General features: G+C 48.5%; 1 protein-coding gene across 4 annotated transcripts; it reads right to left on the bottom strand.

The window, feature by feature from the left end:
• Nucleotides 1–16,208: 16,208 nt before the first annotated feature.
• Nucleotides 16,209–104,306, bottom strand: CPLX2 (complexin 2). Of its 4 annotated transcripts, XM_033180124.1 has the most exons (6): nucleotides 42,926–42,937; nucleotides 33,503–33,509; nucleotides 31,593–31,599; nucleotides 21,445–21,563; nucleotides 21,133–21,308; nucleotides 16,209–20,373 (listed from the first exon to the last, which is right to left on the bottom strand). In XM_033180124.1, exons 4-6 carry the CDS (start codon nucleotides 21,473–21,475, stop codon nucleotides 20,176–20,178), a joined length of 405 nt encoding a protein of 134 aa, XP_033036015.1. In that variant the 5' UTR covers nucleotides 21,476–21,563; nucleotides 31,593–31,599; nucleotides 33,503–33,509; nucleotides 42,926–42,937; the 3' UTR covers nucleotides 16,209–20,175. The 4 variants fall into 4 exon arrangements, with proteins under 4 accessions (XP_033036015.1, XP_033036013.1, XP_033036012.1 ...); XM_033180122.1 differs by lacking the exons at nucleotides 31,593–31,599; nucleotides 33,503–33,509; nucleotides 42,926–42,937 and adding exons at nucleotides 91,393–91,472; nucleotides 103,837–104,306; XM_033180121.1 differs by lacking the exons at nucleotides 31,593–31,599; nucleotides 33,503–33,509; nucleotides 42,926–42,937 and adding an exon at nucleotides 28,540–28,883.
• Between the last annotated feature and the right edge of the window lie 38,919 nt (nucleotides 104,307–143,225).

The raw sequence follows: 143,225 nt of genomic DNA on the forward strand, positions 1-143,225 counted from the left end.
CCTGGAAACGTGGGTTTCTCTGCACAAAGGGTCTGGAACCCCTAAGGACTGGGTTTGTCTCTCTGACGTTCCCTGGGGCAAGACCCCCAGGATTTTCAGTCTATGTCAAAACATCTTTCTCTTTTGGCTTAAGCTGTTGATCTCTCAAAGCCCCACCAGACAGTCACTGTCTTTTGGCCCATGGGTTCTGGAAACCTGGTTTTCTTGAATGACTTCTTGGCTGCAGATCCCTTGCTCGGTCAGTCCTGGGCAGTGAACCCTTGCCCCTGACCCCAAGACTGGGTCCAGGTGGACCATGAGGCCACCTCTGACTCTAATTTGCCTCGAAATCATTCCTCCGTCTGGCTTCCTCCATTCACTACACAGTATTAGCATCTACTTTTGCTGGCCCCAGCGTGAGGCCTCGGTGGTGGTGTCTGAGCCTCTCCGCGGTGAAGGATGGATGACTGAGGACTGGGCCACAGAGTGCTCCATGGGATGAGGCAGCAGGGAGCTGGGGGGCTGAGGAGGAGCCAGCTGCAGCCTGAGCCGGCAGTCCCTGGGTCTGTCTGGCTCTCAGGGGTGCTCTCTTTGGGCTGCAAATGTTTGAAAACATTTATCTACATTACCATTTCTGTACTATTTCATTAAATCTACTATGACACTGATTGCAAGGTAAGCCTCTATTTTACCTACCACCAAGAAAATAAAGCTCACAAACTCTGACATCCAGCAATTGTAAGATGGCCTCCAATTTCAGTGATTTTAATATGTGAAAATATGTACTGCTTCGTATTGGTGAAATACAGTAATTATCAGCATTTAAACATTGGGGAAACAGCATGTCAGTTTCTCAAAAAGTTAAAAATAGAAATACCATATGAGGCAGCATTCCACTTCTGGGGATATACCCAAAAGAGTTAAACGCAGGGACTTGGCCAGGCACAGTGGCTCACGCCTATAATCCCAGCACTTTGGGAGGCCAAAGCGGGTGGATCGCTTGAGGTCAGGAGCTTGAGACCAGCCTGGCCAACATGGTGAAACCCTGTCTCTACTAAAAACACAAAAATTAGCCGGGTGTGGTGGTGCATGCCTGTAATCCCAGCAACTCAGGAGGTTGAGGCAGGAGAAATCACCTGAACCAGGGAGGCAGAGGTTGCAGTGAGCCGAGATTGCACCACTGCACTCCAGCCTGGGAGACAGTGAGACTCTCACAAATAAATAAATAAATAATAAAATAAAAGCAGGGACTCGAAGAGACGTTTGTCCACCCAGGTTCGCAGCAGCACTATTCACAATAGTGAGAGCATAGAAGCAACCCAGGGGTCCATGACAGACACCAAACGTGCACATACACACGTGGAGGATGACTCCGCCTTGGGAAGGAGGAAAATCCTGGCACGTGCTACAGCCTGGATGGAACTTGAGGACATGACGCTGTGTGAAACAAGCCAGACAGAAAAGGACGAATACTGTATGACTCCATTTGCATGAGGTAGTTGGAGGAGTCAGAATCACAAAGACAGAAGGCAGGGCCAGGTGTGGTGGCTCACGCCTGTAATCCCAGCACTTTGGGAGGCAGAGGCGGGCATATCATGAGGTAAGGAGTTCGAGATCAGCCTGACCAACATGGTGTGAAACCCTGTCTCTACTAAAAATAAAAAAAATCAGCCGGGTATGGTGGTGCGTGCCTGTAATCCCAGCTACTCAGGCTGAGGCAGGAGAATTGCTTGAACCCAAGAGGGAGAGGGTGCAGTGAGCCAAGATCACACCACTGCACTCCAGCCTGGACGACAGAGTGAGACTATTTAAAAAAAAAAAAAAAAAAGAACGCCAGGCGCAGTGGCTCACGCCTGTAATCCCAACACTTTGGGAGGCCAAGGTGGGCAGATCACGAGGTCAGGAGACAAGACCATCCTGGCTAACATGGTGAAACCCCGTCTCTACTGAAAATACAAAAACAAAATTAGCCGGGTGTGGTGGTGGGCGCTTGGGAGGATGGCATGAACCTGGGAGGCGGAGCTTGCAGTGAGCCGAGATCGTGCCACTGCACCCCAGCCTGGGAGATAGAGGGAGACTCCATCTCAAAAAAAAGAAAAGAAAAGAAAAAGAAAGCAGAAAGGTGAGTGCCAGGGGCTGAGGTGAGGGGTGAGTGGGGAGCTGGTGCTTAAGGGCACATGGCTTTGGCTTAACAAGATGAAAAGAGTTCTGGAGAGTGATAGTGGTGAGGGCTGCACAACAGTGTGAATGTACTTAATGCCCCTGAAGTGTACACTTAAGAATGGGTAAGATGGGAAATGTTATTGATGTGGATTTTACCACAATAAAAAATAATGAGAAGACGTGTTTTTAAAAATCCAGCTATTTCACATTAAGCTCCTGTATTCTGGTTTCTTCTGAGTAATTGTAAACTCCAGCCACACAGGGCCTGCGTCTCTGCACAGCGTTAGTCAGCTGGAGGGGAGTGGGGCTTTCCTCTTCTGTTATCTACAAATTTTAATGTTTATATCAAATAAATAATACATCTTAGGATTCAACAATCAAAACAATATACAACAGTATAGAATGAAATCTCCAACTCCTACACCTGCCACCATTCACTGGTCTCAACCCCCCCACCACAGAGAAACCCTTATTTGAGTTTCTTGTGCATCTTTTCAGGAGTTTTTTTTTTTTTAATGCAGGTACAAATAAATATGAATAAATAAATATTCCCTCAACTGTCTTTCATTTATAATAGGCTCTGTCTTTGCTTTGATCATTTAATGATGCGTTTGGAAGAGATTTCCAAATCCGTAGACAGAAGCTGGCCCTTCAGAAGGGCTGGCTTCTCCATTAAGGGGAGCCTCCCCACACCAGGCTTCTTTGAGTGCCTAGTAGGTTCCTGGGGGCATTCGAATTCAGCCTCTCTTATATGTCCTGGGGCATTCTTAAAGGGCGGGGATGCAGGCTGGGGCTGAGAGGGCAGAATTAATGGAAGGAGGGACTTTTGAATTTCTCTTGGTGGTTGGCATGTGCGTACATGCTTCCATCTGGCATAAAGGCTCTTAGGTAGGGGAAGGGCACACAGCCCGAGGAGCCTGCCTGAGAGGCAGGATGCAGAGTTTACGTAAACAAGGTCCAGAGAGTTCATAGTTTTGTGGAGGAGACAGCAAAATGAGGCAAAATGGACAATTATAAGACCAGAATGGAGGGTATGATCTTGGGTAAGTTAATTAAACTCTTCTTTTTTTTTTCTTTTTGAGATGGATTCTCACTCTATTGCCCAGGCTGGAGTGCAGTGGCATGATCTCGGCTCACTGCAACCTCCACCTCCTGGGTTCAGGTGCTTCTCCTGCCTCAGCCTCTTGAGTAGCTGGGATTACAGGTGCACACCACCAGGCTAATTTTTTCTATTTTTTGGTAGAGACGGGGTTTCACCATGTTGGTCAGGCTGGTCTCGAACTCCTGACCTCAAGAGATCCACCCGCCTCGGCCTCCCAAAGTGCTGGGCTTACAGTCATGAGCCACTGTCCCTGGCCAGTTAATTAAACTCTTTACGTTTCTGATGCCTCATTTGCAAAACTGTGATATTTTAGTCCCTACCTTTCAGGGTTATTGTGCTGATTAAATGCAACAACACAACGCCTGGCATATAGTAAGCATTCGTTCTATGCGGGGGCGTGGCAGAGAGAATCTGACTGCTTGGAGGTGATGCTGAGTGGGGTTTTGAAGGCCAAGTAGGAGTTTGCAAAGTGGAGAAGCTGGAGTAGTGCATTCCCTCGAAGGAAATAATGTTGGATCTCCTGGCTTGCTTTCAGGTATTAACCCTATATTATATTAACCCTAGAGGATGTAACTGAATCTCACACAGGTCAGAACAAAATGAGCACTCCTGTTCCCAAGACTCACTCCTGCTGCAACTCTGGCATTCGGAGACCCAAACACGCACCTGCCACCAGCGCTCAGCTCTGCTCTCCCCTGTGTGAACGTTCTTCCCAGGTGGGCCCTCCCTAGAAGGTGGCAGGAGGAACACTGGCAGCTCCAGGCCTGTGTTTAGCCATTTAGCCAGAGGAGAGGGGAGGGGAGGACTGGGAAGGGGAGAGGGGGGGGGGCAGCTGCTTTCCCAGTGGTTCTCGTGAGCGCTTCAGATGCGGTTCTTACTGGTCATAGCTGCTTCATGGGATCATCCTTGAACCCGTCCTGGTTCACCTTTGAAGTTGGCCAGGCGAGCCAGAACAGCGGTTGAGAGTAGAGAAGGGTGGTCCCTCAAAATAATATTGGGGTTCTGCTCTTAGAAGAAGGAGAGATGGCCAGCATGCTCAGCCGGTGTCCTTCACAGAACCCCAGAGGAGTTTGCAGCCTGGTCTGCAGGAGACAGAGCTGCCCAGTGATCTCCTTTGAACCTGGGCTGAGAAAAGCACCAGGCTCTTGAGCTGGGGGAGGTGGGGAAGGGCCCACAACCCGGAGGAACCCGCCTGAGAGGCAGAATGACCATCCTGACGGTGGAAAGCCGTGTCGGGGAACAGGCATGGTTGCGGCGAGCTGCTCAGACAGGGCGAGAAGCATTCGTGTCTCCTCCCCACACTGTCCTGATTGTGATCTGGAGGAAGGATGTGTGACAGAAGGATCTGAGCTTCCACAACTCACAGGCTTGCCAACTCTGCCTGACAAAGTCCTCCAGGGATTAGCAGTGATTAAGTAAGAGGAAAAAAGGGGTTTTAGAAATTAGTACCAACCCCTGGAGGGACAAAACCAGCCTAGGGGAAGCCAGAGAGGTGAGCTTAGCCCCCATGGCATCTGCTGACCCTTTTGTGTAGAGAAACCTGTGTTTCCAGGGCAACCACCACTTCCTGATTGGACACCTCACCTTGCCAAGGAGTGCAATTGGAAACATTCTGGCATATAATTTATTGCAAACATTCTGTGAACCAGGCCCTGTGTCAGTGCTGTGCATACATGGTCCCCTTCCAGCCCGTCTGCGTGAGCGGATATTGCTCCCATTTCGCAGATGAGGAAACTGAGCTTCTAGGAAGCTAGGAGACTTCCACCGCGGTCACACACTGGAAGGTAGAGAAGCCAGATTCCCCCCAGTCCATGTGACATACAAGCACCATTTCTTCCACCCTGGGACCCCTTTTCTGCTGGAGGCCAGAGACCCAGTTGCAGCTTGCAGCACCCCAGAAACATAGCAGGTGCGTGGTGCACGTGTTTCCCACAGTTACTCAGCAAATATTCTGAGGACACTGGAACAGGAGGCACAGAGGGAGACTTCACTATCGGGCCTGAGTCTCCTGCCTCCCTTTCTCTTCTAAAGCAATTTGGGTCCCCATTGCTTCAGAGGGGAGGAGGTGGGAGGTTTAGGAGAGAGCTGGGAGGGGTAGAATAGGCAGGGAGAGGTGGGCAGGGGCTAAGGGCCCAGATGAGGCAGGAGGCAGGGAGGTAGCTGCATTAGCCTGTCCCCAGGGGACTTGGCAGCCAGTTATTAAATACTCCCTACGTTGAAGAGCTTGGTGGGAAGGAAAAACCACCTGTGGGAGTTGTGTGTGGAGGGGGTGGGGCCTGGCTCTGCCCGGACGAGGAAACCCCTTGGTCTCATTTGACTGGGGGAGGGCTGATACTGGGGCTTCTCCAGGGCCTGCACCTGTCACCATGGCTACCCCCTGGCAGCAAAGATGTCTTGGGCATCCTTGGATGCAGGCAGGGAGTTGGATCAATGTCAGAGCTGGTCCCCAGGGCCCCTCTGAGGGCCACCCCCATCTTGAGGCCTCCTTGGCTTCCATGGTGGGGGCCGGGAGTTCCCTGGGACCCTCACGGTCCGCCTTGTCTGTCTCTGAGAATCCTGCCATTTCTATTTGCAGTTTTGGGTCCTCTTCCTGCTCCCATATTGCAGACCATAGCATTTTCCCTTGTTCCATGTGGAAAGACATCTGTTAGGTGGCTCAGTTCCCCTGGCCTCCTCTCTCCCCCTTACCATGCGCTCCCTGGCCATCAGTGGTGACTCGAATTCCTGTCTACAGCTCAGATCTGTCTGCTGAGCAGCTGCCTCCAGGATGTCTCTTGGGGTGCTTTCGGGCTCTACAGACTCCTGCATTCTCATCCCCTCAAATCTGCTCTGCCTCTGTGGCACCTGTCTTGTGGAAGAGCACTAGTCCAGGCCAGAAAACTGGACTCATCTTCGACTCTGTTGCTTTCCTGACCCCCCGCAGGGAAGTCAGCTCTCCAGTGTCTCCCTCCGCTGCTTTCCCCACAGCCCTAGACCTCACACCTTCCCTTCCCTGATGGACCATTTCAGTCTTCATTTTGGTTCCACTGCATCCCCCTGCAGCCCTTTGCACCCTCCAGTTCCCACAGTGGGGGGCGGCTCCCCCAATCTCGGAGCCTCTGCCCCTGTAGCTCTTTCTGCCTGGGTTGCCTGCCCCCCACCCCCATCCCCTGGCTTTTGGTTTTTAATCTTAGCTAACTGGAGAGTCAGCTCAGCTTCTGCCTCCTCTAGGAAATGCCCCCAGCAGGTTTGGGTGTCTCTACCCTGGGCTCCGGCAGCATCCTGCACGGTCCTGTATTACAGCACTGAGCATGCTGTGTCAGAGTCTACTGCGTATCTGGCGCCTGCCCCAGCTGACTGCCAGAGCCTGGAGGGTTGGCGTTGGGGGCCATGTTTATCTCACTGTTCCTGGCATCCAGCTCAGAGTCAGGCCTGTGCTTAGTGCTGATCCAGGGCCTCAGGGGGAGTGTTTATTCACCACCCTGTTGAGTACCAATATCGTATCAATTTCCTGTTGCTGCTGTAACAAACACAGTGCCTGAAACAACACAGTTATTCTCTTAGAGTTCTGGAAGTCAGAAATCTGACCAGACTCAAATCTCACTGGGCTAACATCAAGGTGTGGGCGGGGCTGTGTTCCGGGAGTCTGTTTCCTTGCCTTTTCCGGCTTCTAGAGGCCGCCCACTTTCCTCGGCTCGTGGACCCTTTCTCTTTAAAGCTGGAAATATTGGGCTGTGTCCTCCTCACACTGCCACCACCCTGACTGTCTCTTCTACCTCCTTCTTCCACCTTTAAGGACATTGGTGTTTACATTGCACCCAATCAGATAATCCAGGATAATCTACTCTTTTAAGATCAGATGAATTAGAAACCTTAATTGCATCTGCAGCATTCATTCCTCTTTGCTGCATAAGATAAGAACATATTCACAGATTCCAGGCATTAGGATGTGGACATCTTTGTGGGAGTAGGGGGCGTTGTTCTGCCTGCCACAATGGGGAGGACCCTGGAGAAGACAGAGCCCTGTCGGGGGAGGAACCATACCCCATGGAGCTCCAGGAGTGGGGAGAAACCAAGGGCAAAAGAATGGTTGAGATCTGAGAGCGGGACAGTTTGATGTAGGGAAGCACCGTTCTGGGAGAGCCAGAAAGAGCTTGCCTTCGATATTGGTCAGACCTGCACACGACAGAGACCCAACCCAGATGGCTTTAAGTACAAGGGGATTTTATTGACTCATGGAACTAGAAAAGCCAGGAGGGAGGGAACTCTTCCAGGTATGGGTTGGTGGATGTTCAGATGATGCCCCCACAATTCCATTTCTCTTCATGGCACATGTTTCCTCCTCATCCGGGATTGGCTTCATCCCCAGCCCACGTGAGATGACAGTGAGGGAGGTGGCACTTGTGCCTCCCAGTGCCCAGCTTTGAGTGCACTGGGGAGGAGGAACTTCGGTCTCAGCACATTTCCCGGACCCACCTTGCCCAGTTGGGTGCTGAGTCTGGCTCCCAACCAATCACAGGACCAGGGGAGGACTTGCCGAAGATTGGATTGGATTTCACGCAAATCATGGCGTAGAGAATAGAGGAGGAGTGGGTTCCCAGAGGAAATTCTGAGCGCTGTTTTACCAGATGGGTGATACCCCCTACTCTGTCCTAGGGAGGCAGGAGAGGGAACACTGGGCTGAGAGGCGACCTGGGTTCCATTTCTGGTTTAGCTGCTGATTTGCTGCGTGACCTTGAACAAGTTACTTACGAACTTCTCTGGGCATCACTGTAAAGCAAGGGGGTGAGTTGGATGCTCTCTAAGGGCCCTTCCAGCTTCAAAAACCTTACCACTCAGAGGCTTTTCCCATCTGTTTAGCCCATCTGTTTTCTTGTGCCTGTAGACACCAGTAGTAAAAATCCTTAGAAAACCCGGTGGGTTTTCTGTAGGGAAGGTTGTGGAGAGTAGAGCTAAGTTTGGGATTGGCAGCAGGGCTAGACAGGCACTAGGGAGCTTTGTTCTCTGCATGTGGTGCTGCTGGGAGGCAAGACCTAGGTTCATGGGAGAATTTGGGGCCCAAGCAAATGGTCAGAGACTATCACAACCTCAGGCTGGGTCTGCCACTAGGGCTAAGCCTCACTCTGTGCTTGGCGTCAAGACTGAGTGTGTGGCCAGGGTTGGGGGTACCGTGTGAGTTGGGGTCACTGTGTGGCTGAGGTGGAGACTCAGTCTAGGCCTGGGGTGAGGGATCAGAATCTGTTCAGCAGTAGGAAGGGCAAGTTGGTATATGGGGGACTCAGGTGTCATTCAAAAGCCACTTTGGCCACACATGACTTCTTAAGTGCTTATTATTATTATTTTGAGATGGAGTCTTGCTCTGTCACCAAGGCTGGAGTGCAGTGGCTCAATCTCAGCTCACTTGAAACAATTCTTCTGCCTTAGCCTCCCAAGTAGCTGGGATTACAGGTGTGCACCACCACGCCTGGCTAATTTTTGTATTTTTAGTAGAGAGTGGGTTTCACCATGTTGGCCAGGCTGGTCTTGGACTCCTCAGGTGATCTGCTGGCCTTGGCCTCCCAAAGTGCTGGGATTACAGGCGTGAGCCACTGTGCCTGGCTGGCTTTACTATTATTTAACAGCTTATAGATTTTACTTATTCTCTTGTTTCTTGGCCACTGCCTTTGTCTATGCAGAGTCTATGCAGGCAATGACTTTGTTCTTGGTGGCATTACCAGCCCTTAGAACAGAGCTCAGCCATTGTAGGTACTCAATAAATAACTGTTGAGTGACTAAATGAGTCATGCTGAGTACAAGCATCCAGGGGTGGCAGTGCTATATGCCTTAGACTAGCGGTTCCCTGACTTTGCTGCCCATCAGAACCACCTAGAGAGCTCTTAATTAAAAACCCCAATGCCTGGGTGGCTGAGGCAAGAGGATCATTTGAGGCTAGGAGTTCAAGACCAGCCTGGGCAACACAACAAGGCCTCGTCTCTTAAAACAATAATTAGCTGGGTTTGATGGTGTATGCCTGGAGTCCCAGCTGCTAGGGAGACTGAGGCAAGAGGATTGCTTGAGCCCAAGAGATCAAGGCTGCACTGAGCTATGATTGCACCATGGGGCATTCCAGCCTCGGTGACAGAGTGAGACCCTGTCTCAAACAAATAAACAAACAAACTGAAAAGCACCTCCGTGCCCAGGATGCACCCCATACCGATTGAATCAGATTGTTAGGAGGCCAGGGCCAGGCTTCAGTATATTTTGGAGCTGCCCCAGGCTAGTCTGCTCTGCTGCAAAGTTTTAGAGCCACTGCATCAGACCACGTAAAGTGCAGGAGGGGACATGCTACTGCAGAGGACACACATGGCAGCCCCACAGGTGCAGGAGGGAGGAGGGAGACCAGAGCTGTGCTGCAGCGAGGCTGGGGTTCTGGGCATTAGGATGGAGACTTTGTGTCCTAGATCTCTATCACATTCTCCAGACACCCGCCACGGAGGTGATTACTCTGCTATCACAGAATGGATTTTGGCCACAAGTCAAGAAGAGCTCTTGCTTCCCAGCTAAACGATGGCAAATCAATTTGAGGTCTTGGCTGGAGCAGCTGATTAGGGCTGGCAGCTGGGGAGGCTCTGGCAGGCAGAGCCAAGGCAAGGCTCAGCTAGGCCTTGGAGAAGGTGGCTGGCAGGAGCTGGGGGCCAGCGTTGGGGTCCAAGAGCCCAGCCTTCTCTTGAAGGGCGGGGGAAGTCTAGGTGGGTGACTGTCCGGGTTTGGGGTGCAAGTTCTGTTTATTTAGAATAGTAATATTAACAGTTTTAGTCATCACTTTTTGAGAACTTTCCTTGTGCTGGGTACTTTAACACGTTTTTGCCACGACTGGGCAGTGCAAGTTGTATCTCTCTTTACGGAGGCCCTGAGACATGAGACAATGTGATCAAGGTCAAATGAAGCCTGACTTGGAACCACGTTCCAAGTGTTTTCTCATGATAGGCCGCTTGCTATGTGTTGGTTTGCATGTCCGGACTACAGGCTCTGGTGACCATGTCAGATGTGGGTCTGAAAGGCAGTACTTAGCCTGGGTTTGGCCCTGAGGAGGCCCTTGGGAGGAAGGCACTTGCTGATGGCAGAAAGGAATGAGGAGATGTTTTCTCAATGGATGGATGTATGAAGGAGTGTTTGTTAACTAGGGGCTGAAGAAAGAGCTGCAGGTGTGCTGAGGTCTGCATTGTGAGGTAGACAACCTGCAAGGCGGGGGGCAGGTGGGGGCACTCCCTGGGGAGCCTCCCCACCAGTATTCGTGCCCTGTGTCGCATCCTCTCACATGGAATCACAGCTGGTTGGTGTGGCTAATAGAATACTACAGAAGGCTTGGTATGTGTCTGAGGCTAGGTCATGAAAGACATTGCAGCTTCCACCTTGCTCTCTTGGATTACTCACTCTGGGGGAGGCTAGCTGCCATATTGCGAGGATGCTAAAGAAGTTCCTCTTTAAAGAAGCTCTGGAAAAGAGGCCTTCTGCCAATAGCCAGCACCAGCTGCCAGTCCTGTGACAGAGCCACCTTGGAGGTGGATCCTCCAGCCCAGTCAAGCCTTCAGATGAGACTGCAGCACTGGCTGACATCTTGATTGCAGCTTCATGACAGACACCAATCCAGAACTACTTAGGCCACTCCAGAATTCCTGACCCACAGAAATGGACAGAAAATAAATGTGTATTGCTTGAAGCCACTAAGTTTTAGGGTGATTTATTTATTTATTTATTTATTTATTTTTATAGAAATATGGTCTCACTCTGTTGCCCAGGTTGGAGTGCAGTGGCATGATCATAGCTCACTGCAGCTCAGCCTCCTGAAGCAATGCTCCCACCTCAGCCTCCTGAGTAACTAGGACTGCAGGTGTGCACCACCACACTCAACTAATATTTTGGGGTAATTTATTATGCAGTAACAGGTAACTACTGCACATTGCTAAGTTTCTTTCGAGCTAAAAATTCAAGAGTGCTTCCTGAAGGAGTCAGTTCTTCCCTCTGTCCCCTAACTCACTTTAGCCCTTGCCTCTCACCTGTCTTGTTACGTGAAAAGACAAAAGACAGATTTGTTTTTTAAATCAGGCTTCCCAGTTTACTATTTGGATGACTGGAGGATTTTTATCATAACAAATTATTCTCCTTATCATTTTCATTTATTCTCCCTCCTTTCCTTTCCTCCTCTAATTGCTTTTCTTCATCAGTCTTGCTATAGTAATAGTAGCATTTAGTAGCAATGGCTGTCTTTTTGTTTTGTTTTGTTTTGTTTTTGAGATGGAGTTTTACTCTTGTCGCCCAGCCTGGAGTGCAGTGGTGTGATCTCGGCTCACTGCAACCTCTACCTTCTGGGTTCAAGCTATTCTCCTGCCTCAGCCTCCCAAGTAGCTGGGATTACAGGCATGTGCCACCACGCCTGGATAATTTTGTATTTTTAGTAGAGACAGGGTTTCGCCATGTTGTGCAGGCTGGTCTCGAACTCCTGACCTCAGGTGATCCACCTGCCTCAGCCTCCCAAAGTGCTAAGATTACAGGTGTGAGCCACCACGCTCAGTCACTGTCATTTTTTAGGTACCTGGTATGTGCCTGGCACTGTGCTAGGGTATCTGTGGGCATTATTTAATTCCCTCAATGACCCTGGTGGTAATGGTGGGCATTAGTATATATAGTAATTTTTATTATGTATTATTAGGTATGTATTATAATACATAATAATTTTTAAAAATAGATAAAACCCAGGTTCAGGGCTGTTGAGGCACTTGCCCAGGGTCAGATGGAAGGAATCAGGATTGAAAGCCAGGTTTGTCTAAGTGCAAAGCCTGTGCCCATTCTCATTTCATGCTTTTACCTATGAGCCTCAGCTTTCTCATATGTAAAGCAGGGAGAATACTGACTTCACAGATTCCTGTCAGGATGAGGAGAGCAGGAGGCTTTAAAGCAATCAGCCCCCGTTTGTGGCATACAGCAGATGGTTGGTAAGGGGTCCCTTGCCCTGCCTTTTTCTCCCCCTTCTTACGTACTTTGACATGGGCTGTCTTGACCCTCATGCAGACAGGGCCATGCCAAGTGCCTCTCACAATGAGAGCAGCCTGGAGTTGATGTGGCCAAGAGCTGAAGACCCCTGGTCCTGCCCCAGGATAGAGTGGATGCCCTGGGTCTGGAGCCCACGGAGACGGTGACACCAGCTCTGACCCACCCACTGAGTCTGTGCAATGTGCTGGCTCTGTGCTCCCATGGGGAAGTGCCCTGCCTGAGCTCACGCAGAGGGGAAGGGCTGGAGCCTGCATTCATACGCAGGCCAGTGCCTGTGGAGAGGCTGGGTGTGTAGTGTCGTCTCCAGCTGGAGAATCCCAGCTGAGAAAACGTTGTCCTCAGGGGGTATCGCATCATCTCTCAGATCAGGCAAGAAACCCCAATTAATTACAAGTGCTAAGTGAGTGGTCTGGAAGCAGGATTTTGCAGTCAATTAAAGAGATGCTGGAGGAGGCTTCATTAACCCCCTGCTTCCTGGCAGCTTTTGGTTTAGGAGAAAGAGGGGAGCTGTCTGCCTAGAACGAGCTTCCCAACACTGAGGGAATGTAAGCAGGAGCATGCCCTCTGCCTAAGGTGGCACAGGAGGTTTTCCTGAATTGCATGGGAGGATGGATTTGACTTGAAATCCCCTTCCCATCCCAGGTTTCTTGATTTCCTATGCTTTGATCCTGTAGTGAAGTCAATAGTCAAGACATGGCTACACTTTGGGGTTCACCTTCCTCACAGCCCCAGATGATCTTCCTCAATTTGCACATCTGATCAGATCATACCTCTGCTCTGTACCCTTCAGTGACTTCCCATTGTCTGCAGGTAGAGTCCAAGCTCCACCTCCTGGCACCCGAGTTGAAGTCCCTGGCCTCTCAGCTTTTCACAGAGACCTCAATGAATTCACACAGATACCCTCTGTTTCTCCCTCCCCCACTCCCACTGCTCAGGTTAAACTACTTTTGTCTGCTCCGTGCCTTTGTTCATGCCAGTCCCTCTCCTGGATGTGCCCTCCTTCTCCACCAGGCTGATTCCTCCTCATTGAAGACTCATCTCAGATGTAAACCCCTCCAGGGAGCCTGCACCATGATCCCAGGTTCACCGGTGGCACTGCTCATGCTGTGGTGGGCAGCTGTTCTGTTTCTCCATTATCTCCTCCTTCAGCACGTAGGTTCCTGGAGGGAGGGCTGTGTGATTGGTATTCTTGGTGTCTAGCACATGGTAGAAGCCCAGTGAATACTCATTTTACCGGAGAGGATTAAGACTCTTAGGAGAAGACATTCAGGACTGAAAATGAGAGGATACTGGCATTTACTGACCTTATGATCCACTGAGCAGAGAGGAGAGGGAAGCCAAGGGTAAGTATCCAAGTGTCCCAGGCTGGGTTGTTTCTGAAGGTGGGCCCTGGGTCTTAGGAGGACAGTGCCCGGGGTGCTGGGCAGAGCACACAGATAGACTCCCAGGGAAGTCACAAGCCCTTTTGTTCTCTTTCTCTCTAGTCTCCACCCTTGGAAGGCCCTCAGAGCGCAGCCTGGGAGCTCTGGGAATGACCTTAGTCTTGCAGAGGCTCCAGGAGAGCCTGCCACTGGCCGCTGCTCCGGCTCTGAGACATTTCCTCTGCTACCTGGGACACTGTGGCTGAAGAGGTTTGGAGCTCTGGCTCCTCCAAGGCCCTGCTCTACTCTAGTGCTTTGTAGGAAAGGGGAAGTTTGCCTCAGTCTCTACAGTGGGCAGCCTCTAAGATGCCCCCAGTAATCCCCTGTCCTGGTATTCACACCCTGTGTAGTCCCCTGCCTGTGAGTGTGGGTGAGTCCTGTGACTTATCTCTAGTCAATAGAAGATGGCAAGGGTGACAGGGGGGTCACCTCCATGGTTAGCTTATATAACAACATGGCTTACATCTTGCTAGCAGACTCTCTCTGTTGCCTTTTTGGCTTGCATGCTTTGGTGAAGCAAGCTGCCCTATTGTAAGCAGCCCCCGTGGAGAGGCCCACATGGCAAGGGCCAGGGGATGGCCTCCAGCCAACAGTCAGCCAAGAGCTGAAGCCCCCAATCCAACAGGAACAGAAGCCTGCCAATAATCACGTGAGCTTGGAAGTGAGTTGTGAACAGCTGAGCCTTCTGATGAGACCCCAGCCCTGGCCTGCACCTTGACTGCAGCCCTGTGAGAGGTCCTGAAGCAGAGGACTCTGCTAAGCTGTGCCGGGACTCCTGACCCACAGAAATGGAGAAAATACACATGTGTTGTTTTAAGCCGCTAAGTTTGTAATAATTTGTTATGTAGCCATCCATCACTAGCACAGCCTCCCATTGCACACTGAGCTCCCTCTGACTCAGAGTCCAGGGACGCTGCTACCCACAGTGCACTAAGCCAGGGGTATGGGCAGATCTGGGAGAACAGGCAGGAGGGTGATGTCAGGACATAGTAGGTGGGGGATCGTGGTCTGCACCCCTCCCCACATTGCCTAGTAAGTACAAAGAGCCAAAAGAAGAGTGACTGTGGCTGTCATGTGGAAGGTGCAGAGATTGATATCTTGGGCCCTGAATCAGCACTGGGGTCCCTGGCAACACACTGTGGGCCAGACCCTATGCTGGGTGCTGGGGAGGGATCAGAGCACAGGCCAGCCCTGCCTTTATAAAGCTTCCAAGTTAGTGAGGGAGACAGGTGCAGCGACATCTCTTTCAACAGAATTTGCAAAGCTCCATTCACTGAATGCTTGCCATGTGGTGCTCATAGCATGTGCAGGACCCCATTTACTCTTCACAACAAGTGTAGAGATTGGAGCAATGCTTATCATCCCATTTCACTTATAAGCAAACACTCAGAGGGGTTAAGTGGCTTGTTCAAGATCACTCTGCTGGGTGACAGAGCCGTAAACACATCCAGCGCTGTCTGAACACTCAGACATGATGCCCTGTGGCTGCGAGTGCAATGAGAGCCTCTGCTCTGGTCAGGGGGACGGGCTGGGTCAGGGTGGGCTTCAGAGAGGAAGTGATGTTTGAGTTGGAGCTTGAGGGAGCTCCAAGCTCCCGGGAGCACCAGGGAGGGTAAGGGCACCATCTATCTCAGGCACTGGGGACAGAATATGCAAATGCCAAGAAGACGGTATGGATGGGGGACTGGGGCACTTGGAGCACAGAGGTGGGTGTGGGTTCTGATCAGCAGGTTGAGGCCACATCACACAGGGCCATTTGGACAATTTGGATGTTATCCTATAGGCAGATGCCTTCCTATTGGCCTTTGGAGGGCTCTGGGCAGGGAGTGACATAGTGAAGTCTGCATTTTGGATGCGCCTTGCAGGCAGGGGCAGGGTGGCGGGAGAGGGTGCATGGAAGGAGAGGGGTGGGGGCTGGGAGACCATTGTGTGGCTATGGGAAGGGCCCAGCCAAGCTGAGAGGAGTGGGACCTAACTTAAGGCAGGGTATTAGGGTGAGGGTAAGGGCGGAGGGCGTTCCAGAATGGTCCTGACTCCTCACCAAGGCATGGGAAGTGGCTGTGTCCAGGAGGAATGCTGAGTGGTGTCCTTTCTTTGGGACCCCAGCCTCCTGCACGTGGCCTGCGGGGAGCAGGTCTCCCTCAGTGTTCGGGGAATGAATGAGGACAGGCCGCTGCCCACTGTGTGACTTGGCAGCATTCTCAGGAAGCAGCACCCTGAGGGTCCTGGGGGAAAGGGTGGTCAGGGATGTTGTGTGTAGGGGGTCCACAGGGACCACTCAGCCCCTGGGGCTGAAGAATTGATTCTGGAAGGCAGGGAGGCAGAGAGATCCTGGAACCCTGAGCCCATTCCCAACTCTGGCTGCGGTTGATTTCTGGAGTCCTTTCCATGGGGTCCTGGCTAGAAGTCAGGGTAAAACTGAAGATTTTCTGGGGCCTCTTGAGCTTTGTGGGTTGCCTCCGCCCTGGTGAGTCGGTGCCCCTGTTTGTCCCTGGTGGTGCCGATGGACAGAAGAGGACAGAGAGACAGAGAGCTGCTGTACAAGGTCTTTTTCTTTGTTGTCATGGTTGATTTTGTACATCTCAGCATTTGCATCATACAAAGGAGGGAGCAACAGCCATGGCTTTTGGTCAGGTTCAGGGGGGCTGAGGGGGTGCTCCTCCCCTCCCCCCAGGCACTGACACATTGAAAGGAAGCAGAGCAACAATGACACAGCACAAATGTAGGAAAGGGGTTCCCCCGCGCTAGCAGGATGGTCGATCTCACCTGGGTCTCACCAGGACTCCCCGCTCCCACCCAGGGCCAGCACGAGCACCTCCCATTCTCTCCCCAGTGAAGAGCGTGGGGTGACAGGAGTGGGACTGGAGCAGGGGACATTTGGTGGGAGGCATGTCCTCAGGCCTGGGAGCCCAGGCTGACCTCAGCCTCCCTGTGTGGTCAGGGGCCTGTGGAACCCTAGAGGATGGAGCAGGTGGCCAGCGGGGATGGGCAACCCTGCCAGCTGGGTGCTGGGCTCTTGGGGCTGGGGCCCACCGCACTGCACTCTAGCCACAAGGCTGTGGGCTGGCTGCTTTGCCCACCAGCTGTCCCCTGACAGGGGCTCTGGGCTGCAGTACTGCTGTCTCTTTTTCGTTCTCTCTCTCACACACCTGGGATGGCGTCTCCACTTCCTGATTCCATCTGGAGGAGTACCCCGCACAGCCTTGCTGTTAAGGACACCTTTTGGGAGCTTCTGGATTTGGAGGGGAGGATGTCCATGTTTGGAGATCCTGACCCGTCCTGACCCGTCGCCGGTGCCCAGCCCAGGGCGATCTGCAGCTGCCTTTTTCCTTCTCTCTGGCAGCGCCTCCCAGGCACGGGAGCCTGGGCCCTTCCCCAAGAGCACACACGCTCACCTCACCTGGTGCACGCTCCCTTGCACCTCATTCTTTTTTCACCCATCTACAAATGATTGCTCCTTCCTATTTTCCTATCTGGGGGTCCTCTCCCTTGTGTGTGCTGAATTCTGGGGCCACTCCTCCCCTAAATGTGTTGCATGCACACTGCCCCATTTATCTGTGCACACTCATTCCTCTCCCACCCAGTGGGTCACGCACACTTCACCTCCCAGGGGATCCTGTGAGGAGCCCACCCCTGCTAGAGCAACTCTCACGTATTCTATGCACTACGTGTGCCACACAGACATGCTCTCTGGGCCACACATTAGCTGCTCTCCACAGCCAGGTCTGCGTCAGTAATAACAGTCATTGTGTTCCCCTGGGCCTAAGAGTGATCACTTGGCAGTAGTTGGAGCCAGGTGTGTGCCAGGCAGAAATTTTCCCCCATACTCACCCCCAGGAAACCGCAAGTCCTGCTGTCCCAGAGCAGATAGAGGGGTCTGGGACATGGACCCAGACTAAACCAGCCATCCTGGAGGGCAGGCATCAGGGTGGGCCTGAAAGCCCTGATCCCTCTCTGGGAATACAGAGGGACTGCACTGTGGAGACCACCAGGGCAGCCCTCTGAGGGTCTGGGGTCCCTCCAGCCCACCTGGAATATCTGGTTTGACTGGGTTCTCTTGCTCATCTGAAGTGCCCTGCGCCTTGGTCTCTGCTACCTATCTGGTCCTCTCTGTGTCCTGGCATCACCATCGAGGTTTGAAGGTCCCTGTCAACTGGCGGAGGGGCACCTCTGAACACTTGTGTCCAAGCAGGGCTCACACACAGGGACTGGGGAGGCCTGGGGCCCCTGGACTGGGCCCTGCTTGTCTCTGGCCCAGGACCCCAGGATTCTTGAGAATGACCATCCTGCCCAGGATAACAGACACAAAGAGACAAGCAGACAACAGGGGTGCGAGGTGGCTCCCCATCACAGACACAGGCACAGACACAGGCCCCCGGGGGGCTGGACACAGGGGCACAAGGAGGGGGCGGGGGTGCAGGGAGGAAGGTAAGTCCAGGGAGCTGGAGCTGCCGAGGCCCTGCTCCCCAAGGAAGGGACAGACCAGGGGACTTTTCTGGTTCCCTAAACATATGGATTGTTTTGTCTCGTGTTTAAAGTATTGCAGTCTAACTGATATGGCTTTACCTATTGGAAACGGACAGAGAAGACACATGTCTGTCTCTGAAATAAAAGCAGAATCCACTAAAATGGAAAACCTGCAGAATGCAAACTGGGGCCAAAGGGAACAGGGGCTTCAGGGGCAGGCAAGTCGCCCCCTCCCTGGCCCCTGCTTTTGGGATAGGCCCTGGCGGGGGCCCAGCATGGCTTCCTGGGGCACTGCCTAGGTCTGTCGCAGTGGGATTCTGAGGACCTCAGGCAGGAACCCCCCAAGGGTGGGAGGCCAAGGACAAGGTCTCCTATTGGAAGTGGCCAACTGTGACCAGTGGTCTCAGGGCTGGGAGGGGACATCTTACTCACATTCTTTCTCCCCAAGCACACATCCATGCACGTAACTGTCTTTTCAGACCCCCAAACATGCACACACAAGCCTTCAAATATCTCTCAATTCTCTCAAACACACACTTCTACAACACCTAACACAAACCCATCACTCTCAATACACACGCTATTTTGAAAACACATTCTTACACAAGCTAACATATACAGCCTCTAAACACGAGATGGATAGCACAGACACATGACACAATTTCAACCCAAATACACCACCTCAATCAATCACACATACACAAGGCTAACACACAATCTGTAACACATAGATATAACAACTACAACACACACAATCTCAAGACACACACACGCTCTAACCCTACACATACGCATATGATCTCTGAACACGCAATCTCTGATGCAGTCTCTGCCACACACTATCATGCATGCATGGATACAGTTTCCTCCCTCATTGGACCCCTCTTCCCTCACCATCCCCACACAACTGACTGAGCAGAAAGCTGTGATAATTTGAGTGGGGGACAAATGCCAGTCCCAGACATGCCAGAGGAGAGTTTGTCCTTGGCCAGTGAGATGAATGGATGGTGCCTTCTGTCAAGTGGGGATTGGCTTCTCACCAAAGGCTTGGGGCTTTGGCCAGGAAGGGTCCTCCTGAGGACCATGGGGCCCTGGAAGCGCATGGACAGGACAGGGTGGGGAGAGGGTTGGATAAGAATGGGGGCAGCTTGGCCACACCGATGAGGGTGTTCCCCACGGCACAGACCATCGCTGCCCGATGGCTCCAAGTGTTTTCTGGGGGCCTGGGCAGCCCCTTGGCTGAGCAAGCTGGGCCCAGCCTGGCAGTGGGGGCCCAGGACCTAAGTGGGGTGGGGGTGAGGAACAAGGGGCTTCCCTACCTGGGGCTCCTCCACAGATGAGCTAAAGTCCACAAAGGATCCATTTGGAGGGACCAGCTTGGCAGGGGCCATGTCTCTCCAGGTGGGGGCTGGAGAAGGGGGTGCCCCTGGGCTGGGTGTCACCAAGGAGATGGAAGAAGGAGAGCCCCAGCCTCCTGCCCAGATCCCAGCATGGCCAGACCCGGGGTCTCTCAGCCTGGGCCTTCCCGGGACAGGCTTCCCCTGACTCCCTTCCTCAGAGCCAGGCCACTCAGTGCCCCTGCCCTGACCTGGGGGCCCACTGAGGGTTGGAGGCTAAAGGTCAGCATGCTGGGCAGGGCTGGAATGTGTCATTACTTTGGCTGACTGGGGACAGTGGTCCTCCTGGCAGTGGGGAGCATGAAGGAACGTATAGGGGTCACCACACTAGCACGACCTTAGGCTTCCTGAGGGGGCTCCCAGTGCCTTTGGCCCTGGGTTCAGCGCCCCCCCCACCCCTGCTGGGGAAAGACTGTCTTCCCTTTTTCAAGCTACTTGGGAGTGGGGTGCAGGTGGATACCCTGGAATGAAGGGAGGTGTGAGGGAGAGCTGAGGGGGAGAAGCCCCTGGCTGGGGAAGGGGGGCAGAGGCCAACTGAGGTTTTCCCCTTCAGAATTGAGACTTAACCTAATAAAAAGAAAAGAAAGAACCAAAAAGAAGTAGTAACAGGTGGAGTGGGCTGGGGCAGGAGGCCTGGTTACTTCTTGAACATGTCCTGCAGCGGCCCCGGCAGGTATTTGAGCACCGTGTCCAGGATGCTCTCCTCTTCCTCCTCCTCCTCGTCCCCGCAGCCCGCAGGGATGGCCTTCTTGGGCCGGGTCAGGCTCCCCTCGCAGGGCTGTTCGAGGGCCGCTTTCTCCTCTGCTTCCTTCTCCTCCTTCTTCTTCAGCCCATACTGGGGAGGGGGAGGGCAGAGACGCGCATGAAGCGGGGTGGGCAAGGAGACAGCAGGAGTCTCACGATCATGCAGCACTGGCCGAGGTGGCCAGGAGTACTTCCCGAGCCTCAGTTCTGTCATCCGTAAAGTGGGCATAAGGGGTCTTCCCTGTAGGACGGTGCCTGGTCCTCAGTGCGAGAGACCATGCGTGGGGTTTCCTCTAAAATTAACGTCTGCCCATGAGAACTTCCTGCTGTGCTGAAATCCCCAAAGATCTGAACACGGGGCGTTTGCTCATATATTTTGAGCCAAATTTGGTGACGAATCTGACTTGAACCAATGGAAGACTACTTCTAGCCTTTATTTATTGCACAGCACTAACAGACATGCACTGGACTGTCTGGAGTAGGGTGGCAGCCCCAGACCCGCTGGGAGTGACACCTAACAGCACAAGGTGCTTAGGACACTGTGGTATTTTTCGAACATTCCCCAATTCAGAACTGCACTCATTTTTGGTCCCAAGGGTATGCAGTACTAAATGGTGGACCGTAGGGTCCACCCTCTTGGAGTACCTACTACGCGCATTCTCTTAATCCCCAAAAGGATCCCTTGAGGGAGGTGTCCTTGTGACACCCATTTTGCTGATGAGAAGAGTGAGGCTCAGGGAGAGCTAGGGCGAAGGTGAGAGCTGGGATCCAGGGGAGGCCGGGCAGGGACTTTCGCTGAACCGGTTTTACCCGCTAGTGGCCCTCCCCAGGGCGGGCGGGCAGAGCTGACCTTATCTCGGATCTGCTGCCGGACCTTCTCCCGCTCCGCCTCCATGCGCGCGTGCTTGGCCTTGCGCTCCTCCTCCTGCTGCCGCAGGGCCTCCTGCCGCTCCTCCTCCTTCTTCTGCGCGTCCGGGTCCTTCTCCTCTTCTCCCCCCAGCATCTTCCCCATGTCCTTGGTGGCCCCTACGAGGAAGGGGTGGGAGGGAGAGGGCGGGGTCAGCCAGGGATCAGGGCTGGGGAGAGAGGGGCTGGGCGGGCCGAGCCCCCTCCCACAAGGGTCGGACCCGCTGAGGACGCGCGGTGGGGCGCTGGACCTCACCTCCAAGGGCCTGCTTCATGACGAAGTCCATGCCGCCGGCTCTGGTTAGCGTGCCTTAGCCCACGGCAGAATTTGCATGCAGCGCTCCTGGCTGGCCTGGCTCGGGAAGACGTGACAACCTGCAAAAGAGAATTGGGAGTCAGATGGGAGAGGCCTCTGCGCAGGCAGGGTGGTGGAGCTAGACAGACAGCAGCCTCACCCTGGTTCAGACACCAGGCACCCATCACTCAGGTCAAGACCCAATGCCCTGCTAGAGGAAAAAGGAGAGGGAAGAGAGCGATTTACTGGGCAGACAGGTAGGTGCTGCCAAATGGCTTTTTGAAAGCGGTTTGGTCCCTATTTTAAACCCTTCATCTTGACCCTATTGTTCAGATTTGATTGAAGCCAGGAGCATTGGAAAGAGCTGTGAACTTGGAGTCAGGCAGATCTGGGTTCCAATGCTACCATCATTTCCTTATTTGCCATGGAAACTTCAGCAAGGCCCTAACCTGCTCAAGTCCCCAGTTTCCTCCTCTCTCAGAGAGAAATGGCAATGCCACCTTTCCCCGGGGTCTGGCGGAGATTGGAGGGGGCCCAGCCTGGGCCACTGGATCAGCCCATCAAAAGACCAGCCCGTGTTACTGCCGCAGCCAATCGGAGGCAGCTGAGCAAATGAGGGCAGCCAGCTTGGATAAACAGATCCCGACTTTGAAAATCAGACAAATGGAAAATAAGTTATTTTTATTGTAGTGTACATGTAATTTTTATGTTTTATAGCTTAATATCGATTTTTATTTTGAATTTCACATGGGAGTGCTGGAGACATAACCTTCTGGGGGCTTAGGGCTTTTAAACTACCTAGCATAGGCCTTGCAGGCACTTGGCAGACATTAGTACCCTACCCCTCTTCCTAAATCACCGACTTTCGGTTTTTATTATACTTTTTATTGTTCTGTTTTTGCCTCAGAAGTGTTCTCCAAATAAAATCTTAATGGGAATCTCAATATGCAAAATATGTGAAAGTGGAACTCTTCCAATGGTAGACGTGGGGGAGGAAGAGCCTTCCCCCTTGGCCTCCTTACCATCTTCACCCCACATCCCTGAGAAGCTGAACCCTAGTGCTCTAACTTGAGAGTTTCTTTGTATTTTAACCATTCAGTTCCACTGGTTCTTTAATAGACACAGATCTGTTTTCAAGTGTAGAGGGGACATCTGTGAGCTATCCAAAGTGTGAAGTAGCTTCATGGCAAGCGGAGGCCAGGCCTGTTCCCCAAGGCCTTTTGTCCCACACAGCCTTGCAAGGAAGAAAAAAGGTTCCTGGGAAAGGGTGGCAGATATTGCAACCTTGTTGGATTCAAGGCTGGATATTGCAACCTGGCTGAGTTCCGGGTCACTGGTTGTTCTTTGATAGATTTTCTTCATTTCTCTCAAGATGAGAAGTCATATCGGTAGACTGAGATTATTTCATGATATGGGGCCCAAGAGCGTATCTACGTGATCAGGCCATCTCATCTGATAGGTTGTTCTGGGAAGAGAAAGTCATTATGTAGCAGAAAAAAAAAAGAAAGCAAAACAAAAAACCCAGGGGCTTTGGCATCAGACACACCTGGTTCAAAATCCAGGCAGCTATACTTACTGGCTGTGGGTCCCTGGGCAAGCTTCAGTTTGCTCCCTGCAAAATGGGGGAGTATTAAGGCCACCCTAGAATGGATGTTTGAAGGAGAATGAATGATACCAGTCAAGTGCCTGGGGTGTTGCAGGAGCTCATAAAATGTCAGCCGTTGCCGACTACATATTTGTGGAACAAGCCAAAAAGGAACAGGCTTTTCATGCTTTCTAAGAAATGCAAGAGAACCCACCTGCCTAACCCCAAATTCTGAGTTTGAAGGTTGCTCAGCTCAGTCAAGATGTTTTCGCTTGATTTAATACATTGTGAAAAAACTTCATTTCTAAGAACAGGAAATTAACAATTTAATAATCAAGTGATTTCAGGAACTCTTGGGTTCCTACTCTGTGTTTACATAGAGCTCAAGGAATTACCAGGTGGCAGTGGGAGATGCAGGGCTCTAATTTGAGATGTTCCAAATTGGTGGGCAGGGCACCCAGGCTTTAGTTGCACCCTCATCCCTAACTTGCTGGGTGATTCTGACGTGTCTGTCTCCTGGAGCAGATGATCTTCCAGGCCCTTTCTCCTGTGCCTCTGTTGGAGCAGTCTGCAGCATTTGAACTGCTGACAACCCCACTGTACCCCCAAACCTCCTTCTCTCTTGGTTCTGTGACTCAGTTCTTTCCTGTCCCTGCTTCCCCTGTTTCCTCTCCTCTCCTCTTTTCTTCTCTTCCTTTGCGTTTTCTGACTCCTCTTATTCCTCCTGTCTCTTATATAAGCTTTTTCCCCATAACTCTGACCTCAGCCCCTGCCTCTTTTTTCTTTCTAACCTTTCCCTGGGAGAACTTATGCATTCTAGGGGTTTTAATGACCACTGAAACTGATGACACCTAGACCTATATATTGACTCATCCAGCAAGTATTAATTGAGCACCTACTTTATGCCAGTCAATGTGTTAGGCACTGGGGATTTACAGGAAACAGGACAGACAAAGCCTTGACCTCATGCAGATTACATTCTGAGGTATGTATGTGTGTATGTGAGTGTGGGTGTACATGCATACATGTGTAGGGAAATAGGCAATACATAAGTAAAAAAACACATTTACCTTCTCCTGGATACCCTTTCCTGGATGTCTGTGGGCACCACTCAAACTCAACATGCCATTTCTGTATCACCGAACTGTCACCTTCTCCAGCCACCTCTGCTTGCAGGCATGCATTAATCAGACATTGTTTACCACTGCCACCCCTCCCCCAGTTTACAAAGTACCTCTGCTCACCACTGAGTCTTCTCAATGCTTACATTCCTGTGGCTCTAATAGCTCTTCTTCAGCATGCTGGGATTCTTTATCTGAAATTTCCAACTGTGCCCAAAAATCATGCTGCCCAATCCCAGGATGAACCTCCGAGCTGTTAAGCAGTCTCCCGTTCACTCTGTCTACACTCTCCTAACGAATTCTCCTTTTCTCAAGGCCTAAACTACTACTGCCTTCTCCCTCTCAGCAGGTGACTTTCCCCCACTTCAAGGGCCAAAGTATAAGGGGTATGAGCTCTGAGGTTAGGCATGCCTGACTCACATCTTGAATCTGCTGCTTTTTAAGCTGTGCAATAGTAATTGACCTAGCTTCACTGATACTTGATCTTCTCTATAAAATGAGAATTATAATGCCACTTTGAAATTTTAGAAATACTCTATGGGATGTGTTTGCACATGCTGGGTGCTCAGTAAATGGTGGTTGTAATAATCAAAACAATTAATGTCAGTGAGTGGGAGCTTCAGTAACCTCCCTTCCTTCTAGCTCCTGAGGAAGAAGCCGTCTTCTGGCTGAAGCCAATTCATTCACCTGTGCCCTGGATTCCCTCTCTTTATACCTCATCACTCCCTCTTCCTCACATCTTCCATCTCCTCTCCACAGGTTGCTTTTATCCCCTCCCTTCTTTAACTCCTTCCCTATATTCTGTGTTTCCCTTAATCTCACCCCTCTCACTTTGTGACGAAGTGGTTTCAACTTGGTATCTCCACGTCTTCACCTCCCAGTCAAGCCCTACCTCTCTGTGAGACCAGAGCTCTGCTGCCTCTGCAGGAACCCTGAAACTGCCATAATCAGTCGCCACAGGCCTTCCCATTGTCAGATCCAAGAGGGTCTTCACAGCCGTCCTCCTCCTCCTCCATCCCTCTGCTGCATCACATGCTGCTGCTGACTCCCTCCCCCCCACCTTTTCCAGCTTTCTGGAATCTCCTCCTGAATTCCATGACACAGCATTCTTGTGGTGTTCATCCTACTTTTCAGATAGGTCTTCTCTCTCTTCTTTGCTGACTCCTTTCCTTTCCCTTAAAGTGAAGATGTTCTCCAAATGAACTCTCCCTTCCTGCCTCTCCTGCTCCTCTGTCTCCCTTGGGAATCTCATCTACCCCTTTTGGTTTAGTGCACTTCTTTAGCCACAGATGCCTCCCTCTCTCTGCCTTCCCTCCCCCAAACCTGCGCATTTAACTCTCTGTTGGATGTTGTCACATGGAGAATCTCAAATTCTGTCTGTCCAAAGATCAGTCTCATCCTGGCTTTCCCCACACACCCATCTTTTTCTCTAGTGTGGCTTGTCCCAATCACCTCAACGAAAACTCTAGAGACAGCAAATTCCTCATTCATTCATTCATTCATTCACTCACTCACTTGCTCATACTACAAATATTCCTTGAGTATCTACTTTCTGCCAGACATTGTTCTGGGTGCTGGGGCTGTGGCAGGGAACAAGGGAGTCCCAGCAGTGGTCTCACAACAGTCAGCTGGGCTAGGGAGGTAGAAGCTGAATAGCAGATCACACAAGGAATTGGTGAGTAAGATTGGGATGGGGGTGCCGAGGGAGAATTCCAGGGAGAAGTCCAGATGCTGTGGCTTTGCAATGCTGCCTGCATCCCCACCCTCCATTCTCTGACTGCTGCTAATGCCTTGGTTCAGGACCTAGAGATTCTGGATTTATCCATAACCTCTAACTCTCTCTCCCCCAGCTCTCATCCAGCCTCCACATGGCCGTCCAATTAATCTTCCTAAAGGGCAGATTTGCTCATTCACACACACCCTGCAATGGCTCCCCATGGCCTTGTTAAACTGAAGCGAGTCCTTGTGCTGACCTTCAAGGCCTGCACAGTCTAGCACCCATCTGTCTTCCTTGCTGCTGGTGTGCCACCTCTTGTACAGGGCTCTGCTTCTTGCACAGGGCTTTGCTTCTTGCACAGGGCTCCACTTCAGCACGTAGTATTTCCCAACAGATACTCTTTCTGAAAATGCCTGGGCATTTGTGCATGCTATTCCCACAGCCTTGGAACCTCTTACCCTCATCTCTGCCAGTTCACATCCTGGCTCCATCACTTACTAAGTAACCTTGAGCAAATGACTCAATGTTTTCTCATCTGTGAAATGGAGACAACAACACCTATTCCCAAGGCTTGTAGTGAGCATTGAATGAAGTGATGCAAATAGAGTGCTTAGCCCAGTGTTGGCACAGAGTAGGTACATATTATCTAACATCATTGCAGTCATCATTATCATCAGCAGCAGCATTAATTTCCGAAGATCCCTCTCAAATAGCACTCCTTCCATGCAATTTCCCGGATCTCCTTGGCAAGATGTGAGGGCATCTTCCCCTTTGGAGACCTGTGGCACTTTCTGGGGCAGTATTGCTCGCCTCCAGTACGTGCTCTCTTTGTCTGTTTTTCCCTTCCTGGTCACTCTGAGCTCCTCTCAGGACAGGACCAGTATTTTGTTTCATTTCTCCTGTCCCCAGAATTGGCTACATCTCCTGGTACATGGTAGATCCTGAGGACATGTGCGCTGGGTTGAATTTAACGTGTCAACGAGTGCATGAGGGTGTGTGCGTTGGAAGTATGACCCCGTGTGTGCAACTCTGGACTTAGACATCGTATGAGTGCGTGCGTGTGTGCAGGAGTGTGTGTGGATGTTTTGCCATATGCCTGCGGGAGTGCTGAGGTCCAGCAGGTTGCCAACAGTTGAGGATTTTGACGGGGCCGCCAGGAGGCGCTCCTTAGCGGTTCTGCGGGAAGTCTTGGTCTATCCCTGCGCGGGAAGGGGGTGGGGGTGGAGGTGGGGGTGGGAGTGGGTGGGGGACGCTGCACTGGGGGAGGGGAGGCGGGGGGCGGGGAGGGATGCTGCTGTAGGGCCAGGTTTCCCTGCCTTCAGTGCGCTGGGGACCCAGGGCGCGCCTTCAGCTTCCTTGCCCTCTCCGACTCCCTCCGAGCCCGTCCCAGCCCAAGCACCGGCTCAGGCTCGACCATCAGAGCCCCTGGAGGTTTTCGGGACTGGGCCCCGCCATCTGACAAGCCGACTCGGGCACCTGCAATGGTTGTCCTTATGGCTGTTTTTCTGTTTTTATGGCTCAAGTCTGGGCTATATTCACCGCAACTCAATTCAACACTCATTTGCTTGTGGCAGGGGACTGTACGCCAAAGGCAGTGGCAGAGACAGGGGACGTCATTCCACCTCCTCCCCCCGCCCCGTCCCCACCCCGTGGCCCGGGATGGGAGAAGCATGGGGGAGGGGAGGGGCAGCGGAGGATGGGAGGAGGTAGGAAGCCGGCCCCGGCTGAAAAGCGGAAGTGGCCAGGGGTTCCCGTTTCCCCGCCAGAAGAGAGGACAGGAACCCCGGCGCCCCTCTATCGGACCCCCGCGGAGACCTATACCCCCAGCAACTCTGCCTTGGAGCTCCCAGTGGGCCACAGAGAGCGCCCCTTCCCCCAACACACATAGCTCCAACCCCAAGACCCGGCCCGGTTTCAAACTTTGCTGGGGGAGGGGGCAGATTGAGGCCGACGAGAGCGAGAGCACAGAAGGGGTCGTTCCCGAAGACTCCAGGCGCCGGACGTACGCTGCCCAAGCCGCTTCTCCTCCCGGAAAGGGACAAATAGTCCCCTTGGTCCCCTATCCCCAGTCGACGTTTACGTTCTCCTCCCCTCCACCTGCGGTCTGTCCGCCCCCTTGCCGCCGCCCTCTGACTCACTCCGGGAGCACGAACTGTACCCCTCGGGGGCGACTCCCTCCTCCTGGGCGAAGCGTGCTCCGGCGGGCTTCGGGTTAAGCACAGCCAGAAGTAGCTTAGATCGACGTCCCCCACCCCCGCGAGCTCAAAGTTGTTCTCTGGGTTCAGACTTGAGTCTCCGCCGCGGCCGGGGCGGTCCTGGCTCCAGGACCCCGGCCATTCGGGCTCTACCCGGAGTCTCCGGCTAGGGCCCACGCCTCCCCTTAGTTCGCAGCCAGCCGCCGGCTCGCGGCCCCTCGCAGGGAGCTGTCCTTTCAGCACCATGGAGAGTGCGTCCGGGAGTGTCCCCTCTACCGCCTCTGAGTCCCCATCCAGCGCCCAGGCAGCCTTGGGGAGCTGTCCCCCCGAAAGCCGTGCTCCCCAGATTCCCGAGTTGCCCCAAGGCCTCGAGGCGAGAACCGGGACCCTGTTGCCCACAGCCCGGCTCCGCCCTCCCGGCCCTCGGCCAGCACCGACCTGGCGGTCCCTGCAACCGTCTGAGCCACTGCAGGGCTCCGGCCCGACTCCACGAGGTGGTTCCTTCTGCTATTCCAGCTCCCGCCGCCGCGTGCAACTCCGCCAGGCGAGCTGGGGCCGCGGCTTCTGCCGCGGGCGGCTGCCGAAGGCGCCCTCCAATCACGCCCCTCAGCCGGGCCCTGACGTTCTACCGCTCCCCTTCCAGATGGGAAATTCAAATCTCTCTCTCTCTCTCTCTCTCTCTCTCTCTCTCTCTCTCTCTCTCTCTCTCTCTCCCCTCTCTCTCCCTCCCCCCCTGTCTTTCTCTCCTCTCTCTCTCTCCCCTGTCTCTCTCTCCTCACTCTCTCTCTCTCCCTTCCTCCCTCCTCCGTCGTCTCTTCCTTCTCTCCCTCTCTCCCTCCCTCCCGTCTCCTTCTCCCCCCATTCCTCCCCCTCTTTTCTCGCTCCCCTCTCCTCTCTCCTCCACCTTACACTGTTCTCCTCCCCCTCGCAGACGCCCCTGCCGTCTCGCTGCAGCCAGACATCCTGGCCACAGCTCCAGGCCACAAGCTTGCTGCTCCTGAGGAGTGGTGGGGGCAGGGGATGGAGGAGGGGCTCTTTAAAGCAGAGCTCAAAGTTCGCCTCCTTGGGAAGCCCTCTTTGGTTTCTCCAGGCAGAGTGGTCGCACTTCTTGGGGTTCCTGCGGCTCCTAGACAAGCCCTTGCCTCAGCGACTCTCATTCCACCTCTTGGCTTGTCTCTTGCCTGTGAGCAGCTCCAGGACTGGACCTTGGCCGGATGATCTTTACAGCCGCGCCCCTCCCCAGCACAGTGCCCAGCCACAGGAGCACTCAGGAAACACTGATGGAGGGTGTGGGCAAGACCCTCGCAGTGGGTCAGCACCCAGTGAGAGAAGACTGATGCAAAACTGCAGTGGACCTTAGGCAAGCCACTCACTAATCCCTTTGAGATCTGATATCCTGTGAAGAATAAGGACTCCTCTGGCAAAATTTATTCTAGAAGGCCATTTCTTTTCCTCCTATGCCCAAGAAAGTAAAAGGACTTCCAAGAGGCACGACAACATCTGCTACCATCCCCAGCTTTTCCTCTTCCCCTGGCACTCATGTTTTTTGTTTTATTACTTTCTCTTAATGAGCCTCTTTATTCTGCCTGCCATCTTTCGGCTCCCAATTGCTCCCTTTAATCAGGCCCGATGTGTAGGAAAATGGTTTCAGAGAGGAGGGGCTTTGCACAAGGCCTTTGAAAGATCTGCAGGAGTTTCTACATCTGTCAGGGTATGTCAGACTGGAGATGGCTTCTCCTTCTAAGGGGATGGCCTCCTTCCAAGGAAGGGGCAACAAGAGTTGCAGAAATGTGATTTCGTTCCAATGACGGGGAGCTTATCCCTTCACACACGATCACAGCAAAGGCCTTATTCGTTCTAATGAGGGGGAGCTTATCCCTTCACACACGATCACAGCCAAGGCCTTAAAGCAGGAACCCCCCCCACCCCCACCCCGCCGACAAGTCAGAGGCCACTGGTGAACCTGGCCACTGGTGAACAAGAGGCCTTGTCACCTGGAGAATCACCTTCTGAAGCCTATGTCTGTTCTCCCCTTACAGGCTTGGGTAAAGAAGGCCCCTCCTTTAGGGCTGAGTTCCATGTTTAGCACTGTGTTGGGCCGTCAGCATAGAATGCTTATTCTTTATTTTTCTTCCCTTTCCTAAGGCAGATACTAAGAGGGGGATGGCAGTGGCAGGGAGGCTCTTTGATTAGAGTTACTTAGACTTTCCACTAACGCCTGAGGGGAGTTCTGGGCAGGGAGATCTGACATCATGTCATTTCGAGTGCACAGTCCTCCTCATCACCTCTTTCTTCATGTGCTTCAAGAACATGCTTAGTAAATGGGACCTGGCTGCCAGCACTCTGGTTACAACTGAGGTTTTTCCACAACTGGTATTGCTTTTGACATGGACACAACTGAACTGGGCTACAAATCCAGTTGAGGTTTAGGGAAAATACTGAGCTCAGTTCTGGACACCACACTTTAAGATGGACTTTGACAAACTTGAGTATGTCAAGCTCGAGAAGGGGCTAGTCTGGTGGTGGGCACCTGGAAAACAGGTCAAATGAGGGCAGGTTGAAGGATTTGAGGATCTTTCACCTGGGAGAAAGAACACTGAGGGGGCATTAACCCTTGAAGGGCTGGCAAGTCCTGCTTAATTTATAATTCCCCCGCTTAGTAACGTGCCTGGCAAAGTAGGTGCTAAGGAAGTGCTTGAATGGATGAATAACTGTTGCAGGGGAAGAGTAGTACTATTGCTTTTTCTATTGCTGGCGATAGAATTAGGGCAATGGGGGAAAGGTAAAGGAAGCAGGCAGAAGCTCTGAGAGGAAGAACCTGCTCTCCATAGGAGCTGTCCAGCCATAGCATGGACTGCCCCATGTGGGGTTATGGGTTCCCTACATCTGGAAGATGGCACGTGGGTGGGAGGCTGGTCCAGCTGATGGCTAAAGCTCCCTTTGAGCCCAAGCATCTCTGAGTCTATAGAAATCTGCCTAAGCTGACATGAACTGTGTCTCACTGCAGAAAATCTTACTGGTGAATAGGAAGACAGCTCAGCCACATTTTGGTGACTTCATTTTATTGAGCAATAAGGGGTAAATCATGATACTTTAGCCATTAAAGAAAGGTGATGAAGAGATGAGTACCTGCTCCCTATTCAGTGTTACCAGCCTTGACATGCTTCCCAAATGACCTACTATTATTGAAAAAGTTGCTGAATATCATAAGCATTTCCTAATGATTAAAATACTACTACTAATAGTGAATATTTGAGCTTTCATTACGTCTCAGGTGTTAACTTTGGTGCTTTATATAATTTACATGTTCTCATTTAATTTACGCAAGCGCTTATGTTCAAGATGGGAAAGTTGAGGCCCAGGGAGATAAAATGAATCTTTGGCAGAGCCAGCATTCCAGACCAGGCTTGCCTGACACTGAGTTCTGTGGTCCTTCCAGCACATGGGGCTGTTTCTCTCCTGACACATCCCACAGCCTATGGAAATGTAACTTTTGCTCTGCAGATATTTTTTTTACATTGGCATTTATAGTCTTCCCTGTTCTCCAGTTTCTCACTGAAAGAAAAAAAAAAACTGCCAGGAAATCACACCCAGATCAGGGTCCTCATGTCATGTGGGTTGCCAGCATTTCCTTCATCTCCTGCATCTCTAATCCAGCGGGAGTGCAAACACGCCTAGCCGCAGGTTCTTGCCGAGCCTGCTCTGTAGACAGCTTCTAAGAGTCACCTGGTAAAATATAGATGTGGCTCTGCTTCAGGTGACTTATCCTGGCTGGAGCTGAATTTCCACTTTTATTTATGAGCCCTGGGGGCAGGAGGAGGGGCTCAGATTTGAAGAGATTTGTAAGATGTTATGTATATGCCTTGAATGTTCAGTAGGAAGCCAATCAAGAGAGCTAATGTTAGTACTTTGTGTGAGGATCGAGGAACAATGTGTGAGGAATGACAACTGTCACAGACCATAAATGTGGTGATCAGCGAGAGAGCTTGCATAAGGCTCTCGTCCAAAGGTCAGCCCATTTCTTCCCTGCAATTGCCTCAGCCCAGAGGGCATCCTGGATGCCATGTGGGAGGTGAGGGGGTGTCTAGGAAATGCCAGGCACCAGCTCTGATCTGGAGCTTGCTGGCTGGTCCTGAGCTTGCTGGGAGTTATGTTGGTGGGTGCAGGGAGACATTCAAATGCTCCAGACACTGGCTTCACATCCTGTCATTCTAGCGTGAGCCTGAAGGGGCAGAGTTGGTCTTGGTTTGGGAGGTTGGCCATGTGCCCAAGGAAACAGAACTGCGGGGGTGGTACACAGAGAAGGGCTCTAGGCCACTTTGCTCATCTGATGAGTGCCTTCCCTCTTGTCACTGACAATGGCTGGGTGCCATCAGTGTGAGGGTCCCAGTGTACCTCCTTCAACATGGAATGGCATGGTGTGAAGGCAAACCCATAAGTGTGCAATGGTGTATTTGAGTGCCCAGCAGTGTGGGACTGTGCAGATGGGAGAGTGGTAGCACTCAGGTGCAGTGACACAGGCACTGTGTGTCATCATTAATGTGTGGCAGGGCAGGCGTGGGTCTGTGACTCTCAGTGTGTGCTGGTGTTTCCCTCCCGATGGGATGTGACTCCTGTGTCAGTGTGTTGTTGGTGTGTGATGGTATAGACCTACATGGAGTGTTGTTAGAGTAGAAGAAATCAATGGCATTGTTTGGGCATTTGGCTGTAAGGCAAGAGTACTACCTAGAGCTGTGCAGATTGTGTACTGCACAACCACAGAGGGCACCATTTACATAGACTGTGCCAGACACAAAGGCTCTGGGGACATATCACCATTTCTGTATATTGGTGTATGTCTAAGTGTTGCTGTCAACCAGGAATGCTCCAGGTGATAGGGTGTTACCATCAGTATGAAATGGTGTAGTCCTGTGTAACCATCAGTGGTAAGGTTGCAGATATGAGTGTCCTACAGTGGGCTGGAACATGTGTCACTGCGATTGTGTAGGGCAGTAAGGGTGTGTGTGTACAGCCAGGAGTGTGTCATTACCACTGGGCAGGTAGGCAGGCAAAATGCATCACAGATAGTGACTGACCCCTCCTTATCTATTCTGCCCCCACCAGAGACACCCTCATTAATTCAACTTGCTGGCTCCTATCCCACCTGGGAAACTGCAGAAGCCCCGGCACCCTTCATTCTTATTTTATTTTTTTTAGATACAGAGTCTTGTTCTGTTGCCCAGGCTGGAGTGCAGTGGTACAATCATAGCTCACTGCAGCCCTGAAGTCCTGAGTTCAAGTGATCCGTCTCAGCCTCTTCAGTAGCTGGGACTACATGGGTGCACCACCAAGCCTGCTGATTTTTATTTTTTATTTTCTATGGAGACAAGTTCTCACTATGTTGCCCAGGCTAGTCTTGAACTCCTGGCCTCAAGCAATCTTGTCTTAGCCTCCCAAAGCTCTGGGATTGCAGGCAGGAGCCATGGTACCTGGATTCATTCTTCACTTTTCTCAGAAAGAGGGTACCAGGCTCAACATATGAACTCTGACTCATTGGTGGTGCATGGAGTCCATGTGGAAATTCCCTGGGTGAGCCCCTCCCTATCCCAAAGCCCGGCCCCTAACTCAGAGCCTCTCTCTCAGCCCAGCATCTGCCCAGCTGCTCCTCAGAGGTCCTCTGCCAGCCTTCATCCCATCCCACCCTCCCAGATTCAGGCACTCATTAGCATGTCAAAGCAGTTGTCTCCCAACCCACACTGTACCCCTGGATATGCCCACATGGTTAGCTCCCCTCATCCTGTACTTCCCTGAAACCTTGCATTTTCATGTCTGCACACCAGTCTGCAGTCTCCTTGCCCCCATCCTATCAAAGGAAGAATATTTTGCTAATAAGTATTTCCTCTCTTGCCTCTGGTTCTTTTTCCAGCTCTCATTTATGACTTCTGTCTCCTCTCCTCTCACTATTTGAGATGTGTTTGGACATCCCCGTGCATCAAGAACTTCTCTGATGGCCTGTCCCTAGAGTCAGCCAATGACCCCAGACAAGCATCCTCATTTCTGAGTTTCAGCTCTGGACCTGCCCAGGCACAATCAGTGGAGCATCAGAGTTTGCTTTCCATGCTCTTGAGAGGGTCCCCTTCCTGAGTGTCTGTCCACCCTCAGGATGCTTGGTCCCTTTCCCTCGCCACCTGCGAAACCCATGCTCAGAAAGACAGTTTTTACACGTTAGAATCTTCTCCTTAGCCACAGGGAAATAGAATAACAGAGTTGCAGGATACCAGAATCATGCAAAAGACCATTTTAGAATCACATTTAGAATCACAGAATTATAGGCTCCCTACAACACTATATGTCAAAGAGTAGCCCACTCCTACTCAGAACCACTGGAGTGGGGGACTTGTTAAAAAATTGCAGATTATTGTGCTTCATCCCACATGGCGCAAACCAAAATCTCTGACACAGAAGCCCAGGAATTTGCATCTTTTGCCCAGCTCCGCAACTGTTTCTGACACATCGACTGGTTGAAAAACCCTTGCCCTGGGTCAATAGAGTCAGAGAATCATAAGATCCTGGATCCTCATCTTACAGGAAAACTGGATCATGGAACCATAGAATATTTTAGGATTCATGGAAGCTTCAAATCAACCAGTTATACATATTTACTCACAACTTTAGAATCTTAAATTCTATGAATCTCAGTGTCAAGAATTGTGAAGTTGGAAGTGACCCTGGAGTGTGATTTTGTTCTCGTTCTAGGAGGAATTTTTAGTTTCCAGCCTTCCTGTTCCTTTTGGAATGGAAAGCTTTTTCCCTTGTCCCTTGAACGACTGCCTCTATGGTGTCGCCTACATTTGTGAAGATAGATGTTCTTTCCATCTTGCAGTCGGCAGAACCCCTGCATTTATGGAGTAAGTGAGCTTTCTGGAAATGACTTCTACTTTCCATTTAGAACCAGCACACTCTGGCCCACAAAACAGATCTTGCTTGTTGATAAAAATGAATTCAAAAAGACATTATTCCTGTTTTGTTAAAGCAAGGATATTGGTGGAACATGGACAACAGAGGTTAATAAGCTTATGGGGCCTCTGGTTGAGGAAATGAAAGAGAGAGAGAGTGCCAAGGGGCAGTGGAATGCTACTGGAGATTAATAGACGTGTGTGTGTGTGTGTGTGTGTGTGTGTGTGCATGCGTGTGCGTATGTGGTTGGGGGAGGGTTGGATGAAGGGAGGCAATGAAACATACATTAAAAAAATCAGTGATGAAAAGATAACTTTCTGGTCATCTAACCCAGTGTCCTCAATTTACAGATGGGGAAACAGAGGGTAAGAAAGGGGAAAGGACTTTCTCAAGGTCGCATAACAAGTTAATGAAACTTCTCACTCTAGGTAAGTATTCTTTTTTAAGTATAACTCAGCACCCAGCTCCACATGTCCTAAACACCTCCAGTGTGCCAAGCATTGCTTTAGGGACGTTACGGATGCCAACCCTTTAAGCTGTCTGACAACCCTATGTAGCAGGCATTTTTCACTCACTCATTCTCTTATCTAACATATACAGAGGTCCTGCAGCACCCCAGAAGTTCTCCCAGGCAAAGGTGTACCAGAAGTTTCAGAGTTTCTCTCCCCCACTTTGTTCCACAGTGAGAGATGCAAATGCTTCACTGAGAGCTAACACACGGACCAGTTCACACTCTCCAGATCCTTTCAGATCCGAGACTCTGTGATTCGAAGCACTCAGAAGCAAGCGGGAGACAGATGCCCGCAAACAGTCAATGACCATACAACATGTTAAATGCTGTCTTAGTGAAGAGGGAGCTCTGAGGAGGAGAATCAAACACACACAGCTTGCAAGCCAGATGGAATTGGAGGCTTAAAGCAGGGAAGGGGCAGGGGTGGCTGGCACCCCCTGCTCCTGAGGCATGAAAGCTCTGGGGCCATCCAAGTCATCTCAGAGGTTTCATGGTGGTGGAAGCCATGGGCACTGGCCATGTAAAGACAGGGAGTTAAATCTCACTAATCCTCCGCCCCTTCCCGTGTGACCCTAGTGTGTGGCTTTGCCCTGAGACTGTGTCCCCACTGGTGAAACGGGGGAGTGATTTCTACCTCCCAGGGTGGTTGTGTGGCTCTAATCAAACAGTGCTTAGGAAACAGTAGCATAGCCTCAGCAAGTATTAATTCCCTCTTTCTCTCCAACACCCAGGCAAGGCATAGCATTCTCTTCTGGAGTTCAGGGCAGAGTGACCACTAGACAAAACCTCCTTTTATGGTCCGCTTGGTCAGAGAACTCCACCTCATAATCTCCCTGCATGTATTTAAGTTGGAATGAGAAAGAAAGAAATTTAAAGCTTAGAGGAAAATGGGGGAGATGGTTCTTCTTTTTACCCCTTTTCTTGGCTCCCTCCCTTCCTCCCCTGCGTACGAGGGCCTAGGATATTTGGGTCCCCCAAAATGGGAACTGTGTGAAGAAAGTCCAGAAGGGACTTAGACTTCAGGCCCAACAAGAGGAGGAATTTTCCACCCACAAATTTAAAAATGGCTGCTCTGGGCCCCTCAACCTCCAGTTGTTTCTTCCTGGCAGAAAACCAAAATGAAACAAAACCCCCTTTTATTTGGCAAACAAGCAAAGGATTGGGGAAGTCTTGGGAAGATGAAGCCAGGGAAAAGCTTAAAGGGCAGAAGAGGAAGGGATTTTCAACAACTGAGCCTCTCATGGGGAAAGATGATTCATAATCTTTATCTGATTTAATCCCCAGGCCCTTGCCTCTGTTACCTTAAATATCATTACCTCCACTTTATATTCAGAGAGGGATATTCAGACTCAGAGAGGTTAAGCCCTTGTTCAGGGTAACACAGCCAAGAAGCAGGAGAAACAGCATCTGAACCTGGTGTGTCTCTCCAGGTGGCCACATTTCCTGAGGGAGATTGGGGGGTTTCTAAAAGCCGAGCCTGGGCCTGCAGCTTCAAGGCAACTAGTTCCAGAGTTTGGGTGATCCTGCTAGGGCACCATATATGGAGACCTCGCCACAGGCTGGTCCTTGATGGGGCTGGGTGTTCTAGGTCTCAAGGTGACCAAAAGTGATGGAGCTGTAGGTCAGGGCTCAGAGCTGTGCCCTGAGGACTTACATAAGAAATTCTCTCTGGGGCACGCCTTTGCTCACTTCCAATCAGCTTGGCTCAGCCCTGTTCTCACCAGCAGCCTTGGACCACTGCTCCTGCCTCTGCTCTTGCCTTCTTCTTTACTTTCTAACTGGCTTCCAGACCTGTAGGAGAATCAGAGCTTTCTGAAACACGGATCTGACTGCATCACTCCTCTCTTTAAAACACGCCGTGGTCACAGTTTTTTGGCCAACTCCTCCCTAGTGTGGCGTCGGCTTCGAAGGAGCCCACCTGTGTATTTCATCTGGACCCATGGGTGGTGGATCACATGACCTGGGCTGGACTGATGAGCACATCTGGTCTCCCCAGCCCCAGAGATCAACTGAGGTACATGAGCAGAGAGGGCCAGAGACTCCAATCTGGGTTTTCTACTTTTGCCTCTTCCCTTTTTTTCTTGTTTAAAGCCACTTTAAGAATCCAAAAGGATCCTAACTAATACAAAATCCTTTAATGTCTTCCCATTGCCTTCAGGATAAAATCCAAGCCCTTTAAACTGGCCTTGAAGGCCCTTGGTGATCAGACTCTGACTGCTTTCTGCAGTCTCATAGTAGCCACTTGTGCCCCATCAACACCAAGTGATTTACAGTTCTTGGACACGCCACAACCTCAACCATGTTTCTGAGCTTTTGCCCGTGCTGTTTGCTTTGGGTGGAATGGCTTTGTCTGCTCTGTGTGCTTGGCAAACCTTTGCTTTGACCATTACGGCACAGCTAGAGCATTAAAAAAAAAATCTAACTTGGGAAACAGGACGGAACCAGAGTTTCTTTCATGCACCCAGGTGGACCCCTTCACTGTGGCACTAAGCTTTATACTTAAGGTTGCTTTCTTGGCTGACTTCCCTACTGGATTGTGAGCCCTTGGAGGATGGGGCTCACTGAAGAGGAGGGAGTCCTTTACTTAGCAAACACATACTGAGCATCTACTGTATGCCAGGGGCTCTTCTTGTTGCTGGGGATACATGGTGAGAAAATACACAAATTTCTGTCTCTTCTAGTAGGAGAAGTGGGCACTGCTTGAGCAAACACACCCAGGGGCAGTGCGCTTTCAGCAGGTGCTGGGCTATGACAGAATAAGACAGGGGCATGCCGGCTACATGTCTCCGGGCTCAGAGCCCAGAGAAGGACCAGCCCCAAAACAGGCCCTCAGGAAGTGGCTGTTTAATGAATAATTAAGGAACATCCCCAGACAGCCAGGTGGCCCTCTGCCTTCCTTTATGACTGTTACTCAGGACTCTACCAAAACCTGTTTGTTAGTGACTGAGTTGGTCCCAGTTTCCAGCCTACACCCCCTCTTGAGGGGGTCACGGTTACATAAATGACATTGGGATGCGTCTGTGCAACACTCACCTTTCCTGGTGGGAGCTGAACAAAGCAACATTCTCTTTGACTTCACAAGGCCACTCTGTCTCCACCTGGGTCCAGTGTCTGGAAGCCGCCGTGCTCCCATGCCTGACTTTAATCAGTGCTCTCCCTGCCTCCAGCTTTCTAGCCTTCCCTCTGCCATCTCCCTTCTAGGCCTGTTGCCAGCCCTTTGATCCTCTCTGTGACTCTCCACTGGGCCTTTGTCTGGATCCATTAAGGCCATGAAGCGTCACCCTGCTTGGGTCACTCCTGTGCTCAAAGGCCTTCGATGACTCACCATTACCTACAGCATCAAGTCCAAACCCACTAGGGCCCCTCTTGATCTGACTTCTGCTTCCTTTGTCAACCTGTTTACCTCAACTCTTCTCCCACACAGCGCTCCCTGCTGCAGAGCCCTCCACACCTCTGGGGTGCCCTTTTTCCCCTATCTTTGATTGTCTCCTGCTGCTGGATCCTAAGCTGCTTGAGGGCAAGGGCATGCTTTGCTCATCCCTGAATCCCCAACATCAAGCCCAAGACTTTTTTGATTGTGGATGGTCAGTGAATATTTCCAGAGGTAGAATACATGCCTGGCATTGCCCTACCTGCTTGGGGCTGAAATAACTTGCCTTGGCCCACAGTCTTTGAGGTCCCATCTCAGGGGCAGGATTTGCAGACTGAGGCCACTTTCTGGACCACAGAGCGTAATAATAGCTGTTTAAATCTTGCACTTGCCCCTTCTGAAACTTTTTTTTTTTGTATTTCTTACCCACACATATAACCCCATGATTTCCTTCCATGCTCTCACCCTATCACTATGGCATTTTGTCATTGAGATGTTTCTGGTGTAATTTGCTGTGGTGATAATACATTTTTGACCTGTCTGGTCTTGCCTGGAGTTCCTGTATTCTCCACCCTCAGTCTTTGTGGTTTGGGTGGGGCTGACTCTATGACCTACTGCCATGGGTGGGCATTAGATCCATAGCCAGCTAAATAGAGTGCTGGGTAGCCACCTGGCCATGGTGATTGGCTCTAGGATGGCAAGTGACACAAGCTAAGCCAATGAGAGTCAGCCATGGGACTTTAGCTGGAACCAATGGGAAAGCGACTCCCTCCCTCCCTCCCTCCCTCCCTTCCTTCCTTCCTTCCTCTCTCTCGCTTTCTTTCTTCCCTTCTTCTTTCTCTCTCCCTTTCTTTTCTTTCTCTTTCTTTCTTTCTTTCTTTCTTTCTTTCTCTCTCTCTCTTTCTCTCTTTCTCTCTTGACAGAAGCTGGAGAGCAATTGCACAATCATGGCTCACTGCCGCCTCAACCTCCTGGGCTCAAGAGATCCTCTGCTTCAGCATCCCAAGTAGCTGGGGCTACAGGCTGGTCTTGAACTCCTGGGCTCAAGTGATCCTCCTGCCTTGGCCTCCCAATGTGCTGCGATTACAGGCATGAGCCACAGTGCCTGACCAAAAGGAGCCTCTATGTATGGAATTAGCAGGGCTGGCAGAATGTGGGACTGAGCAGCTGGTGACTGGCTTGCCACCACCGGGGGAGGGCCTGCCCAAGGGTGATGCCAATGCAGAGAAGCACACAGCTGAGAGAAGGGCAGGAGGCAAATTCCTGATGACAGTGTTTGACAGGTCCCAATGTACCTTGAAGCTTCCTCTGCTCATGCACTTTTCAGTTATGTGAGCCAATAAATGGTACCTTTTTCCTTCAGTTGCTCTGAATTAGGTTTCTGTCTTGGCCACCTGGAAGGGACCTGCTGGAATCTGTAACTTTGGAGCTGTGTGTCCCCTCCTTAAGAAAACTTCTTATCAGGCAGGTCCCAATCCCGGGAAGCCCTACTATTTAATATTCTCACATTCCAAGAAGAAGCTGATCTTCCTTTGTCTCTAAGCTGCATCTTGACCTACTACAAGCTGGTCCCCATTGTCACGTTGACTGAAAGGGAGGGAACTCACAATGGTGGTGCTTGCTCAAAGATTTGCCAAAGTCCAAATATTCATATCCACAGATCCCAGTTCATATCTCCACACCTCCTCAAAGATGCACATATTTTAGGCCAACAAATCTGCAATTTCACCCTTGAGTGGCATCGGCATTCTTGGGTGGGTGCCATCTGTTCCTGGCAATTTGTCTGCATCTAGTTTGTCAACTGGAGTTGGAACATTTGCCTGCAAGAGCAGTGCCTTTGGTGCCCTTACTTCCAAGAGACCATTTTGGAGCAGGGATTTCCCTGAGGTCCTCCTCAGTTGGGACTGGGGCTGAGGCTTCCTCAGATCTTCTGGATATCTCTTTTTCATCTTAGAGCTGTGATCATCAAGCATCTTGACAGTTCTTTATCTGGCCTCTTTCCATTTGATGCATTTGAAAGTCCTCTGACTCTTGGTCCCACAGGCCTTCCCAAGGTGACTTTCAGGGTGTTTTTAGACTGCATAATTTCAATGCCTCTTTGCCCTAGCTACGCCTCCTGATTCCAAGTCATCAAGTTTTAAATGTTTTCCCAAAGATGCTTTTTTCTTTGCAATAGGCTCTCAGATGTGTCTCCTTAGCTTGTTGTTTTTGCTTTGTTTTGTTTTGGTTCCCACTGTGATGGTCAGACCATGCCAGGCTATAATTGGAGGAGGGACACTGTGTGCTTGGTTGGTGAGGCTCATGGAGCCTCCATCATCTTATGATGCCATCAGAACATGTGGCTTCTGTGGTAGCAAGAGGGAGCTATGTGTTATCAAGGTTTTCATGCTGGAAAGTGATCCTTCAGGCTATCTTGTTTCTTTCTCCAGTTCTGCCCTTTCCCTTCCCCTGCTGCCCTGTGCCCTGGAGGCTGCCCCGCAGAGACCAATCAACAGGCTCCCTTGGTCCTCGGCTTTCTTGGGTTTTATCAAAGAGGTACTGGCAGGGATTAGAGGCAAGGAAAAAGAGCACAATCAGAGTGTCTCTCGGCTGAAGGTGGAGGCTTTTTTGCATTTCGCAGCTGGTGCCTATAACTTCACAAGTTCCTTCCATGCTTTGGCCTCATCACTGTGTCATTTTGTCACTGGGATGTTTTCGGTGTCATTTATTGTGTACATTTCCTGCTTGTACCCTCTCTAAGCTTGACAACTGCTCCTTCCTTGCCCCTCAGGTTGGAGATGGTAATGGCTCCCCACTGACACTGGTCCCAGGGAGCTCTGCCATCCTCGTGGGACCTGTTCACCCTGCCCATGCCTTGAGGTAGCTCTCCTCAAATGGGCCCGATGCAGTGGTCCGTGCTCCCTGCCAGGATCCTCGTGGATTCACCGATAGCCATTTTCTGCTCACCATTCGTTGGCCAGGCCTAGTGCCTTGGGCCTGCCAGCTGCAAGGGGCTGGGAAGGGTGGTGTCGCTTGCGCTCAGAAGACGGGTAAGCAGGTATGGGTGTGCTCTGGTCATCTCCATCACAGGCACCAGCTCACGACTCCCAGTCCTCAGTATTGAGCACTTTGGGGCTCCAGGAGGGTCTCTCCAAAGGCATTCTCTCACCTCCTATTATGTACTGTTCTTCAGAGCTCATTTCCCCCGGGGAATGGCAGGAAGGGGCATTGGGTTTGTATCCAGACTTTGCCTGGCCCTCACTGTGTGACTTTGGGCAAGTCAGCTTTCCTCTCTGAGCCTAAGTTTCCTCATTTGCAACGTGGGATATTGACACTTTCCTTGCAGGCACATTGCTGGGCTGAGACAGTGTATGCACGGGCCCTGGCGCTGGGAGGCACACAGCTGCCAGCAGCTGGAATCAACCATCACGCCCATGTCTGGCAGAAACCAGAACCTTCGTGCTCACTTCACCCTGCTCCCTGAGCAACTGCCCTGGGCCAGCCATGTCTCCAAGCTGGAATACAGGGAGAATAAGGCAGAGGAAGGCCCTGCCTAATGGGTGTTTCTGGTGGGAGTGGACAGGCAATTAACAGATACAATGGCTCCCAAATTACAATGGCTCAACTTATGATTTTTTTTTGAGTTTATAGTGGTGTGACAGCAATACACATTCAGTAGAATCCATATCTCAGGTACCCTTACAACCACTCTGTTTTCCACTTTCAGCACAACATTCAATAAATTACATGATATATCCAACGCTTTATTATAAAGTAGCTTTGTGGTAGTTGACTTTGCACAACTAGGCTGACGTAAGTGTCTGAGCATCTTTAAGGCAGACTAGGTTCAGCTGTGATGCTCAGTAGGTTCAGTGTATTAAATGCATTTTCAACTTACAATATTTTCATCTTACGATGGGTTTATTGGAACATAAACCCATTGTAAGTCAAGGAGCATCTGTGAATGGAAAGATAATTCAGAGTGGTGAGTGCACTGCAGAAATAAAGCCAGCTGATATGAGAAAGACAGAGCAGGGATGTCCCAGTAAGGCTCCTAGAGGTGACATCTGAGCCTGACCTGAAAAATCAGATAAGGCCCATGCTGAAGATCTGGGGCAGAAAGTATGGCCTGAATGATGCTCCCCTGCGCTGGGAGTGAGCTCAGCTTGTTCCCAGGACGGAATGGAGCCCAGGTGGCAGGGAATGTAATAGGAACTGAGTCCCAGGTTGTTTGGGACCTCATCAGCCTTGGTGAGAGGCCTGGATGCTCAGACTGAGATGGGGGCCATTTGGAGGTTTTAAGAAGCAGGTAGAATCCACCGTGAGTCCCTAGTTCAGTTCTTCAGTCCCCAGTTCTAAATTCTCTGACTGCGTTTGTCAGCTCAGTTTCCTTAGCAAATTGCCAGTTTTGGAGGACCAAGGTCCACAGTGAAGGATCCAGGCAGGTTCCTTCCTCATTTCTGGGAAAGCCGAGGCCCACAGTCCCTGGGTCAGGCCCTGGTCCTACTGATGAAGACAACAGCCACCCAATCACACCCCAGCTGGTCCTCCCCACCCTCCACCTTCCTGAGAACCCGCCGTGTGCGCAGGCCCTGCACATTTGCCACGTCCTTTCATCGGCCCACTCTTGGTGAAAGGCTGCCATCGTCATCTCTGTCTGTAGATGAGGAAACTGAGGACCCAGTCTCTCCCGCTCCCTCCTCACCTCAGGACAGCTCCCTCTCGCATGCCGCAGCCCACACGGCATCCTGTAAATAACTGCATGTTCCCAACACCTCTCCTCCTTCTCCTTGGAAACCTGCTCTGGCTTTCCACTTGGACTGCTGGGTTGTCAGATTCCCCGGCTTGGCTCCGTGCGGAGCGTGGCGGGAGCTCAGATATTGCATTTGAAAGCCTGGGGCTGGGCTCCAGCTCAGCCATTCACTAGCTGGGTGACTGTAGGCAAGTCACTGCACCTCTCTGAGCCTCAGTTTCCTCATCAGAAGTGCAGGGTGCAAAAACTCATGTCTGTAATGAAGATTCAATGAGGACTGTACAGAAGTCTCAGCTGAACGTGAGGCACACAGTTGGGTGCTCAACGAAAATGGGTTTACATGAGCTTTATTTATACGACCTCATTTCAGCCCCACAACCACCTTATGAGGTAAGTACTATTGTTATGCCCATTTTACAGAGAAGGAGAGAGGCAGAGAGAGGTCAGGAAACTTGCCAAGGTCACACAACTAGAAGGTGCTATACCGGGGTTGCATCTAGGCTGTCTGGTCCCAGAATTTGCTTTCTGAACCTCTCTGTCCTTCTGAAACCAGGATGTCTGAATGGGAGATGAGGCTCACTCCATGGCTGGATGCAGGATGAGGTGGCACTGAGGGATTATTCCTCACTGTCCATGGTCACCCTGTGTCTCTGTGTGGTTGCTATGGTAGACGCAGGTTGTCCTATTTTCTCTGGTAGCTTTTCTTCCATATAGAGCCTTAATATTCCCTTGGGGAGGCACTCGTTCCCATTCTCTGGCCATGTGGTTTGGATGGAATTGAATCTTCTTTCCCTCAAGCTCTAGAGATTGGCATGGAACCCAGGCCTAGGATTTAGGGATGAACATGTGATCCAAGATGGTCCAGTGAGACTCAATCCTGGGGCTTGTCCTGGAAATATTAGAAAACCTCTCTTTCTGTTGGACTTGCTGAGGTGGGAAAGCATAACCCTGGAGCTGCAGGGTCACAGTGTGGAAAGAGCCGGCCCCAAAGGAAAGCCACGCCAGAAGAGGCGCTAATAGACAGAGAGAGACTGGACCTCAGTCACATTTTGTGAGCTCCTAGATCAAGCCCTTCCTGAAATCCAAAGATCTACCCTTGAATTTTTCAGTTACATAAACAAATACAACTCCTTTGGCCTTTAACCATTTACATTTGGCCTTTAACCATTTACATTTGTTTTTCTATCACTTGCATCTAAAATAGGATTGACTGGTAATGTGCTAAGTAGTTCACGTTTGTTATTTCACTTAATCCAGTGGGGTACTTACATTGTGATCATTATGCAGATGAAGGAACTAGGGCTAAGAGAGGTGTATTATATTGGCCAAGAGGTCACAGCTAGCACGTGGTAGAGCTGGGATTAGACTCCACACATTTCGACTCTGGACTGAACTTCGACTGCTCTGCCTTATGGTAGAAGCCAGATGTCGCCCTTAAATACCATGTATAACGTCTGCTCTCCAGCTCTCATCCAGCTGCTCTCCCTGCCGACTGTCATGCCCTTTAACCCCCACTTCCTCAGGAAAGAAGCCTTGCAGGCTACACCCTCAGACTAAGCTCTGTTTTCTGGTAGACATTTTATGGCCTACTATAATTTTTCTTCTGAGCTCCACTGAACTTCAATAATTATTTGTTCTGGGTTTATCTCTTCTGCTGGGTGGGAGTCCCCCAAGGGCAGAGATGACGTCTGTCTGGCCATTGTTGTAGCCCCGATGCCTTGGCACGGCGCCTGGCCCATGGTGGGCACCTGGTAAATGTTTGTGGAATAAATGGATTGTGTAGTTTTTTCATTCCCACTGTGGCGCTGGATCACGGTACACCTGTTTGACTGCAGAGTTGTATCACTCTGACACTGTACAATTCGCCCTGGCTCTGCTGTCTTGTAGGCTGCTGTGATCTTGGGATGTTTACTTATCTTTGTGCACATATTTATGCTTTTCCTTCTTAACAGTGAGTTATTTGAAGATAGGGCAGTGTCTCTGACCCCGCATCCTTTGAGTAGTGGTAATAACAGTAGCAATAACAATACAAATAGTATGCTGATCATGAGTGCTTACCACCTGCCAGACACAGTTCTAAGGCTTTGACATGCGTTGCTTCCTTTCATCCTTACATCAAACTGTACTACATGTAGCATTATGACCCCATTACACTGAAGGGCAAACTGAGGCTCAGAGAGGTGATGTGGACTCTTTGTGCCTCCCCAGTTTGAGTTAGGGTTCTGTGTCATGCAATCAAGAGTCCTTGCTTTCCCAGTGACTTTATGGAGGCAACCTATGGAGGATGGAAGGCAGCAAGTGTGGCAGCAAGGCTGGGGTCAGCGGGGAGCTTTAAGATTGATCCAGCAAATGAAGGCCTGGCTGTCCCCGGTCAAAAGGAAAAGAGTTCTCACTGTGGAAGATAAAAGGAGAAAAGAGCTGGTCAAAGGAAGAAGGAGCTGTGAGAAGTGGGGGCCTCAGGACAAGGACATGTGGGTAGGGGCTGAGGGGTGCTGGGGACAGGGCACCAGGGATGCAGCTGGAGAGCCTGGGCTTCTACCTAGCCTCAGCACTCTTTGGCTCTGTGATCTGCAGCAAGGCACTGTGTCTTTCTGAGCCCACTTTGCCAGGCTGGTGCCAGGCTTGAGATAACACCTGGGAATTGCTAGCCAGTGCCTGCCATGGAGGAACAGGAACCATGAATGGGGTGCCAAGGGCGAGGGGTGCTGCAAGCTCTTCATCTGCATGAACTCAGGGAGCCTCTCAACAGACCTAGGAAGCTGGCATCGCAATAATCACACTCCACAGAGGGGGAAGCTGGGGAGGGAAGCACAGCCGCTCGCTCGAGGCCATCAGTCGTCAGAGGCCGCTGAGATCTGTGCTCTGGCTGTATGGTTCCAGAACTGCCCTTTCCTACTGCGTCACAAGAAGGGCTTGAATTTGGATGTCTATGAGAGAAGGGGCTGGTGCAGACAGTTGCTGACTTTGTACCATCTCCCCTTATGGGTTCAAGTTGCTATTTTCATCATTTACCTGCAAGAGACTCTGCCCCTTCTCCCCAGCATATCTCAGGGCACAGTAGACAGACATTTGGCAGCAAGCCTGTGGGAGCCTGTGCTGGAACTGGGGCTCAGAGACAAATAAGACCTGGTGCCCAGCTTGTTCAGCAAATGAGAGGGTGGGACTGAGGCTTGGAGCTCCAGACAGCCTCTGTACAACCCTGAAAGATGAGAGGCCAGGCAGCTCTCTGAGGAGGGGCGCTGGGGCCAGTTTCTCTGGGGTCTTGCCAGCTGTTTCCAGGGGCACCGTGTGAGGCTGGTGCCAGGGCTGGCCCAGAAGTGAGGAGCCAGCGTGTCCCCGGCTTGGCTGGTGGAGTAGCACCTCTGTGGTATTTGCCACATCTCCAAACCACCTGTGCTATTTACTTAACATTTCTCTCATTTCATTCACTTGCAGAAATAAAACCCTTCATTGCATTTATTTAAAAAAGAAACCTCACATGGGCACTTTAGACCAGAAAACTAGTATCACTTGCTATTAACAGAAGGTAACTATGCACATAAATGCAGTGAAAAGGAAACCTGTGTACTGTCTCACTTGGTGTGAGGCCCTCAGTCTAAGGCTATCCCTCTGGTCATGGACAGGGAGGGGGCTAACATTAGGGAGTGTTGAGGACGTACTGAGACTTCCCTACAGACACAACGTAAGTGTTGAAGGAGAACTGAAAAACCAGAATCAATTCCTCAGTATAGGACTTGCTATCGAGGGTGGTACCCACAGAACCACATACAGTCACGGAGATGCTGATGCTTCCTTGGGTTTGGAAAACACCTGGAGACACCTTCACCTGCCCGCCCTGCTTTCTCTGGGGTCAGCCTTACTTCCTATCCCACCTAGCTGGTTCTTGGCCTCAGCTTTTCCAATACCAGGGAGGCAAAGGAATTTTCTGCTTAGTTGCTGGATGCAGAAGACCCCAGGTTGAGCCTGCGTTTCTTGTAGCCAAATGGGAAGAAGACACTTTGTCTCTCTGATCCTCAGTTTCCCTATCCAGAAAAAGGCCACAGCAATCCCCTTTTCCAGGGCTGTTTGGAAGATTAAATGAGATGCGGTGTGTGAATGTATGTACCTTTGCATAGTGCCTGGCACAGAAAGCAAGAACTCCAGCCCTTTGGTGCTGATCATGTCAAACTGAGAAACTGTTTGAAGCCACCTCTGCCACAATTCCATTTTCTCTTTTGCAGACTCTTTCTTTCTCCCAAGACAGTTCAACGGCTATGGGCTCAAATCTTCTCTCCTCCATCCCTCCAGAGGCAGGTCAACTCTCGAAACCTTGGTTTGCTCATCGTTAAAATGGGAATAATAGAATCCCCTCAACAGGTTACTGTTTGAGCAAGAAAATGCTTTGCCATTGGTGAAGTTTCATATTCCTGTAAGGACTTATTTTTATTATTCGTAACCACCTGGGGTTGGAAGGCTATCAGAGTGTTCCTGGGGTTGGACTGCCTACCCTCAGGGGAAATTATCTGAGTTTGAGCCCACACGAAAGACTTCCTGAGTTCCTGACAGGCTGCGCGCTGAAGTTTCTGTCATTGAGGGGAATATTGTGGGCTCCAGCTGGGGCAGCTTCTGTTTTTAGCTGGAATCATTGCTGTTCAGCCCCCTGTGTAGAAAAAAGAAACATGGTGCAGAAATAGCCCGTCCCAGGGGCTGCCCAAGAGAAGGGCTTATTTTGACTCAGGATGCTGCAGAAGCTGTGGCAGGCTTGTCAAAATACATCTGCCTCTTCTTGAGCGGCCCACGGATCCCCACGCTCAAGCCAGGACCAAAGCGTGGCTGCCAGATGCACACATCTGGAGCCTAGTCCCTGGGAGCTGAGGACAGCCCCGGCATTGATTCCAGCAATAATCGCCTCCTAAACCCTGGAGGATAAAAAGCAGATATCCTGTGCCAGTGGCATGAAGAAGCCCACCTTGGCCTTGAGACTTATTCATCTTGGTGGCCCCCGTGGCTGGCATAAGGCTTAGTGGGGCCTGGTGTGTGGATGAGGGAGCTTCCGCAGCCATTCCTCTGTGGGCCTTGCAGAGGACCCCGCAGTGGAAGTTATTACACCCATTTCACAGGTGGGAAAACTGAGGTCTGGGCCATGAAGTGATTTCTTGTGGGGGAATCTCCCTCCAGTCACGTGTTTCTTCTCCACACCCTTTTCAGCACCTCAAGCTGCACGTACCTCTGCCTGGGATGCCCTTTCTCCTTGTGTGACTGTTTATGACCCAGAACACACGGTATCTGCTCTGGGCAGTCAGCCCCTGCCTCACTGGGCCTTTGTGCAGGCTTCACCGTGGCCCTCATTTCCACGTCAGTGTCCTGACACTTCAACCTGGCCCCGGCTGGACCTGACAGCTGTTTACTGGAGGAATGAATGAATGGTGCTGGTGTGTTTCATTAAGCGGCTCCCCAGTTCAAACCAAAGGGGGCCACCTTTCAACCTGAGGGTACCTTTGAAGAGACAAGAAAGTGGGCTTTGTCTCTTGTATGGTATAGCCACCTGTCCACAGGCTCCTCACATGCAAGATGCCCCAAGCCACACTTACTCATCTCCCACCAGAACTGTCTCAGGCAGCAGTTCTGCCATCTCTGTGGTTCCTCAAGCTCAAATCCCTGGTCTGCTTGAATGCCAAGTCTGGACTACTCACCCCAAGGGACTCTTGTCCCTCTGCCCCTACCACCTCCCTCCTGCCTCTGGTTCCTCAGGCCTTCCCAGCCCCACTGTGCACCACACGCAGCCTCTTAGTCGTGTCTCTGCCTCAGCCTGGCTCCCTCAGCCCCATCGTCCCTCCCACCCTCACCTGGTTCTGACTCCCGCCTCCTCTGTGAGCTCAGCTCTGAACACATCGCTCTGCCCCTGCTCAGCAATTCCCCCTTTCTATGGTGGCATTTTTCAAAGTGGATCTCGCAGATATTAGTGGGGGTTCTGGGAATGAGGGTGCCCTTGGTCAAATGAGTGGGGATTGCTGGGCTAAGTGGAGTCAGACAGACATCCCCCTGCAGGACTTCTCAGGGCTTTTACTGTGCTCTTGTGGATGACGATTTTCCGAGAGGCAACGCAGCATGTGGCATTTCTAGGACTTATCTGATCATGCACCTTTTGATGTGGAACATCGAGGGGGTGTTCCGAGGAAGGGCTGGTGTGTGGGTCAGAGTCCAGACTAGACCTTGACCTTAGTGGTCAAGATCCTTCCCAGTGCGGCTCTAGTCTGCTCTGGCCAGCCCAGAGGAACCTCTGGAGGCTCGCTGTGCCTGCTGCAGCTTTCCTGCCTCTGTCTCCCGCCCACTCATCCTCCTGCCAGACTTGCATTTTCCATACATCCAGCCCTTCCTTTTCTTCAAGGCACAGCATAAATACCACCCCCTCGCTGGGCCCCTGCATGGGAGACCTCTCACCCCAGGGCCCCATATCTGGCTGATGCTAGATCATCCTGAGTGTGACGTTGTTACAGGGAAATCTTTGAATCAACCCTAATTTGCAAAAAAAAAAAAAAAACCGTCACTTGCAAACTCCAGTATTTTGATCAGCATCAACAGCAGGTTCCTCACGCAGGCTGCGCCATTGCACTCATGTTCCTTGATGCAGTGGCGTGGCCCGCTGCACAGACCACACGTTCCCAAAGATGACATCTGTTTATGCTCTGCGGCCCCTTTGGAGCACAGGGAGCCCCTGATTCAGCGGGAAACAGATGGTACGCAAAACCACACTTCTCATGCTGAGAGTCACACTGTCGTTCCCCTAAAGGGACAATTCCTTTAGTATTCGAGGAAGGGACTCATGTTTGCTGAGAGCCTACCTGGTGCTTTATACATGCCATGACCCCAATGACTGGAGTAAGGCAAGGAAGGTGCTTCCAAGGGGAGATGGAGCCAGGGTCAGGGCCCTGCTGGAGCTCACGCAGCAGGGGAGCTATAACACTGAGAGGCTCAGGTGAGTCCAGCTCCAAAGCCCGGCTTCTCCCATGATGACCCCAACCAGGACCTGAGGCAGAGGGCTTCTCTCCAGGAGCCTGTCCTCTTCTCTCCCTGACAAGGCTTCCCACAGCCAGCGTAGTCCCCTCTCCAGTGTGGTAGCACCCCGGTGCTCAGGGAGAGTCCCTGCTTGTGTGTGATCTCCCCAGCCATGCTGGAAGCCCCTCAAGGTCAAGTCTTTGTGCCTCTAACATCCAGTGTGGGGCTCGGCTACATATATGAGGTCCTGTGTATGAGACGAGGGGTCCATGTTTCTTGGCCTAAGGAAGATTCTGGGCCTTTGTTACATCAGTCCCAGGAAAGTGTGCATGGAAGTCCAGTGTTGTGAAACTCACTATCAGGCGTCCCTGTGGAATCAGAGAGTGCACTACCCTGTCCTCACCCAAGGGTAGCTGGACATCCCTTTGAGCTGCTGGCTGGTGACAATGGACAGGTCAGTGCCACCCAAACAAGCAAATTGACTGTTTTGTGCTCTGTTTCCACCTGTGAAGTGTGGACATCGGTCCTGCACACACAGCAGCACTGGTTGGTGTTGAAAACACACATCAGCACAGCCTCCCGCGGCAGAGGAGGGATTCTGAGAAGTGTAAATTAGATCACGACACACCTCTGTTTGAAAGTCTCCATTGGCTTAGAAGAAACCAGCACAGGTAGAATGCAATCCAGTCACTGCGTGGGTCTCTGAGGCCCATGCAAACTGAGCCATCTCCTCTCTGCCCTCCTTTCCTCCTGCTCTCCCCGGCTCACTCTACTCCAGTCGCATGAACTCCCTGCCTTCCCTGAGTTGCTAAGCTTGTTCCTGCCTCAGGACCTTGGCACGTGCTCTCTGCTGCCTGGAACACGCTCATCTTTGCCTGGCAGGCTCCTTCCTGGTATTCACATTCTGGCTTGAATGTCCCTTCCCCAAAGCAGCCCCTCTGATCGCTATATTTAAAACAGGAACTCACTTCCTATTGCACTACTCTATTTAATGGTTTTTGTATATTGCCACTGTCTGGAATTATTTTATCTTTATTCATTTAAATGTGTTTATTGCATCTCCTCAACTAGAATGAATTTTCTCTAGGGGTAGGACCCTCACCCACCCTTCCTGTGGCTCTGTCCCAGCACCTGAAATAGCCCCTGAGTCCTCTGAGTCTTACTCTGCCCATGCCTCCCTTGTGCCCTCTCCTTTAGTCACGCTGAACAACACCTTGCAATTGCCGGAAGACACCCTGTTCTCCCTTGCCAGTGTTGCACATGCTTCTCCCTTTCCTGGAACGCCTTGGCCTCCTCCTGTCCCCTGGTTGACCTGTACTCCTGCACAGACTCAGCTCAGCATCACTTGGTCCAGGAATGCTTCCTGACCGCCTTGGGTGATGGGCCCCTCTGCAGCAGTCTGTCCCTCCTTTTTGAGGCCCTTCATCATGCCTCAGCCTTTGTACATGCTGGGGACACTCCGTCCTCTCCCCTGCCAATCGCTGTGTCTTCCCTGCCCCCGGCCCCCGCCCCCCTCAGATTTCTTTACAGGTATGGTGGGCTCTGGGGAGACTTCTTGGAATTTCCTGGCGGGACAGACTGTCTCCCAGCTCCTGCAGTGTCTCTTTGCTGTCAGCTTGGGGCTGTTGAGGAAGGGGTGCATCTAAATGTCTCTTTGGCCTCAGGACCTGGCGCAAAGCAAGAATCACAAATTGTTTGTTGAATGAATAGCAGTGACCGTTAGTCCTGTGATGAAGCTGTCAGGTGAGGGACTTGGAACAGCACTGTCAGCATCAGGGGCCATAAAACTGCCTGGCAGCTGAGAAAGCTTGAACCTCAGGGGCCACTGCCAGACATGGGGGTTGGAGGAGAGGGGCTGGGGGTCCCAGGCAGTGTCTGTTGGTGCCTCTGCCATGGTGGCTGTCTGACTAGCAGAACTGGGAAAACCGGGGTTAACTCCATTGTGACTGGCACCACGTAGTGGAGCCTGTGTGTGGTCTGGGCAGGTTCTACAGCCGCCTTCTCACACCCCCTGCAGGAGCCGTGAGTCTCCAGCTAAACAGGACCTCCCATTCTCTCTAATCCTGTGCTGGGCCGAGGCAAGGGCAGTAAGATGCCCACCTGAGGCTCAGGCAAGGTTCCTGGAGTATCTGCAACTCTGATGGAAGAGCACTGGACTTGATGTCCTACAGACCTGGCTTCAAATCCCAGCTTTAGCAGCGACTCTGAGTGGGCCAAGCATGCTGTGAGCGAAGGCACCGTGCGATGGACCAGGAGCCTGAGTTGCTCTGGGGATGCTGATGGCCCTGGGGTTGTAGATGCAACCTGTGTTGGGGTAAGACCTCGGACCCAGCTCCTGCTTCTCAGATTGCACTGGATCCTGAAAGGCTCCAAGAGGGGGCCTCATTTGCAAAGTTTTCCAGGCATGGGCGCCGCTCACACTCCCCCACGCGGCTCCTCCAACTCAACCTGGCCTGTGCTGCCAGAAGAATCTTCCTAAAATACTCCTCACATCACAGCACTCCCCTGCTCAGAAACTTCCCGCAGTGGCCTCACGTCGCCTGGGACGAGGCCCCCAAAGCCCTTCTTGGCCCCACGCCTCTTTATTTCCACACCCAGAGTCCAGGCTGGGGTCTCCCTTTTGCTTCCTTGGTGCCACCACCTTGTTGATTCATCTCAACACCTCCTAGATAGGAGAAGTAGCCTCCCTGCACTACATATGACGAGGCCGAGGCTCAAAGAGCTTGATCAACTTGCCTAAGGTTGCCCAGCTTGGTCTAACTGTCCCTGGAGACCTTCAGGGCCCCTGAGCTTGGCTAGGCCTGCAGGATGGGATTAGCCTTGCTGCTTTGACTTCCAGCTATCAGACAGCAAATCACACTCCAGCAACCCTGCAGGGATTCAGTGCAAAAGCAAACTTTTCAGACAGAGAAGACAGAGGGCCAGCTTACAGGCATGGGGGAGTGGCACTGAGTTGGGGGGCTGAGGCAGCAAAGGCTCCTAGAACAGTTGGGGAAGAGAAATCAGGCAGGCCTGAGTCAAGTCCCAGTTCTGCCACCTGCTAGCTGTGACAACTTGAGCAAGCCTCTTTGTCCCTCTGAGTCTGGGTGTAGTCATGGATTTGCTGTGGTATACAGTAGTGTTCAATAAATGCCCAGTACCTGGGGATAGTATGCAGTTGGTGTTCAATAAATGTCTAGCATCCCAAAAAATCTATCTTTCTCTTTCAACCTAGCAGATTCCTCAGAGACCATTAAATCCACCCTGTTTTCATTTTACAGATGAAGCCATTGAGCCTCAGGGGATGGAAGTGACCTGCCCAAGGTCATCCAGGCAGAGGGAGGTGGAGAGAGCTAGAGTCGAGGTCCTCTGACCCCACCCAGCCCTCTTGACTTTTCATTCCACTGCAGGGCCAACCACAGGTTCCCTTAAGCTCTGGGAAACTACAGGGCAGGGAGAACTGATGTGCCATGCCTGTCCTGTGGACTCACAGACCAGGAATCCGGGGCTGTGGAATGGCTAGTGCTGGGCCCCACCCCCACCCTTGGGGAGGACTTGGCCAGGCACTGGGGTGAGGGTGCATGTGCTTGTGTGTGTGCATGGCCAGAAGTGGAGACCTTCCAGCCAAGCCTCGAAATGAAGGAAGGAAAAGGCCACAAGTGCAGTGTGGGCAGGAGGGTCAGACCTTAGTGCCCTCATTAAGGTCTGGCCCTGATTGATTTCAGGAGGTGAGGGGACAGGCCATCTGCATCTTTCAGATTGCTGAGGATGAAGCCAGAGGGGTGGAAGCCAGGAGGAACACAAGTGACTCCCCTTTCCTGGGACCCGGGCCCACCCATCCTGGGCTTCCCTCAAAGTCCTGGAATTCTAGGAGAAAACTTTGCCCTTAGCAGCCCAAAGGCCTGGGTGTAAGTTCTGCCTCTATTATCCGACAGCCATGTGACCTTGGGTACATCAGTCATCCATTTATCCCACAAATATCCCTTGGGCTCTTTCTCTGTGCCAGGCAGAGTGCCAGGCCTGTGGAACCAGCACCAATGAGTCCCCGCCCTTAAGAGACTCACAGTCCAGTAGGAGCAAAGATACTACGTAAGCAAGCAAAGACCAGATCATTTCAGGCAATGCTCCCAAGACAAAACTACCTTGAGGCGATGGGGGCAATCACTCTAGGGGGAGTGGCCCTCATGAGGAGGTGACCTTTGTCTATGGGATAATCTGCTAAGGAGAGGCCAAAGCAGGTGCAAAGGGCCCGGGGCAGGAAACGGCCTAGTGGCACTTTGGAGCACTAGACCAAAGGCCATGTGGCTGGAGTATGGGAGCAGGGGCAGAGTTGAGGAAATGAGGCCAGAGACGCCACAGGAACCAGTGGGGCCTTGAGGGTCCCAGAGTGGGCTGTGGGTTTTAGTCCAAGAATAGTGGATCCTTGTAGGGTTGTAAGTAGGGAGGGACACATGTGATTCCCTTTCAAGGAGCTTTCTGGTTTGGAAAAGGTGTCTGCTGTTGACTCCCACACAGAGTGGTTGTGAAGATAAAATGAGAAAACATACAGGAGAGTGATCTGTTGGCCACAGAAGCTGCAGGCAAGTGCTTCCATGGGCATGGAAGACTCTCTTGGGTCACCATCTGGGCCTGCCTGGGGCTTCCCCTTCTAAGAACTGATCCTTGTTAGGGAATGCTCTGGGCAGAGGGGCAGCCAAAAGCTCGCAGAGCCTCAGTTCTGTAGCTATTCTGGTGTCTTCCATCCACCCTAGAGGCTCCTGCATTGAAATCTGCTTTCCTGAAATACAATCCAGCCCTCAGCAAAGACTCATCTTCCCATCCCTTGGAGTTTACAAACGTGCTGTTTGGTCGTCCTCACAATGTCCTACATCATCTGGTCCCTTCCTCCCCCTGCAAAGGCACTTTTTAAATCCATGCCCTGCTTTTTAAAATTCATTCATGTTATTTCCACTTCACAGGATCCCTCTGTTCCTGGAGTCATAGCAAGCTCCACCAGCCTCCGGCCCTTTGCACTCGCTGCTCTCTCGGCCCCGTGGCTGTTCTCCCTATTCTTCATATGGCTGGTGGTTTCTTTTTCAGGTGGCTGGACAGATTCAGGCTGCCTCCCAAGAGAGACCTTCTCTGACTTTGCTTATACAACAAGCCACCCTCCTAGTCACAGCGGATAATCTCTGTTTTATTTTTTCCATCTGTCCCCTTGTTGACTGTCTTCTCCTGCCAGACAGAAGCCTCAAGAGAGCTGGTTCTTGTCTGTCCCTATTGGCCCCTCTAACCCCAGTGCCTGGTACACAGTAGCAGCTCAGTAAAGGTTTGTTGAATGAATGCATGACCAATTCTGTGTGGTAGACACTCCTTTTCCTGACGAAGAAACTGAAGCTTCTTGCCTTTCTGGGTGCCTCCATTTCTGTGAATGAGCCCCTGTTCCCACCCCGCTGCTCACATTCCAAACTGCCAGGCAGCCTCTGGCTGTGCCTCTTGGTGTGTTCCCTGGCCTCTGGCTGGACATTGGTGATTCCCATCTGGGCAGTGCCTTCCGTCTGCAAGACGGTCCCTAGATAGCATTGCACAGAAACCCTTTCCCTTTAATGAAGATCATAAACCTTGCCCTACTGGTGAGGTGATGCTGAGGTGGACTCGAGGGTCATTTCTGGGTAGGCACACAGGTCTCCTGCCCTCAAATCTACCCCACATTGGGCAAGGCCCCAAATGAGGAGGCAGTGAATCAGAGAACACTGTGTGGTGGGTGAAAGGAGACCTCAGAGGTGGGACTGGGGCCTGCCTAGAGTTCTGTGCTCCTGGGAGCCCTCCCCACGGCTGGCTTGCCCAGCCACCCGGCCCAGGGCTATAGCAGGTAACAATGACCTTCTCTCCTGAGGCTTTCCCCTCAGTTGGAGGACCCCAGGTGAGAGGAGCCAGTGCCTACTTTTGAAGGGGCCCACTTGGCTCACAGCCTGGCTCACATGGAGAGAGACCCTGGGCCCGACCCCAGGCCCTGCCTGCTCCCTCGCTCACCCTTTGCTGGTGAGGAGTGGCCTCCCCTGACCCAAGGCTTTCTCAGCCCTTTAGGTGATGGTGGGGATTGGAGTTCCCTTGTTCAAGGCCCCATCAGCAGGGGAGATCCTGCCTTCATTTACAAAGACGTGAGCAGGAGGAGGCCACATGTGTGCCTTGGTGAGGGTGTGTGTGCACGCAAGCATGCGTGTGGGTGACTCTGTGAGCGTGTGATGTGTGCAACATGACGTAGGAAGCATGCACATGCGTGTCTGGTGTGTGCGTGCTTAGACATGCACAGCACTGAGTGTGTGTATTGGGGGGGCATTTACACAATAAGCACATGCTGGTGTGTGCATTCATGAGACCACAGTGTGTGCTCCTTGGGGGCCAGTGTTTACAGCTCGGGGCTTTCTGGCTACCGCTTTGAGGCCCCATCAAAGGCTTGTGGGGAAGGCAGAGCTGGAGAGGGGCTGGAGGAGGCTGTGAGCCAGGCCAGCCTGTTGTCTGACTAGCTGACCCTGTCTGGCTGCCTTAGAGACTGGCTCTGGACCCTGGGTGGCTGCTGCTGTCTGCCTGACCGACTGGCCCTCCCCATACCCGCTGACCCTGACTGGCTGCCTGACTCATCTCGCTGGGCATCTCCTTCGCTGGAAAGCCTAATGTAATCCTAGCTTAGCCTGGGGGGATGAGCTGTTTAAAGCTAAGGCTCCTGATTCCCAAGGATGAAGTAGAGAGAGGGGTCTCTAGACTCACAGTTGCCCCAGGGCCTAGAGGGGAAACTTGGTGGGATGTGCTCTTCAGAGCATGGGTGCCAGCCCTCACCTCTAGGGCCCCGGTCTTTCTTTCCTCAGTTTCCCCCTCTGAGAAATGATTGTCATGAGTTGGGTGTTTAGCCAGAGAGTCTAAGAAGGGCAGGGTTGGCAGATGCCAGGGCTTAGGAGAAGCTGCCTAATACCCAGAGGCGCAGGCCTGTGCTGGGGCCACCGAGTAGCTGTCCTGCAAGTGCAGGTGGATGAGCAGGGCCTCGGAGGTAGAGGGCCTGGCTGGGGCTAGGGGAGGAGGATTAGGGGAGCCCTGGAGTGCAGGCCCCATGGCCGTCCTCCCACAGGGCGCTGGGCTCTGCAGAGGTGGTGATGAGGGTCACCACGGTACCGTGTGTCTTCCCAGTGAACTCGGGGAGGAAGGCACAATCAGGAAGCAGGGCCATTTGCTACAGCAGCTGAGAGCTGGGAACATCAGGGAAGAATGTGGGGTTTGCAGTCAGGCTTGACCCTGATCTCTGTTACCTTGAGCAGGTCATGCCCACTCCCCTGGTTTCCTTTTCTTTAGGAGGAGATAATAATAGCATCTTTGCTGTATGATTAGAGCACTGGTTCACTAAACAGGGACATGTAAAATGTCTAGTACATAGTAGGTGCTCAGTAGGTGTCAATAGTGGGAGTCATTGAGGAAATGATTACCACCTGCTGTTTTTGATTGAAATGTGGCCTTGTGGCCATTTGGCCCCCATCCTGCTGGCACCCACAGCTCTGGGCAGCCTGCTGTGCCATTGCTCTGCCATCTCCTCCTCTGGGCTCCCACCATGCCAGCAGTGTGTCCTCCTTCATGGCCCTCCATGCTGGACAGTCATTATCTGCTTAGATCTCCGTCTTCGCTGCAATTCTTAGCCCTTGGAGGGGAGGGCCTATGGAAGGAATGCTTGTGGCTGATTGAATGATGTCTGTCTGTCTGCTGCATTGAGCAGCGAGTGCTAGAAGAGTGGGGTCAAAGAAAAGGTAACCAACATCTATTCAGTTCTTACTGGATGGTTACACTTTATCTCATTTCTTACTAAAATCTTGCAAGGTGAGTATCATACCCTCATTTTGCTGAGAAATTTGAGGCTTATAGAAAAAAAGACTTGTCCAAGTTCACTCCTACCTGGGCAGGAGGAGAACTGGAATTCCCATTCAGCCTCTGTTTCTAACCACTGTGCCAATCTGGTCTGAGGCAAAGAAGGGAGACATGGCCCTCCCACGCATCTGAGAGCCACTTTAGAGGATGCCTCTCTGTGAGAGGCACTCATGTGTCTCTGCTGGTAAGGGACCTTGATCCTCTGAGCCTGCAGTGTGGAAGAGGCTTGGAGGGTCCCTGGAATCTAGGTCTCAGACATAGGGTTCTTACTAGCACCAGGAGGGCAGGTTGCAGGGTAGCTGAGGTGTGGGTCAGGTGTACCCCACGTCCCATGCTCTGGTTGCCTCTATTCTAGCTTTAGGCAGTGTGTTTCTGATGTGCACTTTTCCTGTGTGTAATGCCCTCTTCACGAGTGTGACTCTCCTGGGTGCACCTTTGCGCTTTGCTGTGTGCTGGTGCCCACGTAAGCCAGTGTGTGCACCTGCTGGGAGCTTGCACAAACTGCCCTTCTGTGCGGGCATGAGTTCTGACTATGCATCTGAGTGTCTGTCTCCATGTTGAGTTTGCAGGTTTTGGGGGGATGTGTGTGGTTGTGTGAGGAACTGGGATGGGCTGAGATGTATGCTGAGAAGCTCACAAGAGAGAATGTATAGGAACTGGAGCCTCCAGCAGCCACTATCTTAGACTCACCTCAAGGTCTCAGCTTCTTGGATTGAAGCTTGAAGGTCAATGCTTTCCTTCTTTCTACCTTAAAACACTCCTGGCACAGCTCTTCATGGTTAGAGAGTTCTCAGTTCAAATCTCAGTTTCCCCAACTGCTGTGCGGGAGGCTGGTGAGTTACCCACTTTCCTGGGTCCTGGTTTCCTCTGTGAGATGAGGATAATCAGACTGCTGTGTGGCTTGCAGAGGGCATCTGTGTGCCCAGCACAGAGGAAGCTCTTTGAGCTGAGTGTGCTATAAAAAAAGTCTTGTCACATCATGTGCTGGCCCACTCACTTTCCCACATGTGTGCAAACAGGGGATGTTTCCTTGACATTTTTGAGAGACAATCTCCTTGATTCCACTGCGCTTTTCCCTGGCACCAGCTAATACAGAGGAGGTGAGACCCTCTTAATCCTGCTGGGTAACGAACTCATAAGAACTTCATGCCTTTGCATTAGGAAAACAGTGCTTGAGTAGGCTTTCTCTATTTTGCCCTGAGATGGATGGTGTTGATTTTGCGTCCTCCATGAAAGGAAGACTTGATATTGAATTCTTAAATGAAAAAGGAGGCATCTACTTTTTTAAAATGAATGGGATACACCAACTTTTAGAAGCAATAGGGTTGAAAACCTAAATTGTGACTTTGTTTTGCCTTCTTTTGGCCTTTTCAGGCAGGGTCCACCTGGTGGTGAAGTTAAGATATTGCAACCCAGCTCTATTCTATCTTGTTAAACACCTGGAGAAAAGATGCAGATTAAAATTTCTCCAACTCCTGTTTTATCACATCTATTATCTGTAAAACACCTATAACTAGCTTTTTAAAGCTATTTTAATTTTAGGATAGTGAATCACTAATTTTTAGTTGCTGAGGTTGGCATTTTAGTGATTAAGCACTTCTGTCAGTCTTTGGAAAAATAACTTACGTTTTACACTTTGAAGATCTCTGAAGACTTTCCCTTCTAAAGGAATGGGCATGTGTTGTAATTGTTTTATGTCAAAGGGTGTGTGCTGTAGGAAAAAAAATCACCTTTGTTCAAAAAAGAAATGGATAAATTTGGCCTTTCTGAGTGGTAAGAATGACCTGTCACTATAATATACTGTGTGTTTATATTTTATTTAAATTTAATCTCTTAGGTACAGGGTGATAACCTTCCCCCCAAACAACAGTGATTGCAATTGTTTTCTAGAAACTTCTTTAAAGTGTCACATTTGGCAGTACAAATGAGTTTGAATGTAATAGTCCAGAGATTTATATATAATTGAATATCCTAAAATGGAAAAATGTGTCAGTGTCAAGTTACAGTGGCTTATGTTTTTCAGAGTAATTCCAATGAACTTCCTATTTTTGACAGTAAATGTCATTTAATAGTGTACTTGCCATTTGCGCCTCACTGCAAAATTAGTGCAGAGGATAAAATAATGTTTAATGTAATCTTGATTTTACCTTGTATATTGTACATTCCCCAAACTCTAAACCTTGCTCGCTGTGTGGTAGAAAACCTTTTAAAGGTCACAGATACATTACCAAACATACCGCCTTAAAATTTTTTAAGGTTGAGCTGGACATGGTGGCTCACGCCTGTAATCCCAGCACTTTTGAGAGGCCGAGGTGGGATGATCACCTGAGGTCAGGAGTTCGAGACCAGCCTGGCCAACATGGTGAAACTCCATCTCTGTTAAAATACAAACATTAGCCAGGCGTGGTGATGCATGCCTGTAGTCTCAGCTGCTTGGGAGGCTGAGGCAGGAGAATCGCTTGAACCTGGGAGACGGAGGTTGCAGTGAGCCGAGATCGCGCCACAGCAGTCCAACCTGGGTAACAGAGCAAGACTCCATCTCAAAAAAATAAGAAAAAGAAAAAAGAAAAAAAGTGTTTAAGGTTGAACTTCACACAAATGAAATAAACTCATACAAATACTTAAACTTTGTAGCAAAGTTTTTAACATTCATGAAAAATAGAAGTTGTATCATTCTTTTCTGAGGAAAAATAAAAAGAAAAACATGCTTAAAGATGAGTGTGGTGGCTCCTGCCTATAATCCCAGCTACTCAGGAGCTAAGGTGGGAGGAATGCTTGAGTCCAGGAGTTCAAAGCCAGCCTGGGCAACATCGTGTGACTTTTATCTCTAAAAACATTTTTTAAAATGCTTATGGAGTGCCCCAAGCATTACGCTGGGTTTGTTGCCAGGATGACCTTCCTTGTATTCTCTGGTCAGACAGCAACCTCATTTCACAGTGCTGGCCTGCTCTGGGTTACTTGCTCTTAGGAGACAGAGCCAGGATTTAAATCTTGGCGTCCCAACTCCAAGTCATCTTCTTGAAGACAGCTATTTTTCAAGCGATTTTATTTTATTTTATTTTATTTTTTTTTATTTTTTTTGAGGCGGAGTCTCACTCTGTCGCCCAGGCTGGAGTGCAGTGGCCGGATCTCAGCTCACTGCAAGCTCCGCCTCCCGGGTTTTACGCCATTCTCCTGCCTCAGCCTCCCCAGTAGCTGGGACTACAGGCGCCCGCCATCTCGCCCGGCTAGTTTTTTTTTTTGTATTTTTAGTAGAGACGGGGTTTCACCGTGTTAGCCAGGATGGTCTCGATCTCCTGACCTCGTGATCCGCCCGTCTCGGCCTCCCAAAGTGCTGGGATTACAGGCTTGAGCCACCGCGCCCGGCCTAAGCGATTTTAAAGAAATGGGATTCTATTTTCAGTTGCATTTGATTTGGAAGCCAAATGGGTAAGAAAGTTAGAGTGAAGATGCACTGGCTGCATGAGTGGTGGGGGGCCTGGAGACCCCTGCCTGCATCTCCTCATTCCCTGAGGTGGCCTATGAGGTCTGATGTAGAATCTTAGAGCTTCACAGAACTAGAAAAGCTGGAAAACCATGTGGTCACCACCTCCAACTGCATAAGAAAGACCTGGCTCTGAGGCTTGGGTGAGGGGGCAGCCCAGAAACCCCCGGAGAAGTATAAAGATGACTGCCAAAAGACAGAAGGGGTGAGAAATGCTAGTTACAGCTGCCCTCCACGCAGGAATGGAAGGGTGGGCAGCTGACGACACCCTGTCTCCCCCAGGACCCATTAGGATGCTCCCTTACCCATGCTGACAAAATTCCCTGGTCTATGTTTCTGTCTATTGCAATCATTTCTTGGGGAACACATCTCTGATTTCTACATAAATGTTGCGACAAAAATGGGACTCTACCACCCAGAAGAATCTTTGAGGTGTATCACAGTTTAAAACATACATTTACAAAACTGTTTTCTAACCGCCTTACCATCACGAGCTGTAATTGCCTTGCTTATTTGCTTATTTTCAACTATTATCTCTCTCTCTGACTAGACTGCAAGTTGCACAGAAGCTGGGACCTTGTCTGTTTTGTTCAATGTAGCATCCCAATGTCTGGCCCCGTGGCTGGCCCGTGGAGGGTGCTTGGTAACACTGGGGAGGCTGACCCAACCAACAGGGAGCATCATGTACATTTTACAGATAAGGAAACCAAGGCTCAGAGCGGGTGGGGGTTGCCCACGGCCAAGCAGCTGGTAGACAGCCAAGTCACCATTTGGACCTGGCTCCCAGCTTTATTGTTAGCTGTGGAGCAACAATGAACTGAATGAATTTATTCACCCCACGCCCATCCAGCTGAGCAGAGATGGAAATTGCTCAGGCTCTGGCAAAGGTCTTGCACAGTACACCCCGAATCTATCTTCCAGCTTTCTGGTCCAGCTCCCTTCTGTCTGAAAGCCACCAGTCTGTCTGCAGAACGGGGATACAAAGACAGGGAGGTCTCTCTGGGGCCTGGGAGGATTAATCAGCAATTAGTGTGCAAAACACTTTCCAGACAAATGTTAAGTATTATTAGTATTTAAATTTAGTTTCATCTTCCCCTGCAGCCCGAAGACAAAAGGGAACAGATGGCCTTGGCTCCAGGTGGAGAGGGGAGGGTGGGAAGTTTTCAAGGCTCCAGTTTCCAATTAGCCTCTGCTGCCTGCTGTGGGAGCCGCGCAGAGACGCCCTGTGGGGTTGTCCCAAGGCCTTTCTTCAGAGCTAAGTGAAGGTCAGGGGGAAGCACAGCTTGGGGTCTGAATTTCCTTTCCTAATCCCGTGACCTTGACCAGGTCACGGCTCCTCTCAGAGCCCCAGGTCAGTGAGACCACCTTGCAGGCGTGGAGAAGGGAGTGAATGAGACCAAAGGTGACCCAGCCTTGCCGGCGTGCTTCCTTTCCCCCCGACTCCTTCGGGATACCCAGGTTAGGGTCTAGTTTCTCCTAGAGAGATTTTCTTGAGAACTGAAACTGCCCTGGGATGTGGCATCTTGCAGCTCTGACCTGAACACAGCTTTGGCTCCACCACTTGTGCCACTGCCTGCACTCTGGGCCTCATGTTCCTTCTCCGTAAAGTGGGTGTGACATTGGCACCTGCTCTGCCGGCCTTGCAGGGCAAGGATCAGCTGGGACGATGGCTGCTGGAGCTTTATAGACTGGAAGGGGAGGCATGGATTGGGAATGCTGACCACTGTTTTTATCTTGTTTTCTGTGCCAGGACCTCTATCTTTTAGACTGAGGAGCGGGTAGTTGAAGATGGAATGCTATGTACAACCCACCCTGGCTGAACCCCAATTCTGGGCTTCCCCAGAAAGAGGGCCCCTCTTTCCAGAGGACTTGCAGCTGGTTGGACAAACACCTGGTGAGAATAGCAACATCTCGCCACCCCACTGGAGAACCTGCCTGAGACAATGCGACACTCCGAGGAGAGCAGGGCTGAGGGGAGCAGGGCTGAGGAGAGCAGGACTGAGGGGAGCAGGGCTGAGGAGAGCAGGGCTGAGGGGAGCAGGACTGAGGAGAGCAGGGCTGAGGGGTGCAGGGAGCTGGCTCCCCGTGGACTTGATTAAGAGCCTCTTTCCAGCTGCCTGAGTGACCAGGAGCACGAACCAGTGCTGCACCTTATTCTTTTTACTTAAGTCAGTTGAGATTTTATTCTGTATTTATTTATTTTTTTTGAGACGGAGTCTCGCTCTGTCGCCCAGGCTGGAGTGGAGTCACCTGATCTCGGCTCACTGCAAGCTCCGCCTCCCGGGTTCCCGCCATTCTCCCGCCTCAGCCTCCGAGTAGCTGGGACTACAGGCGCCTGCCACAATGCCAGCTACTTTTTTGTATTTTTAGTAGAGACGGGCTTTCACCGTGTTAGCCAGGATGGTCTCGATCTCCTGACCTCGTGATCCACCCGCCTCAGCCTCCCAACCTGCTGGGATTACAGGTATGAGCCATCGCGCCGGGCCTAGTCAGTTGAGATTTTAAAAGCCACTTGCGGCGGGGCGTGGTGGCTCACACCTATAATCCCCGTACATTGTGAGGCTGAGGCGGATGCATCACTTGAGGTCAGGAATTTGAGACCAGCTCGGCCAACATGGTGAAATCCCGTCTCTACTAAAAATATGAAACAGCTGGATGTGATGATGCACACCTATATCCCAGGAGGCTGAGGCAGGAGAATCACTTGAACCCGGGATGCAGAGGCTGCAGTGAGCTGAGATCGCACCACTGCACTCCAGCCTAGGGGAGAGAGTGAGACCCTGTCTCAAAATAATAATAAGTAAATAAATAAATAAATACCACTTGCAACCGAGACTTCTCTTACTAACTCACTTAAATAAATAATTTGATTCTAACAAAAACTTTGATTTCAGCACTGGGAAGAGCTCAGCTGTCAGCATCTGGAAATCAGGTGCAGATGGTTAGATTCCATTTGCTAATATTTTGTGAGGATTTTTGCATCTGTGTTCATGAGGGATACTGCAGTGCTCGTGGTTTTCTTGTCTTTGTCTGGTTTCGGTATCAAGCTAATTTAGCTGACCTCTTAAAATGATTTGGGAAGGTTCCCTCCTATTTTCTAAAAATATTTTGTGTAGAATTGGTATTATTTCTTCCTTAAATGTTTGGTAGAATTTACCAGTGAAGCATGATTCAGACTTTTATGCTATAAATTACTTTTTTAAAAAGGAAGCTGTTTTGCTCACTATTCCTGTCTTATGCATTGATTGAACTATTTCCCAACGTTGTGTTTTCCAACCTTTTTCTTGTTTTGGCTGCTCCAGGCTCCAGTAACTGTAATATGATCTAAACTTATGTGATGGTGTGGCACTTTTTACTCTTTTTTAAAAAAAATCAACACATTGTTTGCAATCTGTTTAAGAGAAATTAACAAAATACCATGAACTTCAAACATATCTTAAAGTCGACGTGTCCTGCTTGCCATCCAGCCTCAGCTCCTTCTCTTTGCCATGTCCCCATCAACCCTGTGGTCCTGCCCCCTGGCCTTTGCCCCTCTCTGCAGCACTCTTCCCCGACCCTGTCCTGGCTTGCTCCACTGGGATTTTGCTTCCACAAAACTTTCGTTTGTTTGTTTGTTTTTTGAGAGGGGGTCTCGCTCTATCACCCAGGCTGGAGTGCAGTGGCACGATCTCAGCTCGCTGCAACCTCCGTCTCCCAGGTTCAAGCGATTCTCCTGCCTCAGCCTCCTGAGTAGTTGGGACTACAGATGGTCACCACCATGCCCGGCTAATTTTTTGTATTTTTAGTAGAGATGGGGTTTCACCGTGTTAGTCAGGATGGTCTCGATCTCCTGACCTCGTGATCTGCCCTCCTCAGCCTCCCAAAGTGCTGGGATTACAGGCGTGAGCCACCGCACCCAGCTCCACAAAACTTTTCTGGATTTCCCAGGCTGGCCTAGGTTTTGGGTGACTCCCCCTGCTACCCCACCCACTGTGCTTCTTCCCACCCAAGCATGAATTGCATTACGTTGAAGTTGTCCATGTCTGTCTCCTTCCCAGACTGTGAGGTCCTTGAGGGCAGACTCTGTGTCTACTTAGTCCATTGTTAGATTCCAGCTCTGAGTGCAGAGCCTGGCACCCAGGCCCTGGATAAACACCTGCTGAGTGAATGGACGTTTCTGGCTATGCACGACCAAGGTCACAGCAATAGTACCTGCCTGTGTCTACACATCTCTGGACCATTTCTGAGCAGTTTTCACATGCAGGGTTTCATTTGAATCTTCACAGTAATTCTGTGCAGTTGGTGTCATTACCCCATTTTATATTTGTGGACATCAAGGCCCAGAGAGACGTAGGAACTTGCCAAGCTACATGAGTGGCAGAGCTGGCATCCAGAGGCAGGCCTTCCTGACTTCAAATCCAGGGATTCCCTGTGCACCTCAGTTACACGCCAAGATGCTATTGGTTTGGGAAATGTAGGATTTACCCTGAAGCAAAATCTTGCGCTAAAACAGCAGCCAGAGAAGATGTTTCAGGGAGGAACGCTAAGCCTGCGGAGGCTGGAGCCATGCATGGAAGCTCAGTGCTCTGCGGGAACCTGGGCCTTCAGGTTAGATGGGTCCCCAGCTCACCAGGAAAGGGGATGTAAGGCAGGAAAACAAGAGGCAGGCAATACAAGGTAGGTAGCAGCCGAGCCCACGGTCTGAGTAAAGTTTTCAAAGAAGGGGCCTGGCTATGGCAGGAAGGGGTGGAGACAGTTCCCTCAGTCTGGGGACTGACTGATTTTGGCTGTGGAATCAGCCTCCCATCCCCACCCCAGATCCCAACTGCTAAATTCTTCCAAACCATACCTGTCCAAGGGACGTGTCAAACGGTGTTTCTCAAAGAGTCCTGGAGTGAATCTGGGCTTTGGGCTGGGGCCTCTGATCTATGGCATAGCAGGCCTCCCCATTTCCACTTGCCTGGCTAACTTTACTTCTTCCTCTGGTCTCAGCTTAGATGTCTGCTCCTTCAGGAAGCTTTTCTTGATTCTCCAACTTGGAAACGAGTCCCTTGTGTCCCTTGTATAGCCCCCTTTGCTTCTTTGTATTACAGACTTGAGCATCCTAGAGGCCTTCAGTTGTTCGTGTTTCTTTACCATGAGTTCTTTGGGGCCAGGGACTGTGCTTTCTTTATCTCCACATCCCAAGCAGCCAGCCCTTCTCATCTGCAAAATCAGGGTGGCAATTCCTAATCACAAGGTAGATTATGAAGCCTCAGTAACAAAAGAGATTTCAAAAAAACCCAAAGCTTTGTGGAGGCCATGCAATACAGATTAATCCCTTTTTCTTTTTCTTTCTTTCTTTTCTTTCCTTTTTTTTTTTTTGTCTTGAGACAGAGTTTTGCTCTTCTCACCCAGGCTGGAGTGCAGTGGCGCGATCTCAGCTCACTGCAACATCCGCCTCCTGGGTTCAAGTGATTCTCCTGCCTCAGCCTCCCGAGTAGCTGGGATTACAGGCACCTGCCACTATACCTAGCTAATTTTTGTAATTTTCGTAGAGACAGGGTTTCGCCATGTTGGCCAGGCTGGTCTTGAACTCCTGACCTCAGGTAGATCTGCCCACCTCGGCCTCCCAAAGTGCTGGGATCACAGGCATGAGCCACTGCGCCCAGCCTAATCCTTTCTTCTTAGCTCACGTTAAAGAGGCAAGCAGAGTGTGAAGGGCTTTGTGTACGGTGCCTGCCTGGGTCCTCTCCATGCATGTTCGCTTCTTTTGGTCTGAGCATCAGAGTTTCAGGAAGAGGTGCTTTCCTGGAAGGTACAGACAACTGAGGGGCCCAGTCTTGTCCCCTGAGTTTCCTGCCCTCTCCAATTTTAACCTCAAACCTGCTGGGTTTGGAAGATTCCTTGGAAGGGGAGGTTTGATTCTACTTTCTTTGGCAGACAAGCTCCCTACTACCTTGGGTCCCCAAGCTTGTCTGGCATTTACAAAGGAACATAACTGAAAGCGTTACAGGCCCACTAAGGAGACAATTATAGGCAAAAGAACAGCAGAAACAACAGTTTCCAACGCCCATGTTTCTGGTTGTGAAGGCAGGCAGCCCAGCCTGGCAGAAAGAACCCACACTCATCACACGAGCTGGTTCAGCTCTCAGCACTGTGTGCAACCTCGGATAAGTCAGGTCATCCCTCTGAGCCTCAATTTTCTTTTCCAGAAATGGGGCCTTCAAGATTTAACTCTCTGTGTTGCAAGCATGGTGCTCAATGAGCTTTCATGGTCTTCTCCATTCCTCACGGCACTGAGCACAGGGCCAGGCACATAGGAAATGAGGAGCTGTCATTGACTGAAGATTAATTACCCCCATCTCCTGCCTTCAGACATGGAGACTATGCTCAAAATTACAGCTTTATCTCCCATACCACTTTCAGGGCCAGGAACCTTTTTGGTGGCTAGGACATATTTGCTAAAGGAATGAATAAATTCCAGATGGTGGAAATAATAGGAGCACAGACGAGAGACACGGAGGGCAGAGCCAGCAGAGGTCTAGGGTAGACCAGAGAGGAGCTGGACCTCTTTAGAACAAAGTATCGGAAGTGGCTAAGTTGCCTTTGCATAACTCATGCCCCCAGCTTAGAAGGCTCTTTCTCTTTCCTTGTCTGACATACCTATTTGTCTCCCAACTCAAATGTTGCCCACCTTCTCACTAGCTTTGTTTGACCTTCTCGGCAGAATCAGTTGCCTCTGCCTCTGTGCTGCTTTGGGATTCTGTCCATGCCTCCGTTAGGCATGTTTAATCCCATGTCATAGCTTTTGGTTGACCTTTCTGACCTCCTGCTGAGCTGTGGGTATCTGGAGGGCAGAGGCCATGCCTGGCCTCTCTTGGGATCTCTGCGGGACCAGGGCTGGGCAGCTGGTAGGCTTTGTTCGTGCTTTGCCCCAACAGCAGACTATGGTTTCTTGAACCACAGTCAATGTTCTGCTCAGAGCCCGTAACAGAGACACTTGTGTCAGACACATTTCCCCGCTCAGCAACCAAGTCAAAGCCCAGGGAGAAGACAGGCCCTGTTGGTTTTTACCTGCATCAGGGCAGGAGGGAGCAGCTTCTGGCCTTGGGAATGAAGCCTGAATGGGGTGACTGAGTAGACGGGCTCTGGGAGCCAAGAAGCAAATCTGGGTTCCAGTTCTCGCTGCAGCTGACTGGCCTTGAGCAAGTCCCTTCCCCTCTCTGAGCTATGATTTCCCTTCTATGACTTGAGCAGTGGGGAGAGAAGGGAGGGAGCCGCAGAGAGCGAATGCTCTTCCTACTTCTAAAATTCTGCCCATTTATTTCCAGGGCTTCTGGGAGACTGACAGACACACGTAAACACTGATGCATACTCACACCCACACACATGCACACAGGAACAAATAGATTCAGATGTACCCAGACACACACACACACACAGAGGCAAACTGACATCAGCACACTGGCTTTCACAGACAGAGACGCGCTTATGCCTAAATGTCACGCCTGCATAGGATATAGAGACACTCAGCTGCCATGAGCACACACGCGCACCCCCAGCCATGCTCACAATCGCACTGACACTCACAAGTGTGTGAGCACGAACACGTGCACATTTCCTTTGGGCTCTGAGGCCCCTTCCAGTTGGTAGAATTGAGGTTCATTTGGAGCAGACCCACCTGCTTCCCCTGGCAGGTGACATGTTCCCCGCTCTCCTTCCCAGATCTGGGCTTCCTGGCTGAGCTGTGAGCAGGGTGAACGCTGCCCCGAGCCCACAGGGGTGAGGATCTGGAGGGAGACTCATCTCCCAGGTTACTGCCTGTGGATGCTGCTTTAAAAATAGCTTCCTGCTGTTTCCAGGAAAGCTCTGGGGAGTGAGGACTCCAGAGACTGGATTGTGCTCATCACTTGCCTGCCTGCAGAGCTACATATGAGGGTCCCTTGAAGAGACCAACAGAGTCCTTGTTAGTGCCCCATGGCCTGTGGCAAAGAGGAAGAGGCTAAGGGTGGCTGGACAGCTGGGGGTGGAGTGCTTCACCCCTAAAACTCCCCCTCCTAGAGGATAGCTGCCTCGCTTCACTCTTCTGCGAGGGAGCATCACGCACCTCTGGGGGTGGGGAAGGAGACAGGCATGATGGTTCATACCTGGGCTCCGCTGCTCCCTGGCTGTGCAACCCTGGGCAAGCTGCTTCATGTCTGAGCATCAGTGATTTCAACTGAAAAATGGGGCTAATCATCTCTTCCTCTCTCATGAGTTGTGAAAATCAGCCACAAAAAGGTCCCATCATTTCCCTCCTGCTGGGCTGTATCCCCCCCTGGGGGGCAGGGAACCAGGGCAGCTCTGCAGCAGCAGTGCCCTCCCTGCCTGTCCCTCTGCCCACACTGCCCTTCACGTGCCCTTCCAGCTCTCACTGCCTCTCTTCTGGATCACCTGGCACCACACAGTTCTGCTTTCAGAACCCCAGAGAGCACGGAGGGCCACAGCCACACTGGTGGGTGAGAGAGACCACTAGGCCGTGACCTGTGACCGGCTTCCACCAACAGCAGAGGTTCAGCAGCTCTGATGGTGCAGAAATTGGCTTCAGTGAGGACCTGGGAGGGAGGGAGGATCTGGTGGCTGGTGGAGCCCAGTGACAAGTGTGTCATCAGCTTACCCCGTGTCCCTGTGAGTCCTGTGGCCCCGACTAGGTCTGCATGAGAGTCCTGGGCAGGCACTGCCTGAGTAGTGAGGGTCAGGACCATATCTCTGGCTTTGTGCCTTCCTAACTGTGTGATCTTGGGCACAAGTTAAAGCCTCTCCGTTTCTTCATCTGTGCAGTGGGTCTTCTGCTCTCCACATTACAGGGTCATATCAGGGCAGAAAAGGGGTAGGGGATGCTTTGTGACTCTGTTTAGCCAGAAGTTTTCTTAGATCGATGGAATCCTTAGATAGGAAATGGAGGCTCAGAGAGGGCAAGTGGGGCAAGTGGCTTCTCCAAAAGACCCAGCAGAGGTCCCGGGGAAGGTGGAGCTTGAGGCCCACCTAGTCCCCTCCATCCTTTGGCAAAGAGTGACAGTGGGAACTGGGGTCAGGTGTGGCTCTGGCTGACTGCCCTGGCAAGGGGACCCTTTCTGAGGGAGTGGGGCCTTCTTCCCGAGGTCAGCTTCTGTGCATCCCCTGGGAGGGAGCATAGCTAAGCAGGTGGGCCTGGTCTGGGGCTCTCTCTGCAGCTTATTTACCAGCTGGCTTCAGACAACTGCTGGCCTCACTGAGCCGCAGTTTCCTCCCCAGAAGTTGGGGATGGTGATGCCTGCCTTGCAGGGCTGTTGTAAAACTCAAACGCAAAAAGCCTTAAGGCCGCTTATGGAGAGATCTGTGGGAAAAATGCACTCCTCAGGTCCAAGATCTTGGGATCTGTATCCGCCTCTGTGGCTGCCTTTCACCTGATGTGGTGGGAAGAGGCCTATTCCCAGGGTCCTTTGTGGATTGAGGGCCAATAATGGGGACAGGGAGATGGTGAGGTGGGAGAGGCGCAGTCAGGTGTGTTTGGGGGAAGTGCGTCCAGCTGCAGTGGTTGGTTTCCTCCCCCAGACCTCACTTCTCCACCTGTCAGATGGGGGAGGCATCCCATGGCATGAATCACAGCCTCTCTAGGAACAGAAGGCGCAGACAGAAGCTGCCTCACACCTGTGGGTTTGGTGGGCTGGTTTGCTCAGGCTCTGGAGCCTCGAAATATGCACGGGGCAGAAATTGCCTGAGTGTGCAGAGGCAGGTGTGAATATCTGACAAGAGCAAGGCAAAGTATTTAGAAGAGGAAGAAGCTATGGGTGTTATCTAGGTCACTGAGGCTCAGAGAGGGGCAGTGCCTCACCCAAGGCCACAGAGCAAAATAGTGTTTGAGCCAAAACTCAAATACTGTTCAGCCCATAGTTCAGGAATCTTCTAGTTGGAAGAGGCTGAGGTCATTTGGTCTAACTTCCCACCTAAGAGTCCCTGTTTACGGGCTTCCAGGAATGAGGAGCTCACTAGCTTATACTGCAGTCTATTTGTTTTGCAATAGCGCTGGTCTCTAGATATTTCTCTTTCACGTTGAGCTAAAAATCTATTCCCAATCACTTCTACTCTCTACCTTCTAACATGCATTGCTTCCACATACAGATGCTAGACAATAAAGATCACATGCCCCTGAGTCTTCTTTTGTCCAGACCATCATCTGCAGCTCGCTGTTCCAATAGAACAGTTTCCAGACCCTCACCCTCTTAGTCCATGAAGGGACCACCACGCTTTCTCAGGACCCAGATGTGGATTTCCAGAGAATAAACCATGAAACTTCCAGAGGCTGCCTCAGTGAGGATGCGCAATAATAGATATTAGGTATTTTTTATCCGTGAAGACAAAATTGACTCAGAAGTAAATGGTGAATTTTTAAAGGTCTTTTCAATTTATGATTTTCATGTGAGGCAGTTAATCTAAAAGCAAACAAAATCATCCAGATATATGCAGTGAAGTGTATTTTTTGGAAAGTGAGTCTGACTCTACTAAATTATCCAGGAGTTATACCTAAAACAGACTCCACTGACTGTAAACTCCTTGGGGCAGAGTCTGGGTCTTTATATCACCCTTGACAGGCAGGGCTGGCCAGGGCACACAGGAGGCAGATGTGTCTATGAATGAATAGTGGCAGTTTTTTTTTGTAAACATGCACAAGGTCAAGTGCATCTCCCTGCTGGTTCATCTCTTGGACTTTATTTATTTATTTGAGACCTGAGTCTCACTGTCACTCAGGCTGGAGTGCAGTGGCGTGATCTCAACTACTGCAACCTCCGCCTCCCGTGTTCAAGCAATTCTCCTGCCTCAGCCTCCCTAGTAGCTAGGATTACAGGCGCCCGGCGCCCACCACCACACTCAGTTAATTTTGTATTTTTAGTAGAGACAAGATTTCGCCATATTGGCTACGCTGGTCTCAAACTCCTGACCTCAGGTGATCCAACCGCCCTGGCCTTCCAAAGTGCTGGGATTACAGGTGTAAGCGACTGCACCCGGCCATCATCTCTTGGACTTTAAGGTGTGTTGAAGAGGCCTGGGTGTGAAACCATTATATGGGTGTCAGATGCTGGAAAGAATAGGGGCCACTCTGCATTGCCCTCCACCGCTATAGAAAAGCAATCAAGCAACCATTTCCCTTTATTTTAGAAAGGGTATCCCCATTTCCTCCGGGGGAGCTGCTCCTCCCCGAATGTCCTTCAGGGTGGTTTAGTACAGGCTGAGGCCTCAGCCTGGTCTCCCACAGGGGGCACATGACCAGGGTTTGGCCAATCAGTGTAGTCCACCCTCTGGCTACAGTGATTGGTGCAGGGAAGGGCATATGACCCCAAAGGGGCCAATGAGACTCAGTTCTGGAACTTTTGATAGGGCTGTTGGAGCTTCCTGTTGCTGTGGCTGCTGAACTATGGGACTGTAAGTCTGGAGCAGCAGAGGCCACCCTGTGAAGACAGCCTGCCTGGACATGAGGCCAGTACAGAGGAAAGCTGAGCCAAGACAGGGAGAGAGAATGAGGTTTGCTCTCCTCATTCGAGCTGCCTGAACCAACTGTAGGGGAAAGCAGCATCCCTCGAGCTTCTCATTACACACACCAGCACATTCCCCCTTTCGCCGAAGTCACTTTGAGTTGGATTTCACTCACTTGCAACTGAGTGTGTTGAGAATACAAATAGTAAGTTCAGTTTTGAGGGAGTAGGTGATGGGAAGCCCTCCCTGTCCAAGCTTCCCTGGAAGCCTGGGTTGGCCTGGGCATTGGTGGGTCCTCTCTCCCCACCCTGAGCAGGGTAGAGGGGCCAGTAGGAGCCCCAAAGCAAGTGCCATCCTGGGAGATTCCTTTCTTTGTCTCATTCCCACATCCAATCAGCTACCAAATTCAACCCATTCACTCGCCACAAACATCTCTCCAGCCCAGTTCAGGGTCCGTCTGATTCCTGCTGGCCTATCACTTTTGCTTGGGAACGTCTGCTTCCAGTTTGATTCTCATAGAGATCTTTCTTAAACACTAGTCTCACCCCAGGTATGCACATGCTGTGGCCATGACCAAAGCCTGGAGTCCTTTTGCACTGGGAATGGAATTCAAGACCTTTGATCATCTGGCCCAGCCCCGTGCTCCTGCCCTACCTTTTGTCCATCTCCTTGTATTCAAACAACCTAGACTCCTCCTTAGAATGTTCTCATGTGGTCCCATCTTCGCATCTGTCTACACTATCTGAAATTCCCCATTTCTTACCAAGCTCAGCTCAAAGGTCCGTCTTCTGCGAAGCTCACCTCACCTCACCCATACTATCCTCCCCACTCGGTCAGCAGTGCCCACCCTGGGCTCTTGCAGCGTCCTGCACACACCTTTATCATAGCCCTCTAACTGCGTGGTGACCCTAGTCAGTGCTCCCATCCTGTCTCCACCAAGCCCTGTGCATCCCTGAGTCTCAGCCCAGCCCACGCCGCTGGCACAAGCTTCTGATCTCAATTCCTGCCCAAGAAATTGCTCAGTGCTCCACCCCAGTTACCAGGTTTCAACCAGGTTTTTTTTTCTTTTCTTTTTTTTCACTTATTCATTTAAAACCACTTCCAGGGGAAACCAGAAAGTCAATTACTCCACCTCCACCTGGCCCAGGAGGAGCAACTGTGGCAAGTCCAGCAGGGTCACCCTCTCTAGCTGCTGGGAGCTGAGATTTCCACTCCAGCTTCATTAGGCTGCCTTGGGGAAATCAATGGAGTTTGCAAGAGTGTGATGGGAATGGTCAAGCTGTCTCCCGCCCAGCGATAAAACCAGATGTGGAAGCAGACGGTGGTGACCAGGAGAGCATTCAAGCTACAGGCAGAGACCCTCATCCCACTCTCAACCCTCGTCTTAGAATCACTGAACCAGAGGAAAACAGTCCCTTTAACTGAAAGCAGAGGAAGAACAGGGTGAAGTTTTCCTGAACTACAGCCCAGGAGGTCCCCAGAGACAGGAGCAATCAGATCTCACACTCCGGCTTCTGCCAGCTTGGAAGTTTTTCACTAGAAAAGGAGGGAATGGAGCGAGAGGATGCCATTTCTAAGTATTGTAACCTATTTTCCCTTTCTTTTCTTTCTTTCTTTTTTTTTTTGTTTTGTTTATTTGTTTGTTTTTGAGACAGAGTCTTGCTCTGTCACTAGGCTGGAGTGCAGTGGTGCGATCTCAGCTCACTGAACCTCTGCCTTCCAGGTTCAAGCAATTCTGTCTCAGCCTCCTGAGTAGCTGGGACTACAGGCTCATGCCACCATGCCCAGCTAATTTTTGTATTTTTAGTAGAGACGGGGTTTACCATGTTGGCCAGGATGGTCTCGATCTTCTGACTTCGTGATCCGCCCATCTTGGCCTCCCAAAGTGCTGGGATTACAGGTGCGAGCCACCATGCCCGATCCAGTTCACCAAGTTAAAGCTTCTCTGTTCCCTAGTTTCTGTGCCCCATTTTCTTTAACCCCGTTTGCTTATCCTCCACCATCACTCAAGGCATTAGATGCTATCCCAGTTCCTCAGAGGAGGGAATGGAGGCTCAGAGGGGTGAGATCATTAGCCAAATTCACACAGCTGGTGAGTGGCAAACAGAAAAGCCAATCTGGTCTGAATGATCTCCTTGCCTCCGTCCCAGCCAGGCCAGTGAGGTGGAAAGAGTTTCACGGTCAGTTGGACAAACCTGCTGGAATCCTGATTCTTCACTTCCCAGCTGAGTGGATTATGTAAAACCATGGAGCCTCTTTAATGCTCAATTTCTTCCTCTGCGCAACGCGAATGTCCGTCTGAGCCTTCCTGGTTGTTGTGTGAGAACAAGGTGGTAGACCCTTTCTAATGGGTCTGGCACATAGTAGGGGTACAATGAAAGTGCTGGCTTTTATGACTTCTCTTCCTTCCTGCCCTGCTCTTGACCTTCAGGTCCCCTGCTTGGCCTATTTCACTGCCAAGTTCTAGGTCATTTGAAACTGCAGAGGCCAGGCCTCAGCCTTTAGGTCTCACTGATCCCGTGGCCTCAGGCAAGTCCATTTGCCTTTCTGGGCCTTGGTTTCCTCCTTTGGGAAATGAGAGAGACTTGGGCAGGATCCCTGGTCCCCAGCCTGGGGTTCTTCTATCTCTGGGGTTAGAAGAAAAGAGGACATTTTCCGACAGCAAGGTCGGCCTGCCTAGCAATATTGCTTGCTATATTTCTTAGCTTTGGGTTGGAATGACATCACCTCACCTCGTGGCTTACCTCTTGCTGATCAAAGCTCTGACTGGCAGTTAAGTGTCTTTGATTAATAAAAAATGGGGAAAATGAATTAATCATGACTTAAATGCAGCATGTTTGGGAAACAGAATCTTTAAAAAGTCAAATCCACTGAAGCCAAGAGGGGAAAAAAAAAGGTGTCCTTGAGGGTGAAATGTTGGGGACCCCTGGGATGGATGTCCATAGAGCCCTCCAGTTGTGCACAGAGGACCTGTACAGCTGGCTGGGGGCCTGTGGGTGTTGGGGACAGGAGGATCGGTCCCTTTAAGGATCCTCTCCTCCCCACCAAGCCCCAGGCCTATGCGGAGGAGGACATGCATTATTGAAAGCGCATTTCAATACCTATTCACTCTCCTCCTCCTCCTGTGGGTGGCAATCACAGTTTACATAATCTGTCTCTCTGTCCTCCCAGGCAGCTGCTCCCTTCTGGCTGAGTGGTTTGAGGAGGGGGAGGGAGGGGAGAGGGAGAGACATTAACTCTGTGCTGTCACCTCAAGTAGTGGCCAAGCTGCCATAAAATGAAGGAAGGAAAGCAAACTCTTGACATCACACAGCCCTGAGTTCAAGTGTCACTTAGGTACTGTCTGATTTTGGTTCCCCCACTTTGCCCCCACCCCTGTAACCTTGATCCACTACATTATAGTCTCTGTATTAATAGCTCCTAAACCTCTGTTTCCAGCCCAGACCTCTCTCTTGAACTTGGAGTTCATCTATCAACAACTTGAGGGGTAGCTCTGTGTTCACAGGCAGTTCAGGCTAAGCCCATTCCAAACTGATCTCACCAGTTATCTCCGAATCATTCATCCATCCATCTACCTATTTATTCATCCCTTTATCCATTCATTATCCAACCAATCGTCCATCATTCATATGCTCAACCATTCATTCATTCATTCACCTACCCTCATCTATCCTACCATCCATCCATTCACCCATCCAGCTGTCTGTTACCCATCCATCTCACCACTCATCCATCCATCCATCCATCCATCCATCCACCCATCCCTCCATTCTTCCATCATTTACTAAGGGTCTGGCATTTGTCAACCTTGGGTGTACAGCAATAGACAAAACAGGCACTGATTTGTCCTGACAATACTTAAAGTCCTGTGAAGGAGACAGACAAGCAAATAGAATAGTATAATAAACGTGAAAATTATGATAATAGGGGAAGCATAAGGTGCTGCTAGAGCACAGGTGAAGCAGCCAACACATCCTTAAGGGATTAGAGAAGACTTTCTTTTGAGGAGATAACACCTGAGAGCTAAGAAGGCGTGAGTCTGTTCCTTTCCCTGTGTTCCTTGTCTCCATTGCTCAAGGAGCTTGATTCATAACAACCATTTCCCCTTCTTTTTGTAACTGTGAAAAGGCCCCTCTCTGGGAAGATGTTCCCTTTTTCCACTCATGGTCTTTATGGATTGGGTGGGAGGATCCCATCAATACCAGCTCCGCGTGATAGCGTGGGACCCAGGTCTGGCTATGGGAATGGGTTAGGACTGAGTCCACTGACGTTCAATCACAGAGCTTTGCTGACACCACTGGGATGGGTGCCCGATTTTCACTGGAGTTGCTCAGCTGATAGGAAGGAGATGGCTGTGTTCCCACTCTGCAAAGGAAGGCCTGCCCAACATGGGGGACGGCAGTGGAGAGAAGTAGAAAGATAGAGTGTTGCGGTCACCGTCTGAAGCCCTGGGGCCCAGTGTGTCTGACCCAGCAACATGAGACTTTCCCTTTTCCCTTTAGGCCGTCTTCAGTTGGGTTTCTGTCACTTACAGTCTAAAGAGCCTTCGTTAATTGGTAAAGACTCTCATTTATGGTAGGAAGCGTTTCCACATCCTTTGTCTCATGGGTTTATACAATAGCCCTAGGAGGCTGTTTCCAGATGATGAAATGAAGGCTTAGAGAATTGAGCCACGGAGCTGAGACCCTGGTGTGTCAGACATCAAAGTCTACATGGTCTTCCAGGGCACCTTGGAGGTTAGGAAGGAAGGATGCTGGAGAGTGGGACTTAGACTTAAGAGAAAAGGATGGAAGGAAAAGGAAATTGAGAACAAAACTCGAAAGTACGTCTTGTGGTCTGTGAAGGGACAGGTGGGGAAGAGAAAAAGTACAGATAAAAGAGAGAATGAAGGAGAAGGTGGTGAGATTGGTAAGGAAGTGAGTCAGATCAGAGAACTGTAAAGTGAAAGAAAGATGACATTCAGATTCCCTATGTTCCAGGCAAATGAGCTGGTCCTTGAGCAACTGTCCACAGGAGAGGCCCAGAGTCAGCCCACGTTTCATTGCATGATCGTGTTTCAAGGTAACTAAAAACGTCACCTCCTCGTTGAAGCCCTCAGGAACCCTCCTACTCTGCAGACCTCATCAGTATCTCCTTTATCACTCTGGCCACTTTCAGCCTCCCCATTTCACTTATTTAGGTGCATGACTCATCTCTCTTGCAGGGAAGTCCATGTCTTACTCATCTTTGATTAGACCCAAACTCCTCACCTCATGCCTGCACCCAGTAGGGGCTCGGTGCATTTAAAAATACATATATTTATTTGAAGGAAATGAGTGTCCAGACAAGAAGTAAATTTAGGGCGGGGCACAGTGGCCCACGCCTGTACTCCCAGTACTTTGGGAGGCCAAGGCAGGCAGATCACTGGAGGTCAGGAATTCCTGAGCAGCCTGGCCAACATGGTGAAGCCCCGTGTCTACTAAAAATACAAAAATTAGCTGGGCATGATGGCAGGCACCTGTAATCCCAGCTACTTGGGAGGCTAAGGCAGGAGAATCACTTGAACCCGGGAGGCCAAGGTTGCAATGAGCCGAGATCGCGCTATTGCACTCCAGCCTGGGTGACAAGAGCGAGACGCCACCTCAAGAAAAAATAAATAAATAAATAAATAAATAAATTTAGGAGAAGGCGAGTAACAGGAAGTTGGAGTGGGGAAAAGCGAGATGAGACACAGAGACAGAGAGACTGAGTCGGGAAGGGGGTGAAGGAGAGAGAGAAGGTGGAGGCCCGACCAGGGAGACAGAATGTCCTGATTGCGTAGAGCTGAGGATCTCTGCTGGCCCTGTCTGGGGTTCAGTTGCCCTTGCCCCTGGGGATGGGGAAACCATCAGGAACGGACTCACTTTGCTCAGGATCCAGTAGGATTGGAAGGAAGAAATCCTATGGGGTGGGAGGGGAGAAGTTGGTGGATGGAAGAAGTGCCAGGGGTCAGGAGCAGCTAGGATCTTTTGCCAAATCCTGAGTCTACCCGCAGGAGGTCTGCAGTGTCACTCTTCCCTCCAGGAAGAGCCCAAACCAGAGAAGGACACACCATCCCAGGCAGTGGGCCTGGGAGTTCCTGACTCTGCTCTGGGACTGAGCGGCTGACTGCCCGTCACTCTCTGTTATAGCTTTCTCCATCATCTCCATGGCCCTGAGCATCATCCAAAGTCATCCTGTTTACCATGTCCTGCTACTTGTTTATTGTCTGTTTCTCTCAATGCAGAGGAAACTCCATGAAGGGAGGGAACTAGTGGGCCTCTTGGTGCCTAGCACAGTGCCTGGAGATGCTCATGAAATGCAGCATGGATGAAGGAGTGGAAGGACAGGGCGGGTAAGACGTTCACATGTGCTGTGTGTGGTAGGGGGTGGGGGTGCTGCTTGGAGGTGGCATTGATGAAGCACTTTACTAACCATAGCTCCTAAAATAAAGGCGTCTGGGTTCTGAGATGAGAGCCCTTGAGAGGAGAAAGCCCTTCTGGGACTCATTGTGTGGCTGTCAGCCTGAGTGCGGGCAGCTGCGGGGAGACGAGGTCCTGCAGGGAGGGGATGCCGTGCCCGGCCCGCCACACCTGCTCTCAGGCAGTGAGGAACCCGCCAGTGGCCTGTTGTGGCTGCATGAGACTTGAAGAGGCTGACCCCGCTACCCAGAGAGAGGGGGCCTGCGCAGAACTGGGAGCCCCGCTAGTCATAGAAGTGTCGGGGGAGGGAGTGTGTGCCAAGTAAACTAAGGGCTGCATTATGCCAGGAACCCTGCTGGGCACAGCATCAGCTTGCCTCAGTGACTTCTCCCCACAAGGCACAGAGTAAGGGATTATTGAAACAGGTAAAGAGCCTAAGGCTCAGGGAGGTGACGTGACCAGTCCAGGACCACACGGTGGGTGGTGGCAGAGACAAGAGCTAACCAGATTGGCTCCCTTCACAACTCTGGGCCTCCAACACAGTCTCAGGCTGGGGACACTCACCTCCAGATGGCTGCTCACCTCCGTAGGGACTTTTGGTGTGATGCAGAGAGAGGGGGAGGAAGAGGAGGGAATTGGGGAGAGAGGTGGATAATTTCCTTCTCTGCAAAATAAGGAGTGAGATAGGTGTCCTTGTAGTTGCTTCTTCACCTTCCTTTTGTTCCCTTCTGTTCTATTCCTCCCTGGGCTGCCTGCTTCAGGCTGAGACATCCCAGCTGTCCTCTCAGCACCCTCTGCGAGACCTTGGGCAGGTCCTTCACCTCTCTGCGCCTGGCCATCTCATCTGTGAAATACTCACAACACTTTTGACCTGTGAGTCAAAGGGTGAGGAGTGAAGAAGGCAGAGGAAGCCAATGAAGCCTGGTACCTAAGAGATGCCCCTGGTATCAGCCAGAGGTTCCAGGACACCCACGTCCCAGTCACTCCACTTGGCTGCCGGAGATAGTTTTCTAAAATGAAGGGTGGACCTTGACCCTCCCCTTCCAGGGCCTTGAATAGACACTTTGGGAAAGAGGATGTCCAAATGGATAGGAAGCATATGAAAAGGTGTTTAGCCTACTCGTCACTGGGGAAATAAAAATTCCCACGATAATCACTACACATCCACCAGAATGGCTGAAATGGAAAGTGTTGGTGCCAAGTGTTGGTGAGGGTTTTGGAATTCCTGGAACTTCCACCAAGTAGCTACAGTAGGGAATGTAAATTGCTACTATCATTTTGGAAGAAACATTTGACAGTATCTGTTAGAGCTGAACTCACATCTCCTGTGATGCAGCGACTCCACTCCTTGGCATAAACCCCCTGGAAATGTGTACATGTGTTTTTCCAAAGACATGTACAAAAATCTTCATGGCAGTGCTTCTCCCAAGAGTCTAAAGCTGAAAACAACCCAAGTGGCTATCAACACTAGAACTGCATTTTGGTCTAGTCCCACGATGAGATTTACTGGAGCAATGAGAATGAATGACAACCACATGCAACAACTCAAGAGAATCTTCAATGTTGCTGAGCGGGGTCCAACACTGCATGATTTCATTTATGTGAAGTTCAAAAACAGCCAATGAATCTATGAAATTAGAAGTTAGGGCTGGGCGCTGTGGCTCACACCCGTAATCCCAGCACTTTGGGAGGCTGAGGTGGGCAGATCATGAGGTCAAGAGATCGAGACCATCCTGACCAACCAACACAGTGAAACCCCGTCTCTACTAAAAATACAAAAATTAGCTGGGCATGGTGGTGCATGCCTGTAGTCTCAGCTACTCGGGAGGCTGAGGCAGGAGAATCACTCGAACCAGGGAGGTGGAGGTTACAGTGAGCTGAGATCGCATCACTGCACTCCAGGCTGGGTGACACAGTGATACTCTGTCTCAAAAAAAAAAAAGAAAGAAAAGAAAAAAGAAAAATAAGAATAAGTTGGGACAGCAGCTCATTTTTCAGGGAGATGGGGACTGGAAAGGAGAGCAAAGGGAGCTTCTGTGATGCTGGCAAGTTTCTGTGTCTCGAGCTGGGGAAGGTTACATGGGTGTGTTCACTTTGTGAAAACTCATTGAACTGTAAACATATGTTAGGAGCACTTTATGAACGTAGGTTATAGTTCAGTAATTTTTTTTCCTGAAAAAACAAAAATGAAAAACAACTCACCCTCCCATGGCTTCCTGCTAGCCTGGGGCGGGGTCTCTGCTCTGTGGCTGTCTGCAAGGCCCTTTGCTGTGCATCAGCCCACCTGTCACCACTCCCTGCTCAAGCACTAGAGAAAGGAGTGGGTTTTCCACACAGCAGGCTGATTTTCACCTCTGTGCCTTTGCCCATGGTGCCCTTCTAGCTGGCATCCCTTTTCTCCTCACTTTCTGTTTGCCTCCTTATCCTTCCCCCTCCCTAGTGGGCCAACTACTTCCACTCTGAGCTCCCCCAGCCCCCATCGAATTTTCCTTTATCTCAGTAATACTCAAATGGTTTCCATAGTATCATCTACGTGCCTGTCCACTCTCCCAAGATCAAGGCCTGCCACGGCTTCATTTCTTGCCCCTATGCTCAGCCTGGGGCCGGGCAGGGTGGAGAAACAGAATGCTTGCAGAATGAATGAAGGAAACCTTGCTCTTATTTGAGGCTCCTGTTTTCCCCTCTGTGGCTCCCCACACTTAACCCGAGGTTGAACCTCCGTCATTGTCCTGTGGCAGTCTTCTGGAGATTTCTCTTTTATGGGACAAATGTCGCCAGTCCTGATCCTGTCTCCCATGTGTGATGGATTTCTCTATTTCCTTTTGTGAACCAGAAATTGATACACATTACTCTACACCGATCCCCTCACCTCCTTCATCCTCACTGTACTCAGTTCCCCCGCACAACTCCTGAGGGCAAGGCTGTGATTAGTCAGCCAGGTGGGGAAGTGAGCCAGGCACCTTCCCCTCAAACCCTAGTCCATAGGGACACCAGACTCTCTCTTCACAAACATCGTGGGAGTAATTAAAAAATGGAGCAAGATGCTCGGGGTTTGCAGGGGGAGGGGAGCAGTTGGAAGAGCAGTGAGCTTCTTGTCATCAGAGGTATGTAAATAGGAACTGGCTGGCTGCAGTCAGGGGAGGTTGGACTCATTCCCCTGACCCCAATGGAGGAAAAGGAAAAACAATGACATCAATTGAAGTCCTACTGTGCATTAGGTCCATTAGACGCGTAATGTCAGAGACCATGCACAATTGTTCAGCAAGGTAGGTGTTATCCTTGTACCCATTTGACAGATGATAAAACTGAAACTCAGAGAGGTGAAGAGTCTTGCTAGGTAGGAATCTGACTTACTAGGAAAGAGCTGGAATTTGAATCCAGATCTTTTTGGCTTCTAAGCTTCTGCTCTTTCTAGAGCCATCTAAGATCCTGTGATTCCATCCCAGAGAAACATCTGCTGTTGTGATACAGCCTGGAGAAAGCATGGCAAGTGTCTTGGAGCCCCCTGGAGTGGGGCCCACTGACTTGCCATTGGCCATGGTCTGGCCAAGGCTGTCAGAACAGTGAGGGTCCATATCCTCGAGTGCACTGGTGTCTGAGCCCTCCAACAGCTGCAGTCGCTCTTGGGTCACCATGGACACCACGTGAGATGTTGAAGGGACCAGGTGGCGATTTCTTTCTGAACAGTTTGCCCATTGACATTTGACCTCTATTTTTCCAACAGCTTGATTTTCATTTGCTAGTGTTTACTGATTGGAAAAATAAGGAAAGGTGGAAAGCTCAGGTTAATGAAATTCTCTCCCCACTCTTCTCCCACTTTTTAGGATGTGTTGAGTTAAACATGCAAATTAAGAGATGCTTTCATGCACCAGCCATGAGGCACCTCTGGTTCCCGGTTTGAGCACTGGACCCTGGCTGCCTCTGCGCCACCCATAGTCCAAGTCCTCCTCTTGAACCCCTGGCTCCTCAGCACTGCCAGCGGCAGGTCAGGGCTTGTGTTGCAAGAACATGAACTCAGTGAATTCTTGTGCGCTCTTACCCATCTTTCCAGCCCCTGATGGTGAGATAGGTCATGTGACTAGTTCTGGCCAACGGCCTGTGAAAAGAAACAATCAGTGTCACTTCTGGGCTGAGGTATTAAGAGTGACTGTTGGCTGGCGTGGTGGTTCACATCTGTAATCCTAGCACTTTGGGAGGCTGAGGCGGGCAGATCACAAGGTCAGGAGATCAAGACCATCCTAGCCAACATGGTGAAATCCCTTCTCAACTAAAAATACAAAAATTTGGGCGTGATGGCATGGGCCTTTAATTCCAACTACTTGGGAAGCTGAGGCAGGAGAATCGCATGAACCCCGAAGGCGGAGGTTACAGCGAGCCAAGATTGCACCACTGCACTCTAGCCTGGTGACAGAGTGGGACTATATCTCAAAAAAAAAAAAAAAAAAAAAGGGAGGAACTGTGAATTCTCCACTCACTCTCTTCCCCTGCTTAATGGTGGAACCAGCCTGGATCCCTGAGTCACCGACTGGAAGGAAACTGCCTGAAGAGCTGCTGGCTCCACAGAAGACATCACGCAAAGGAGAAACAAATCTTTGTTGTCTTAAGTCACAACAAGGTTTCAGGATTAACTTGTTGCCACAGTATAACCTTGACACTTGTAGTCCCTACAGCCCCCTTCCATCAATGCCACAGTCCTTCATGTGTGTCAGGCACGATGCTGGGCATAGATGTCACAAGAGACAGTGGGTCTCCTCAAGGAGCTTGCAGTCAAAAAGCAGCAGACAAAAACAAATGAACTTTAGATGGACTCAAAGTAACAGAGGTTCAGTGCTGTGACAAAAGGAAATACAAGGTCTGGGGGGAGTCCAAAGAATGGGTGGCAAGGCAGAGGGAGGGGCAAGTCACAGAAGGCTTCCTGGAGGAAGTGATGTCTCATCTTAGTTGTGGTGGATGAATAGAAGTTAGTCCCTGTGGTTACAAACTGGTGGTACATATTGTTTGGTCAACACAATATTTAATTGTTTTTCTGTTAATTGATAATACTAAAAAATGAGGAGTTTCACATAAAATTTGATTTGGGCCTTCACTTAAATAAATCCGTACAGGTGTAACCATTAACCCTGGGGCCACGTGCCTGTGTGGTAACAGTTGGAGTGGTAACTCCACTCCCTGGAGGGGGCAGCAACTGTGCCCCAAGCTAAGCATGTCTGTTCCCTGTCACAGTTCCTTCATGCATGTGCTCCCCGCCGAGCCTGCTGATGGGAGGTTTGCAGCCCCTGAGTGAGTCAATTCTCATTAGACATCCTCAGCCTAGCAGATCCTTCTCAGCCCTGGGGCCGAGGATCGGGCTTGCCCAGCACCCTTCCCCTAGGGTCCCCAGCCCATCGGAAGACCCTCACTGCAGCAGCTCACCACCGTACTCAGGTACAGCGGACCACTGGTCCTAGACTGGGATGGTGACGTTGGTCCATGCAGGGTGGGAGAAAGGAAGCCTCAGGGACAGTCCCAGAGAGTGAAGCCTAGGAGACCACAGTGGCTAGTACTCCCTGGGATCCTCCTGGTAGACATTTGCTGGTTTGAGCTGCCCGGAATCCACTCCTCCTCCTTTTGGTGACAGCCCTTTAATTTTCCGTTTGGGAACCACCCCTCCCTTACGTTCAGTCTTGGAAGCAGTCCCACCAAGCCTCCATGCTTTTGGCTGGCCGAGAGGAGGACACGGGCCCCACGCCAGGCCAGCTGTCTCCCTCCTGGGGCTGTGACTCAGGAGCCGAGTGATACAAGGAGGAAAAAATACGGCTGTGGCTGATGCATCTCAGAGGGGACCTGGACAAAACTGGCCTCAGGCCCTGCTTCCAGACCCCTTGTGCAGCTTTGGCTCTGGTCCTTTCCTGAGCCCCGTGGCCAGCTTTCCCTTTGCCTCTGGGTACCATCTGATAACCTCAATAACCCCCTTTTCTGTCTGAGTATGACAGAGTTAGTCTCTGTTGCTTGCTATCAGTGTACCCTAACTCACACCCAGCCCCTCTCTAGGGCTGCTGTGAACTGTTTAGGTTCACTTATGATTCCCTGTACACCAGGCTGACACAGGCTGCCTCTTTCTGTCCCTCAGCTCCTTTCTGCTGCCATGGATAATCCAGGTTGTGATCAACCACTGGATCACAGCCCCTAAATGAGACTCCCTTGTGGATGTAATCAATCTTGCCAGACACCAGAGGCCTGGGGTCTGTCTCAGATCCACCCTCTGGTGGTAGCCCTGACCTCACGGACTGCTGGCCTGGCTGCTGTCCTGGTCTCTGCATTCCCGGCTCAGGCAGGAGGCTCTGGGCCACCTGCCCAGCAATCTCCCTCCTTCTTAAGATGGGGCCTCCTTTGCCCTCCCCAGGACTAGAACTGCCCCGGAGGTTGTGGTGGGGCCTGCAGACATCCCTGCCTCTGGGCCCAGCATGGGCTCTGGAGCCACGGAACCCCTTGCAACACCTTTGCCAGGTTACTCTTGCCTCAGTCATACACCCGTTCTCTCCATTTTCCTCATGTACATCTTGCATTTACTATTACTCACTCTATACTTAGCAAGAGTAACAGATTCATTTTCTGACCTTTAATACATATATTTGAAAAGAGAACATAAGATCCTTCTCATAAACAGGAATGCAGTATCCTGTTCTGTAAATAGAAGGCCATGGTAAAACACAAATACATGGCAAATAAAACATCGTTATCCACTTCCAGCTAGTTACTGTTGCTGGCTGAAGTCTGAGCCTCTTCCTTGGAAAGGAAATCAAGATGGTTAAGGAGAGGCTAACCTTCAGTTGAGACTCTCCCCTTGATGTAATCAACCGAAAACGCAGTCACTCTCTCCCAGTGCTATTTAATTTGTGCCTGAATAACTCTTCAAATTGTCTCATGGATCCCTGATGGGCTGTGCCTGCTTTGTGGGAAATGCTACCTCAGCAGTCTCTGACTGCTCTGTGCATCTGTGGACAGCTCCCTGGTCACACTTGACCACTTCTGCCCACCAGGGCTGGATCCATGGCTGCCTGTCTCATGCCCACCCCACACTGTTCCAGGCCAAGTGGGCCTGGGCACCTACTTTGTCCCAGGAAGCTTTTGTTTTGTTTTGGTTTGGTTTTGGAGCATGGTTCTAGGTTCAACCACTCCAGGGAGCTAAAATAAAGAGAAGGATGTAAGAACTAACTTTTTGAGCCCTTCTTAAGTGACAGACACTGTGATTGGTGTTTTACATAGATTCTCTCAATTTCCCCCAAATTTCAGTCATTTATGTGCCACCTTCATGATTTCTGCCCTATCACTTACTTAGTATTTCTCTTTAAATTGATTTGCCTTTTTAAAAAGATCACGATTTTATTTTCAAAGGAAATGCTATATTATTTCCATAAATCACAGTTTAGTGTGCTGGTTATATTTTTCTAACATGCATCACTTGCGAGCTATTAAAATAATAAATGTTCATCTGGATACCACCTAAAGTCATCTTGTACAGCATCAATCAATCACATGTGTGCCAGCCTCTGGGAGGTACCAGAGCATCTTAGCTGTGCTCACACAGCTCTGGGAGGGTGGCTCATGGCTGAGAATGTGGAGGCTCAAAGGGACACTTGCCCCAAGTTCCACTGGTGGAAAGGGATGGGACTGAGATCTGGGCTCAGTCTACCTCCAAAGGCACAGGCTCTTTCAATGACAGTACTTTCCAAAATGCACTTTTTAAAATCAAAAGAATCCTTTAAAAGTAAAAATATAGGAGGAAATCCAATATATAAAACAGATAAAAGTGAAGCTTTTGTGATTGAAATGGGTTTGGAGGATCCATGGCTTCTTCTTTGAGGCCTTCCCTTCCCTAAACCCATCCTATAATGGGCCCTGAGAACTCTTCTTAGAAGCCCAGGATGCTGAGGAATATTATCTCAAGCCCACATTGCACAACCCTGTCCCTTGGCTCCATTTAGTGCATTTTTTTTTCCATGAGCCAAACTCCTGAGGGGCAGCTTCTGGGTCTATGTTATTTTTTCTGGCTAGGCATCTGTACCTTGGACCTTGGCCACCTTGAAATCTTGAAATTTTCCATTTGCCATCTTGAAATCTTCCACTGGCTTTCTAAACCTTACTCTGACCTGATTATTCACTCAGCAAACACTGATGTCTATAATATGTACCCAGATTTTTAGGGGGTACAAAGGGGTATGGTAGGAATGGAACGTATTTCCTTTGGTAGGTTCCCAGACCCGTGTGAGAGACAGACACTGGTCAGGTGCAGTAAGCGTGTGAGCAGCCTCTGCTCACCTGAAGCTCACTGGTGTTCTCATTCCTATCTCCCTCAGGTGCTGGCTGCATTCTGTGGTGGGCAAGGCCTGGGATGGGGCTGGCCAAGGGGCCCGAGCTGTGCTGGCTGCCCTCTGCATGGTGAGGCTAGAGGTCTTGCTTGATTTCCCAATGTAATTTCTGGGTCATCTTCCCTTCAGCAAACACTGCCTGACATAAGTCTAGAGTTCAAATCACATCTCACTCAGATCCCCAAACCCTCGCTTCCATGGGAGGACCCACTTACAATGCTCCTAGCATCTGTAGTATGAAACTCTGCCTGGCTCCCAGCCTCACCCTGTCTTCTCTCCTCATTGCTGAGTCTAATTGACCTTCCAACCTGGAGGCCATCCTCCCACTGAAGTGGGTACCCCAAAAAGATCCTTCTATGCCAGTAAGAAAGGCATCTATTGCCTTAAACATATGAAAAGGTCCTGGCGGAGTTCTAATAGATTTTAAAGATTCCTAAGGGACATTTAGCCTTGTGGTGCCCCCTGACCAAGCCAAGACTGCTATCCAGCCCTTCAGTGCCGACTATGGCCCTGGTCCTCTCTGAAAGGCCTCCATCTTTGGAACACTCTATAATGTCCCCAGAACATCACCTGTGAAGTCTCCTCTGTGCTATGAGACCAGCCAGGTCTTAGCTAAGTCCAAGTTCCAGGAAGCTTCTCTCTCGGTGGGCCCAAGAGTTGAGTCCGCCAGTAAACTCAGAACAACTCAAGTCAATTCAAGCCAAGTCAACTCAGGTCAACTCACGTCAATGCACCTCATCTTCACTATATGAATATGTGCTGTGGACCTCTCTGCCTATTCCACACCACCCTGAGCCAGGCTCTAGTTGACAGAAAGGCAGAATCCAGCAATAAAATGACACAATCTTGATTCTTAAAGAGCTTTCTGTTTTAAACCCAGATTCCAGACTCAAACTTTTTCTTGAGCTGAGGGAACCCCTTGCACAAGGGACTGGATAAAGATCCTCCTTTCTGGCCTGGAGACAGGCCAACCAACATCCTAATCCTGAAGTTTGCTTCTCAAGACTTTTCAAACCACCCTTCCTGGGTAGTATGACTTTGTTAACTCAGATTGCAGAGTCAGCTGGCTCCTCCATCTTTAAGATCTGGTTCATAGGGGTCCTGAGTCAATCATTCATAATCATTCATTCATTTATTCACAAACCTGCATCTAGCACTTACTATGTGCCATCCACCTTACATATATTATCTCATTTAATCCTCAGCGTAATCAATGTGAATGAAAAACCAATAAGGGGCCAGCTAGACTTCAACTTGGCCCTCATTCCAAAGCCTGTGCTCTTTCCATCTCATCCCACTGCCTTTTAGAACAATTGAATAGAATCTGTAACACAGGGAGAGATCACTGAATGCTTCAACCAACATATTCTATATGGAGGGAAAGAGTGCATTAATGAATATTTTATGTAAGACCAAATCCCACCTGACCAGTTTATTAGAATTCTTTCAGAAGAGAACTATATAGGGAGATAAAGTGAGACTTTCACAAAAAGCCTTTGTCAAGTTTCCATCCCAAAGCCTATTAATAAAATTGATTCATTATAGAATTGGGCAGAGGTGGGTGGTGAGTGGGAGGGAGTCTATTTTTGCATGGATAGGGAACTGGCTTAGAGACAAGAAAGAGAGGGTGGAGATAGATGGGTGCTTTTCCAAATGGGTTTCCCAGGAATTGGTACTGAGTTTGGTCTTATATAACACTCAGTACACACGCATTGAGCACCCAGTGTGTGCAGGTCTTGCACTAAACATGGGGCTGGAGTACCCAAACAAGCCGGAGTCAGCTCTTGTCCTGGAAGAGCCCAAAGGTGCAAGTGCTCAATGACATCTCCAAATTTTGGAAGATGAGAAGCTCCTCAGCAAGAGGAAATGCCAAGACATTGGAGACAAAACTTGAAGAAGGTTTCTGGGAATGTGGAAACCCCAGACAGCAGCCAGAAGGTCTGGGCTTTAGCACCAGCTCTGTCCCCAACTCTCTGTGACACTGGGCCAGTCCCTCCTCGCTCTGGGTCTCAGTTTTCTCTCCTATACAATGAAGAAATTGGACAAGATGATCCCCAAGGCTGCAGTGCTCTGGATGGAGGAGAATAACTTACACTAGGAACTGCTTATGAGAAAGTCTTCATTTCCTGTGGCCAAAATGTCCCCTTCTGTCCCTGCCCTGTGAGGGGAGGCCCCCCTCCCACCTCTCATTTGTGAACAGTAAAGACGAGGCAGAGAGCCATGAGGTCTGTGATGCTGCGGCTCAGAGCCCAGCCTGGAATTCCTCAGTGGCATTCTCTGCGAATGACTCAGCATCATAAATAGCTCCCATCTGGATGAGCAACGATATCTATAGCGATCGAGATCTCTATATCCACATACACTCTCTCTGTGCAAATATGTGGCTCACTGTATGCTAAATACGAGGTGGCCTGGAGACGTTCCTCCTCTTAAGAGACTATTTGGTATGAAACTCAAGACTGTTTATTTAAAGAAACAAGTTTACAACTATGCACACTGGATTACTGGTTGTGGGTGGTGGGGAAGAGGCGATGTGGATGAGGGATGTCGGGTGTGATCCGAGCTTGGCCAGCCACCTGGAAGAGGAGCTGAGGTTGACTCCTCCACCCGTAAGATGGTTGGGATCCTGGGCTGGGGAGGGGGTGGCAGGGGGGATGTTCAGCTCATCAGTGCAGGAAGCCACGGCTCAGCAGAAAGAGCACAGGATCTGACAGCGACAACAGAGCCAAGTACCAGCCCAGCTGCCTTTCCATTCATCTTGGGCAGTTCATCAGTTCGTTCATTCATTCATCAAACATGTACCAAGCACCTACAATGTGCACAGGCCATTGGGATACAGACATGAAAAAACTTGGAATTCAGCCTTAGCTACCTACCAGCTGTGTGTCTTTGGGCAAGTCCTTTCCCTCTCTGGCTTCAGTTTTCTCACCTGTAACTGGGAATAATAATATCCACCTCAGGTTTTTTGGGGAGCACTGAATAAGGCAATGCACAAGAAAGCGCTTCTCTGTCGTAAATGCCTGGTAAATGCAAGGTAAACACCATTCCATCACAGTGCCCAACTGATCCATCTCATTCCATCTTAGGACTGTTCTTGGCAATCGCAGAGGGAAGACATGCCCCCTTTATCAGGGCTCCAGGGGTGAGGGGATGCCCTGAACACACTATCCAGGACTTTGGTGCTGAGCAGTGCCCTTACCTTTGCTTCCTGGCAGAGCTGGGATGCAGGCGCCTTCAGTCACTGAGCAGAGCAGATAGCATGGCAGGGACCACACCTTCCTGGAGGAGGAGAGAAGAGGTTGAGGGCTGAGGAGAGAGCTTCTGGAGGCATTGGCTTGCTGAACAGGCATGGAGCCCAGACCCCAGTGAAGGCATGCCCTCACATCTCTGGAGGCCACCACTGCTGCTCTTGATTCCAGCAGAGGGTTGGGTGGGATGGGGCCCTCCCTGGCATCAGACCCAACTCCTGGCCCATCTCACGCAATCTGACAGTAGTTACCCATCTTGTTCACTGGTGCAGGTAGCACTTGGATCGTACCATTGACTGTATTTTCTTACTTAAATGTGATTTCTGATTGGTATAAAGGGACAGGATTTATCATCAATCATATCTGGTTTTGAATTCCAACTTTGGGGATGTCCTCTCTGAGCCTCAGTGTCCTCATCTGTAAAATGGGATGCCTAATAGTACTGGCCTCATATACTCAGTGCTATATAAGTGCTTGTTATTATTACTGTTGTTAAATAAGATTATGTCTGTGAAGATTTCTTTTTTACACTATAGCTCCTCAAATTTTAATTACCTTCCTCTGCTTGATTCTAGGGGGCATCATGCATTCCGTAAAGGCAAAGATTGGCTGTTACATGACTTTGTTTCCAGAGCTCTGCCTGGGGTCAGGTAGATTGTAGGTGCCAGTCAATAATTGTTGACTGAGCATCATGACAAGCTTGCTAGATTTGGTATCACATATTTAGGATGAGTGAGGTCGATGTTCTGTCCTCATCTGATAGATGAGAATACTGATGCGGAGAGGGGGAGATGGTCTGCTTAAGATCACACGGGGGTAGGCCTGGAGCTGGAACTCTTCCCTCTCCAGCTCTTGCTCTCTGCTGCAGCCAGGGCCCCACTTGGAGGGGAACCAAGGCCCCAGCAACTGAAGGGGCTGCAATGTCCTCCCCCCAGGACAACCTGTCGCCTCCTACCCCAACTCTCTGTTTCCTCTTCTTTTAGTAACCATAGCCCTGCTCTCAGTGGCTCCGAAGAGGATACTATTGTCTCACTTGCAGAGGTGAGGACTAAAGTTGAGAGGCATGAAGGGTTGGCCCAGATCACGGAGACAGTACAGAGTGAATCAGGGCTTTCCACAGGGATCAGCCAACTCCAGGCACGGTTACCTCCTAACACAACCCTCAGACCCCCACTTCCCTCCCCTCCTCCATTGCTAGAATAGGAGCTCCTTGGGGCTGAGTCTGGCTGTCTCCCCAGAGCCTGGCATTTAGCAGGACTTGATAAGTATCTGTTGAGTGAATGAATGAATGAGTGAGTAACTAAGTGGGTGAATGACTCTGCCAGGCCGTGTTCTAAATGCTGGTGACAACAGCAGTGAAAAGGGCAGGCATGATCCCTGCTCTCAGGGAGCTGACAATATTTGAATTTAAAACTAGCAACTGGATTAAAAACAGGGCAGATGTTCCTGTTTCCAGCTTGCTGGAGAGGGAGAAGGGGTGGGCGCCTGTGGGCTGCAGCCTGCTGCCTGCCCAGGGAATGAGCACCTGGGTGCAAATGGCATCTTCCCTGTCCTTAGGTGGGGCCACCTGTGTGCAGGGACAGGAGGCTGGCCTTTAAGAAGGGAAGGAAGGAAAAAGAGGTGGTACAATTCTGTGTTTAACATCTACCTACTGCTCAGTCCCAAACGGCTAGCACGTCATCTGGCACATAGCACGTGCTTAGTAAACTTTTGTTCCATGAATGAAGAGTGGGCAGAGCACATTTTGGGATGACTTAGGTCTAGGAGGCAGGGAGAATCAAGAGTGTTAACTACTAGAATTATTACGACTTAGAATGGAGCGTCACTCCTTACAGAGCCTTTTCACACACTAATCATTCTCCTGGGCAGGAGAGGGGCCCGTTGAGCACACACTTGCTGGTGAGTGCTCTGTGCGTCTGTGCTGGGCGCCGGTGGTGTTGGTGTAAACAAAACAGCAATGCCACCACCTTCAGTGTATTTATGTGTGCCAAGCCCTCAGAGCCACAATCCTTAACACTCCCATTAGCCTGGCAACACCAGTGTCATAACCCCTACCACACAGAGGATGGCACAGAGGCCCAGAGAGGCCTTGATCTTGCACGGTGGAAACCCGTGAGTAACTAAGTGGGTGAATGACTCTGCCAAGGTCTCTTGTTTCACTCTAGGAGTGAGACATAAAAACTTCATAGCTGAGGCTGGTCGCAGTGGCTCACGCCTGTAATCCCAGCACTTTGGGAGGCCAAGGTGATAGATCGCCTGAGGTGGGGAGTTCGAGACCAACCTGACCAATATGGAGAAACCACATCTCTACTAAAAAAAAAAAAAAAATTAGCCAGGCATGGTGACACATGCCTATAATCCCAGCTACTCGGGAGGCTGAGACAGGAGAATCACTTGAACCCGGGAGGCAGAGGTTGTGGTGAGCCAAGATGGCACCGTTGCACTCCAGCCTGGGCAACAAGAGCAAAACTCTGTCTCAAAAACAAAAAAACAAAACAAACAAAAAACAAAAAAACAAAAAAAAGTTCACAGCCGAATGGGGACACGAGCAGGAAAGCAGATAGTTAAGCTACAATGTGCCACCCCTACTAACACAGTTTTCTCTAAGGTGCCTCTTTCTTCAGCACTTTAGAGAAGCTGGGAGGGCTTCTCTGAAAAGGTGAGTCTGGAGCTAAGGATTTGCAGAGGCCAAGTGGACAGTGGGGCAGGAAGGGCTTTCCAGGCAGAAGGAACAGCATCTGCAAAGACACAGAGGATGCATGCTCTACTCAAGGAACTGGGAGGAAGGTGGCTTGGCTGGAGCCTCAGGGCCAAAAAAGAGACTGGCAGGTTGTCAGAGCCAGTTTAGAAGGGGCCTTAAAGGAGCTTAGGCTTCACCTTGAGGGTGATGGGGAGCCATTGCAGGGCTCAGCTCTGCGCTCTCAATCCTTCCGGGCACTTCAGGGGCTCAAGGATGAGAATGGGAGCATGAAGGTGGGGAATCTGGGGTGCTCTTAACAGGCTGTGGACAGGGAGCTGTGCTAAGGCAGCGGCTTGGGGTGGCAAAGATAGGAGGAGTAGGTAGCAGGACTGAGGGCTTGATGAGCTGTGGAGCTGAGGGAGAATGGGACTCAGCCTGCCGGCTTGGGTGTGTGTGTAGTAGTGACATGGGCGTCTGTGGCAGTCAACCCTCTCGTCAGCTGACCCACCCTGTGGAGTTGGAGGTCGTCTCCCAGCCATGAGAAAATCGCTGTGGCAGCTCCTAGTGCCAGTTCCAGCAAAGGCTACCCCTACCACCTGACTGCTTGCAGACCGTGTCCTAGCAACCTCGCAGCCCTCCCCTTGGCAACGTGAGCTCCTCTTCTGACTGCGCTGGAAGGAAAGGTGGGGCTGGGATGCCCCCTGACCACTAGACCCGCCCAGGGGACTTGCCACTTGCAGCCTGCCAGGCTCATCGGGTGGAGGCTGGCCAACCAGGTGAGGGAGGTGGTCTGGACACGGAGAGCCTTGGGAACTGGGTTCTGACCCCAGAGCTGACGCTCTGTGTGAAAGATCTTTGACACGTTTCTTCGCCTCCACAGGTGTCAGTTTTCCCTTTTGTAAAATAAAAAGGGATCGTTGCAGTCTAATGCTGTCTCATCCCATGTTTGATATTTTCCATGCTTATTGCTTGGATTCTCAGTTGCTGACACAGATTTTAGTGTCAGACTCCAGGGATTTAAATCCTAGTGGACAAGTCATCTCATCCCTGAGTCTAGATTTTTTTTTTCTCTGAAAAATGGATATATCTCGTGTTTACTCAAAAGGGTTATTAGAGTTGGCTGAAATGGTGTCAATCGAAGTGCTTTACAAATGGCAAAGAAAAATTAAGATGAATGTTACTGATTTCATTTCATCACATGGTCTGTGCTCTATTGAAATTCATTGGCCCACCACCAGCAGCGGCCACAGCAGCAAGAGTTTACTGAACACTTACTATGTGCCAAGCACTGTGCTGAGTGTTTTCCTAATATTACAACAATCATGGGAGCTACCTGTAATTATTATTCCCATTTTACATATGAACAAAATGGAGGGCTCATATGGTTAAGTATAGAAAGAGCTTGGCCTGGGTCCCTGGCTTCAAAACGTGCTGGTTTAAAATGCATGAGGCGTCCACCTCAGGATCTCTTCTTACATCTTAGGTTTTTCCTCGTCTGAAGTCAGAATCTAACAGGGTTGGGTAGTCAGGGGAGTAGCACTAACATTTAATGAGCATCTTTTATGTGCCAAGAATCGACCAGGCTTTCAGATTTAAATGTGTGTGTCAATCACCGGGAGGTCTTGTTAAAATGCAGGTTCTGATTCAGTGCCTCTGAGATGCAGCTGAGATCGTGCATTTCTAATAAACTCCCAGCTGATGTTGATGCTGCCGGTCTGTGGACCACACATTGAGTAGCCAGGCACTAGAGGACTTTAACCAGTATCCTACTCAATCCTGGTGACTAAGTTTTATTAGTTCTGGGTTCAAAGATGGGGAAATTGAGGCTTGAGAGGCAATGCACCTTACTAGGCTCCCAAAGCATACAAGGGGTGGGTCTGATCCTACACAGCACCTTAGGGTACAGGCCCAGTATCACCTCCTTGATGTGTGATCCTTTCTCTGGGCTTCTGTCTCCACAGCCAAGGCAGGCAGTGTTCTCTGGGGCCTCTACCGGGAACAGTTTCTTATTTTCAGTTCTCCATGAGCAGACTGGCTCCTGCTACTGGCTCCTAGTGGGAACAGGGCTTGGCCCAAGCAGTGTCCCTGCAGTTGAGCAAATGTCTTAGGGCCAAGATTAGAACCTACTTATGTACAACTCATTTCACCTTCCTCACCCTAATCCCTCCTCTTTTGTATCCTGTCTTTATTTAAAATTTTGATATTTTATTCATCACGGTTTTTTTGCATTAATTTTTTTAAATATTGCATACAAAGTTATTTATCTTAATCAAGTTTTCAGCATCCCCTTAAATTGTGCACCAGAGGCAGGTGCCTTACTGGCCTCACCCTAGTCCTGGTGGCCTTATGTTGCCTCCCTCCCCCTGCATCCTCCCGGCATGAGGATGCTGCCCGCAAGGCACTGCAGTGCCCACACGGCTGTCCGTGCCAATGGATTTATTTCCCAGCAGGTGAGTCCTGCAGATGCATCACTTGCACTGCCCCTTGGCTGACCTGCTCTAGAGATGGCAGCAGGGACTGTGGCCTGAAGGAGGGCCCAGGAGATAACTCTGACATGGGCTTCACCCCATCCACCCCTTACTGGCTGAGTGACTGAGGGAAGTGACTTCACCACAATTTAGATCACGCCACCCCTCTGTCTCACAAGAAGACTCCCCCAGCCTTCAAGGCCCTGCCTAACCCCAGTCTCACAGCCTTTCTGCTCTCACCATCTGTGACTCTCCTCCTTGCTCACTTGGTTCCTGCCCTGCAGTCTTGTCAGGGTTGTTTTTGCCCTAGGACCTCTGCATGTTCTGTTCCTTCTGCCTCCATGCTTGTCCCATAGGCAGCTTCTTCTCATTCAGATGCCAGCCCCAATGCCTCTTCCTTGAAGCCTTCCCTGATTTAAACAGCCTCATCCTCCTTGGCACACTCTCTTTTACTTTCTTTCTGGTATTTATATGACTTGGTGAAATGATTTTGTTTACTTGCCTGGTTTTTGTCTCCCCACTAGAAAGTGAGCTCCATAGAGGCATGGCCCTTGTCTTCCTCTTCACTGTCTCTCCAGCTTCTAAAACAGTTATTGGCTCATACAGCTGCCCAGTGGGTATTGACGAATCAATGAGCTATTCCTTGGGCTTCAGTTTTCACATTTGGGAAGTGGGATGATAACCCTAACCCACAGTGTTATTTTCATAATTGAAAGCACATTTGGGCCGGGCACGGTGGGTGGCTCACGCCTATAATTCCAGCTCTTTGGGTCCCAGCAAATGGATCACCCGAGGTCAGGAGTTCAAGACCAACCTGGCCAACATGGTGAAACCCTGTCTCTACTAAAAATACAAAAATTAGTCTGGTGTGATGTCAGGTGCCTGTAATCCCAGCTACTTGGGAGACTGAGGAAGGAGAATTGCTTGAACCTGGGAGGCGGACATTGCAGTGAGCCAAGATCATGACACTGCTTTCCAGCCTGGGTGACAAAGCAAGACTCTGTCTCAAAAAAAAAGAAAAAGGAAAAGAGAAAGCAAGCAAGCAAGCAAGCACATTTGTTGAGCATCTGCTATGTGCCTGTCATTGTGCAAAATGACCCAGTGAGCCCTGGTGGTATTATCCCCATTTTACAGATGATGAACTTGAAGCTCAGAGACATGGTGGGATTTGCTTAAGATCTTCCAGCTGGAACAGTCAGGGCTGAGGCTCTCTCCTGTTGGAGAAACACCTGGCCCCATGCCCTGCTCTGCAGAAGTGTTCCTGATGTGAGAGCCAGGGCTGAGTTCCTCGGAGCCTTTTGCCACTTGCTGCTTGAACTGCAAGACCCTACTTGCCCGCCTGGCTGTCGCAGCTTCCGACGAGTCAGAGACAGGAATTCTAATGGCTGGTTTTTGTGGAACACAAAGGCCTGCCTCTTGCAAACGTGGAGATACATTTTCTCTGCATTGGCATTTACCACGCTGAATGTCTGGGGAACAGTTTTCATCTGCCAGGCACTTTACCAAGATTAACTTTTGAACCCTATGCAGCAATGCTTGTTGCAGATTGAGGGGGTGGCAGGGAAAGTGTGGGCAGTGGTGTCTTTGATCACAGGAGAACCTAGGATTTGGAAGGGCTTGAGACCCCATGTCAACACCTCTGGAAGTTTGGTTTATTTTCCTGACAAGTGGTTTCTCCATTGTCCTGAAAGCACTGAGCTCCTAGACGATTCAAGGTTTCTGATGTTTCCTGGCCCACTTGGCTACCAATTCAGCAATGTAGTCCACAAATATTTTCTGAGAATACCCTAGGCATTATTCTAGACTCTGAGGATGCAATGATGGGACAAAATATATGCTGCTTTTGTCCTCCTACAGATATTAACTCAGTGGAAGAGCCGGAGGACAGACTCCTGCTGGTAACTGGCTGTGTGACTGTGGGTTAGTTCCCTTCCCTCTCTGGGCCTTTGCATTTTATCTTCCTCTCTACTCTGAACCCCCATGCTTAAAAGTCTTTAATAGCTCCCCATTGCTTACAGAACAAGGTGGGCATCTGTGGCCTGGGATTCAAGGCCCCAAGCCGGGCTCTAGTGGACACTTCGTGGCATGTGCTCCTGGCTCACCCATCTCCATTTTGCTCCGTTTTTATTTAGAATACTCGTACTCATACAGCACTTTCTAAGTGCCAGGAATGTCTGAGTGCTGCACATATTTTAACTTGTTTAACTCTCACAGAAATCCCTTGAAATAAGTCTTTGGACTCTCATCATCTCCACTTTAAGAATGAGGACATCGAGTCACACAGGGGTAAACAACTTGCCTAAACCCATGCAGCTTCTCAATGGCAGGGCTGGGATTTGAAACCAGGCAGCCTAGCTCCTGGGCCATGCCCTCCACGGCTACCACACACTGCCCCTTGGTGCACCTGTGCAGCAGCCTTACCACTCTCCTTTCCCAGATACAATCCCACATCCATTATGCACCTCCGTGAAGCCTTCCCTGACGCTTCCCAGGCTGACTTAAATCTTCTTGTCTCTGTTCCCACAATGGCAGCCTTTAGCATGGGATACTGTTGTTCTTGCCTATTGTCTCCTCAGTTCAATGTTGACCACCTCCGGGTGGGACAGTCTGTGTCTCACCCTTCCTGCCTCAGTGCTCAGCCCAGCACCCCCATATCATCCACTCTCCACACAGCAACAGAGGCATTTTTTTAAACATCCAGTTTTTTTTTTTTTAACACTCCTCTGCTTAAAGCCATCTGGCTACTATCTATTACATTTAGAATAACAGCTTCAATCCTGACCATGGCCTAGAAGGGCCTGCACGATCCCCTCTCTGCCCTGTCCCTGCCCCTGGCGGCTGCTGCTCTCCCCTCACTCACTCCACCTCCTATCTGTCCCCACACAGTCCAGGCTCACATTAGGGCCTCTGCCAGAGCGATTTCCTTTGCCTGGAGTGTGCTGCCCCACGTCGTCACATGACTGACTCTTGTTATTCAGGCCTCAATTTCATGTCACTAGTTCACACAGGCCTTCTCCATCTGTCTGTCTATTTTCACATTTGCTTTTCAATTGTTATCAATGACTGTGCCTACTGTGAGTCTGTGAGCCCCATGAGAACAGAGATTAGCAGTGCCTTGTTCTGCTGTATCACCATCACTTGGAATAGTGCCTGACACAGAATAGCCATTCAATGAGTAAGCGTCTTGAAGGAAGAGGAGATGCTCACCAAGTCACTTTGGGATCTTACATATTGCAGTTCAACTAGGCCCAGGTAATATAATGCATCGAAGTCAGTCTCATCCCAAGCTGATAGCTGGGATAATTTCACAAGCCAGGATGCCCTATCTTGATCACTTTTCTATGTCTGGACTGCAATCACACTCCCAGAGCAAGGCACTTTTTTTTTTTTCTGGAGGTGGAGTCTCACTTTGTTGCCCAGGCTGGAGTGTAGTGGCACGATCTCAGCTCACTGCACTCTCTGCCTGCTGGGCTCAAGGGGACTTTTATTGGCTTTTAATGGCTGTTCTCTGCTGACTTCCCTTCACCAAGGATGCTAAGAGCTCCTTGCTTGTGCTCTCAATTGTCTACCTAAGACTTGGGGAAACTTGTGAGATACTGCCCTCCCCATTTGATAGGCAGGGGCTTCCCTGCAAAGTGAAATATCTGACTTGCAGAATAAGAGCCCCAGAGCCCAGTCAGGACACACATATCCATTATGGCCATCACATTTCATCAGTAATATCAGTAATGGGGAGACTTTATGTTCCCAAAAGGCACAAGAGCTCTGAGTCCTGCCAGAGCCTGAGCCAAACACTACTCATTTAGCACCTCCAAGGAGCTGAGGTCTGTAACTGAGCAGGGTGTGCAGCCAAATTCAGGGCAAATGGGAAAAGGAAGGCCTCATATGCATCTGGTTAAGGCAAGCAGGGCAGGCAAAAATCCACAGAAATGAGATCTGGGCTTCTGACTGTTCAGCCTTTTGCTAATGAGAACTAAGGGACCAGCTGAGAGGTTAGCACAGCAGCCAGAAAGAAGGTGCCACCAAGATCAAGTTACTTAGAAAGTATATGGAAGGGGCTGGGTGGGGTGGTTCATGCCTTCAATCCCAGCAGCATTTGGGGAGGTGAGACAAGAGGATAATTTGAGCCCAGGAGTTTGAGACCAGCCTGGGCAACATAGTGAGACTCCATTTCTACAAAAAAAAAAAAAAGAAAGAAAGAAAGAAAAAAAAACTTAAAAAAAATAGCTGGGCATGGTGGTGCATGCCTGTAGTCCAAGCTACTTGGGAGGCTGAGGAGGGAGGACCCCTTAAGCCCAGAAGTTCGAGGATGCAGTAAGCTATGATTATACTAGATAGATAGATAGATAGATAGATACACACACACACATATATGTGTGTGTATATATATATACACATATATATGTGTGTGTGTGTATATATATACACATATATATACACACACATATATATATATACACACACACACACAGAGAGAGAGGGAGAGAGAGAGAGAGAAGGGAAACTTGCAAAGGGATCTCAAAGATAAAGACCAACTGTCATACATTGCCATCTTCTTGAGAACAAAGAAGGCTATTTTTTATTCCCCTTCCTTTTTCCTCTTCCAGCCTCTTTGAGCTAGAGAAGAAAATGGCATCCTAAATTTATGAGTTCATAGATGTTGGTTCTGGTCTCTGCACCATGGAACTTTGGGCCAATTTCTCCCCATTTTTTACCCCTCTTTTCCTCAGTAAAATGTGGCTGTTGGGCCCAGTGATTTCCAAATCAATTATTTCCATAATGTTAAGCTTTCTAGCCTTAGGAGCTCATGATTCAGATTACTTTGAAAGGGAAGCTCTTGCTTTTTCTCTATGGGGTTTGATTTGTCTTTAGTTATTGGTCTAATGCCCAGTGTAGGTAGAGGACATGAACAATTCTGGCATGGTCAAACCTGTTGAGGGTTGATGTATCCCTTGTTTATTTCTCAAACAGTTTCTTTTAATGTATGTGGCTCATCACTACAGTGTGGCTTCTCAAGACATCCTGCAAAGGACAGAAATGTTCAGAATGGGTTGAGGAGGGAAGGTCATGATTTGAGTTAGTGACTTCCAAGGTGGTCCAGTATCTGAATGGCAGAAGTTGTACGGATGTTAAAATCTCTCTGCATGAAATGATGTGATGTCTTGGGTTTGCTTCCAAATAAGTCAGTGTGAGTGTGTGCGCATGTGATGAGAGTGGATGTGGGTGTGTGTGATGAGAGTGGGTGTGGGTATAAATGAAACAAAATTGGCCAACTGTTGAAGCTGAATGATGGGTATGTGGGGGGTTATTATACTATTCTTTCTATTTTTCTAAATATGTTTGAAGTATTCCATCATAAAAGGCTCTTTGGAGACTGGCTCCAGTCCTTCTCTCCACTCTCATCTTTCAGTCCATATCCCGAGGACCCTCTGGCACAGTGACATTTCCTTGGTGACTGGGACTTCACATCTCTTGGGCTTGACACACAGCTCTCTCTGCCTGGGGTCCTTTTCCTCGTCTTTCCTTACAGTTCCTGACTCCTGCTTCTGAGATCCCACCAGCCCAGTGCCTTGATACTTATCATAACATATTGCAACTGTTTGTTTTCTTTTCTGGCCTGTGACCTCCTCAAGCTACTTCTCTGCCTCCCCAGTGCACAGCCAGTGCCTGGTATGTAATAAGTCCCCAGTACAAGTTTACAGAAAGGATAATAGCAGTCATGGGATCTACCGTTTTTTGAGCATTTACTATGCGCCACTAAGCTCATTACATGGCTCTTTCATTAAATTATCATCCAAGTGGGTACTATTAATCGTCTCATTCCTCTTTAATAGCTGAAGATAGTCTCAGAAGGTCACTTGCCCAAGGTCACATGCTAGTAAGTAAACCACTCTGCTATTCTCCTTGCATCTGGGATTTTAAAAGACTTCTCCATGAATGTTATGCAACAGGACCAGGAGTTAGAGAGCCCGGGTTTTAGGCCCAGCTTTGCTACTAAATTGCTGAGTGACCTTGGGCGAATCACCCCTGCCCCCTAGGCCTTGTCTTCCGCGGAGACAATCAGTGATCTAGAGTGTCACGTGATCCGAGGGCCCTCCCAGCCTCAGCTCTCAGAGAAAAGGTTTCTCTTCCTCGTATGCTTTCCTGCCGCGGAACTGGCTTCCCTATTTGGGGACCTCCCGGCTTCACAGACGCCCTCAACCTTTTTTTCTTGCTAACTGCAACCTCCCAGGCTTAAGCCGAGTTCTCAACCTGCTGCCTGGGTCGCCCCCTCCCCACTGCCTTCTCTGCGGTCTGGGATTTCTCTGGAGGTGGGGGCGGAACCCAGGGCGTGAGGGAGAGAGGGAGCCTGGAGCTGTCCCGTTCGTGAGGCTTCCCCGCGGCTTCTCAGCCCCCCTCCCCCTACGGAAACTCAGCCTCACACTTTCTAGGGATGTTCCGGGGACAGCCGGAGTCAGTGATTGCAGCTGCCAGCCGCGGGCTTCTGTGCTGGGCTCTTGGAAGTCCGCGGTTCTGAGCTGGGATGGGGGTGGGAGTCTGGAGGGAAGAAGGGGCGGCGCACTCCTTCCTCCCCGCCGAGACCTCAGCCTAGGCCCAGCCCGCCCAGCGGAGCCGGGACCCTTCTGTGCCTGTGTCCCCTCCACCCTCTTGCCCACTCTTAGCTGGGCCCCGCCATTGCACGGCCAGGCCTCGGCGGACGGCAGACCCAAGCCGGAGACGCGCGGCTGTGCTAGGCCCCCGCCCAGCTCGCCGGTGACACCGCTCTGGGAGAAGCTGAAATCGATGCAGCCTCACGCCACCCCTAGGCGCGCGGGGGCCCCAGACCCGCGGCTTTGTTCGCGGTTCTCTGTGCAGCAGGAGAGAGCTGTCCGCCGCCGCGGTGCTGGCGCGGGGAGCGGCGCGCGGGGGCGAGGGACTGTCCTTAGCAGCCGCGCGGAACCCGGGCGGAGGGTGCAGAGGAGCCTGCCCGGCCGCCGCTGTCCGCCGCTGCAGTGCTGACCGGGGAGGGACCCCGCGTGGCGCGGGAGCTGTCCCCGGGGTGGTGCTGGAGCGAGAAGCCCGAGGCGCCCTCTGCTTCGCCCCGGAAGAGCCGCCGGCGGCTGAGAGCTCTAGGGAGGGGGAGAGGCCGGAGGAAGCCGCCTTCAGGAAGCTCTCGAGCGCGGGGCCTGTGGCCGGGGTCTCTCCGCCAACCGCTCCCGCGGAGGAGGGCGGCTCAGCCACAGGGAGCGAGCGCGCGTTCTACGAACCTGTTGGAGGTTGCAGCTCCTCCGCGGCCGACCAGGGCGCCTGGGACCGAGGTTCTGGCGCGTTTCTCCCTCCCCCTCTTCCTTGACTCCTCCGCCGAGGCGCTCCCTCCTGCCTGGGCTAGCACACGTGCACGCGGGGGGCGCCGAGCCCCGTTTCTGTCCGCCCCGAATGTCCGCCGAGCTGCAGGGCACAGAGCCCAGAGGCCTCCCCCCAAGGGCAGACCCGCTCCCAGGGAGACCCAAGCTTCCCGAGAAAGGAGGCGGGGGCTGGCGGCGGAGACGAGAGAGGGCGCCAGCAGAGGTGGCCGTGAAATCAAGGAGACATGGGAGAGTTCCCACACAGGCAGTGCTGCCCTGAAGTTCGAGGACTTAGGGGTCTGCCACTAGGGCATCCTGATTTTGAAATCTCTCTCCATTTCTGTGACCAATAACCAAATGCAGGTCTACCTACCTGCTCTGTTGCAAACTCCACTCTCTGGCCTGACTGCCGGCAGTACCTCATTCCAGGCTGTCTTTTACCATGTCCCAGAGAAAGCTTTCTAAACTAACTTTTTGACGGGATCCTTCACTAGCAAGACAAGCTATGTGCCCATCATGACAGAGGACCACTTATTCTGAACAGGCTTACCCCAGTGCCTTAGCACCTGCCCTTCCCTTTGGCTGAGACTTTCTCCCTTCCTTACTACTTATGCTTTATCTGCAGGTGAAAGCATCCTCATTTTACATGCAAATTTACCTGGCCCCTAAGGCACAGTCAGTCACTGCCTCCTCTAGGATCCCTCAGCCTTTACATCCCTCCACTATGCTTCTCATCACATTGTGTTACTCATGCACCTCTATCCTCAGTTCCCAGGCTAATAAAAACTGGTTCCATATTTTATGTTTCTCTGTATCTTCATCTCCTAGCCTGGTGACTGGCACACAATAGAGGTTGAGTTATATCTGCTGAATGAATGTACACATGAGAAGCAGAGGTCAAAATAACTTCCTTTTCTTCATGTGATTGCTCATTCGATTTCTTTCTTTTCTTTTCTTTCTTTCTTTCTTTCTTTTCTTTTTCTTTTTTTTTTTTTTTTGAGACAGAGTCTCTCTCTGTCTCCCAGGCTGGAGTGCAGTGGCGCGATCTCGGCTCACTGCAAGCTCCGCCTCCGGGGTTCACACCATTCTCCTGCCTCAGCCTCTCGAGTAGCTGGGGCTACAGGCGCCGTCCACCACACTGGCTAATTTTTTATATTTTTAGTAGGGATAAGGTTTCACCATGTTAGCCAGGATGGTCTCGATCTCCTGACCTCGTGATCCGCCCGCCTTGGCCTCCCAAAGTGCTGGGATTACAGGATGACCCACCGTGCCCGGCCTGATTTCTATTTTGTAAATCACAGCCTTCGAAGCTCCATATACAGCATCCATGTCCAACCCTCCTGCTTCATGACCCACTCTCCCTTGTCTCAGTAATTCCTCCTACAATGGCCTCCATTTTGTATCAAGGTGTTTTTAAAGGTTTTGTTTGTTTGTTTGTTTGTTTAATTTTATTTGCTGTTTTCTTTGCTTGGGATCTTCATCATCTCGATCTTTATGTGGCTGAATACTTGTTATTTGAATTTCAGTTCAAATGTCACCTTGTCAAAGAGGACTTCCCTGGCCACCTACCTAATGCTTCCTCCCCCAATCACTCTATAGCATTACCTGTTGCATTTCTTTTGTTGTTGTTGTTAGTACTTATTACTCTCTGAAATTATTTTATTTATATGCTTACCTGTGTATCATTCACTTTCCCTCAACCAGAGTTCAAACTCAACCAGAGCAAGGATCCTGTCTGTCAAGCTTACTGCAGTGTTTTCAGTGGTTAGCATTCTGAGAAGAACTGAACTTATACCAATGCATCAATAGTCCCTTTCTCCTTGGAAAGGCTTGAGCTACTTTGCAGGTCATTGTAAAGTCTTCTATTAGGCAAAAATCATCTACGAATGTTTAAGGAAAGAGGATCACACTGATACTCCATGAGATAGGGAAGGAGAGAAAGGAGAGAGCCCTTTACATAGATATGTGGCTATAAAGTGACAGACCTGGACCATAGTCCCTTTTCACCCCAGATAGTAGAAGCATGGCAATTCACTCCTACACACCATTTAAAGTAATTTCAAATTCAAGATCTCACTTGATATTTCTGACAACCTTATCTGGATTAGCATTATTCTTCCCATTTTATGCCAAATCAACTGAGGCCAAAAGAGGCAAACTGACTTGTACAAGGTCACACAGCTTCTAAATACTGACACTGATCTAGAACTATGACATAGCTTCTGAATTTCCTGGTAGTAGGAGACCCAAGCACATACATGTTGGATTATAATACAATTTGATAATTGCCCAGCAGTGATTCTCAACCTGGAGAGGTGTGGCGTAAGGTGGGGAAGAACTGGATAGGCTGTCAAAATCAGAATAAAACAGACCTCTTTTCAATAATGATAATTTGTTGAGCGCTTTCCAGGTGTCAGGTACTGTACTGTTTTATGTACTTTGTCTCAACTAGTCATTTTTTTCTTATTCCTATCCCCTATTCACAGAGGAAACTGTCTTAGGGAAGTTAAGTAACATGGCCAATGTCATGGAGCTGGTAAACAACTGAGCTGGGGCTTAAGCTGAGTTTTTTTGACTCGAAGCCTGAGCTCTTAACCATTATGCACCCAGACCTATTGAATCTGAACTTCTGGTGAGCAGTATGGGCCTGGGATTTGAAGATGATTTTAGGTCATTCTGATATATCTTTGCCTTTACTGAGAAATGCTCATGGAAGGGATGAAGACTGCCTGTTAGGAGGAGTTACGGGAGGGTGAAATTGGACCTTAAAGGATTAAGTGGGGGTTTTACAGGCAGACAAAAGGAGGAGAATATGTCAGGTAGAGGAAATAGAATATTTAAGAGCCTTGGGGTGTGAAAATGAAGGGACTGCTATAGGTTCAGTATGGATGGCTGTAAAGCTGATGTAGGGAATAGGGGATGAGAAATTAGGCAGGAATTGGTTTGGACTTGGCTGCAATGCCTCTATTCCATAGACAGCAGAGAACTGTTGAACAACTGCTTTAACAACTGCCATCACCACCTAATCATCCCCACAGCAACAGCATTAAATCAATACTTTACAATTTGCAAAGTGCTTTAATAGTGAGCCATCCCTGTGAGCTTGTTCTTATTGTCCATAGAATCTAGTAGAGAACCTGAGACAGTGTAGGTGCTCAGTATTTGTTGAACAGGAACAGTTGGACACAGGTGGGAATCTAGCTTAAAGGCTGCTGCAATAATTCAAAGGGATGAGAAGTATCACTTAATCCAGGAGTGCTCAGCTCTGGACTATGGACTCTGGAAAGTTGAAGTGTATTGCCCCTTATCTCCAAGCACTTCGGGGAGGCTGGAATTTAGCTCTCAAAAATTGTTGCTGAATAATTATAACAATTTTCCTTTCCCATGTACAGAAAAGCATATTAGCACCTAGACAGCCAATGCCCAGCTAAGCCAGGATTTCCTCTGTTGTATATATGCACTTTATGTCTTTTGGCTCCTGGATTTTGGCCCTGATGGACTTTATTATGTGGCAATAACATTATATGCCATCATTTGTTTCCTTGATTTAAAGGGCAATCACCATGCTAATGAAACAGTCTTGGCGCAAGAATTAAAATCTACCTTCTGTCTCTTCATCCCTCGGGCAAGTCCACACAGACCCTGATAATGGCTAACTTACAGAGGGCTGAATTGTATCAGGGACCATTAAAGCCCTTGAAACATATTAACCCAATGAGGTAGGTATGACCGTCATCCTAACTTCACAGACGAGTAAGAAAGAAGTCAAGAGATTTGTACTCTGAAGAGGTCAAGATTGTACTCTGACAGAGGCAACCTTCAATACTCAGCTGCTTAATTTGAAAGGCTGGGCTGGGCATAGTGGCTCATCACTTGTAATCCCAGCACTTTGGGAGGCCATGGCAGGCTGAGGTCAGGAGTTCAAGACAAGCCTGGCTAACATGGTGAAACCCCGTCTCTACCAAAAATACAAAAATTAGCCGGATGTGGTGCACGCCTGTAGTCCCAGCTACTGGGAAGGTTGAGACAGGATAATAGCTTGAACCCTGGAGAAGGAGGTTGCAGTGAGCCGAGAACATGCCACTGTATTCTAGCCTGTGTGACAGAATAAGACTCTGTCAAAAAAAAAAAAAAATTCTCCAGGCTCCAACACTACAGCTAAATGCCTCTAAGGTAAAATATTTTCATTCTGTTTCCTGTCAGACCTGTTCAACCCTGGACAAAATAATTTCATTTCTGCAAGCCTCAGTTTCCTCTTCTGTACAGTGGGGATCAAAATACCTATCAAGGAATGTTGCTAGAGGAAATAAATAAAGGAATGTATGAACACTTCCAAATGATGCTACTTCCTCTCCTGATCTTCCTCATTTGGAACAGTTGCTGCACTGTATGCCCAGCTGCTGGGGTCATAAACCCAGAGTCCACTGTTGAATTATTCCTTTTCCTTCACATCCAATCCATCAACAAGTCATTTAGGTTCTTTTACCAAAACATATCCTAAATTAGTCCACTTCTCTCCTTCCTCACCACATCCCCTGTAGTTCTCTTCACCATCATTTCCTGCCTGGACCACTACAACATCTTCTTACCTGGTCTTGCTGGTTCCTTTCTTGCTCCCCCAAATAATTTGTAAAATATATATCCCATACAGAAAAGAACACAAATTGTGTGAACATCTTGATTATCACAAAGTGAACACAACTGTGTAACCAACACCCAGATAATGAAACAGAACATGATAGCCCCCAATTTGATATCCCTGTTATCCCCTCTCAAAGGAAAGCAAAGCAAAGCACAATTCTGACTTCTGACCCTATAATTTCACCAATTTTTAAACTTCATAAAATGAAACTCTACAGGCAGGGTATGGTGTCTCACGCCTGTAATCCCAGCATTTTGGGAGGCTGAGGCAGGCGGATTGCCTGAGGTCAGGGGTTCGAGACCAGCCTGGCTAACATGGTGAAACCCCGTCTCTACTAACACTACAAAAAAAATTAGCCGGGCATGGTGGCGCACACCTGTAGTCCCAGCTACTCAGGAGGCTGAGGCAGGAGAATCATTTCAACCCCGGAGGCGGAGGTTGCAGTGAGCCGAGATCGTGCCATTGCACTCCAGCCTACATGACAGAGTGAGACTTTGTTTCAAAAACCAAACAAACAAACAACAACAACAACAACAACAAACCAACTAGACAATACATACGCTTTTGAATTTTGATTTTTTCATTTGCTCAATATTAGGTTTTTGAGATTCATCCATGTTGTTGTCTGTGTCAGCAATGTTATTTTTCATGCTGTGTAGTATTTCAGTATGTGAATACACCTCAGTTTGTTGATGGAGTTTTTCATTGTTTCCAAGCTTTGTGTAAATCTGTGGATACATACATGCAGGTGTTTTGGTCCGTTATTTTTCCAGAAGTGGAATTTCTGGGTAAGGTATGCAAATACTTAGCTTTAGCAGATACTCCCAAACAGTTCCCCAAAGTGGGGGTACCAATTTTTGTTTTGTTTTGTTTTGTTTTTCTTTTTTTGAGATAGAGTCTTGCCCTGTCACTCAGGCTGCAGTGCAGTGGCATAATCTTGGCTCACTCCAACCTCCACCTCCCAGGTTCAAGTGATTCTTGTGCTTCAGCCTCCTGAATAGCTGGGATTACAGGCATGCACTACCATTCCTGGCTAATTTTTTTGTATTTTTAGTAGAGACAGGATTTCACCATGTTGCCCAGGCTGGTCTTGAACTCCTGAGCTCAGGCAATTTGCCTGTCTTGGCCTCCCAAACTGCTAGGATTACAGGTGTGAGCCACCACACTCAGCCAAGGGATACCAGTTTTAATCCTGTATGTTGTGTATGAGAATTCTAGTTGTAGTGGTTTTAATTTTAATTTACCTCATGACTAATAAAGTGATTTTCCATGTTTAATGATTATTTGAAAACTTTCTTTTGTAAAGTACCTGTTGATGCCTTTTGTCAACTTTTCTATTGTGATGTTTTTTCTTGATTAATATGACTTTTACATCTACTCTGGAGAGGGATCCTTTGAGATTATATATATTGTAAATATCTTCTCCCATCAGGTGGTTTGCTACTTTCCCTCTGTTGGTGGTGTCTTTTGATAACCAAAAGTTGCTAATTTATTAAAGTTCAGTTTATCTATTTGTAAAGCACTTTTCGTGTTCTGTTTAATTTTTGCCTACCCGAGATTATGAAAATATTCTCTTTGTTATCTTATAGAATCTTTATTGTTTTACTTTTTATATTTATATTTATAGTCCACATCAAATTTACTTTAGTATATGGTGTAAATTATTGGTTATGATTTTTTTTTTTTACCCATATCATTATCCTATTGATACAGCACCATTTATTGAAAGAAAGACTATTTCCCTTTTCCGCTCTGGGTACTACCTTTGTTATAAATCAAGTACCCACATGTTTTAGTCCATTTTGTGTTGCTGTAACAGAATATCTGAGGCTGGGTAATTTATAGAGAAAAGTGACTTACTTGGCCCACAATTCTGGTGGATGAAAAGTCCAGGCTTGGGCAGCTGCCTCTGGTGAGGACCTCATGCTGCTTCAATTCATGGCATAAAGTGGAAGGAGAGTGGGCACTGCAAAGAGGTCATATGGTAAGAGAGGTGATGAGAGAGTGAAACCAAGGAAGCCAGACTCTTTTTAACAACCCACCTTCTAGGGGAACTAATCCATTCCTATGAGAGCAGGAACCCACTCACCCCTGTGGGAGGACATTAATCTATTCATGAGGGATGCTCCCCCATGACCCAAACACTTCCCACTAGGCCCCCATTGGGGATCAAATTTTATCCTGAGTTTTGGCAGGGACAAAGCACATCCAAACAATTAGCACCATATTTGTGTGGGTCCAATGTGGCTTGTATGAACCAGATCAAATTACCAGCCTCTTGCTAAAAATTTGTTTTCTTTTTTTTTTTTGAAACAGAGTCTTGCTCTGTCGCCCAGGCTGGAGTGCAGCGGCAATCTCGGCTCACTGCAAGCTCCACCTCCCAGGTTCATGCCATTCTCCTGCCTCAGCCTCCCCAGCAGCTGGGACTACAGGCGCACGCCACCACGCCTGACTAATTTTTGTATTTTTAGTAGAGACGGGGTTTCACCGTGTTAGCCAAGATGGTCTCGATCTCCTGACCTTGTGATCCACCCACCTAGGCCTCCCAAAGTCCTGGGAATACAGGCGTGAGCTACCGCACCGGGCCGCTAAAAATTTCTAATGGTATTTTTCCTGCTGAACTTAGAATGAAATCCAAACTTTATACAATGGCCTTCAAGGTTTTGCATAATTTGGTGCCACCTGGTTTTTTGATTTTATTATTCCATCAGTTACCCTGATGCTCACTCCACACTAGCTGCAGTTGCTTTGCGTACCTTGAACACATACCTTTCATTCTCGGCTTTGGGCCTTAGCTCCTTCCAAGAGCGCCTATTCTTCAATATTCAGGCCTTTGTGTCAATGTTTATTTCTCAGAGAAAGTTGAACTGCTTGCATTCTCTAAAATAGCCTCTTTTTGCCCCAAGTTGCACTGTATGATTACCTTGTTTTATTTTTGATAACACATGCTACTCCTTGAAACATCTTATTTATGGTTATTTGCTGTTTCTTTCACTAGAATGTAGTGTCCATGAGAGCAAGGACCATATCTGTTTTGTTTATCTCTGAACCCATAGCTAAAATGCTATGATAAGGACGTTGGGTCTTAGTCATTTTGTGTTGCTACAACAAAATACCCGAGACTGAGTAACTTATATATATAAAGAACAGAAGTTTATTTTCTCATAGTTTTGGAGGCTGGGAAGTGCAAGATCAAGGCACCAGCATCTGGTGAGGGCCTCCTTGCTGTGCCCTCACATGGCAGAAGGTGGAAAGACAAAGGGGATGAATTCTGGTCTCACATGGCAGAAGAGCGGAAGAGAGAGCGCTCACTCCCCCAAGCCCTTTTTATAGTGGCTTTAATCTGTTCATGAGGCAAGGCCTCACGACCTAAAAACCTTCCCCAAAGACCCTGCCTCCTGGTGCTATTGCACTGGGGATTAAATTTCCAGCACGTGTATTTTGAGGACACATACAGACCATAGCACCCACAGTGCTGGCAAAAGTAGTCAATGCATGTTTGTTGAATCAGTGAGAATGACACTTTTTCCACTCTAATTTCCATGTCATGTAGCTCTAGTGTCAATGCAATAAACAGCATCTTAAAAATGCTAGCATTGTATGACACACAACCGGGTAGGTAGACAATTTCCAACATCATCAATTTTGCACCTGACTTATTTTCCTATTGTTATTGATATTCATAAATCCCAATTGTTATAATTTCAGCAAGTCAATTTATATTAATTTTTTGAGGTGAAAAGAAGGAAAACTGATACTTCTTAAATGTTTATTATATCTCATCCAATCCTCAAAACAGCCATATGAAAGAAGGCGTTATCACCCCCAGTTAGCAGATGAAGAAATGACGACTCAGAGAGATAAGTATAGCTAGTGCTCACAGAAGCAGCTGGATTACATAAAATTACTCTAATAAAGCTGGTTCAAACCCATTTCAGAATATGCTATTGAAATCACAGCACATGCAATAGAGGCATTTAGCAGGTAGTTCAAATATTGGCTTTGAGGACCTAAACCTGAGTTCTAGGCGTGGTCTTACTTCTCATCAACTTTGTGACATTGGGCAAGCCAGATGGAACTCAGTTTCTTCTCTGTAAAATGGGAATAAAATAAAACTACTTCTTAGCATTATTGAGAGGATTAAATGGTAATATGACTATAAAGTGCTTGCATTTAAGAAGAGCTTAGTATATGTAGGTTGCTGTTATTGTTCGTGTCGTATAGAGTAATTTCAATTTGCTCTTTCAAGATGTTGCTAAGGAGTTGCAATAGGGGATAAGAGGCCCAGAGGTAATGAATGCAGTTTTACGGTCGTATGTAAACTCCTTCAAACCAGTACTTCAGTGAGTGAGTGATCCTTTTCTGATGGTAAAGAAGAACATTCTTAGCATGTCTCCACTCCTTGTGGAGAGAAGGTAACAGGTTCAGAGAGGTAAAGTGACATACCCAAGGTCACAGAGCTTGAATTCATGCCAAAATTCATCTGATTCTCAAGCTTTGGTACAAATTCAAGTCACGAAGGTGCTTGGTCCCCTCCCCTGGGTTCTGAAATCACAGCCCCTCCCTTCTCCACTGTGTCTGCCACAAGGATAAAGAAAATCCACAGATAATCCCTAAACCTCATTTGAAGCCAATAATCACATCCATTTATCTCCTCTCCAAGCTGCTTATTGCAGCGGTGGATAAGAGGTCCGCTGATCAAGGTCCGCAGCCTCTCTGGGCTCTGACTGGCTGGGAGTAGGCAATGCTCTGGGACTGGGTGGGAGGCAGAGCCCTACAGTGAAAACAGCAGACAATCAGACCCTGACTCACGGTCTAGGGGTGGTATTGAGGGTCCAGAGGACCATAATATCCATAGCTCTCTCAAGTGAGAGACAAGTACTTTGTGGTCATTTATCCAGTGAGACAGTAATAGCTCTCTGAGCTTCAGTTTCCCTATCTGCAAAGCAGAGACAAGGAGATTTGTGTTGCATGGTCCTTGTGAACATTCAGTGACATGATGTATGTGTAACAAGGTGTTAGTGAACTGTTTATATTTCAATGTCAGCTGAAGTCCCAGAGACCAGAAATAAAATGTATATGCCAAGCAGCCTCAGGCAAAGTGAGGTGCCTGTCTACCAATGGAGGATATACTAATTGATTTTGAAACAATTTTGACCAGGCTTGAGGGCATACAAAGTTGAAGTTAAAGAGAGAAGGAAAGGGGAATTCTTTGGAATTAGCAGAGTGCTGGGTATCACGCCACCCCATCACTGTCATGGGGAGGGAGAGGAGAACCTCAAAAGTGAAAGGGAGGCTGGGAGTGGTAGGTTATACCTACAATCCCAGTGCTTTGGGGGGCCAAGGTGGGAGAATCACTTTAGGTCAGGGGTTTAAGACCAGCCTGGACAACATAGTGAGATCTCACCTCTACAAAATATACATATATATATTTGGTGAATACCTGTAGTACTAGCTACTTGGAAGGCTGAGTTTGGAGAATTGCTTGAGCCCAGGAGTTCAAAGTTGCAGTAAGCTGTGATTGTGCCACTGCATCTAGCCAGGGCAGCAGAGCAAGACCCTGTCTCTTAAAACAAAAGAAAAAAGTAAAAGGGGCTTCAAGGTTAGCTCTTGGAAAGTCTCATCTGGGTCCCCTGACATTGGAGAATACTTGGGCTGGTGTCACCCCTATCTGGAAGAGAGTCATTAGAGACCGTCTTGATAGGATTCATTATTTCAACCAATATTTGCTGAGTACTCTAGGAGGCCAAGAATAGTTCTAGATGCTTAGAATTCATCAATGGATAAAACTGAAAATCTCTGTCTTTGAAAATTTCGTCCTCTCGTGGAACAGGGAGACATAATAAATCCATAAATATGTAAGACATTTGTTGTGATAATTGTTATGGAAAAAGTTAAAACAGAGGTGGTGCTAGAAGTACTGGAGATGTTGATTTTTTTCCTGGGGGGTCAGACAAGACCTTGCCTATAAGGTGATATTCAAGTAGAAACTTGAAATAAATGAGAGAATAAGCCCTGTGGGTAAGAAGCAGGGACCAGGTGGAGTGTGCCCCGCACATCTGTGGAACTGTGAAGACTGTAGGTGGCTGGAGTGGAATGAACAAGGGGAAAGTGGTTGGAGGGAGAGGTCAGAGGAATGGAAGTGAGGGAGCTAAAATGCTATGATAAGGACATTGGGTCTTAGGCAGTATTCAATAAACACTGGATGATGAAAGGCAAGAACAGAGGGAAGGAGGGAGGCAAGGGACTTAGAGTCTGTTTGGAGTTGGTTTGGATACAGCCAGGGAATCTGCCTAGTGGAAAATAATAGTACTATCAGGGGGCCTAAGGGTGGGTCATGCCATCAGCCAGACTCACCAATGAGGGAATTCAGGGTGCCCAGAACCAAGGGCAGCATGAAACAGGCTGTCCTGGTGGGCCTATGTGTGTACTGAGTAGGGGATGAAGAACTTGGGCTCGGTCTCTGTTTTGCCATTTGGGGGCAGCTTTGAGTTTGGTTTTCTAGAAACTCATCTGCCAGGAAGTCAATGACAATGCCAGGAAAAAAATATAGACCTTAGGAGTTCAAGTCTCATCTCTATCATTGATCAGTTACGTGTTCTTGGCCAGAACCTCAATTTGGTAATCTAGACATTGGAGTTACTCGTATCTATCTTTCAGAGAAAATGTGGGGCTCCAAAGAATTAATGGATGAAAAGGAACTGTTCAAAAGTGTGCATGAAAACTTATGTTCATACAAAAACCTGAACACAGATGTTTATAGCAGCTTTATTCATGATTTTGCAAAAACTTGGAAGCAGCCAAGATATACTTGAGTAGGTGAATGGGTAAATAAACTGGGGAACATCCAGACAATGAACATTATTCAGTCCTAAAAGGAAATGAGCTCTCAAACCATGAATAGACATGAAGGAAATTCAACTGCATGCTAAGTGAAAGAAACCTGTCTGAAAAGGCTACATATTGTATAATTCCAACTATATGACATTCTGGAAAGGGCAAAAGTATGGAGACAGTAAAAAGACCAGTGGCTGCCAGGGGTTGGGGGAGGGAGGAATGATCAGTGGAACACAGAGGACTTTTAGAGCAGTGAAACTACTCCGTATGATACTACAGTGGTGGATACTTGTCATCATACATTTGTATAAACCCACAGAATGTGCAACACTGAGTGAACCCAAATGTAAACCATGGGCTTTGGGTGATAATGATGCGTCAATGTAGGCTCATCAAATGCAACAAATGTACCCTCTGTTGGGGAATACTGATAAGTTGGTAGGCAATGCATGTGTGAGTGCAGAGAGTATGTGGGATACCTCTGTATCTCCACTCAATTTTGCTGTGAACCTAAAACTGCTCTAAAAATTAAAGTATATATATGTATATTTTAAAGAGTTGTGCAAACGTGCATTATTATGACCATTTTGAGGTCAGTTAAATATTTTAATGTGTTCTCCATTCAGGAAACATGTGGAGCTTGCAGTTTGGGGTCAATTTCTAGCCTTCTAACATTCATTTCCCCCTTCCTAAGGGTATCTTGCATTTCTCATCCATGTAGGTTGGCTATTATTGACTCCATTCCCAGAGGGTACACCCAATTAGCTTAAACCAATGAGTATCTCTTATCCTCCTGACCACACAGATTACATATGGATTAACCAATGACATATCGTCCAAATCAGCCAACCAAGGCAATAAGACTCAACTCGGACACTTTTATTGAGTCACTGGGGAGTGGACTTGTGTAACTCTTGGAGATATTGACAGATGATCCTGTGATCAGGAGGGGAGCCAGCTTCAGGATGAGACCTTTAGGATGAGGGTACTGAATTCTTGGTGGCATCACTGAGTGTCTGGATCAAGCCTTACCTGAAGCTATGTCTGCCTCTGTCTTTTGCAATTCTATCAGTTGCCTAATTTCATTTATTTTTAACCAGTTTGAGTTGGGTTTTCTGATACTTTCAGTATAATGAGTTCTAACTGCTATATAGTGGATTCTGAGGCCCCAAAGTTCGGTTTAAAAAAAGTTTGGATTTAGAATTTCCTAATGTGAAGTTGTATCCATAAACTTCCTGCACCAAGACCCATCCCCAAGGCAGTGTGAAGTTTTTCAATACAGATTGAGCATTCTAAATCCAAAAACTTGAAATAAAAAATGCTTCAAAATCTGAAACTTCTTGAGTAAACGAAAAGCTCACTGAAGCATTTCAGACTTTAGATTTTCAAATTAGGAATGCTCAACTGGTAAGTAGAAAGTAAACATTCCAAAGTCCAAGAAAAGCCTGAAACACTTCTGGTCCCAAGATTTTCAGATAAGGGATGTTCAACTTGTATCAGGTTCCCCTGACTATGGCGTTGTTAATTGCTGCTTGCTTCTCTTCGTGATAATTGGGACCCATCTGGCAGAAATTTCAGCATTGTATTGTGGCATTGGGGACTGGATAGAATTGGTCTGGGTTATTTCCTGGATAAGGCTGATCTAATCCAAGTATACATATAGAATGGAGAGGAGAGCCAAGGATAGCACAAGGGAAGAGGATGAAGAAAGATGAACTAAGGAGGTGGAGACAAGTGGGAGGCAGAGTGGGAGGGAGTACGGGGGAGTAGAGTGCACCTGGAGCTTTGGAGTGAGGCAGCCATCTTCGATGCTCTTCCTCAGTGAGTGCAAGCAGGGGCTGGGCATTTGCTGAAGAATGGGCAAGCTGGGGCTGAAAGAGGATCCTGAGAGACTGGCGAACATCCTCCTCCTCTGGTACTAGGAAAAAGCAAGTTTGGCCAGCAAAACACCACAGCCAAAGACACAATAACTGGTTGTGTTCCAGGCATATAGAAGAGGTTATTGGTTTCTGTTATGGCTAATTTTGTGCATCAGCTTGACTGGGCCTTAGGACGCCCAGACAAATGGTTAAACATTATTTCTGGGTGTGTTTGTGAAGACGTTTCTGGAAGTGATTAGCATTTGAATTGGTTGACCAAGGAAAGCAGATGGCCTCCCCAATATGTGTGGGCATCACCCATCCATTGAAGACCTGAATAGAATGAGAAAGGGGAGGAGGAGCAAATTAACTCTGCCTGACTGCTTGAGCTCAGGCATCAATCTTCTCCTGCCTTCTGCACTCTAGTTCTCAGGCCTTCAGACCTGACTCAAATCTATGCCATCAGCTTTCTGGTTCTCAGGCATTCAAACTACACCACCAGCTTTCCTGGGTCTCTAGCTTGCAGATGGCAGATAGTGGGACTTCTCAGCCTTCATAATTGTGTGAGCCAAAACCTTATAATAAATCTCTTCATATATATGAATATATATGTGTGTGTGGTTTCCAGAGAAACAGAACCTATATATATATGTATATATATACATACACACATTTATACACACACTTATATATAAATATGTTCTGTCTCTCTGGAGAACCCTGACTAATAAAGTTTCCTAAGAATAACTGGGAACCAGAAAAAAGTTCCCACTCAATACAAACCACTTTGAGTAGGGATTAAAATTTTGGCATAAAGGCAGGTTCAGAGATTTGACTTGGGCTTTGCAAACAGTTAAAAATATGAAATAAAGTAATGATATCCTATATTTAACAAATCATAGGTCATAATTGAAACTATGAGCTGAGTTTAAGGACAAACAAGAATTGAATAAAATGTTGATGTTCTTGAAAATGTATATTTTTTTCAGTGAAGTTGTTGGACAGCTCATTACTACTGCCTATATGTTTCATTCGGTTTTTGCAGTATACTTATCAACAGAATCATTTCTTGCACAAATATTCGTGGACTTTAAGATTTTTCACAAGGGTATCTCTTAATACTTTGAGATCACAAGTATTCTCTCTGAAGTGTTTTTGCATTCATTTACATGGTGTTCCAGTTACTTTGGCTACAAAATAAACCATCCCAAAACTTAGTGGCTTGAAAAAATGATAATCATCTTTTTAGCTCACAAATCTGCCATTGAGGCATGGGCTGGCAGAGAAGCGTAGTCTCTGCTCCACATGTGGATGCTGGACAGGACTAGAGGGTCCACTTGCAGAACTGCTCACTTGCATGGTGGGCAAGTGGTGTTGACTCTCAGTGGGGAGCCCAGTAGGGGCTGAGAAGGGAGGGTGCCTTTGTTTCTCTCTAGCTTGAGCCTCTCCCTGTAAACCTCTCCACAGGTTGGCCATCCTTCCCCTTGTCTGGATTCCAAGAATGAGCATCTCAAGGAAACCAGGCTGAGTCACATGACTTTTTCTCATCTAGCCGCAAAGGTTAAATAATGAACAAAAGGGTGAACTCAAGAGATCTACTGTGCAACATAGTGACTATAGTTAGTAATAATGAATTGCATACTGGAAAATTGCCAGAAGAGTATATTTTAAGTGTTCTTGTCATAAATGAATAAGTACATGAAGTAATGCAAAAAAAAAGTCAAATAGTGTTTTTGCCCTACTCTATTTGTCAACCATTCACTGATTCAAGGGAAATGGATTCTACTTCTCTTTGAGAAGGATGTAAAAAAATTGGGGGGCCCTGTTTTAAAATAACTACCATTCACCCTCTGGCCATAAATTATTTATGTTCTTCCCATGTGCAAAATATACTCCTACTAATGCTTCCCCCAAGTCCCATCTATTATGTCATTAGGAGCAGGCTCAAAATCTAGAATCTTGTCATTGAAATCAAGCTTAGCTGTGGATGAGGCTCCTTGGGTGCAGTGCATTGGGTACAGTTCTTTGAGTACTATTCCTCTTAATCTAAAGCCCAGTTACCTAAACGGATATGTTATGTCCTCTCCTGACATAATGAGGCAAATACAGGAAAATTGCTAAAAGAACTCCAACTCCACCCTGACAACCCACATCCCGTGTTGAGCAATGAGGTAACTGGGACAGGAGAAGTGATCCTGACCCTGTAATATTTGGTCCCAATTTGGAGGAGCTTATTTGAGAGGTCCCATCCCTTAATCTTTGTTTGGAAGACTTTGGTATGTGTGTTACTTTATGCACACTCAGCCACCTAAAGCTCAAAAGTTCCTTTCCAGATTAGTGCTCCCAGTATCCCAGTCAAGTTGGGTAAATTCTCCCCTGAAATTCTTCCATTATTCCTGAAGCAAAGGTGAGGCAAATATCAGTATTACATGTATCTTACCTATGGTTAAGGGGGGAAAATGGTGATGACGCACTACCATATTACTTTAACAAGTTATTTTATTTGGAAATAGTTTCAGGCTTACAGAAAATTTGCAAGAATAGTACAAAGAACTCCAATATACTCCTTCCCCAGACTCAAGATGAATAATTTCAATGAATCACCTCCCAATTCCAAATGAGAGGTTAGGTGAAAAGAGAGAGCTGAATGTCTCTGAGAATCCAGACAAATTTTGGGCTCACCTCCAGGTACAATTTGAGCAAAACTCCTTCAAAATTCTGATAATGAACATCATTTGACTGTTGGCCAGGAATCTTCCCCCTTCCTTTATGGTAAGAGGATCCCACATTTCCTTGGAACTATCTCTTCCCCATTTGACAAGATGTGGTTTATTTGGAATTAACCCCACCATGGTTCTCTTGAACCAACCAAAGATGAGACCTAAGCTGGTCTAGTAGGAGTGAATCTGTTCAAATTATGCTGGGAATTCTAGTATAAAGAGCTATTCTTTCCCCTAGGATAGAAAATTGGAAACATATAGCCTTAGAATGCACTTGAAACTATCTTGGGAATACTAAGGAAATAGCCTTAAGATGAGTGCAACACTGAAGAAGACAGAGCTAACAGAGAAAGAAATCAGATCCTTAGTGATGTCATTGAGCTGCTGCTGGATCTAGCTTTACCTGAACTGAACTACTTCTGAGGTTTTATGCCCATCAGCCACTGAATTCCTTTTACTTTTTAGTCAGTTTAAATTAGGTTCTCTGTTATTTTCAACCAAAAGTTTGTTAGTATGTACTCAATATGGGTACCCATATAGGACCAAGGATAAATTCTAGTGATGAGAAAAGGTCCCAATTTCAGGACCAGAAGTGTGGTACAGTGTGTGATTAGAGCATGCGGCTGGTGTTCTTTCAACCCTCCTGCTTTTGTCTATGATTGGAGCAGAACCGGGTCTGCAAAGAGTGGTGGTCAGGAGGTCACAGCTATGAGGAGAAGAGGAGAGTAAAGGTTGGAGCCTGATGCTGGGGAGAGCAGAGACCATGCCTGAAGTAGATCCATCTCAGAACGCAGAGAACGGATGGATGCAGGGCTGGACAGTTTTAGGGGGAAGGGAAGAAGCGGAGCCTCAGGCTCTTAGAAACCCTGCTTGAGTGCCAACAGACTACTCTTCTAGGTACAGAATGGATGTAGAAGAGGCTGCATGGGAAGCAGTAGATCACAGGAACATACAGTTACAATGTATTATTCACCTGTGATGATGATGGTGACAATCATGTTGTTAATTATGATAACAGTGATAATAATGATGATGATATTGATGAAGATAATAGCATTGGTTGAAAATTAACCCCTATACATGTTTATTGATGTCTGCTATCTTGACATGATGTCTGCTGTCTTGCCATGCCCAGTATCCATTCCCCCTTTACTCTATAAGAGCATCATGATTTTCTTTGAATACTCCTTTCTCCGCTTTCAGTCCACTATCTGGGTAGAGTAGAGCCAATGTGGAACTCTGGATTCTAGACATGGACACATGACCCAGTGTTGGCCAAGGGTAACATGATATCTCCCTGGGCACAGTGATAAGTGGAGGAGTAAACGTATAACCAAAAGTGGTCCAATCAGAGCCAACGAGGGCCAGTCTTAAGACTACTGGGAATGAAGCACTCTTTCTTCATTAGAGAAAGCTTAGTGCTGCTGGAGGCCAGTTTGTCACCCTGAAGGGAAGCTGTTTTAGTCCATTTTGTGTTGCTATAAAGGAATATCTGAGGCTGAGTAATTTATAAAGAAAGAGGTTTATTTGGCTCACAATTCTTCAGGCCGTACAAGAAGCATGGCACCAGCATCTGCTTCTGATGAGAGCCTCAGGAAACTTCTAATCATGGTGGAAGACGAAGGGGGAGCAGGCACATCACATGTTGAGAAAGGAGGAAGCAAGAGAGACAGGGGAAAGGTGCCAGACTCTTTTCAGCACCAAGCTCTGAATGTGAACTAATAGAGTAAGAACTCACTCATTATCATGGGGGTGACGCTGAGCCATTCATGGGGGATCTACCCTAATGACCTAACACCTGCCACTAGGCTCCACCCCCAACTTTAGGAATCAAATTTCAACATGAGATTGGGTGGTAGGGGGCAAATATGCAAACAATATTAGAAGGCTTGTAGGAAAATAGAGCCAACTGAGACAGAGACAGAGAGGGAGATTTCTGATGATGTTTGAACATGTAGTTTCAGGTGTGTCTGAAATTATATCTGCTCTTAAACTTTTCAGTAACACTTTGGACCAAGAAATACCCACCTCATTGATTTTTTGTATAGTTTAGCTTTTGCTTAACATGCCATTAGATGGGTATCTGTCATTTACAATCCTTACAAAAATCCCATGAGGTAGACATTTATTATCCCTCTTTTACAGATAAGAAAACTGAGGCTGAGTGAAAAGTGACTACTTCAACCCACACAACTGGTAAAAGGCCAAGCTCAATAAAAATCAAACCCTTTTCTGGCTCTGGGCCCAGTGAGTTGCACATTCCATGCCCTGGATGAGTTCCATGTTCCTTTCCAGCCCTCAGATTCTATCTCTCTGTGCTCACTGTCTCCGAACTGGATAGGTGCCAGGTCGGGGGCAGCAGGTAGTGGACCAGCTGCTGCCTGGGTCAGGAGCCCAGCATGTTCTCAAGGACACAGATGGGCTGGCAGCCTTGTGCTCTGGGCAGGGAGCCTAAGGCGGGGGTGGACACTGGTTCCCAGAGAAAAAGCTCATTCAAGACTCACTGATGCCCAGCACTGGGCTCCAAGCCTCCAGAACCAAGGTTTGGCACGACTTCTCTTTATGTGCCCAGTGCCCAGAGTGGAATGTCTGTTTAACTCAGCTCTTGAGAGCGCCTACACAATTGGAGGGAACCCCCTTTGGTGATGGTGACTGTTTGCTTAAATGTCTGTGTGTGTTTGCAGGGGGAAGCATGGAAAAACCTGGAGGCTTCTTCTACATTCCAAGGGCCTGTCACACCCAGAGGAGCCGGAAAAGTCTTGTTGAATTGAGATAAGCAAATATCTGTTTTTCAAATCCCTTTAAGTTACCAGACTCTCCACTGCAGAATTACAATTATTTGATTTTTGTATAATGAATAAATTAATAGATGGCATTCTATAGAATACAAATAAAACACCACTACTAATTACTAGGTAGCACCTTTTGCAGAACACCTATTATGTGTCAGACACTAGCTGGACGCTTTATATTTATGACTGCATTTGATTCTCATTATAGCCTATGAAGAATGTGTCATTATTTGTTTTATATATAGATGAAGAAACAGAGGCACAGGGACATTAAATCACATATCCAAAGCCACAAATAAAGCATGTCTGAGAACTAGGAATTTCTACCCAGAATTGGATGACCTCAAAGCCATGGTTTTTTCCACTCTACCTGTTCTGCTGCCAAGTATTGAGTGGAACAAGAGCAATCAGAAGTCCTCAAGGCAGGCTGGGCATGGTAGCTCACACCTCTAATCCCACTACTTTGAAAGGCCAAGGAGGGAGGATCCCTTAAGCTCAGGAGTTCAAGATTAGCCTAGGCAGTAAAGTGGGACCTCATCTGTATAAAAAGATTAAAAAATCAGCCAGGCATGGTGGCGCATGCCTGTAGTACCAGTTGCTTGGGAGGCTGAGGTGGGAAAATTACTTGAGCCTAGGTTGCAGCGAGCCGTGATGATATAACTGCACTCCAACCTGGGAGACAGAGACCCTGTCTTTAAAAAAAAGAAATCTTCAAGGCAGATGGTAGTTTTCACTAGATTCAAGCAGCTGGAAGAGCTGTTTCTTCCAGTCCAAGTTTGAATGTATTTTGGCTCCTGGCTTTCTCCTTCTGCATGGCTCACAGGAAACACAAACTCAAATGGCCAATGCAGAAGCCTTCATCTTTCTGACTCCAACCCCACTCTCATTCCTGTCTTCCTGATTTTACTGACCGAAGCCAGTTAGCCAAGACAGAAGCCTGGGCATTCTCGGAGACTTTTTCCTTTTTATTCCTCACGTCTAACTCATTGTTAGGTCTGGTACTATGTAGACCCCCATCCCCACCTCAGCTTCCCGTATCAGTTTAGGCATCATCATCTCTTTCCCTGGTGAATGCAGCAGGCTCCTCACTGGCTTTCCTGCCTTCATTCTCCTCCAGTTTATTGTCCACATCAATTGCACAAGTGACCTTTCTTTCACACAGATTCGATCTCAGTTACTGCTCATTGCCTATAGGGTAAAATTTGAATGCCTTAGTCCAACGTCCATAGACTGACAGCTGCCCCTTTCCCTAGCCTCATCTACCACACCCTCTTGTCTTGCCACTCCCTCAAAGCCCATGCCCTTATAACTTTTTGTCACCAGTATGAGGCAGAAGACAAGAGGTGAGTACTGTGAAGAGTGAGACGACGAAGAGAGGGTTGACCCTTTCCACTAGAAAAAACAATGTGTTCAGTGTCGTGGGATCTCACTCATTAGAACTGCATTCCTCCTCTTGGGGGAACAAGAAGTGGGATGAGGAGTGGGCCAGAGTGTGGACAGGGTTCCACTCTACCTGGACGTTGTTGGGATCAGAAATATAAAGTAGGTACAGTGGAAATTGTCCAGTTGGCCTCCACTTAACTGTCTCACTGGATCAATGACTTTTCACCTGCAATCCTATTGCCGGATGTTGGTGGCAGGTAGAGCCCCAAGGCCATTAGATTGCTCTCCCGTTGAGATGACCCGTGTTTTTCTGCTTTCGTCAGTCAACTTGCTGCTTAGCAGGCATCAGTTGTATTTGCTACCCTGCAACAACTCATCTCTGTGGAGGGCTTCTAAAGCATTCAGTTTAGCTTTCATAGGAGGAACGATTCTTTTTTGTGCCCATATTTTGTCAGTGTACATCATGTTTAACTAAACTACATAATTACAATAGCGAGTTCAATATCTGTAATATATCAGAAAAAAATTCTGTTTTCTATGAGAACTGACTTGAATGATTTGAAAAGACCCCATAAATGTCAGTTGCTAAAAAAAATTCTGTACAAATGTGTGTGGGTTAGAGACTTGTAAAGTGTTAGGGGGTAAAACAAAACAAAACAAAATAAACAAACAAAAAACGCTGTCCATGATTCTGCACTCAAATTACATTTTCTTGTTCTACTTTAACAACGCCTGAAGTATTAGTGTCAATTGTATTATGGCTATGGCTTATAGAAAAAGGAGAATGCAGAATCCAATCAACAGAGCTATTCTGAGAGGCCTCAGAGGCCTTCATCTAAAATTATTTGGATACATGCACATTTATATACTTTAAGTTGAAGTAAGATGTTTAGCAGTATGTAGTTCATTAATTAAATTATTTCCTACTATAATGGACTTTTTTGATTACCAGTCAAATCTGGACCCCAACTGTGTGAACTCATATATATATATACACACACACACATACATACATGTATGTATATATGTATATATACACACATATGTATACACACATATGTATACACACATATGTATGTACACACACATGTATATATACACACATATGTATGTACACACACATGTATATATACACACATATGTATATATAGATATACGTATATACACACATACACTTATGTATATATACATATATATACACACACACACATATATATATGGGTGGGTAGAGGGTCTCTGTCACTCATGCTGAGTGCAGTGGTATGATTATGGCTCACTGCAGCCTCAAACTCCCAAGCTTACGTGATGCTCTCACCTCAGCCTCTTGTGTGGCTGGAACTACAGGTTTGTGCTACCATGCCCAGATAATTTTTCATTTTTTGTAGAGACAGGATCTCACTATGCTGACCTCCTGGATGCAAACAATTCTCCCTCCTTGACCTGAGATTACTGGTGTGAGCCCTTGTGCCTGGCCAACTGAATTATATTACCATTGGGAGGGAAGAGTGAGTGACAGTTTTGTTCAGGGATCCTGGGAGATGGGAGACCAGGTTATAGATAGCTGTAGAGGTAGATATAGACAGACATGTAGGCATAAATACATAGACGTAGAAATATAGGCATAGACATAGACTTGGATATATACATATATGATCACCATCTTTTAATATCCAGCTCATGAGACTCCTTTCCCAGATCATTCACTCTGTAGTTTGTACTTTCATGTCGGGTTTCACATTGCATGGTAATTATTTTTCTCTATGTTTGGACATTCCCAAAAGAGTCAAGCCTTGATGAAATGAAAGGAGCCCAAGTTTTGAGATCAGACAGACTTGGGTTTGAATCTCAACATTATCCCTTCCTGGCTGTGTGAATTTGGATAAGACCCATGTCCTCCCTGAACTGAGCTGCAACCGTAAGCCAGAACACATATAAAGTACTGAATAAATGGCAGCTGTCAGAATTCTTATTTAATATGTGCATCCCATTGGGTTGTACATTTCTGCTGATGCATCATTTTTTCCTGAGATCCCCAAGGCTGGACTGTGTCTTGTTCAACTTTGTCTTCACAATGCCCCTTGATAAGTATAAGAATGTGCTAAGAGTTTGAAGCATGAATAAATCATCTTGTACTTTTTTAACATTGATCATAAATTTTGGATCATTGTTAGAGGCCATGGGCTGCTTCCTTGAAAGTTTTAGGGAGGCTGAGAGGAAGGAGACTGAAGGAGGCAGAGTTTGGAAAAGGATGGGGGACAGAGAAGGACAATGGGGAAGAGAGAAAGGCAGGATCTGGAGCATCTGGATGGCCTGTCCTTACCCCCCTGGTGGCCTCATTAGCTCTCAGAGCCCAGGTGATAGGATGCTGCTATGGCAGATACCTGGGAGGCTGAGGCAGGCTGGTGGAGATGCAGCTGCTCTGTCAGCTGGAATATCAGGGCCTGTCAGTTCACTCAGGTCCCTCTGGCTGGGAATGAAGCTGGAGCTGGAAGCCCCAAGAGAGATGACAGCAGATGCACTGATGGGGGCCACGGAGGGAGATAATCTTTCCTGAGTACCTGCTGGGTTTTTGGCACAATGCTGGGCACGTCTACACCCATCCTCATTTCCTGTTCACATTGACCCCGAGGAGTAGGACTAACTCCCACTGAGCTAAAGACAAGAGACTGAAGCCCAGAGAGGCTGAGTGTTCTGGTCAAGATCACACAGCTAGGAAGAGGATTTGAAACCAGATCAGTCTGAAGCTGTGGGCTGGGCCTTTTTCTCAAGGGGTCTTTCAGTCCATTCTGTTGGGCAGAGCTGACAAGGCTGCCAGGCCATTTTGAATGCACAACCTTGGGACCCCTGCAATGGAAGGGGCACTGACTTAGAACCGGAAGCCCAGTGCAGGAGTTCCTGTTCTGCCCTTTCCTGGTAGTGTGACCTCAGTCAAGCCACTTCGCCTCCCAGAGCCTTACTTCCACCATGTATAACATGGGGGCAATGACACTTACCTGGACCATAAAATAGGCAAGTTGGGAATGATACTGGTGGGCTAGCCCCGGGCCCCAATGCTGGTGGGACCTCAACCCTGGCTAGTGTCCAGGCATTTGACACCACTGGGAGAAGGAATTCAAGGATGAGTCAGGAAATAGCGAGAGTAGGGAGATTTACTGCAAAGCAAAGAGTACATGCTCAACGAAGGGGAGTGCAGGGGTATTCAAAGAAAGACATGCAAGGGGGTTTGGGTCTGCTACTTTTATGGATATCTTCACCCAAGGGGTGGAATATTCATGAAGATTCCTGGAAAAAGGTGGAGATTTCTCAGAACTGTGGTGCCACCCATTTTTACACTAAATATGTCAAAATGCTGGTGAATGTGTGCCTGAAATTTTCTATTCTCCTGCGACCACCCCATATTATTCCTGTCTCAGGAGGGTGAAAATTATTTATAACGGTTGCAGGGTGCTTGTTCTGTGACAGGGACTATGATAAACCCCTTATGTGTAACCTCCTAATAAAACCTCACACAACCGAAGGAGGTAGGGGTTGTTATCTTCATCTATTATAGAAGATGTGGAAATCCAGGCTTTAAAGGGTTATATGACTTTCTCTCCAGTAACACAGAGTAGGAGCTGGGCTGCATTGCCGGCCGCCAGCTCCAGACCCTGTCTGCTTGCCCTTCTCTAAAACGTATATAAAAGGACTTTTTAGAATGTAAAAGAACAGACATCTATTGTTTATTGCAGTTGCAATGTGCCAGACCTTTAGCCTGCAGCTTCCCATGCGTCATTCCACATATTCCCCAACGACCCCGGGAAGCAGGGCCCAGTACGCTGCAGCTCAGAGAGGTTAATTTACTTGTCCAAGGTCACACAGCCCAACTGGCAGACCTGGGGTGTAAGCCAGGTGTGCCTGACTCCCAAATGGCAAGTGATGACGCTGCTGCTGTTAATAATGATGATGATTGGCTTGGTCCCGGGGTGTCTGGAATCCAGGAGGGGGTCAGGCCCAAGGTGAAGCAGCCACCTCCAAGCCTCGGGACCAGGTGCTGTCCTTAGAGGCACTCCTGTGCTTCCGCCTGGAGAGGTCCCTGCTGATGCCTTTGTTTTGTTTTCCTTTTTGTATTTTCACGAATGTTTCAGCTCGGCTTTTCTGTCCCGAGGCGTTTTAATCACCAAGGGCCCTGTTCCAGACGTGCCGCGCATAAACAACGCCGGAAATAAATCCTGCCTGCTGCTGCCCCAACAAAGCCGCCCCGCGGAGCCCCAGGCACGGGGGAAGCGGGGCCGGGAGCGGCGGAGACTGCCCGGGTTTGGACCCAGCTCTGCCTCTGCCCTGCCGCGCGTGACCTCGACAAGGCTCTGAAGGGCTTCGATTTCCTAATTTGCCAAATGGGAAGCAAGACTGGCCATCCCCACAGAGATGGGCAAATCACACGGATCTGCAGGAGTGTTTGGGCAAGTGTGAGAAGGTGAACCAGGTCTGACGAGGGAGCCATGGTGCGGGCTGCGGGCAGCTTGTGCTCTTCCATTCGCTCCTCGCGTGCAGCAGGGACGCACGAGGAGTCTCGGTTTACCTGCCCTCAGCAGGACGCGTCCCGCGCCACACCCAGAGCTGGGATTGCGGGAGCGCCTAGGGTTCTGAAGCCCGCGGTCTTCACCCTTTCCAAGCAGAGCAAGTGCCCGAGACTGTTCCTCACGAGCCCAGCAATTTTCCTGTGAGAAAGAAACCCACAGACCTACAAGGCTCCCGCCTGCTCGAGGAATAAAACAGGGCGCGTCGGCTTGGAACCGGAGGGGCTTGGCACCTGCCTGGGCCTCCCACTTGCAACCCCAGAGTCCTCCGATTCTGGGGTGGAGGGGCGGGGTGGGGTGTGGCCTCGGAGGGAAATGGGCTGAAGCTGTGCCCACTGTGACCAGGACTAAGTCCACCCAGGGCCTGAAGAGTGGGGACAGGCTGTGGGAGAGGAGAGGCCCGGGAGGGAACCTCTGCTGGCGGAACTGGACCACGGGGTCCTGGAGTCATTTAGCCACATCTTTGTGTTATCAGGACGGCAAGCTCTGGAGGCCAGTGGCACTGGGATGAGTCCTGGCCTTGCCACTTCCTAACTGTGACCTGGGTGGAGCAAGTGACCTAACCCTTATGAGTGTCTCTTTTTTCATGATAATACTCCTGCCTCAGATTGGTTATGAAGATTGGGAGAAAGTGATATTGTGATATATTAAGAAATAGACAAATTGGTCTCTGTCCCCCTGTTTCTGACGTAGAGCTCCTGAAATCCTCATAGACAGGGGTGATAGGAGGATCTTTGGTTCTGATATTTGGTCTTTGATCCCAGGTCCTGACGCAGAGGTCCTAATCCCTTGGAATTTTCTGGGTAATAGGAGCATCTTTTGTTCTATTGAGGCAACTCTTGGTGGGCTCCTGGACAGCCTCAGTGTAAGGGCTGGTTGCCAGGGAACCAATCCTGTCAGTAGAGGGTGGGAACTTTTAGCCTCACCTTTGACCTCCAAGGAGGGGAGGGGAACTGAAAGCTGAACCCATCACCAGCGGCCAATGATTTAATCAGTCATGCATCTGTTGAGAAGCTTCCATAAAAACTTCAAAGGACAAGGCTTAGAGAGCCTCTGGATTGCTGCATGTACAATGCAGAGGTGCCAGGAGGGTGGCATGGTGGAGAGGGCATGGAAGCCTTGCACCCCTTCCCATACCTTGCCCCATGCATCTCTTCCATCTGGCTGTTCAGCTGTAACCTTTCTAATATCCTTTATAATAAATGGGCCAATGTATATCAAGTGTTTCCTTGAGTTCTGCAAGCTGCCCTAGCAAATTAATTGAACCCAAGGAGAGGGTTGAGGGTACCTTGATTTATTAATTGAACCCAGGGAGGGGGTTGTGGGACCTTTGATTTAGAGCCGGGTGGTCAGAAGTATAGGTGACAACTTACTACTTTTGATTGATGTCTGAAGGTAGGGGGCAGTATCATGGTTCTGAGCCTTCATACTGCAGAATCTGACACTAATTCCAGGCAGTTAGTGTTAGAAATGAGTTAAACTGTAGGATACCCAGTCAGCATCTGCTGGAGAATTACATGTTAGTGGGGAGAAAACTGACACACCTTTTGGTGACTAGAGGCGAAGTGTTTCTGTACTGAGTGTTGTATTGAGTGTGAGAAGAAGGAAAAAACCAGTTTGTATTTTACCTTTACTGTGAACTGTGAATATATATAAAGGACTTGGCATTGTGCCTAATAAGCAGTGAGCACTCAAGGGATTTCAGCTGTTATTCCTGTTTGCAAAAGCAGGGTCTGTGCATCCATCCACCAATCCATTCACCCATTCGTCTGCCCATCTGTCCACATCCATCCATCCATCTATTCTTTATTCATTCATCCACTTATTTACTGAGCTCCGCCCATGTTCTAGGTCCCATCTGTGTTGGCCCCTGGGGTTACTGAGATTCAAACAGAACAAAACAGCAACACGCAGCTCTCCTATGCACGTTTGCTCAAGTTGCTTGCATTTGAGTTGGGACATGTGGATTAGATCAGGACCCTGCCGGGAACTCTTCAGGAAGGGTCCCAGGATTAAGTGAAGGAAGCATTTATGAGATGTAGACCAGGTTAAGGAACTAAGGAGATGTATGTGCACACAGGAAGCTCTTACTACCCTAGGTCTCAAGGGACCGGAAGAAGGAGCAGCTACTGAAACTCTGCAAGAGCTGTGGCCAGAGGAAGAGGGATCCAGGCACTACCCGACGGGGGCCCGGAAGAGGGGAACCAGGAGACCAAACGTCTGCCTCCTTGTCCTCCCTGCTCCCTGATCCTTTGCTGGTGCCTAACATTTATTTAGCCAACCAGAGGTCAGAGGGCGAAGGAGTCTGGCTGAGAGCCAGTTGGAGAGGAGTGGATGAGGAAGATGATAAACGGCAAATATTCACCAAGGTCTGTAGACACCTGTAGGCAGGGTGCACGTTTGTGTGCAGAGATGCCCGAGAGCTCTGGGAGTCACAGCCAGGGCTGCTTGCACGCTGGTGGGAGATAGTGAGGACTTCCTGAAGGGTAGGACGTTAGAGTCCAGGCATGAGCCAGAGTTTTCCAGACCCTGGAGAGGCGGAGAGACAGTGTTCCTGATAGCTGCCTGAGCATGGAGACGTGGGAGAGAAGCACGGACTGTGGAGGGGTAGTGGAAAGTGTCAGTGTGGACTCTGTGTGCAAGAGGGGAAACAGAGGCCCATGGCAGGGACACTGACTGGCAGTCCTACAGCAAGCAGGGGTAGGGCTGGGATTAAAGTTAGGAGCTCCAGGGCCTGGCTGGGCCTCTTCCCTGCTCCAGGACTGCATTTCCCAGTGAGAGTCATTTTTGAAAAATTAATTTTTAATGACACAAGTAAGCCCTGAATATATTCTCCCTGTCAAAAATGAAAGCGCAATGGATCCATCACTCCTGATACCCCATGGCTGGGGTTTGTTGAATGATTTCCAGTCATCTGTCTAGTAGTTCTCAACCGGGGACCACCGTGCCCTCCAGGAACATTTGGCAGTGCCTTGGAGACATATTTGATCATCACAGCTGAGGGCTGGTGCCACCGGCATCTCGCAGTAGAGGGTAGGGATGCTGCTAAACATCCTACAATGCACTGGGTGGCCCCTGCAGTGAATAATCATCTAGCCCAAAATATCCACAATGCTGAAGTTGAGGAATCCTGGGATAGGCCACGGGTTCTTAACCTTTCTGGGTTTTTTCCCCCCACTATCCCTCTCCTAAGGAGCTTTTAAAGACATTTTCCCCCAATCCTCTCCCACCATAAGTGTAGTAACACTACAGATAAATCGCATATCTGCTGGTGTACTCTATGTATGTCTGTGCTTTAGACACAAGAAAGGTAAGATTATTTAGCCCCTCAAGAATTGATTTTTGATCTCTTGGAAGCAGTCTGTCCATCACTGGGAACACATGGTGTAGGCATTTACACAGGAGCCACACTGTGTGTGTGTGCATTTTAGTAGAAATGATATCACACTGCATAAAGAGTTCCGCAACATAGATTTTCAAATCAAAGATGCTTTTTTTCTTTGGCTCTGAACAACATTCCATTTTATGAAACTAACATTATAGTCAACTATTCCTGTGCTGATGGACATTTAGGCTGTTTCCAGGTCCCCCCACCACCTCGAATACAAGCAATGCTGCCAACAATTAGATTATTATTTTTAGTCAAACTTTCTATTCTGAGATAATTGTAGATTCATATTCACTTGTAAGAAACAATACAGAGAGATCCCACGTATCCTTTAACTAGTTTCTCAAATGGTAACATCTTGCAAAGTTAGAGTACCATATCAGAATTAGGATGTGGAAATGCACAGTCAAGTTACAAATATTCCATCACTAGGTGGTCCCTGCTGTCACTCTTTCATAGCCATGCCTACTCTCTTCCTACCCTCACTATCTCTTAACCCGTGGCAATCACTAAACTGTCCTCCATTTAGAAATTCTGTTATGCCAAAGATGTCAAATAAATTGAATCATACACTATGAAATCTTCTAGGATTGACTTTTTTCACTCAGCAACATTATCTTGAGATTCATCCAGATTGTTGTGTGTATCATAGTTGGGTCCTTTTGATTATTACTGAGCAGCTTTCTATGGCGTGGATCTGCCACAGTGTGTTCAACCATTCACCCACTGAAGAATGTCTGGGTTGGTTTCAGTTTTTGACTGTTATAAACAAAGCACCTATAAATAACCATTTACAGATTTTTGTGTAAACAAAAGTTTTAATTTCTCTGGGGTATATGCCCAGGAGTGTGATTCCTGGATCATATAGTAGTTGTGTGTTTAGTTTTAGAAATTGTCAAACTGATTTCCAGAGTGGTAGTATCATTTTACAACTCTGCCAGCAATATAAGATTTATCCAGTTTCTCTGCACCCTCATCAGCATTTCATATTGTTAGCATTTTTAATTTTAGCCATTCAGATAGGTATATAGTAATATCTCATTATGCTTTTAATTTGCATTTCTTAGATGGTTAATGATGCTGAACGTTGTTTCATGTGTTTATTTGTCATCTGTATACCCTCTTTGCTGAAATGTCTCTTCATGCCTGATATGATTTGGATATATGGCCCTACCCAAATCTCATGTTGAATTACAGTCCTCAGTGTTAAAGGTGGGGACTGGAAGGAGGTGATTAGGTCATGGGGGCTGTTTCTAATGCTTTAGCATCATCTCTCTAGTGCTATCTCATGATGGAGTTCTCATGAGATCCAGTTGTTTAAAAGTGTGCAGCACCTCTCCCCTCTCTCTCTTCCTTCTGCTCCAGCCATGTAAGATGTGCTTGCTTCCCCTTCATCTTCCTCCATGGTTGAAAGTTTCCTGAGGCCTCCCCAGAAGTTGTCATGCTTCCTGTACAGCCTGCAGAATCATGACCCAATTAAGTCTCTTTTCTTTATAAATTACCCAGTCTCAGGTATTTCTTTAGAGCAGCATGAGAATAGACTAATACAGAAAATTGGTAGCAGGAGTGGGGTACTGGTACAAATATACCTGAAAATGTGGAAGCACCTTTGGAATTGGGTACCAGGCAGAGGTTAGAAGAGTGTGAAAGGCTCAGAAGAAGACAGGAAGATGAGGGAAAGTTTGGAACTTCCTAGAGACTTGTTAAATTGTTGTGACCAAAATGTTGATAGCAGTATGGACAATGAAGGCTAGGCTGAGGAGATATCAGATGGAAATGAGGAGCTTATTGGGAACTAGAGTAAAGGTCACTTTTGTTAGGTGTTAGCAAATAATCAGGTGGCATTATGTCCCTGTTCTAGGAAGCTGTGGAAGTTTGAACTTGAGAGTGATGATTTAGGGTATCTGGTGGAAGAAATTTCTAAGCAGCCTGGCCACGTCTAACAGCATATGATCACGTGTGTGAGCAAAGAAATGACCCAAAACTGGAACTCATATTTAAAAGAAAAGCAGAGCATAAAAATTTAGAAAATTTGCAGCCTGGCCATGTGATAGAAAAGAAAAAGCCAACCTGGCACAGTGGCTCATGCCTGCAATCCCAGCACTTTAGGAGGCTGAGAAGGGCAGATCACCCGAGGTCAGGAGTTCGAGACCAGCTTGGCCAACATGGTGAAACCCTGTCTTTACTAAAAATACAAAAACTAGCCAGACGTGATGATGTGTGCCTGTAATCCCAGCTATTTGGGAGGCTGAGGCAGGGGAATCACTTGAACCAGGGAGGCGGAAGTTGCAGTGAGCTGAAATAGCGCCATTGCACTACAACCTGGGCATTGCAGTGAGACTCTGTCTCAAAAAAGTTAAAAAGAAAAGAAAAGGCCATTTTCAGGGGAAGAATTTAAGCAGGCTGCAGAAATTTGCATAAGTAAAGAGGAGCCAGATGCTTATAGCTGAGACAATGGGAAAAGACCTTCAAGGCATTTCAGAGACCTTTGAGGCAGTCCCTCCCATCACAGGCCCAGAGGCCTAGGAGGAAAGAATGGTTTTGTGGGCCCGGACCAGGGCCTGTGCAGCCACAGGACACTGCTCCGTACATCTCAGCCACTCCAGCTCCAGCTGTGGCTAAAAGGGCCCCAGGTACAGCTTGGGCTGTTGCTTCAGAGGGTGCAAGCTATAAGCCTTGGTGGCTTCCATGTGGCGTGAAGCCTCCAGTGCACAGAGTGCAAGAGTTGAGGCTTGGGAGCCTCCTCCTAGATTTCAGAGGATGTATGGAAAAGCCTAGATATCCAGGAAGAAGCCTGCTGCAGGGGCAGAGCCCTCATGGAGAACCTCTATAAGGGCAGTACAGAGGGAAAATGTGGGGTTGGAACCCCCACAGAGTGCCCACTGAGGCACTATCTAGTGGAGCTATGAGAAGAGGGTCATTGTCCTCAAGAGCCCAGAATAGTACATCTACTGACAGCTTGTCCTGTGTACCTGGAAAAGCCACAGGCACTCAATACCAGCCCTTGAGAGCAGCCATGGGGGCTGAGCTCTGTAGAGCCATGGGGGCAGAGATGCCTAAGGTCTTGGGAGCCCACCTTCACACCAGTATGCCCTACATGTGAGACATGGATTCAAAGGAGGTTATTTTGGAGCTTTAAGATTTAATGACTGCCCCTCTGGGTTTCAGACTTGCATGGGGCCTGTATCCTCTTTCTTTTGGCTGCTTTCTCTTTTTGGAGTGGGGGTATTTACCCAATGCCTGTAACCTCATTGTATCTTGGGAGTAACTAACTTGTTTTTGATTTTACAGACTGATAGGTGGAAGGGATTAGCCTTGTCTCAGGTGAGACTTTGGACTTTGGAATTTTTAGTTAGTGCTGGAATGAGTTAAGACTTTGAGGGACTGTTAGAAAGGCATAATTGTATTTTGGAATGTGAGAAAGACTTGAGATTTGGGAGGGACCAGGGGCAAAATGATATGGTTTGTATCTATGTCCCCACCCAAATCTCATATTGAATTGTAATCCCCAATGCTAAAGGTGGGATCTGGTGGGAGGTGATTGGATCATGGGGGCAGTTTCTAATAGTTTAGTACCATCCTGCTAGTGACAGTGTTCTCACGAGATCTGGTTGCTTAAGTGTGCAGCATCTCTCACCTCTCTCTCTTCTTCCTGCTCCAGTCATGTAAGATGTGCCTGCTTCCCCCTCACTTTTGCCATGATTGAAAGTTTCCTGAGGACTCCCCAGAAGTTGTCATGCTTCCTGTGCAGTCTGCAGAACTGTGACCCAATTAAACTTCTTTTCTTTATAAATTATCCAGTCTCAGGTATTTCATGATAGCAGTGTGAGAATGGGCTACAATGTCTTTTGACTATTTTCTAATTGAATTGTTCATTATCTTACTGTTAAGCTCAAGAGGTTTTGCTTAGGTTAGGTTTATTGATACAAAATTTATGTAGAATAAAATGTACTCTTTTAAGGTATACAGTTACATGAAATTTGACAAATGCATACAGTCAGGTAACCATTACCACTACATCGATGTATAAAACAACTCCAACACCTCCTCCTCATACACAAACATTGACTTATGCCTCTTAGTTAACCCCACGCCCAGCAATGCTGATCTGTTTTCTAACCTTACATAGAGTTTTGCTTTTTCCAGAAAATTATATAAATGGAATCATGTAGTGTGAAACCTTTCTGAGTCTGGCTTTTCTTACTTAGTATTGTGAATTTGAGAAGTTCTGATATATACATATATAAATATTAAATATTTAATTAATTTTAAACAAAATTATTTTTTCTAGATGCTAGTCCTTTGTTGGGTACATGGTTTGCAATATATTTTCTCCTAGTCTGTAGCTTGTCCTTTCATTCTATTAACAGGGTCTTCCACAGAGAAAAACTTTTGAAGTTTTAATGAGGTCCAATTTGGCATTTTTTTCTTTTATGAATTGGAGTTTTGATGTCAAGAAGCCTGAGAACCCTTTGCCTAGCTCCAGCCCCTGATAGTTTTCTCCCATTTTTTTTCCAAAGGGATTTATAGGTTTGTGGGGTTTTTTTGTGCATTTATGTCTGTGTCCATTTTGAATTATGTTTTGATAAGATGTGAGGTTTAGGTCAAGGTTCTCTTTTTGGGTATATGGATGTCTAATTGCTTCAGCACCATTTGTTGAAATGTATTGAATTGCTCTTGCACCTTTGTAAAAAATCAGTTGGATGTATTTATGTGAGTCTATTTCTGGGTTCTCTACTCTGCTCCATTGTCCTATTGTCTGGCCCTCCACCAATATCACAAGGTCTTGATTCATGCAGCTATATAATAAGTTTCTAATTCAGGTAGACTAATTCCTCTTACTTTACTCTTGTTTTTAAAAAATGCATTAGCTATTCTAGTTCCTTTACCCTTCCATATAAATTTTGGAATAATCTTGCCTATATTTACAAAAATCATTGCTTGGATTTTAATAATAATTGTGTTAAACCTGAGTACCAGTTTTGGGGATAATTGACTATAATTACTATGTCAAGTCTTCAAATGAACACAGTATGTCTTTCCGATCTTCTTTAATTTCTTTCATCAGCATTTTATGGTTTTCAGCATGCAAGTCCTGTACATGTGTTTTTGTATTTATACTTAAAAATTTCTCTCTTTTCGAGTGATATTAAATGGTAATGTATTTTAAATTTCAGCATCAAGGTGTGCATTGCTAGTATATGGAAATACAATTGATTGTTATATGTTTATCTTGTCTTGTAATCTTGCTAAATTAACTTATTAAAACTCAGAAAAATAGGAATGGAGAAGAACTTCTTCAACTTGATCAAAACATTGACACAAAATCTATAATATTAAACCTAACAGTGAAAAACCATTATATGTTTTCCCCCTAAGATCAGGAAAAAAATCTTGTTTTTTGTTTTTGTTTTTGTTTTTTTAGATTCCTTGGAAATTTCTACATATACAGTCGTATCATCTATAAATACTGATAGTTTTACTTATTCCTTTCTGGTCTGTAGGCTTTTTATTTTCTTTTCCTTCTTTATTGCACTGAAACTAGAATTTCCAACACTATGTTGAATAAGAGTGATGAGATCAGACATCCTTGCCTTGTTCCTGATCTTAGGAGGAAAACATACAATAGGTTTTTTTTTTTTTTTTTTTTTTTTTTAAGACAGAGTCGTACTCTATCAACAAGGCTGGAGTGCAGTGGTGCAATCTTGGCTCACTGCAACTTCCGCCTCCCAGGCTCAAGTGATTCTCCTACCTCAGCCTCCCAAGTAGTTGGGATTACTGGTGCTTGCCACTGTGACTGGCTAATTTTTGTATTTTTAGTAGAGAGGAGGTTTCACCATGTTGGCCAGGCTGGTCTTGAACTCCTGACCTCAAGTGATCCTCCTGCCTCAGCCTCTCAAAGTGCTGAGAATACAAGAGTGAGCCAGTGCACCCATCTCAATAGCTGTTCACTATTAGGTTTAATGTTAATTATAGATTTTTGTGTAGATGTTTTGATCAAATTGAGGAAGTTCTTCTCCTTCCTATTTTTCTGAGAGTTTTGATCATATGTGGATGTTAAATTTTGTCAAATGCTTTTTTTACATCAATTGATATACCAAGTAATTTATCTTCTTTAGTTTGTTCATACAGCAGGTTGTATTTATTGATTTTCAAATGTTGAAACAGTATTTGATCATGGTGTATAATATTTTTATGTATTTCAAATTCTATTTGGTTAATATTCTGTTAAGAATTTTTGTGTCTATATTCATAAGGGATATTAGTGTATAGTTCTAGAACTTTTCTTTTTTTGATACTATATTTATCTTTGATTTCTCTTTCAGGGTAATACTAGCTTCATAAAATAAACTGAGAAGCATTTCCTCCTTTTCTATTTTCTGGAAGAGATTGTGCAGAATTGGTGTTACTTCTTTAAATGTTTGGTAGAACTCCATTGAGGTCATCTGGGTGTGAAGATTTCTTTTTTGGAAGGTTTAAAATTATGAATTCAATGTTTTTAATAGGGCTATCCAAATAATGGATTTCTTATTTGGTGATATGAGAGTAGTTTGTGCTTTTCAAAAAATTGATCCATTTTACTAAGTTGTCAAATTTATGTGTGTGGAGTTGTTGTAGTAGTTCCTTATTATCCTTCTGATGTCTACAGGGTCTGTAGAGATCTCCCTGGTTTCATTCTTGATATTAGTAATTTGTGGCCTCTCTTTTTTTTCCCTTTGTTAGCCTTGCCTGAGATTTGTCAGTTTTATTGATCTTTTCAAGAATAAGTTTTTTTATTTTTCTTTATTATTTCATTGTTTTTAACTTCGTTGATTTCTGTTATTTTTATTATTTCCTTTTCTCTGCTTGTTTTGGGTTTATTTTGCTACCATTTTTCTGTCCTTGAGGTGGAACCTTCAGTTACTCCTTTGATACTCTCCTTTCTTTCTAATGGATGCATTTTGTGCTGTAAATTTCTCTCTTACCACTGTGTATTAGTCTGTTCTCATGCTGCTAAAAAAGACATACCTGAGATTGGGTAATTTATAAAGGAAAGAAGTTTAATTGACTCACAGTTCAGTATGGTTGGGGAGGCCTTAGGATACTTACAATTATGGCAGAAGGGGAAGCCAACACCTCCTTTTTCATGGCAGCAGGAAGGAGAAGTGCAAGCAAAGGGGGGAAGGCCTCTTACAGAACCATCAGATCTCATGAGAACTCACTCACGATCATGAGAACAGCATGAGGGTAAACACCTCCTGATTGAATTACCTCCCGACAGGTCCCTTCCATGATATGTAGGGATTATGGGAACTACAATTCAAGATGAGATTTGGGTGGGGACACAACCAAACCATATTATTCCATCCCTGGCCCCTCCAAAATCTCATGTCCTCACATTTCAAAACACAATCATGCCTTTCCAACAGTCCCCCAAAGTGTTAACTCATTCCAGCATTAACTCAAAAGTTTAAGTCCAGGCTGGGCGCAGTGGCTCATGCCTGTAATCCCAGCACTTTGGGAGGCCAAGGCAGGTGGATCATGAGGTCAAGAGACCAAGAACATCCTGGCCAACATGTCAAACGTTGTCTCTACTAAAAATGCAAAAATTAGCTGGGCATGGTGGCATACGCCTGTAGTCCAAGCTAATTGGGAGGCTGAGGTAGGAGAATTGCTTGAACCCAGGAGGCGGAGGTCATAGTGAGCCGGGGTTTCACCACTGTACTCCAGTCTTGTGAAAGAGCAAGACTTCTTCTCAAAAAAAAAAAAAGGTCCAAGTCCAAAGTCTCATCTAAGCTAAGGCAAGTCTCTTCCACCTACAAACCTGTAAAAATGAAAGCAAGTAAGCAAGTTAGTTACTTCCTACATACAATGGGGGTACAGGCATTGGGCAAAAACACGTGCTCCAAATGGGAGAAACTGGCCAAAACAAATGGGTTACAGGGCCCATGCAAGTCCAAAATCCAATAGGGCAGTCATTAAACCTTAAAGCTCCAAAATAATCTCCTTTGACTCCATGTCTCTCACATCCAGGTCACGCTGATGCAAGAGGTGGGCTCCCATGGCCTTGGGCAGCTCAGCTCTGTGGCTTTGCAGGATACAGCCCCCTTTCCAGCTGCTTTCATGGTCTGGTATTCAGTTTGTGTGGCTTTTCCAGGTGCATGGTGCAAGCTGTTGGTGGATCTACCATTCTGGGTTCTGGAGGATGGTGGCCCTCTTCTCACAGATCCAATAGGCAGTGTCCCAGTGGGGACTCTGGGGGGGCTCGCACCCCACATTTCACTTCTGCACTGCCCTAACAGAGGTTCTCCATGAGGGCTCCACCCCTGCAGCAAACTTCTGCCTGGACATCCAGCAATTTCCATACATCCTCTGAAATCTAAGTGGAGGTTCCCAAACCTCAGTTCTTGACTGCTGTGCCCTCGCAGGCTCAACACCACATGGAAGCTGCCAAGACTTGGGGCTTGCACCCCTCTGAAGTCATAGCCTGAGCTGTACCTTGGCCCCTTTTAGCCACAGCTGGAGCAGCTGGGATGCAGAGTACCATGTTCTGAGGCTGCATACAGTAGTGAGGGGCCTGGCCCCTGGCCCATGAGACAATTTTTTCCTCCTATGCCTCCAAGCCTGTGATGGGAGGGGCTGCTGCAAAGGTCTCTGACATGCCCTGGAGACATTTCCCCCATTGTCTTAGTGATTAACATTGGGCTCCTCATTATTTATGCAAATTTCTGCAGCCAGCTTAAATTTCTCCCATCAGGATGCAAAGCTTCCAAACTTTTATGCTCTGCTTCCTCTTGAATGCTTTGCTGCTTAGAAATTTCTTTCACCAGATACCCTAAATCATTGCTCTCAAGTTCAAATTTCCATAGATATCTAGGGCAGGGGCAAAATTTCACCAGCCTGTTTGCTAAAGCATAACAAGTCACCTTTGCTCTAGTTCCCAACAAGTTTCTCATCTCCATCTGAGACCGCCTCAGCCTGGATTTCATTGTCCATATCACCATCACCATTTTGCTAAAAGCCATTCAACAAGTTCCTAGGAAGTTCCAAACTTTCCCATATCTTCCTGTCTTCTGAGCCCTCCAAGTGTCTAGGAAGTTCAAAACTTTCTCACATTTTCTTTTTTTTTCCTGAGTTCTCCAAACTGTTCAACCTCTGCCTGTTACCCAGTTCCAAAGTTGCTTCCACATTTTCAGGCATCCTTACAGCAGCACCTGACTCTCTGCAGTACCAATTTACTGTATTAGTCTGTTTTCATGCTGCTAATAAAGATATACCTGAGATGGGGTGATTTTGAAAGAAAAGAGGTTTAATTAACTCAGTTCAGCATGGATGGGGATGCCTCAGGAAACTTACAATCATGGCAGAAAGGGAAGCAAAGTTGTCCTTCTTCACAGCATCAGGAAAGAGAAGTGTGAGCAAAGTCAGGGGAAATCCCCTCACAAAACCATCAGATCTCATGAGAACTCACTCAGTAGCACAAGAACAGCATGAGGGTAACTACCCCCATAATTAAATTACCTCCCAACAGGTCTCTCCCATGACCCCCTTTTAGTTGTGCCCCAACTTTTGATATGCTGTGCTTCCATTTTTATTCAGCTCAGTGTATTTTTAAAAATATTTCATATATCCTTTTATAACAAAAGTTTACCTCTTTGATCCAACAATAGAAATGTGTCATTTAATTTTTAAGTGTTTGAAGATTTTTCTATTATCTTTCTGTTATTGATGTTTGGTTTTATTCTACTGTGTTTGAAAAACATACTCTGTGGGATTTTAACTATTTTAAATTTGTTAAGGTTTTTTTTATGTTGTTTGTTTTGTTTTGTTTTAAATGGCCCAGGATGCGGTCTACCTTACTATATGTTCTGTGGGCAACTGAAAAGAATGTGTATTCTGCTGTTGTTGGGTAGAGTGTTCTATAAATGTCAACTGGATCCTGTTTGTTTGTGGTGTTAAGTTCTTCAGTATCCACGTTGGTTTTCTGTCTAGTTTTTCTGTCTATTTTTCAGAGGGTGTGTTAAAATCTCCAAATATAATTGTGGATTTTTTTCTTTTCAATTCTATTAGTTTTTGCCTTATGTATTTTGCAGTTGTATTATGTTTCAGCACATACACATTTAAAATTGCTGCATTTTCTTGGGAGATTGAACCTGTTATCACTATATGATGTGCTTCTCTGTCTCTGGTAATTTCCTTTGTTCTGAAGTCATCTTACCTGATATCAATATCACCACTTCTACTTTTTATTGTTAGTGTTGGCATGATATATTTTTTCTACACTTTTTATTTCAATCTGCCTATGTCATTATACTTGAAGTGAGTTTCTTGTAGACAGAATATAGTTGGGTCATGTTTTGTAGTTCACTCTCCCACTTTCACCATTATCTTTTAATTGGTGTAGGCAATTTAATGTAGTTGTTAATATAATATGGCTTAAATCTGACTTTTTAGTTTTGTTTACTAGATTTTTTTGGTGTAGTTATTTTCTTTTTCCTTCCTTCTTGGGCGTTACTTGAATATTCCTTAAAATTCCATTTTGATTTACCCATTTACTCACAGTATTTTTGAATTTATCTTCTTGTGTAGCTCTTTTAGTGGTTGCTCCAGGTTTTACATTATGTATACTTGTATATAACTTGTTACAGTCTTCTGGTATTGTCTTTTTACCAGTTCATGAAGGATCTTATGTCCCTTTACCCTCTCCCATTTGTAACGTAATTTTCTTTTTTTTTTTTTTTTTTTTTTTTTTTGAGACGGAGTCTCACTCTGTCGCCGGGGCTGGAGTGCAGTGGCCGGATCTCGGCTCACTGCAAGCTCCGCCTCCCGGGTTCACGCCATTCTCCTGCCTCAGCCTCCCGAGTAGCTGGGACTACAGGCGCCCGCCACCTTGCCCGGCTAGTTTTTTGTATTTTTTTTTTTAGTAGAGACGGGGTTTCACCATGTTAGCCAGGATGGTCTCGATCTCCTGACCTCGTGATCCGCCCGTCTCGGCCTCCCAAAGTGCTGGGATTACAGGCTTGAGCCACCGCGCCCGGCCTGTAACGTAATTTTCTTAAATATTTTCTTTGCATAAATTTAGAACCACATCAGATAGTGTTATAATTTTTGTTTTGACCAGCAAACATAACTTAGGAAACTCAAGAGGAGAAGA

This window comes from Trachypithecus francoisi, unplaced genomic scaffold (assembly GCF_009764315.1).
Source record: "Trachypithecus francoisi isolate TF-2019V2 unplaced genomic scaffold, Tfra_2.0 Lachesis_group2, whole genome shotgun sequence".
In the NCBI taxonomy this organism is placed as follows: Eukaryota; Metazoa; Chordata; class Mammalia; order Primates; family Cercopithecidae; genus Trachypithecus; species Trachypithecus francoisi.

Excerpts from the sequence above, each read along its gene's own strand:
- CPLX2 (XM_033180122.1), bottom strand. The coding sequence starts at position 21,475 with ATGGACTTCGTCATGAAGCAGGCCCTTGGAG. Across the intron at positions 21,309-21,444 it reads CATGAAGCAGGCCCTTGGAG|GGGCCACCAAGGACATGGGG; the intron begins GTGAGGTCCAGC and ends CCTTCCTCGTAG. Across the intron at positions 20,374-21,132 it reads GGCAGCAGATCCGAGATAAG|TATGGGCTGAAGAAGAAGGA; the intron begins GTCAGCTCTGCC and ends CCCCCTCCCCAG.